Source organism: Phyllobates terribilis, unplaced genomic scaffold (genome assembly GCF_046119375.1).
Source record: "Phyllobates terribilis strain yellow unplaced genomic scaffold, ASM4611937v1 Scaffold_1__5_contigs__length_1240528914, whole genome shotgun sequence".
NCBI lineage: Eukaryota > Metazoa > Chordata > Amphibia > Anura > Dendrobatidae > Phyllobates > Phyllobates terribilis.
This window is the reverse complement of record NW_027362761.1, coordinates 292,194,160-292,338,338: the sequence shown is the minus strand read 5'-3', so window position 1 is coordinate 292,338,338 and position 144,179 is coordinate 292,194,160. Positions and strand designations below refer to the sequence as shown.

Here is a 144,179-nt window from a genome sequence, read left to right as displayed (position 1 = left end):
ATCTGTTCACTAGCGACCCATGCTTTGTGTTAAGTTCAGCATAGTTTGTCCCATATATCAGCCCAGCAAGATCATATTATTACCTGCAATAATGTGGGTTTAGGGATACACTGGTTTTCTGTTCCAGATTTTGCATTTTTGAACTGACCATATTGTGGGATCTATATTGGATACAATCATGTTTATTTTATTTTTTATTATGTACGTATTGTAGTGTTTTTTTCTTTCTGGAGGTCTGTTTTTTATATTTCTGTTTCTATATTATCAATAAAGATTTTACAGTTTTAATGAGCTGAGCTGGAATCTCTTCTTATTGGTAAAGTCATTTTTTTATTTCACTGTCGCCAATACATTATGTTCTATGAATAATTGAAGTGTCTAGCATTTCCATTTTCGGATATATTGTAATCATATTCTGTGTAGTACCTGTGAATTCAAAATGCTCACTATACCCCTGAATAAAATCCTTGAGGGGTAATTTGTGAGGTTTTTCTGCTGCTAGGACACCTTAGGAGCCCTGCAAATGTGACATGGCGCCAGCAATCTATTTCACCAAATTTGTGTTCCAAATTCAAAAGGTGCTCCTTCCTTTCCGAGCACTGCCACTTGCCCAAAAAGAAGTTTCTGACCACGTGGGGTATCAGCACGCTCAGAAGAAACTTTGTAACAAATTGTAGGGTCCATTTTCTTGTGTTATGACTTGTAAAAGTGAACAAGTTGGGGCTAAAGCAACATTTTAGATTAAAAATTAAAAAAAATTTTCATTCGACTTTGTAATAATTTCTGTGTCGCACCTGAAGGGTTAAAAGTTTCCTGACATCAGTTTTATTATATTTGAGGGGTGCAGTTTTAAAATGGTATTGCTTTTTGGAGTTTCTACTATGTAGGCCCCGCAATGTCCATTTAAATCTATATAGGCCCCTAAAGAAACAGGCTTTGTAAATTTCTTGAAGAAATAAGAAATTACTACTAAACTTTTAACCCTTCTAACAACCCAAAAAAAATAAAATGACATTTGAAAAATATGTAGACATATGGGAAATGCTATTTATTAATTATTTTGTACAGCATGACTAACATGTTTAAGGATAAAAAGATTGAAAGTTTGAAAATTGCGAATTAAAAAAAAAAAAGCCAATATTTCGATATTTTCACAAATAAACGCAAAACATATCGACATAAATCTACCACTAACATAAAGTACAATATGTCATGAACAAATAGTCTCAGAATTGCTGTGATATGTTGAAACAATCCAAAGATATTACCACTTGAAGTGACTGGTCAGATTTAAAAAATTTGGCCTGGTCATTAAGGTTAAAATTGACTCCGTTAAGGGGTCATTAATGACCACTTGTAATTCATTTGTTTTCCAACAGTATCCTGCTGCAGAGCATAGTGTGAATAGCTATAGGTTACCCTAGTAATTCAAATGATCCCATTATGTCTTGAATATGCCAAAAAACATCACAGTAAAAAATAAAGCCTTACTTACCCCAGGTCAGATTACCAGTGCAGCAAGCCTCCATGATAAAGACGGGGGCAGCATATGTACAAAATACTGATGCAGAGAGACACTCACTAACCTACCAATTCATCGAGGGGTAGGCTGTGTAGTATTATACATGCACACCGGTGGAGCTTGCATAGGGCGCCAGTCACACCGATATGTGTGGTGCACAGTGACTGGCTTGCAGCCTATTGATGACGCCCATTCTATTAGATCAGGTGGGTTGCATGTGCACTGGTAATCTGACCTGGTGTTGGTAAGGCTTTATTTTTTACTGTGATGTTTTTTGAAATTAAGATAAATATAATTATTTTGTTTAAAAGTTATGACTGGACTGAAAGGAGCACCATAAGATAAAATATAACAGGAATAATATATATTTTAATATCCCTGATATACCGTTGATAAGTAATCAGGAAAGCTTAAAAATAAATAAGGTGTGATCTCTGGGTCCCTGCATTAAACCAATATTTCGGAGACATTTACAGTGTTTTTTTGCAGCATGAATGCTGACTTTGCCTCTTTTAATATATTCATGAAGCCATTTCCATTCGAATGCAATTATAAATTACTGGGAAACTCCTTCCTTTCTATACAAGGGAACAATTTCCACTTAAATTATACAGTTTATTTTGCAGGGTCTAATTAAAAAGGCTTCTTGACAGACATCAAATTCCCATAATCACAAAGACTTTCTGTCATCAAGCCGCATATAGATGATTACATTGACTTCATTGGTCTATTATATTTTAAAAATAATCCAGTATAACAAGTACATTTTTGTAGAAATGTATATTAGCTCTTTTAAAGAACAGAATTAATCTTGCCTGTATATGAATGAGGAAGAAATGAACATGCTGAACTACATGATTTTTTTGTGTAGTCAACTGCTGCATACACACTATTATTACCTACAGAATACAAAAGGAGGTAAATACATCAGCAAAAATAACTATTGGTTCTATTCTAATCACTTGGATTTTTTATGAGTTCTGTTTAATATATCTTATGTCTTTCTTCTACATCTAAATGATCCTCAGATTAATGTATTTTTTGACCCAATCTCAAGGACAATATATTAAAAAACAAACAAACATTGCAGTCTATATAGGCACACATTTGCCATTAGGCACCTGAGGTCCAGTGCTTAGTGCGTCAGTCTGTAGGGGGCAATGCCAAATACAAGAGTTTATTTTTTTTTTCTACACATGCTACTCTTGCTGCCCCTTTGTTGTCGTTGGTGGGGAGGGATAGGAAAGAGTAGCAGTTGCAGCCCAGAGGTGATGAGAGCTAGTGTGGAGCTTTGCTCTGATTGGTGGACCAGCAGCTAGTATGTTGTTGCTCCACCATTTGGAGCCTTTAACTCTGTCACCATAAAAGCATAAACACCACTTAGGGGTGAGGAAGAAACTCCAGTTTGTGTTACAAATTCATGCTACTTTTTATCATCTAGTCCAGCTCCCCATGTTTGAACTATGACCTCATGGTCAGCAGTCTTATACTAAATCGGTGGGAAGAGATTATTAGGGGTGGTTGTCAGCACAGCTGTAGCGGCGGCGTCCCTGCCTCCTGCTAGGCAGGGACGCCGTTCCCCTCACCTCTCCGCTCCGTGCCCGGCGTCTTCCTCCCGCTCTGCTGGCAGTGCGCGCTGCTTCCCGGCCTCTGTGCTTAGGGCGCGCGCGTGCTTCCCTTCTCTTAAAGGAGCCGCGCGCGCCCTCCTAAGGAGTCCCCGGCCAATGGCCGGAGGACCTCACCATATATAAGGCACCTCCTCCAAAATGGAGGTGCCCGAGCAATGTTGTTGCAAAGCCTTTCAACTCTGCTTCCGCCCTCAGGTCCCGTTACCAGTTACCTGCCAGTCACCTGCCAGATACCTGCTTGATACCTGCCTGATATCTGCTTACTTGCTTGCTATCCTGTTGTCCGACAGTCTGCCTATCAGCACCTGCCAGTCTGTCTATGGATCAGTCCGCCTGCGGACCAGGAAGTACCTGCCAGATACCTGCCTGATACCTGCCTGCCTGTCCAGAGACTCTTACTCGCTCACCTGGGAGCGCTCACCTGCTACCTGCCTGCTAGCCTACCTGGAGGCTTAGCCGTCACTTGCTGTGACCACTTGCCTGTCCAGAGACTCTTACTCGCTCACCTGGGAGCGCTTACCTGCTACCTACCTGCTAGCCTGCCTGGAGGCTTAGCCGTCACTTGCCGTGACCACCTGCCTGTCCAGAGACTCTTGCCCACTCACCTGGGAGTGCTCACCTGCTACCTGCCTGCTAGCCTACCTAGAGGCTCTGCCGTCACTTGCCGTGACCACCTGCCTGTCCAGAGACTTTTGCCCGCTTACCTCTAACTTTCCGGAATTGGATATGACCACCTGAAATTGTTGAGCTATTCTTGGAAGTTAGCTTCAGGGGCATCTACAGATAAACTAAAGATATTTTCTGACTTTTAGCCAAAGAGAAGTCCATAAAATTCTCTGCTGCTAAGGCATCATTAATCGATTGTCCCATGAACACAGAGGAACTCTAAGAAATGGACAAAAACATGAGTAATTTATCTTTAGTTGAGAAAACAGATAATCCTAGGTCAGTACCTCGTTCTTTGCCTGGAGTCTGAAATTCTCCCTCTTTGGCCTTCAGTTTTGAACAATTTATACGATAATGATCCCATTCACCACAGTACAGATTGCGCCAATAAGGCAACTGGATTTTTCAGCTGGAAATAATCTGTTCCGACCAATTTTTATTAGTTTCAGTTCAGCCATTTTGAGAGAAGATTTTGAATATGTGTCAGGATATGAGACATGGGAATCAAGCATTTTTTCCTTAGACCATTCTTTAAACCCATTCTTTAAAAGGCAAATCCACTCAGATGGCAAAAGAAATCCAGTCATCAAAGGAGGACAGTAAGGCTATGTGCACACGAAGCGATTTTAATGCATTTTTGCGGCGTATTTTGGCAAAAACGCATTAAAATCGCTTGTAATAGGTCTGCCATTTACTGCAATGCAAATCCGCATGTACTGTGCACATCATGTGGAAATTTCCACTGCGAATTCGCATTGCGGTAAAACACGCAGCAAGACCAATTCTAGAGCGATTTCGCTGTGAAATCACCGCCATTGACATGCATTGGATTGCATAAGATCCGCATGACTACATGTAGTCATGTGGATCTTATGCGATTAATGCGCAGATGGTACCCGGGTCTGGAGAAGAGGAGATTCTCTGGACCCGGGTACCATAGTAACTGTAAGTAAAAAAAGAATTAAAACAAAAGACAACCTTATACACACCTTGTGATGGCCCCCGCTCTGCTCCCGGCGTCGCTGCTGGCTCCGTGGCGGGTACCGGTAATGTAAAAGGACCTTTCATGACGTCAGCAGTCATGTGACAGGTCATGCGACCTCTGACGTATTTTACGTTCTAATTCTTTTTTTTTTAACATTATGTTGGTCACACAATATAAATCCATGCCGGTTGCATGGATTTATATTGTGTGACCTACTTTCAAGCACTTTTCCAAGTGATGCTAAAATCACTTGGAAAAGCGCTTGACAAAAGCATGCAAAGTCACATGATAAAAACGCTTGACAAACGCTTGCCTGTGGCAGAAAAAACACATGTAAAATGTGCATGCGTTTTTTCTGCCAGGGAGATGCAGAAACGCTCAGGAAATATCCGGAGCATTTCGGCATCGTGGGCACATAGCCTAAATCCCTACCAGCGAGTTAATCTTTTATCCGACTAGATAAGCCTGCATAGAACACAGCCAGGAGAGAAAGTCATTGTTCCAGGTAAATTCCACATCATACTACCACAATGGCGCATCTCCAGACAATAAAAAAGAAATGTAGGAAACTTTGAACTGGTCATAATTAAATTACTGTGGACATAGTTCCAATTGTACAGTGCATTAGTTTGCAAAGTCCCGGCAGGCCTTAATGTCTCCATCAAATTGTGCAGGAGTGGAAAAATGTAGAAATGTTTCCCAAGCTGGTTCATATTAGGCTGTGGCAGGGGTTGAGGAGATGGTGGTTGAGTTTCAGGTGTCTGAGACAGTGTGTCCATATGGGCTGTGAGATTCTGCACAGTCAGACAGGCTCCTGTTAACCTACAGCAAGTTGCAAACTAGTGCCGAGAATTTTTTTGTATTCAATAGCAACCATTGCACCTTTAGAATCCATGGTCTTGACATTCTGTTAGGCTCACCCAGTGAGATGGTTCCAGTAAGCCTCAAGTCCGGGTGTGCACATGGTGCTGGTGTAGCAGGTAGGAAGGCATGTGTGGAGAGAGGACTTGAAACACGAGCCCACAGAAGGACAGGTACACAGAGGATGCAGGAAAGTCCGAAGCAATAAATTCAACAGGTATGCAGGGTCACAAGGCAGATGCTGACCAGGAACTGATGGAGGAGCACAGCAAAAGAGCAGGACTAGAAGTCTTAACACTAAGGTACAAGTGTGTGTATAACTGTTCCTTAAACAAACCTAGGCAGATGATGTCAAGGAAGCACGCTGGGCTACTTATAAAACCATATGTGGATCACAGAAGAAAACAACGGCCATAGGGTAAGAAGATGAAACCCTTTTGAGCAAAGGCAGATGCGTAACACCCCCACAGTAGTCCTCACATTGTATGAAGATCCCCACAGTAGTCACCACACAGCTTGATTAACCAACAGTAGCTTCAATGCAGTAAGATGGACCCCACACTTTTGATGAGCCCATAGTAGTCCCCATACTATATTATAGCCCTCACAGTAGTCTCCACACTGCATGATGCCCTCACACTGTATAATGGTCCGCACAGCAGTCCTCACACTGTATTATGGGCCACACATTGTTTGATGTGCCTATAGTAGTCCTCACACTGTGTGATGGTCTCCATAGAAGTCCCAACACTGTATGATAGTAACACAGTAATCAACAAGGTGTTTGGTGGTCCCCACAGTAGTCCCCACACTGTATGTTGACTTGCACAGTAGCCCCTACACTTTATGATGCTCCCTCAGTAGCCACCACAATGTATGATGCCCTTACAGTAGCTCTACACTGTGTGATGGCCCCCACAATGTTTAATGGCTTCGACAGTAGCCCACCACACTGTATGATGGCCCTCACACTCTTTGATAGCCCCAACAGTACCTCAAAGAGGGTATGATGGCACTCACGGTAGCCCCCATGCTCTATGAAAACCCACACTCACACTGTATGATGGCCCCATCAGTAGCTCCCACACTATAGGATGTTCTCACTAGAGATGAGCGGTGTTCGACTTGAACTGTTCGCCAATCTCAAATTCGAGCTGTTTTGGGCGGTGTTCGAGCCGTTCGGCGAACACGAAAGATTTGAAAAAAATTCGGCAGTTCGAGGTTATGTTCGATAACTGTTTGTGCACCAAAATTATAACTGGATTTTTTCTCAGTAATGATGAAAATTAATGTTAATATGCAGTTTGAGTGTACAGCGGGGCGGGGGGAGGGGCAGGGGATGGATCTCTGCAGGAATAATGAAGATCTCCATTTTATTTTTCTCTTTCCTGCATTTACAGTGGGGAGGTGCAATCTGTCAGCATATCAGCAGCGCACACACGGAGCGAAGTGCTTTTTTTCACACAAGCAAGGGCATTTGTCATTGGCAGTGTATGTCACATGTCCTTGCCCTATAAGACCCAGCCATTTTTCCCGTCGCCATCATTTTCTCACTGCTGCAGCTGCGTGTTAGACGGCACCGCGGTTGCTGTGTGCGCTATACCTTGTTAATTTCAAGTCAATTTTTGCACAAATCTACAGATAGCTTGGGAGTAGGGAATAGTTGTGATTGCAGTCCTTTTAAGGACTTGGTTACAGCATTTCCTACGACTTTTATGAGGCAGGTCTGTGCTCTTAAATAGATAGGTTGGGAGTAAAGACTAATTGTAGTTGCAGTCCATTTCAGGACTAAGTTAGATCAGTTCCTATCAGTTTTTGCCAGGCAGGTCTGTGCCAGTGCTGTGCAAGTTTTTTTCACAGCATTTGGCTAAATCTAGCAAAGCTAATCCTTTTTGGCCTATTGCAGAGTGTGTTAGTCAGTGGAGTAGCCTATCTGTGTTGCAAGCTACACCACCTGTGTATAGAATACCAATTTTTTTACTGCACCAAGTGAAGTAAAATCTTTTGGGCATAGCATCATTCTATTAGTCCATCTATTTGGCCTTCTAGCAGTGTGTGGGACTTGTTCTATTAGTCCATCTATACTGACCTCCATCAGGTTGCAAATTGAATATAATATTTTTCTGCATCTAGCTCTGAAAAAATATTTGGCCTTCTAGCAGTGTGTGGGACTTGTTCTATTAGTCCATCTATACTGACCTCCATCATGTTGCAAATTGAATATAATTTTTTTCTGCATCTAGCTCTGAAAAAATATTTGGGCTTCTAGCTATGTGTGGGACTTGTTCTATTAGTCCATCTATACTGACCTCCATCAGGTTGCATACTGAATATAATTTTTTTCTGCATCTACCTCTGAAAAAATATTTCTGCTTCTAGCTGTGTGTGGGACTTGTTCTATTAGTCCATCTTTATTGACCTCCATCAGGTTGCAAATTGAATATAATATTTTTCTGCATCTAGCTCTGAAAAAATATTTGGCCTTCTAGCAGTGTGTGGGAATTGTTCTATTAGTCCATCTATACTGACCTCCATCAGGTTGCAAATTGAATATAATTTTTTTCTGCATCTAGATCTGAAAAAATATTTGGCCTTCTAGCAGTGTGTGGGAATTGTTCTATTAGTCCATCTATACTGACCTCTATCAGTTTGCAAAGTGAATATAATTTTTTTCTGCATCTACCTCAGAAAAAATATTTGGGCTTCTAGCTGTGTGTGGGACTTGTTCTATTAGCCCATCTATACTGACCTCCATCAGGTTGCAAATTGAATATAATTTTTTTCTGCATCTAGCTCTGAAAAATATTTGGCCTTCTAGCAGTGTGTGGGACTTGTTCTATTAGTCCATCTATACTGACCTCCATCAGGTTGCAAATTGAATATATTATTTTTCGGCATATAGCTCTGAAAAAATATTTGGGCTTCAAGCAGTGTGTGGGACTTGTTCTATTAGTCCATCTATACTGACCTCCATCAGGATGCAAATTGAATATAATATTTTTCTGCATCTAGCTCGGAAAAAATATTTGGCCTTCTAGCAGTGTGTGGGACTTGTTCTATTAGTCCATCTATACTGACCTCCATCACGTTGCAAATTGAATATAATTTTTTTCTGCATCTAGCTCTGAAAAAATATTTGGGCTTCTAGCTGTGTGTGGGACTTGTTCTATTAGTCCATCTTTACTGACCTACATCAGGTTGCAAATTGAATATAATTTTTTTCTGCATCTACCTCAGAAAAAATATTTGGGCTTCTAGCTGTGTGTGGGACTTGTTCTATTAGTCCATCTATACTGACCTCCATCAGGTTGCAAATGAAAAAATATTTGGCCTTCTAGCAGTGTGTGGGACTTGTTCTATTAGTCCATCTATACTGACGTCCATCAGGTTGCAAATTGAATATATTATTTTTCTGCATCTAGCTCTGAAAAAATATTTGGGCTTCAAGCAGTGTGTGGGACTTGTTCTATTAGTCTATCTATACTGACCTCCATCAGGCTGCAAATTGAATATAATATTTTTCTGCCTTTAGCTCTGAAAAAATATTTGGCCTTCTAGCAGTGTGTGGGACTTGTTCTATTAGTCCATCTATACTGACCTCCATCAGGTTGCAAATTGAATATAATATTTTTCTGCATTTAACTCTGAAAAAATATTTGGCCTTCTAGCAGTGTGTGGGACTTGTTCTATTAGTCCATCTATACTGACCTCCATCAGGTTGCAAATTGAATGTAATTTTTTTCTGCATCTACCTCTGAAAAAATATTTGGCCTTCTAGCTGTGTGTGAGACTTGTTCTATTAGTCCATCTATACTGACCTCCATCAGGTTGCAAATTGAATATAATATTTTTCTGCATCTAGCTCTGAAAAAATATTTGGCCTTCTAGCAGTGTGTGGGACTTGTTCTATTAGTCCATCTATACTGACCTCCATCAGGTTGCAAATTGAATATAATATTTTTCTGCATCTAGCTCTGAAAAAATATTTGGCCTTCTAGCAGTGTGTGGGACTTGTTCTATTAGTCCGTCTATACTGACCTCCATCAGGTTTCAAATTGAATATAATTTTTTTCTGCATCTACCTCTGAAAAAATATTTGGGCTTCTAGCTGTGTGTGCGACTTGTTCTATTAGTCCATCTATACTGACCTCCATCAGGTTGCAAATTGAATATAATATTTTTCTGCATCTAGCTCTGAAAAAATATTTGGCCTTCAAGCAGTGTGTGGGACTTGTTCTATTAGTCCATCTATACTGACCTCCATCAGGTTGCAAACTGAATATAATATTTTTCTGCTTCTAGCTCTGAAAAAATATTTAGCCTTCTAGCAGTGTGTGGGACTTGTTCTATTAGTCCATCTATACTGACCTCGATCAGGTTGCAAATTGAATATAATTTTTTCTGCATCAACATCTGAAAAAATATTTGGGCTTCTAGCTGTGTGTGGGACTTGTTCTATTAGTCCATCTATACTGACCTCCATCAGGTTGCAAATTGAATATAATTTTTTTCTGCATCTAGCTCTGAAAAAATATTTGGCCTTCTAGCAGTGTGTGGGACTTGTTCTATTAGTCCATCTATACTGACCTCCATCACGTTGCAAATTGAATATAATTTTTTTCTGCATCTAGCTCTGAAAAATTATTTGGGCTTCTAACTGTGTGGGACTTGTTCTATTAGTTTATCTATACTGACCTCCATCAGGTTGCGAACTGAATATAATTTTTTTCTGCATCTCCCTCTGAAAAAATATTTGGGCTTCTAGCTGTGTGTGGGACTTGATCTATTAGTCCATCTATACTGACCTCCATCAGGTTGCAAATTGAATATAATATTTTTCTGCATCTAGCTCTGAAAAAATATTTGGCCTTCTAGCAGTGTGTGGGACTTGTTCTATTTGTCCATCTATACTGACCTCCATCATTTTGCAAAATGAATATAATATTTTTCTGCATCTACCTCTGAAAAAATATTTGGGCTTCTAGCTGTGTGTGCAACTTGTTCTATTAGTCCATCTATACTGACCTCCATCAGGTTGCAAATTGAATATAATATTTTTCTGCATTTAGCTCTGAAAAAATATTTGGCCTTCTAGCAGTGTGTGGGACTTGTTCTATTAGTCCATCTATACTGACCTCCATCAGGTTGCAAATTGAATATAATTTTTTTCTGCATCTACCTCTGAAAAAATATTTGGGCTTCTAGCTGTGTGTGCGACTTGTTCTATTAGTCCATCTATACTGACCTCCATCAGGTTGCAAATTGAATATAATATTTTTCTGCATCTAGCTCTGAAAAAATATTTGGCCTTCTAGCAGTGTCTGGGACTTGTTCTATTAGTCCATCTATACTGACCTCCATCAGGTTGCAAATTGAATATAATATTTTTCTGCATCTAGCTCTGAAAAAATATTTGGCCTTCTAGCAGTGTGTGGGACTTGTTCTATTAGTCCATCTATACTGACCTCCATCAGGTTGCAAATTGAATATAATTTTTTTCTGCATCTACTTCTGAAAAAATATTTGGGATTCTAGCTGTGTGTGGGACTGGTTCTATTAGTCCATCTATACTGACCTCCATCAGGTTGCAAATTGAATATAATATTTTTCTGCATCTACCTCAGAAAAAATAATTGGGGTTCTAGCTGTGTGTGGGACTTGTTCTATTAGTCCATCTATACTGACCTCCATCAGGTTGCAAATTGAATATAATATTTTTCTGCATCTAGCTCTGAAAAAATATTTGGCCTTCTAGCAGTGTGTGGGACATGTTCTATTAGTCCATCTATACTGACCTCCATCAGGTTGCAAATTGAATATATTATTTTTCTGCATCTAGCTCTGAAAAAATATTTGGGCTTCAAGCAGTGTGTGGGACTTGTTCTATTAGTCCATCTATACTGACCTCCATCAGGTTGCAAATTGAATATAATATTTTTCTGCATTTCGATCTGAAAAAATATTTGGCCTTCTAGCAGTGTGTGGGACTTGTTCTATTAGTCCATCTATACTGACCTCCATCAGGTTGCAAATTGAATATAATTTTTTTCTGCATCTACCTCTGAAAAAATATTTGGGCTTCTAGCTGTGTGTGCGACTTATTCTATTAGTCCATCTATACTGACCTCCATCAGGTTGCAAATTGAATATATTATTTTTCTGCATCTAGCTCTGAAAAAATATTTGGCCTTCTAGCAGTGTGTGGGACTTGTTCTATTAGTCCATCTATACTGACCTCCATCAGGTTGCAAATTGAATATAATATTTTTCTGCATCTAGCTCTGAAAAAATATTTGGCCTTCTAGCAGTGTGTGGGACTTGTTCTATTAGTCCATCTATACTGACCTCCATCAGGTTGCAAATTGAATATAATTTTTTTCTGCATCTACCTCTGAAAAAATATTTGGGATTCTAGCTGTGTGTGGGACTTGTTCTATTAGTCCATCTATACTGACCTCCATCAGGTTGCAAATTGAATAAAATATTTTTCTGCTTCTAGATCTGAAAAAATATTTAGCCTTCTAGCAGTGTGTGGGACTTGTTCTATTAGTCCATCTATGCTGACCTCCATCAGGTTGCAAATTGAATATCATTTTTTCTGCATCTACATCTGAAAAAATATTTGGGCTTCTAGCTGTGTGTGGGACTTGTTCTATTAGTCCATCTATACTGACCTCCATCAGGTTGCAAATTGAATATAATTTTTTTCTGCATCTAGCTCTGAAAAAATATTTGGCCTTCTAGCAGTGTGTGGGACATGTTCTATTAGTCCATCTATACTGATCTCCATCACGTTGCAAATTGAATATAATTTTTTTCTGCATCTAGCTCTGAAAAAATATTTGGGCTTCTAACTGTGTGTGGGACTTGTTCTATTAATTCATCTATACTGACCTCCATCAGGTTGCAAACTGAATATAATTTTTTTCTGCATCTACCTCTGAAAAAATATTTGGGCTTCCAGCTGTGTGTGGGACTTGATCTATTAGTCCATCTATACTGACCTCCATCAGGTTGCAAATTGAATATAATATTTTTCTGCATCTAGCTCTGGAAAAATATTTGGCCTTCTAGCAGTGTATGGGACGGGTTCTATTAGTCCATCTATACTGACCTCCATCAGGTTGCAAATTGAATATAATATTTTTCTGCATCTAGCTCTGAAAAAATATTTGGCCTACTAGCAGTGTGTGGGACTTGTTCTATTAGTCCATCTATACTGACATCCATCAGGTTGCAAATTGAATATAATTTTTTTCTGCATCTACCTCTAAAAAAATATTTGGGATTCTAGCAGTGTGTGCGACTTGTTCTATTAGTCCATCTATACTGACCTCCATCAGGTTGCAAATTGAATATAATATTTTTCTGCATCTAGCTCTGAAAAAATATTTGGCCTTCTAGCAGTGTGTGGGACTTGTTCTATTAGTCCATCTATACTGACCTCCATCAGGTTGCAAATTGAATATAATTTTTTTCTGCATCTACCCCTGAAAAAATATTTGGGATTCTAGCAGTGTGTGGGACTTGTTCTATTAGTCCATCTATACTGACCTCCATCAGGTTGCAAATTGAATATAATTTTTTTCTGCATCTAGCTCTGAAAAAATATTTGGGCTTCTAGCTGTGTGTGGGACTTGTTCTATTAGTCCATCTATACTGACCTCCATCAGGTTGCAAATTGAATATAATTTTTTTCTGCATCTAGCTCTGAAAAAATATTTGGCCTTCTAGCAGTGTGTGGGACTTGTTCTATTAGTCCATCTATACTGACCTCCATCAGGTTGCAAATTGAATATGATATTTTTCTGCTTCTAGCTCTAAAAAAATATTTGGCCATCTAGCAGTGTGTGGGACTTGTTCTATTTGTCCATCTATACTGACCTCCATCACGTTGCAAATTGAATATAATTTTTTTCTGCTTCTACCTCTGAGAAAATATTTGGGCTTCTAGCTGTGTGTGGGACTTGTTCTATTAGTTCATCTATACTAACCTCCATCAGGTTGCAAACTGAATATAATTTTTTTCTGCATCTACCTCTGAAAAAATATTTGGGCTTCTAGCTGTGTGTGGGACTTGATCTATTAGTTCATCTATACTGACCTCCATCAGGTTGCAAATTGAATATAATATTTTTCTGCATCTAGCTCTGAAAAAATATTTGGCCTTCTAGCAGTGTGTGGGACGTGTTCTATTAGTCCATCTATACTGACCTCCATCAGGTTGCAAATTGAATATAACATTTTTCTGCATCTAGCTCTGAAAAAATATTTGGGATTCTAGCTGTGTGTGGGACTTGTTCTATTAATCCATCTATACTGACCTCCATCAGGTTGCAAACTGAATATAATTTTTTCTGCATCTACCTCTGAAAAAATATTTGGGATTCTAGCAGTGTGTGCGACTTGTTCTATTAGTCCATCTATACTGACCTCCATCAGGTTGCAAACTGAATATAATTTTTTCTGCATCTAGCTCTGAAAAAATATTTGGCCTTCTAGCAGTGTGTGGGACTTGTTCTATTAGTCCATCTATACTGACCTCCATCAGGTTGCAAATTGAATATAATTTTTTTCTGCATCTACCTCTGAAAAAATATTTGGGATTCTAGCAGTGTGTGCGACTTGTTCTATTAGTCCATCTATACTGACCTCCATCAGGTTGCAAATTGAATATAATTTTTTTCTGCATCTACCTCTGAAAAAATATTTGGGCTTCTAGCTGTGTGTGTTACTTGTTCTATTAGTCCATCTATACTGACCTCCATCAGGTTGCAAATTGAATATAATTTTTTTCTGCATCTAGCTCTGAAAAAATATTTGGCCTTCTAGCAGTGTGTGGGACTTGTTCTATTAGTCCATCTATACTGACCTCCATCAGGTTGCAAATTGAATATAATATTTTTCTGCATCTAGCTCTAAAAAAATATTTGGCCATCTAGCAGTGTGTGGGACTTGTTCTATTTGTCCATCTATACTGACCTCCATCACGTTGCAAATTGAATATAATTTTTTTCTGCTTCTACCTCTGAGAAAATATTTGGGCTTCTAGCTGTGTGTGGGACTTGTTCTATTAGTTCATCTATACTGACCTCCATCAGGTTGCAATCTGAATATAATTTTTTTCTGCATCTACCTCTGAAAAAATATTTGGGCTTCTAGCTGTGTGTGGGACTTGATCTATTAGTCCATCTATACTGACCTCCATCAGGTTGCAAATTGAATATAATATTTTTCTGCATCTAGCTCTGAAAAAATATTTGGCCTTCTAGCAGTGTGTGGGACTTGTTCTATTTGTCCATCTATACTGACCTCCATCACGTTGCAAATTGAAAATAATTTTTTTCTGCTTCTACCTCTGAGAAAATATTTGGGCTTCTAGCTGTGTGTTGGACTTGTTCTATTAGTTCATCTATACTGACCTCCATCAGGTTGCAAACTGAATATAATTTTTTTCTGCATCTACCTCTGAAAAAATATTTGGGCTTCTAGCTGTGTGTGGGACTTGATCTATTAGTCCATCTATACTGACCTCCATCAGGTTGCAAATTGAATATAATATTTTTCTGCATCTAGCTCTGAAAAAATATTTGGCCTTCTAGCAGTGTGTGGGACGTGTTCTATTAGTCCATCTATACTGACCTCCATCAGGTTGCAAATTGAATATAAAATTTTTCTGCATCTAGCTCTGAAAAAATATTTGGGCTTCTAGCTGTGTGTGGGACTTGTTCTATTAATCCATCTATACTGACCTCCATCAGGTTGCAAACTGAATATAATTTTTTTCTGCATCTAACCCAGACAATAGTTTTGGCCTAATACCACAGTTTGGCCACTCAGCTCTACTCGGTTTCCATCCATTGTTTTTTTGTGCAAACAACTCCAGAGTTGTGAATTAGTTAACCACCAAAATGAGTGGAAAAAGGCCTGCTGCTGGTGGAAAGGAGAATAGGCGTGGTGGGAAGGGAAAAAAAGGTTGTGTCCGTGGAGTAGGTGTTAAAGCAACAGTAACATCTGCAGAAGAAAGACCATCTTCCAGCAAAACTAAAATGTCTACTTCTTTTAGCGGACAATGTGATAAGATTCCTTTCTTACGGCCACGCCAATCGCTACAAATTCCAGATGAGGCACAAAACCAGCAGGTGCTTCAACGGATATCAAGTGCTCCTTTAAGTGGGCTCTCCTCCACATCAACTTCAACATCACAAATACTCCAGTCCTCAGAGGTGTCACCCCAATCGCACTTGCTTCCTCACAGCTCCCAAATCTCCAGCTGCCCGTCTGATTATGAGGTAGAACAGATGGTTGAGTCTGTAGAGCTGTTTACTCATACTATAGCTTGGGAATCAGAGGTTGGCTCCAGCACTTCTGTGAATCCAGACGAGGAAATGATCTCCACTGATGCCCAGAATCTTTATGAGTCGGATCCAGGACCAGACGAAGAAGGTTCTGACCATAATGTAGACCCTCATTCCCAAACTGTTACTCCTGTTGGTGGAGACAATGAGGAAGACGATGATGAGACTCAAATACCTGAGTGGAGCGACAACTTTAGTTTTTTGTCAGGGCAGGAACAGGTTGGCTCTGAGGACGACGGGTGTGATAACACACAGGGTGATGATGATGAGGTTGGAGATCCCACTTACTGTCAACCCACAGTCAGCCAAGAGATGAGGTCAGCAGAGGAGGTGGAGGAGGATGCTAGTGACGACGAGATCAGGTTGCGCCTTCCTGGACAGAGACGTAGTACTGGATGCACGTCAACAACTGCATCCTCAAACACAACTCTGCCTCTGACCACAAGTCGTGGTGGCTCTTCAGGTCGCATGGGTGCTAAGCCTTGCATAGCTTGGGCATTTTTTCAGATCGATAAAGATGACCCAACTCGTGTTATCTGTAACATTTGTCAACATAAGCTAAGTAGAGGCCAAAAAATACATAGTTTGAGTACTTCATGCATGAACCGGCACATGGACATGAAGCATAAGTAGCAGTGGGAAGCTCACTGTCCTACAATGCTGCCTAGCCGGCCGGGCCAACCACCGTCTGCCCCATCTTGTGCATCTGCGGCCTCTTCATCCTCTGTGACTGGGGGGACAGCAGTCACACCTGTTTTAGGACGCAGACCTGCCACCTCTTTACCCGCAACAGCCAGCGTGATTGGCAGGTCATCATTTTCTTTGGAGGTGGTAACACCAGCTGGTGTTGAGCGCTGTCCGACATCGATAGCACCACCTTTGGATCAAGGCAACCTAACATGTCCGCCTGCATCTTCCTCACAGACCGGCAGTTTGCCGGGGACACCCTTATCAACCCCGTCTAAGCACAACAGCCAGCCCTCAGTCCCCCAGATGTGGACAAGTAAAGACCATTTCCTCCTAGCCATGAGAAAGCTAAGAGGTTGAATTTCACCATATGCAAGCTCTTGGCTACAGAAATGCTGCCTTTCCGCCTGGTGGACACAGAGGATTTTCGAGACCTTATGTCCGTCGCAGTGCCCCAGTACCAGATGCCCAGTCGGCACTACTTCTCAAAGAAAGGTGTGCCTGCGCTCCACCAGCATGTCGCACACAACATCACCGCTTCTTTGAGAAACTCTGTGTGTGACAGGGTGCATTTCACCACAGACTCTTGGATGAGTAGGCATGGACAGGGGCGCTACATGTCGCTGACTGGATGATGGGTAACTATGGTGACAGCAGGACAAAGGGCTGCTGTCCAAGTCTTGCCGTCCCCACGAGTTGTTCGTCAATCCTCTTTATGTCAAAGTTCCTCCACTGCTTCTGCCTCCTTAACCTCCTCTCGGCCCTCCACCTGCACCCAAAGCCTGTCTGGTCATGCCACAAGCTTTCTAACTGCGCAGAAGGGATCCTGCACACCTCCTTACTATGCTGGCAGTAGGGCTCAACATCATCAGGTGGTTTTTACTTTGAAATGTCTGGGAAATGTGAGTCACACAGCTGAGGAGTTGTGGTCAGCTCTGGAGAACCAATTTCATGAATGGTTGTCTCCACTGGACCTGAAACCAGGGAAGGCCGTGTGCGACAATGCTGCAAACCTGGGTGCGGCCCTTCGCCGGAGCAATGTCACACACGTGCCTTGTATGGCTCACGTGTTGAACCTGGTTGTCCAGCAATTTTTAGCCCACTATCCCGGACTAGATGGCCTTCTGCAGAGGGCACGGTCGCTGTGTGCTCACTTCCGCCGTTCACATCCCGCAGCTCAGCGACTTACATCTCTACAGAAGTGGTTGGGCTTGCCACTTCACTGGCTAAAATGCGATGTGCCTACCCGGTGGAATTCAACTCTGCACATGTTGCAGCGACTGTGGCAGCACCGACAAGCCCTGGTGCAATACGTTTTGACATATAGCCTGGGCCAACGGGATCCAGAGGTGGGGCAAATCACGCTGGAGGAGTGGTTTCAGATCAGGGACCTATGCACTCTTCTGCATAGTTTTGAAATGGCGACGAAGATGTTTAGTGGTGACGATGCCATTATCAGCATGACTATTCCGGTGATTTACATGCTGGAGCACATTTTAAACAGAATTCTGAGTCAGGTGGTGGCACAAGAGGAGGTGGAGGAAGTAGAGGAGGAGGAGTTGTATACGGAAGGGCTAACATCTGCAAGGTCCAGACGGTCGGCAGCACCAAGGCGGCAGGCATGTGAGGGTGGGGCAGATGGTTTTACCAGGGCGCATGGTAGCAGCCAAACTAGTGAGGAAGGTGCAGGAGCCCAGGAAGAAGTGGAGGACAAACTGATGGAAGACTCATCAGATGAGGGAGACCTTGATCACATTTCTGTTGTGCGAGGTTGGGGGGAGAGGACAGAGGAAGGAAGCATGATTGTTACCTCGCCACCAACACAACAGGGACTTGGTGCTCCTGGATGCGCAAGACACATGAGTGCCTTCTTGCTGCACTACCTGCAACATGACCCTCGAATTGGGAGAATTAGAAATAATCCTGACTACTGGGTTGCCACACTGTTAGATCCCCGGTACAAAAGTAAATTTGCAGAAATAATTCCTGCCATAGAAAGGGATGCACGCATGCAGGAGTATCAGCAGAGACTGTTGCAGAATCTTACATGTGCTTTTCCACAAAACACCAGTGGTGCACGTAGTGAATCTCACAGTTCCAACTTGCCAACCGTGGGACTGTCGAGTGTTCAGCACTCAAACCGTAACAGAAACACAGTATCTACTGGTAACATGAATTTTGCGGAATCATTTTACCACTTTTTTAGCTCATCCTTTGCAAGGCCACAGGAGACAGGAAGTCTGACACATAGTCAACGCCTAGAGACGATGGTACAGGAGTATCTCCAAGTAAACAATGAAGCCATGACTGTGTCACTGGACCCTTGCCCTTTTTGGGCTTCCATTTGAATAAATGGCCAGAGCTCGCCACTTACGCCTTGGAGATCTTGTCATGCCCCGCAGCCAGCGCTCTGTCTGAACGTGTGTTCAGCGCTGCTGGTGGTGTGCTGACAGATAAGCGCACGCGGCTCTCCACTGATAATGTAGACAGACTCACGTTCATAAAGATGAACAAATCATGGATCCGAAATGACTTTTCTACCCCTGTGTCATCCTGGGAGAGTAAAAGCTTGATGATTGGTTAAAATCACCTCACCAACCGTTTTAAGCTTTCAAATTACTAATCATGTTTATCTGTATCTTGGCTGGAAAATAATTTGGGCTTTGTAGCAGTGTGCAGTACTGATTCTATTAGGCCATCTATACTAAGCTCCACCAGATTTAAAATGAATAATAATTTTTAGCTGCATCTAGCCCGGAAAATAATTTTGGGGCTCCGAGATGCGCAAGACACATAAGTGCCTTCTTGCTGCACTACCTGCAACATGACCCTCAGATTGTCAGAATTCGAAGTAATCCGGACTACTGGGTTGCCACACTCTTAGATCCCCCACACTCTTAGATCCCCCACACTCTTCGATCAACATTTTCATTTTAATAAAGACCAAAAAAATCGTCATTTTTGAAATTATAAGCATTAGCAGGTTATTAGAAACTGAAATCAAACAGTTTTCAACTCAAAAATTTATTCTAGGTGATGTTACATTTGCACATAGGACCCCTTGTTCGAAAGGAGCTTCTGAACTCTCTCGTCCATTGAATTTGTCAGGTTTTGGATGGTTTCTGCTTCAATTGTTTTGCATGAGGACAGAATACCCTCCCAGAGCTGTTGCTTAGATGTGAACTGCCTTCCGCCATCATAGACACTCCTTTTGATGATGCTCCAGAGGTTCTGAATGGGGTAGAGGTCAGGGGAGCATGGGGGTCACACCATAAGTTTGTCCCCTTTTATGCCCATATCAGCCAGAGATGCAGATGTGTTATGTGCAGCATGAGACGGTGCATTATCATGCATGAAAATGATCTTGCTGCGGAACACACGGTTCTTCTTCTTGAACCAAGGCAGGAAGTGCTGTTTGAGAAACTCCACAAACATTATGGAGTTCATCTTTACCCCTTCAGGGATCCTAAAGGGGCTGACAATTTCTCTCCCCATGATTCCAGCCCAAAACATTACTCCACCTCCTCCTTTTTGGCGCTGTAGCCGTGTTTGCGTGGGGTGTCCATCAACCAGCCATCCTCCACTCCATCCATCTAGACCATCGAGCGTTGCACGGCACTCATCCGTGAACAAAACAGTTTTGAAATCAGTCTTCATGTAATGTTTTGCCCACTGGAGCCGTTTCTGCTTGTGTGAAGTGGATAGAGGAGGTCGACAGAATGGCGTACGCACAGCTGCAAACCTCTGAAGGACCCTGCATCTTGTTGTTCGGGGGATGTTGGAGGCACCAGCAGCTTCAAAAACTTGTCTGCTGCTATGACAAGGCTTTTTTGCCGCTGCTCTTTTAACCTGATGTAATTGCCTGTAGGAAAGAGTGCTCAATTTGCCCTTATCAGCATGCACGCGTGTGTACTGTGAATCAGCTACATACTTCTTGATTGCCAAGACACTTCATCCTGATCATCGCACAATGTTGATTGTAGTCATGCCTTGACCTAAACACTCCACAATTTGTTGCTTCTCAGCAGCCGACACATCCTTTTTCTTTCCCATATTGGCAGAAAATGTAGGCTGCTTAATAATGTGGGACAGCCTTCTTAAGTAGTCTTGCCGTTCATTGGACACACCTGTCAAACTAATTAGCACAGGGGTCTGCAATTGCTTACAGTGTTATAAAGAGCCCTGACACACATCACCATCAATGAGTTTAACTGACAAACAAACAAATTCTTCCCTTATCACTCCTAAACCCTTTTTGCATAATAATTTGGAACACAGTGTACATGTGCTTTTCCACAAAACACCAGTGGTTCACGTAGTGAATCTTACAGTTCTAACTTGCCAACCGTGGTCTGTATGGAGTTGTTCAATAAAGGGCCCAAAATTAAGATAACATAGACGGGAGAGGTCTCTATGAATAGGAATTCCTAAGAATTTGATACCCAGTGAGGGCCAGGCAAAGGGAAAGTTGGACTGGATGGAATCCTGTATGAATTTGGGGAGGGAGACATTGAGGGCCTCAGACTTCGCTGTATTGATTTTAAAATTTGACCATGTAACAAAGTGATCTATTTCAGCCATAACAGCAGGGATGGATATATGTGATTGAGTGATATATACTAGGACATCATCAGCAAATAGAGAGCACTTGTACTCGGTGCCTCCCACCTCAATCCACCTAATATTGGGGTTATGGCGAATTGATGAGAGCAGGTGCTCCGTCACTAGGATGTATAAGAGAGGGGACAGAGGATATCCCTGCCTTGTCCCATTGGTGATTATGAAAGGTGATGAAAATGTTCTGTCGCGCCCCCTGGGCCTTGGGACATCCGGAGCCGGAGCCGGACCCTTTTTGGTGGATGCTGGTGGTTGTAGTCTCCGTGGCAGCGACCCGGTTCCGTGGCTCAGGGCGGTCAAACCAGTGGTGGAACTATTTATGTGGTTTTGATGTTTAAATGTCCGACTACGCCACCGGTGGATTGCGGTCAGAGTGAACCGCCGCTGCAGGGCAGACCGCTGAGGCTGGTGTTGTGGGTGCAGCAGAGCGTAGCATAACTCCCCACGGGAGGAGTATAGCCTCAGGGCAGTGTATGCGGAGGAAGGGGGTGATGGTGCAGGCCAGCAGCAGTAACGACACGGAGTCAGTGATGCAGTCCAGGGCCTTTACTCACAGTTCTTATTATCCAGACCACTTCTGCAGGTAACGTCTGCCCACGTCGTACTGTGCTCACCAGGTGAGGGGCTCAGACAACTCCCAGATAACTTTGGAGCGCTTCACAGGACCCCCTTTGTGTGTCCTTTGTCTGGCCTTTCTTACCAACCCTTCTGTCCGGCTGCCTCGGGCCTCCTCTTGGTAAACATGGCGCCAGTTTCCCTGACCCTATGTGCTGCCCTCCTAGTGGGTGTAGCGAGGGGCTGCGCCACATAAAATGTCACAGCCTCCGGTTTCTAGCTGAGGGTCGTTTCCCGCCTCCACTAGTTTCGGGGACCGGTCTCCCCCTTTGGCCTGACCCCTCCACGCAGGTGGATTCGGGCGTGTGGTGGCGACTCGCCCGTCCACACCCCTGGGATCCCTTCGTTCCTCGTTCCTGGAGCCTTCTTCGCTCCTCTTCCTTCCTTCTCCCTCTTCCAGGCCTGGGCCTCTGTTATTACGCCCGCCTCTGGAGCAGAGCTCATGCAGAGCCCCTGCTCCCTGTCACTTCTGCTCAGACTTCTCTGCACTGAACTAAGATGGTGCCCACCTTTTATACTCCCTTCTCAATGCACCCAGGAACTGCTTCCTCCCTGCTCCTGCACTACAGGGTTCCCCTTCCTCAGTGTTCTCTCCCCCCACTCCAGCCAGGGACAGGAACTGTCGTACCCATCTCAGGGGCATTTTGGTCTCCCTGCCCCACGGCAATGTGGTGTAATGCATGCAGGTGTCGGGGTCCTGATCCACACTTTATCCTTATCTGAGAGTGAGATATCACACCTCTGGCTGAGGTGCAATACCTCTGCAGCAACCGAGCCCTCGGAGTGCTACAGTTCCATTTATCTTCAGCCTAGGTGACGCATTGCGATACAGGGCCATGATTTTGGCTATAAAAGGGTCCCCTAGACCCCTTCCTCAAGCTTTTTAAGAGAATAATATATGGCGTGCCAGGAGACTCTATGGAATGCTTTCTCAGCATCCAACGAGAGTATCTAATTACAAATTTTTAACTGCATCTAGCCCAGGAAATACTTTGTGCCTAGTAGCAGTGTCTGCTAGTCAGCGGATTATCCCGGCTGTTAAGCAAGCTACACCACCTGTAGTTTGGACACTTAATTTTTTCAAAGGAAATGCTTCGGGACCACGGGATACTGAGTGAAGAGCATCAGGAGGCACCCCAAGGCATAGGGGCTGGGACTGGCGGTAGGACGCCTTGCGGTGGACAGCCGAGCTCGATCCTTATAAAAGCTTTTTAACTGTAGCAGCTTTAGTGGACGCTACTGGAGCTGGAATTATGCGGCTGCTGGCATGAGACTTGCCCTTCAATAGATCCTTGAAAAAGGATTTAAAGTGTATTCATTCAAATTAGAGAGACAATTTAAATTAAAAAGCTTAGAGCTGCCTCCACCACAGGGGGGCTCGTTCGACCCACCAGCGGACAGGCACCAGTATTGGGAGAGGGGGGCTGGCCGTCAGGGTCCACCGCGGCTCTGGCACAAACAGAGGTGGCACGGGCAGGAACGGACTGGCCGTGTCGGCTTCTCACTTTTTGGATTTTAGAAGGGCATGACATGCCTATATCTGTGTCTCCCCCTCCTTTTACTCCTCCACCTCTTTTCTTTTCGCATGACTATATGTACTTGTCACTTTTCCATGTGTTAGTTATGTCTTCTGAGCAGTTTGTCAGCTTTTGGACACCTTTGAAGGTGTTTTCTATGTGTTTCTATGTGTTTTTGTTTGCCTGCCATTGGTTTTAACGGTGTTCGAAGGTGTTCGACGAACAGTTCGACGAACAGTTCGGCGAACACAAGGGTGTTCGACGAACCAAACCAAACTCGAACACTACGGGGGTGGCTCAACACTAGTTCTCACAGTAACCCCCGATACTGTATGTTGCCCAACAGTAGCCTCCACACTGCCTGATGCCTCACACTTTATGATGGCCCCACAATAGCCCCCACATCGTATTATGATCCTCCATAGAAGGCCCCACAATGTATAATAGCTTCCACAGTAGCCCCCACACTGCATGATAGTCTCCACACTCTTTGATGACCCTAAATGTAGCTCCAACACTGTATGATGGCACCCACAGTAGCCCCACACTCTATAATAACCCCACAGTGGCCCCACATTGTATGATTGTTCCCTCAGTAGCTCCCACACTGTAGGGTGGTCCCCACAGTAGTCCCACAACTGTTTGATTGCCAATACAGTAGTCTCCACACTGTGTGATGGCTACACAGTAGCCCTCACACTGTATGATGGCCTCCAACAGTAGAAACCTCAATGTTTGATGGCCCCCACAGTAGCCTCTACACTGTGCGGTGTCCCCAAAAAGTAGCTAAAACACTGTATGATAGCACTTACAGTATCTGCACACTCTATGATAACCCCACAGTAGCCCCCACACTGAATGATAGTTCCCTCAGTAGCTCCCACACTGTAGGATGCACCTCATAGTAGTCTCACCATGGTTTGATTGCCAAAACAGTTGTTCCCACACTGTATGATGGCCACACAATACCCTCCACATTGTATGATGGCCTACCACAGTAGACCCCTCAATGCTTGATGGCTCCCAAAGTAGACTCTACACTGTATGTTTGCCCCCACACTATATGATGGCTCCAAAATTAGCGCCAACACTGTATGATGTCTCCATCAATAGTCCCTATATACTATGATATCCCCCACACTGTATAATGGCCCCCTCAGTAGCCTCACACTGTATGATGATCCCCACAAAAGTTCCAACACTGTTTGCCCACAGTAGACCTCAGACTGCATGATGGCCACACAGTAGCCCTCACACTGTCTGATGGCCTATCATAGTAGACCCCACAAAGTATGACAGCTTTGCACAGCAACCCCCATACTTTATGATGACCCCAATGGTAACCACAACACAGTATGATGGTACCCAAAATAGGCCTCACACTCTAAGATGGCCTCCACAATAGCCCTGCACTCTATCGTTGCCCCACAGTAGCCACTAGACTTTTGATTGCAAAAAAGTAGTCCCCACACTGTATGATGGCCACCACATTAGACCCCACAGTGTATTATGGCCCTCACATTAGCCCCCATACTGTATGATGGTCCCTACAGTAGCCCCCACTTTGCACAATGTCCCCCCAAAGTAGTCTCCACAATAGCCACTAAATTCTATGTGTCTTAACTCTGTAAAATCGACCTCACCGTAGCCCTGATGCTGTATGATGTCCGTACAGTAGTCCCCACACTGTATGATGTCCCCACACTGTATAATAGCCCCCAACAATAGCCCCCACACTACTGATGTCCACACAGTCTTGCTACAAGTAATGTCCCAGTGAGTCCTCAATCAGACATCAGCAAGACAGGCAGATCGTCGCTCTGCTCAAGACTCATTCTGCAGGTCGCTGGCCTAAAGAGACCTGCTGCTAAAAGAACAGAGAGCAGTAGTGCAGAAAGATCAAGCCTCCATGCTTTATCACAGAGCTTAACTGTAACAACATGCTGCTCACTCTGATACAGCTAAAAGTGTCAGTCATTTTGGGTGGGCTCCTCTGAGTGAGGTATCTTGGGTGACTGCCCCTCTGCCCCCCTCCCCCACCCCCCGTAGCAACACTGCTGGCTGTATGTATGTATGTATTGTACTGTATTTGTGCCTGGTGATAATTTACTCGACCCATGTATCTAGAGTAGCTGTGCAGTGTACAGTACAGATACTGTTCATGGTCCTATGTGCTAATAATATACAGGACAGAACAGTGCAGACTTCCTCTAGATACAGCGGGTGAGACAAATATTGAACATGTCACCAATTTTCTAAGTAAATGTATTTCTAAAGGTGGTATTGATATGAAATTATCACCAGGTCTCGATAACAACACATTCATTATACACAGGCAAAGAAATCAAACCATAGATGTTCATAAATTAAGTTATGTGCAATAATGCGAAATGACACAGGGAAAAGTATTGAACAGTGAACACGCGCACTGAAATTTATTTATTACTTCATACAAAAGCCTTTGGTGGTGATGACAACTTCAAGATGCATCCTATATGGAGAAACTAGTCACATGCATGCATTGTTCTGGTGTGATTTCGGCCCATTCTTCCACACAAACCCTCTTCAAAGCTTCTGTTTGCTCTTTCTATTACCTCTGAGCTTCAGTTCCATCCCAAAATTTTTTTATTGGATTCAAGTCATGTGATGGCTTGGCCATTCTAGCAGTTTTATTTTCTTTGCCTGAAACCAATTGAGAGTTTCATTAGCTGTGTGTTTGGGATCATTGTTTTGCTGAAATGTCCACCCTCATTTCATCATCATCATCATCATCATCTTAGCGAATGCAGCAAATTTTTATCAAGAATGTCTCAATACATTTGTTCATTCATCCTTCCTTCAATCATATCAAGTTTGCCACTGCCACATACTGAAAAACAGCCCCACATTATGATGTTCCCACCTCCAAACTTCACTATTGGTATGGTGTTTTTGGGGTGATATGCATTGTATTTTAGCCTCTAAACATGGTGTGTATTATGACATCCAAAGAGTTCGGTCTCATCTGACCAGACTATATTCTCTCAGTATTTCACAGTTTTGTCTAAAGGTTGTTGAGCAAATATTTAAAGCGCTTGAACATGCTTTTTATTTAGTAATGGAGTCTTGCGTAGTGAGCGTGCATAGAGGCCATGGAGGTTGAGTGCATTACTTATTGTTTTCTTTGAAACGATTATACCAACCAATTTAAGGTCTTTCTGTAGCTCTCCAAAGGTGGTCCTTGGTTATTGGACAATGTTTCCGATAATTATTTTCACTCCTCTGTTTGAAATCTTGCAGGCAACACCTGGTTGCAGGCGGTTTATGGTGAAATGATTTTCTTTACACTTCCGGATTATGGCCCTAACAGTGCTCACGGAAACCTTCAGCAGTTTATAAATTCTTTAGTAGTCAATGCTATCAATATGTTTTGCAACAATAAGGTTGCGAAGGTCTTCAGACAGCTCACTGCCTTTACTCATCATGAGATGTGTGGCACTTTGGTAATGAGACACCTTTTTATAGGTCATCAGTTGAACCGTTGATATTATTTTTCACTAAGTGGCAGAATTGCTTTCTAATTACTGATAGATTTCAGCTGGCTGTCATGACTTTCCATTGGTTTTTGCACTTCTTACAACAAACTTCTTACATCTCTCAACTGGAATTTTGGACCACTCTTCTTTTGATTTAAATCCGGACACATTGCTGACCACTTCAAAACTCTCCAGTGCTTTGTTTCCATCCATGTCTGGGTGCTTGTTGAAGTAAGTTTGCGGTTATTGTCCTGCTGGAAGACCCATGACCTAAGACGGTGTCAGAAACCCAGCTTTCTGACACTGGGCACTACTTTGCCACCCCAAATCCTTTAGTAATCTTCAGATTTTATAATGCCTTGCACACAGTGAAGCCACCCAGTGCCAAAGGCAGCAAAGCAACCTGTAAGGAAAAAGGGTTTTGAGCCTGAAAAGGCAATGACCCGGGCAAGTTCAGTGCAATGAAAATAAAAAGTATTTATTTGTCAAAAAACACAAGTTAAAAGCAGACCTTTTATGTTTGGATCGCAGCTGGTAACGTCCCCTTCAAGTTTGGTACAGTGAGCACCTGCACTACTGTATCTTGGGTGTGGCATCGGCTTTACCGAGGTCTCTAGCACCTGCACTCCTGTAGAAATCTCGAGTGCGGTGTCGACTTTTCCGAGGTCCATGGCACCTGCACTCCTGTAGGAATCTTGAACGTGGTGTTGGCTTTACCCAGGTCCATAACAATGGTCTGTATTCACCTCACACAGCCAGACACACTCAGAACCTGAACCTTCAGCTCTGCAACACATGAACCCAAACCGACCACACCCGGCATTTTCCTGCAGGTTTAAATGTAAATGATGGCCATGTTCCACTTGCAAGATCCGGTCTGGAGGGAAAGATCCATCCCACTATCTTGCTACAGGCCTTTCCAAAAATAAAAGATCATAGGTTTCCTTAATCTGACCTGGTCAAATAGCTTGACCCAGTCCACGCTTACTTTTATTTTGCGCTGTATCCATAGCTGTGGCTGTGATTACAACACCCTACAGCGGGTTCAATATGTCTCCAGACACATCCTGGGGGACACATAACGACCCTCGTATATAACTCCCATCACTGACTCACAAATCCCCAAACATCTATGAACCTTCACCATATATTACAGTAGGTATTGTGTTCTTTTATTTGTAGGCGTCATTCCATTTTTGGTAAACAGTAGAATGATGTGCTTTACAAAAAAGCTCTATCTTGGTCTCATCTGTCCACAAGACGCTTTCCCAGAAGGAGTTTAGTTTACTCAAGTACATTTTGGTAAACTGCATTCTATTTTTTTTTTATGACTCTGTATCAGCAGTGGGATTATTCTTAATCCCCTGCAGTAGAGTTTAATTTCATTCAAATGTCGACAGATAGTTCACACTGATACTAATGCACCCACCCTGAGCCTGCAGGACAGCTTGAATTTCTTTGGAACTTGATTGAAGTTACTTATCCACCATCCGGGCTATCCTGTGTTGCAACATTTCATCAATTTTTCACTGCCGTCCTTGTCCAGGGAGATTAGCTACAGTGCTATGGGTTGTAAACTTCTTGATTATGTTGAGCACTGTGAAAAAATAAACATCAAGATGTCTGGAGATGGACTTGTAAGGTTGAGATTATTGATATTTTTCAATAATTTTGATTCTCAAGTCCTCAGACAGTTCTGTTCTCCATGCTTAGTGTCACATACAGACACTTAATGGAAATATGGAATTAACTTCTCTCCTTTTTAGCTGGTTTCAAGTGTGATTTTCATATTTCCCACACCAGTTACTTGCCACAAGTGAGTTTGAACAAGCATCACATGCTTGAAACAAAGTTGTTTACTCAAAATTTTGAAAGGTGCCAACAATTTTGTCCTGCCCATTTTTGGGCTTTGTGTGAAATTATGTCCAATTTGCCTTTTCTGCTCTGTTTTTTTTTGTGTTGTTCCAATATACGCAAAGGAAATAAACATATGTATAACAAACATGTTTAATGGCAATAATTTTCTGTGAGAAATATTTCATTTTCTGGTACAATTTCAAGGGTACAAACACTTTTGACCATGTCTGTATCTGCAAGCCACACATCCACTGCATCCGAAGCAGCACTTTCTTTGGCTGGTATCAATGTGCTTCATTGATGTGCAGGCTCAAAGTGACTATATATCACTCTATCCCCAACTGAGCAGTTCTTGTGAAATGTAACTTGAGGCTTTGGTCCTGTCCTATATATTTTTGAGATCAGTATCCATTCTTAAGGACTGAACAAGATCAGTGATTATTTCTATTCCAAAGAAGGGAGATGCTACCGACTCTGGAAACTATCGGACTATTGCACTCATACTTCATGCCAGCAAAATACTACTGAAGATCCTACAAAGACAGCTACAGCCTTACTCCTGCTACCGGAGGAACAAGCAGGATACAGAAAAGGCAGAGGAGCAAGAGATGTAATTTCTAAAATTATATGGATAATGGAAAAGGTCAAAGAATACAACAGGAAGATCTATTTTTTCTTCATTAATTGCAGCAAAACCTTCGACTTTGTTGATCACCAGAAACTTTGGAATACCATCAAGTATATGGATGTGCCAAATCATCTGATCAGCCTCAATAGGAACCTTTATATCGACCAAGAAGTAACAGTCCTAACAGAACATGGTTACATGGCATGATTCAAAGTGGAGCGAGGCATCAGACAAGGCTGTATCCTGTCACCATTTCTCTTCAATTTATATGCAGAAGCTATTTTCAGGACGGCTGGATTTGTCAAAAAATAAGAAGGAATAAAAATTGCCGGACAAATTATCAACAATCTTAACTATTCAGATGATACAACATTGATAGCAACAAGCGTATATGGAATGAAGGACTTATTATGGAGTGTCAAGATGGAAAGCTCAAACATGGGACTCCTACTCAATACAACGAAGACAAAAGTATTGACTACTGCCAGGTATGACCTGGACACATTTGAGATGGACAGCAATGAACTGGAAGTTGTAAAGAACTTCAACATACTCGGATCAATGATTACTCAAGATGAAGCAACGAAACTGGAAGTCAATAGGAGAATCGCTATGGGCAAAACAACAATGAAGTCACTGGACAAGGTCCTCAAATCGAGGAACATTTCACTGGTGATGAAGACATGGCTCGTACATAGTCTGTTTTTTTCTATAGCAACATATGGATCCAAAACCTGGACGATAAAGAAAAAAGACAGAAGAAGAATCAAATCTTCAAAATGTGCTGCTAGATAAGGATGTTATCAATACCATGGATGGTAAGAAGAACATACAAATCAATTTTCGAAAAAATCAAGCCAGACATGTCACTTGAAGCAAGGCTGACCAAGCTACGACTTGCCTTCTTTGGACACATCATACGAAGAGCGCAATCACTGGAGAAGGACATAATGGTAGGAAAAATCAAATGAACAAGACGAAGAGGAAGACCAGCAACCAAATAGCTTTGTACAATCAAGATAGCTGTGGGGAAGACCCTGGTTGACCTATCTAGGCTTGCAGAAGATCGATCGTCTTACAGAGCGTTCATCTATAAAGTCACCATGGCTCGAGATCGAGTAAAAGGCCATTAAATAATAATAATAATAATCCATTATCAAGATCCCCCAATACTTTTCAATGATCATTTTGCCTGTGGGACCCCATTGTTTAACATAGCTATCAGTTTGATTAGTTGTTCCCCTTTTTTATTTACACTAGGGGGGCCAGAAGTATTTCTCTCTCCTGATTGAGGGCAAATTGTTATACCATCCTTAGGATACAGTCCAGTTATGTCTAAAGAACAGATACTGGCCCTTCGTATGCCTTTTTTCTGTTTTGGTGGATGGTGACTCTCCCACCACAGCAGTAAATTGGTGGATGTTGGTTTCTGGAAGATCGTGGTTCTAAGTGAGTCGTCAATACTCATAACTGATCCTCAGGTAGCTCATGCAGATTACTCTCCCAGTTAAACTATAGACCTATGGAATTGAGGGTTTTTAGATACAGATACAGTGTGCGTGTACAGGTAACACACTGACTCACCAGTGACATCTCTAGGTGAGGTCCTTCATCTTCGTTTTTCTTCTTCACCTGGCACAGACCGCCATCACTTCTTCCTGCCGGGACTTGTCTCTGCAGAAAATAACAGTAATTTATAGCTGATCTCTTTTAGAGCACATTCCCCACTTTTTCCCCGACTTCTACACTATGCCAGATGAAGAAAAAAAAAGTGACATAGTTCCACTTTGCACAGTGACAGGACTCCCCTTTTGTTCCCCCCATGGAAAATAAAAAGTAAAAGTAAATTATATTACAGCATTAATAATGTCCCCACTTGCCACCATAAACTAAAAATGTATGTTCCTCATTCTGGCCCCCATACAGTAATTAAGTCCCTCATTCTGGCCCCCTTTATTTAATAATGAGCCACATCCTGGCCCCCTATGTTCCTTGGCCTGGCTGGTTCTCTATGTCCCTTGGCCTGGCTGCCCCCCTATGTCCCTTGACCTGGCTTGCCACCTATGTCCTTTGGTCTGGCAAGCCTCTTATGTCCCTTGGCCTGGCTAGCCCCCTATGTCCCTTGGCCTGGTTGGCCCCCTATGTCACTTGGCCTGGCTGGTCCCCTATGTCGCTTGACCTAGCTAGCTCCCCTGTCCCTTGGCCCTGGTTGAGCCCCCAGTTCCTTGGCCCAGGCTGGCCCCCTTGTCCCTTGGCCTGGCTGGAACACTATGTCCCTTGACCTGGCTGGCACACTATGTCCCTTGGCCTGACAGCCCCCTGTCCCTTGCCCTGGCAGGTCCCAAAAGACCCTTGGTCTCACTGTCACAATTTGTCTTTTGACCTGGCTGGCCCCCTTTGCCAATGGGCCTGGTTAGCCCCCTATGTCTCTTGGCCTGGCTGGTGCAATATGTCCCTTGGCTTGGCTGGCCCCCTTATCCCTTGGCCTGGCTGGCACGCTATGTCCCTTGGCCTGGTTGGCACACTATGTCCCTTGGCCTGACAGCCCCCCTGTCCCATGGCCTGGCTGGTCCCCAAAGACCCTTGGTCTCACTGTCACACTATGTCCCTTGTCCTGGCTAGCCCCCTATGTTTCTTTGCCTTGCCGGCCCTCTATGTCCCTTGGCTTTGCTGGCCCCCTATGTTCCTTGGCCTTGCTGGCCCCCTATGTCCCTTGGCCTGGCTGGCCCCCTATGTCCCTTGTCCTGTCTGGCATACTATGTCCCTTGGCCTGGCTGGCACACTATGTCACTTGGCCTTGCTGGCTGACCCCCTATGTCCCTTGGCCTAGTTGCCCCCCCTGTCACTTTGCCTAGCTGCCCCCCTGTCCCTTGGCCTGGCTGGAAATCTATGTCTCTTGGCCTGGCTGGACCCCTATGTCCATTGACCTGACTGGCACACTATGTTCATTGGGATGGCGGCACACTATGTCCCTTGACCTGGCTGGCCCCCCTGTATATTGGCCTGGCTGGCCCCCTATGTCCTTTGGCCTGGCTGGCCCCCTACGTCCCTTGGCCTAGCTGGCCCCCATGTTCCTTTGCCTAGCTTTCCCCCCCGACCCTTGGACAGGCCAACCCTCCTGTCCCTTGGCCTAGCATGCCTTCCTGTCCCTTGACCTGGCTAACCCCACTGTCCCTTGATCTAACACCAGAATCATGCCACATCCACAAAAGAAAAAAAAAGACTCCTCTTACCTGCCTGCGCTCCCGGCGCCACATGGCGTTCTCTTCTCATAGATCCGGCACGCTCATGTTAAAATGTCGGCCGACCTAGCAGAGGCCGGCGGCTGATGTGAGTGCAACTGTCGCAGCCACATGACAGTGACGTCATACGCCGGCAATGTCACTGTCATGCACTACTTGCAATGGGCGCACACATGTCAGCCGCCGGCCTCTACCAGGATGGCGGCCTTGTTAACTATTGCGACGCGACAATGCATTTCAACTGAATGTGCGTCCTTTGACGTACATTCAGCTGAAGCCAGCGGGTCCTTTCTATGGCCTGCTCGGGGACCCACCAAGCCTATATATCTTAGGATTGACTTTTAGCAGTTCAGAACTGATCTTATTGACAAACATATCGATTGGTGACAGATCTTCAGTTGCCCGGGCCATCTTATTGCTCTTACTTTTGAGATTCGTGAAAAGCTACCTACCTGTCTTCTCTGGTAAGGACTCATTCAAAGATGCTGACTCCCTTACATCAGATAATAGATCCATGTAGATATTCAAATCAGTGCACAGACGTTCATCCTTTTGTGTGAAAAACTTCTGCCATTCCACCTTCCTAGCGAAAAGTTGCAAGTCCTTAATCCTGTCAAACAAACAAAAATTACTGGTCAGCACAAATAATAACCCTTCACTGAGAATCATCATCTCACTACTCGTTAATCCGACATATGACATATGATGAAAACTTACTTATGAAATATGAAGCAAACTATACTGTACATGTTTGGCATCTGTGTAATTGTACTGAGAATTGTCAGGTCAATTTTACCATATAGTGTACATGGTAAACAAAAAAAACAAAAACAATTGTTAAATTTCAGGTTTTTTTTGCAATTTCAATGCACTTAGAATTTTTTCCCGTTTTCCAGTGCACTATGTGATAGAATGAAAGGTGTCATCCAAAAGTACAATTCGTCCGGCAAAAAACAAGCCCTCACAGAAAATAAAAAAATTTCTGTTTTTGAAAGAAGGGGAGGAAAAAACAAAAAATGAAAAAGCAGAAAATGGCGATGTCATAAAGGAGTTAAAGGCCTATCCGATAAATGTAATATTTGTGTTGTGATATTCTCCTTCTCGGCAATTAATTGCGATTCCAGAGGGGATAGATTCAATCTAAAAAACAGAGTTTGTTGTAGGGCCACCAGTGCATTCGCCACTATACCTGCCCCTTCCTCTACCTCTCTGCTTCCCCCTCTAGGGCTTATTATGGGCCTCAGTGTCAGAAGGTTCCATGTCTGTTGATGTTATATCAGTCTCCCAGTCCTTTCTTTCTATTCTGTCTCCCAGTATTTGGTATTCTTAATTCTCTTTAAAGTCATGGACAACCTTTAGGTACAGTTTGTGTTTATGTTCCTTCAGCTGGTATTGGAATCTTTCAATTATGTTCTGAAGGGCACTCTCAAAAGTCTATCTCATTTTCTAATTTTTTTGTCAGGTCTATCTGTTCTTTTAATTTATCATTAGGCAAAGATAGATTATTTTTCACCTTTTCCAAAAGGAGCTGCAAGAACTTGAGAGAACTAATTGTGGCCTCTCTTTTCTATGTAGACATTAAATGTGAACTTCTGCACTGTAATGCAGTGAGAAGAGTGACGTGAAGCCCACGAAGTAAAATTTCATTTTTTATGTCATTTTCGAGACTCTGCACCTCTCACCACCATAAAATCTTCTCCTTATAAATTTTAGTTAATTCCATAAAAGCAGCATTATGCGTAGGAATATACTTTTTTTGTGTTTTTTTTCTGAAAAGATATCCCTGGTGTCTGTCAGCCATTGTTCAGTATCCAGACCTACGGATAAAAAAACAGCCATGTCCAGTAAATCTCGACTAATATACAGCAATGAACATCCAAACTGTGGTGTTGGATGTAGATCTCTCAGAGTAACGTATAGAATATAAACCATAGAATCTCTTTATGCCGATTACTCATTTAATATCCTGCTTAAACAGGCAGACCGTGCTTCCGGTTTGCAAAGAACAATCAGTGATAGATCATTCTGTGTGCATAGTCTATTATTGTTCTTCACAGAACATGTCTACACAGGACAATGTGCTTCAGAGAACAGTGATTTTTAAGCAAAATGATCAGTCAATTCATTATTGGCAACCTGTTTACACTGCAAGATTATTGGGAAGCAAGCGTTCCTAGAAATGTTCTTTTGCGATAGTTGTGAAGTTTTAATCCAGTTTAAAGGGAACCTCTCATGTCCTATCTACTATCTAAACTGCCCCTATTGCTTTGTTAGTGATGCAATGTGCATGCTATGGGGTCAGTTTACATAGTAGATAGGACATGACAGGTTCCCTTTAAGCCTAATTCTGCCAGTGACACAGAGGAGAAGCACAGGCCGCACATTTTCACCAAAATGACAAACACAGTAGTAGAATACTAATTTATGAAGTTTGTAACATAACAAGTAAACCAAACAGCACATCATCAATTTAAAATGAATCATATTATGGAGCATATAACTCTATACCTGAATCTAAAAGCAATTTATTTAAATCTAAAAAATGTAAGCCTTTTGTCTTGGAAAGCCACATGCTAACACTGGCCCTGTAAAGAGTTTTCTTCCATTTTTAAAGGGAATCTGTCAGTAGGATCAACCCTCCCAAGCTGTGTATATGAGCATGCAGTCATAGATAGTTGAATAAAATGATACCTTAATATCTGCATTTCGATTTCTCATTCCAGAGAAAGCCACATTTTTCTTAATATGTAATTGAGTTGTTAAGATCTATGGACTGGCACAGATCTTATGGAGAATTTGCCTTCAGGGCTTATTTTAAATGAAAGGGGCTGTTATTAGCGTGAGACAGTTAATGACTAGGGATGCGTGGACCTGTTGAAATCCAGGTTCTGGTACCTGACCCGAACTTTAGTCCAAAGTTTGAGTACCAGAACTGTACCCGAAATTTGAACCGAAACCTGAGCCCCATTGAAAACAATGGGGACCTGAACTTTGGAGCAGGAAAATTCTCTCTCTTTGGCCACGGCCCCACTATCAGTATTTGGTCAGCATTCGGTCAGTGTTTTTTCTCAGGATTGGGAGCCAAAACCAGATGAGGAACAATCAGAGAAAAGGTATAATAGAAACAAGTGCATTAATTCTGCATTTATTACCCACCCCTGGTTTTGGCTCACACTCCTGAGAAAAAATACTGACCGAATACTGACAAAATACTGATAGTGGGGCCATGACCTTTCTCTCTCCTTCCGGACCTACCCCGGAACTCTGAACATTAAAACGGACTTCCGGGAGAAGTCCGTGTTCGAAGTTTAGCACCGGACACCAACTGTCCGGTACGAACCCTGAACTTTTACATTCGGGTTCGCTGATTTCTAGTAATGACTGACAGTCTGCCCTCCTGGTCTACATTTTTCACACTGTTATTGCCCCGTTCATTTAAAATAAGCTCTAGAATCTGATTTTCAGGGAGATCTGTGTCCGGCCCATAAATCTTAACCCTAGAACGCATACCTGGGGCCTCGCAGGCCCGCCCTGTTAATTGTTTTCTATTTTCTGCAAGATTCCTTTAGTTAGAATTTTGTAAATCTAGGTATTCCTCAGGTATATAGTTGTTTGTCATTTTTTTTGAGTTATTCCATGTTATTTGCACACGGGCCTAAAAGGCCCCAGGTATGTGAAAAAGTAGATTTTTATGGTCATGCGTTCTAGGGTTAAAAGATCATTTACATATTAAGAAAAATATGGCTTTCTCAGGAATAAAACATTAGATCACAGATATCAAGGTATTATTTTATTCAACGCTCTATGATCTACAGGTACATGCCCATTTAGACAGCTTAGCAGGGTTGATCCTACATTCAGATTCCCTTTAAAGTTATTGTCAATAGGACCAGGGGAATTTAAAAAAAAAAACCCTTATACTCATCTACTAGACTGGCCCTGCTCCATCACAGTTGCAACTGTGTCCTTCGTTGGTTCGCTGGAATCAACATATGACAAGGACTTTTACAGTTAATATGAGGTTGTTGATTAGCTGTAGCATTTACATATTCTCCATTTTTCCCATTTGGACAAAATGTAAAAGTGCGTTTACACAGGATGATTGCGTCAGTTAAACATAAAAGCTGATCGACAGTCATATCGTAGCTTGTTTAGACGAACAGACAGCACTTCCCATATACACAGAATGATCAATAGTAGATTGTTCTGTGTGTATAAAAAATCATGTTATTGGCAGCATATCACGGATTTAACAGAGCAATACCACTGATTTGCCTTCAAATCGGTGGTTGTCTGGTTCCTGAGAGCACCATTGATCACACAATAGACCCCCATGAAGTAAGTAGTTTAAGAGACCGGAGCAAATAGTTTCTGTCTGAGAGCGCACGCCGTCATCAATAAATTCAATAAAACCAAGGCTATTTAGCTGTGCTCGTCATTCTGCTTAGCTGCATACTTCTGAGGGGTCTATTGTGTGAATAATGAGGGTCTCCGGACCAGGACTCCATGCAATATGCAGGCAATTTAAAGTGAAGTTGACACCTGATACATGCTGCCCAATTCATGTACAGTAGCAGACGCCATTTCATGTTTGCAGACCCCCTTATGTGCCTAAACAGAGAAAACCTCCACAAGTGACCCCATTGTGGAAATTACACACCTCAAAGAACTTGTCTAGATTTAGGGTGAGCACCTTAAATTCACAGGGGCTTCACATTTTATAACGTAGAGCTGTGAAAATGAAAAAATACATTTTTCCTGCAAAAATTTTGCTTTAGCCTCACATTTTTCATTTTCAAGGGTTATAGAAGAAAATTAACCATATAATTTGTTGTGCAATTTCTCCTGAGTAAACAAATGCCCCATATATGTTGGAAAACTACTGTTTGGTCACAAGCCAGGGCTCGGAAGGGAAGGAGCACCAGTTGACTCTTGAAGTGCAAAATTGACTGGAATAGATAAGGGATGCATTTGCAGAGCGCCTGATGTGCCTAAAAAGTAGAAACCCCCACAAATGACCCAATTTTGGAATCTAAACCCCTCAAGGAACTTATCTAGATGTGTGCTGAGCACCTTAAATTCACAAGGCTTCACAGAATTTTATAACATTGAGCTGTTAAATTGAAAAAATATATTTTTCCTACAAAAATGTTGCTCAGCCCCAAATTTTTTCATTTTCACATGCTTAACAGAATCAAATGGACCATAATATTTGTTGTGCAATTCCTCTTGAGTACATCGACTCCCCGTATGTTGTGTAAAACAACTGTTTGGGCACAAGACAGGGATTGGAAGGAAAAGAGCGTCAATCGAATTCTGGAATGCAGTTTTGGTTGGAATAGATTACGGATGCCATGTCACATTTGAAGAGCCATTAACATGCCAAAAAAGCAGAAACACCTACAAGTGACCCCATTTTGGAAACTACACATCTTGAGGAATTTATCTATGGGATGTAGTGAGCATTTTTAAGCCTCAGGCGATTCACTGAATTGTATAACATTGGGCTAAGTCAATGGAAAATTACCTTTTTTTCCACTAAAATGATGACCCAAGTTTTTCATTTTTTAAAGGTATAATAGAAGTAAATTGGTACAATTTGTGTTGCAATTTGTACCAATACCCAATATGTGGTCAAAAACTACTTTCGAGGTGCAGTGCAAAGCTCAGAAAGGAAGAAGCTCCATATTGGAGTTGAGATGTTGCTGGAATGGTTTGAGGGTACCATGTCACATTGGCAGAGCCCCTGAGGTGTCAGAACAGTGGAACCCCTCCCTTTCATCCCAGAAAGAATTCATCTAGGAGTGCAGTGGGCATGTTGCCCCACATGTGCCTCACAAAATTTTATACCATTGGGAGGGGGAAAATTAATAATTACATTTTTACCACTAAAATGTTCCCAATTTTACATTTTTATAAAGGCTAATAGGATAAAATGGACCTCTCAGTTTCTTGTGCAATTTCTCCTTACGTTTAATTGTGAAATACTTTTCAGGCACTGTGCAAAGCTCAGAAGGGAAGGAGTGTCATATTATAGTGCAGATTTTACTGTTATGGTTTGCGGGTGCCATGACTCACTGGAAGAGTCGCTGAGGTGCCAAAACAGTAGAATTCCCCCTTAAACCTCATTTTGCAAACTACACCTTTCAATTAATTAATCTCCCCTCTTATCTTCACTTCTCACAATCTCATACAAGATGTCTCCCGTGCATCCCCTATACTCTAGAACTCTCTACCCACACATATCAGACTCTCGCCGACAACTTGCAGTAACACTCGCTCCACCACATCGCTGCACGACCAGCTCTACCCTCACCTACTGTATCCTCACTAGTGATGAACGAGTGTGCTCGCAACTGCTTGGTAATCACCCGAGCATCTCCTTGCTCGAGATGCTCGGTGCTTGGCAAGTACTTCCGGGATCCTCGGGCGGGAGCTCGAGTCCCCGCCGCGCATGTTTGCCGCTGTTTTAACAGCGGATAAACATGAGAGGATTGCCTACCACTCACTGTAATGCCGCAGCCACATTGGTTGTGACATTAAAGTGATTGGCTGGCCGCACAGCGCCATCGGGCCTGTATCAGACCCGGTGACCCTATGCCTGTCATAGTCTACCCTTCAGACAAGCAGAGTAGGGAGAGCTGCAGCTGATTGAGGGAGAGAATTGATTGGCGGTTGATTTAGTCAGGTATTCCACAGCAATATACATCTAAACTAACAGTTCTTCTAAGGACTAATTCTGAGACATAAACAGTACAGATCAAAAGTTTGGACACACCTTCTCATTTAAAGATTTTTCTGTATTTTCATGACTTTGAAAATTGTACATTCACACTGAAGGCATCAAAACTATGAATTAACACATGTGGAATTATATACTTAACAAAAAAGTGTGAAACAACTGAAAATATGTCTTATATTCTAGGTTCTTCAAAGTAGCCACCTTTTGCATTGATGACTGCTTTGCACACTCTTGGCATTCTCTTGATGAGCTTCAAGAGGCAGTCACCGAAAATGATCTTCCAACAATCTTGAAGGAGTTCCCAGAGATGCTTAGCACTTGTTGGCCCTTTTGCCTTCACTCTGTAGTCCAGCTCACCCCAAACCATCTCGATTGGGTTCAGGTCTGGTGACTGTGGAGGCCAGGTCATCTGGCGTAGCACCCCATTACTCTCCTTCTTGGTCAAATAGCCCTTACACAGCCTGGAGGTGTGTTTGGGTCATTGTCCTGTTGAAAAATAAATGATGGTCCAACTAAACGCAAACCGGATGGAATAGTATGCTGCTGCAAGATGCTGTGGTAGCCATGCTGGTTCAGTATTCCTTCAATTTTGAATAAATCCCCAACAGTGTCACCAGCAAAGCACCCCCACACCATCACACCTCCTCCTCCATGCTTCACGGTGGGAACTAGGCAAGTAGAGTCCATCCGTTCACCTTTTCTGCGTCGCACAAAGACACAGTGCTTGGAACCAAAGATCTCAAATTTGGACTCATCAGACCAAAGCACAGATTTCCACTGGTCTAATGTCCATTCCTTGTGTTCTTTAGCCCAAACAAGTTTCTTCTGCTTGTTGCCTGTCTTTAGCAGTGGTTTCCAGACAGCTATTTTACCATGAATGCCTGCTGCACAAAGTCTCCTCTTAACAGTTCTTATAGAGATATGTTTGCTGCTAGAACTCTGTGTGGCATTGACCAGTTCTCTAATCTGAGCTGCTGTTAACCTGCGATTTCGGGGGCTGGTGACTCGGATAAACTTATTCTCAGAAGCAGAGGTGACTCTTGGTCTTCCTTTCCTGGGGCAGTCCTCATGTGAGCCAGTTTCTTTGTAGCGCTTGATGGTTTTTGCAACTGCACTTGGGGACACAATCAAAGTTTGCCCAATTTTTAGCACTGACTGACCTTCATTTCTTAAAGTAATGATGGCCACTCGTTGTTCTTTACTTAGCTGCTTTTTTCTTGCCATAATACAAATTCTAACAGTCTATTGAGTAGGACTATCAGCTGTGTATCCACCTAACTTCTGCACAACACAACCGATGGTCCCAACCCTATACCTGACAGGGCACACCTGTGAAGTGAAAACCATTTCCGGTGACTACCTCTTGAAGCTCATCAAGAGAATGCCAAGAGTGTGCAAAGCAGTCATCAAAGCAAAAGGTGGCTACTTTGAAGAACCTAGAATATAAGACATATTTTCAGTTGTTTCACACTTTTTTGTTAAGTATATAATTCCACATGTGTTAATTCATAGTTTTGATGCCTTCAGTGTGAATGTACAATTTTCAGTCATGAAAATACAGAAAAATCTTTAAATGAGAAGGTGTGTCCAAACTTTTGGTCTGAACTGTATTTATTAATGGTGATAGCAGGAGTTAGGAAGGCAGAGTTTTTGGGCACTGTATACAGCAGAATAGGGTCCATTGCACATTCTGTCTGCTATTGTTACTGAAATCCATCGCCCTTAATATCAGAGCTAATTTTTTTTTGCTCTGATTATTTGCTTAAAAAGCAATACAGTACACCATTTTACTGGTCCATTTGCTTGTTAGCAGAATACAGGCAGATTTTTTTTATTTTATTCACATTGCTGTATTGTGGAAGCAGAGAAACTTGTCCATCATCAGACTTGATCCAATATTACTGCCGTAATAATCGTGACATTTTTTGGAGCGTACCAAATATTACACTCCAGTTAAAGTCTGCCAGTTGTCTGTTGTTCAAACCCATTCACACTTGGTCGCTGACAAATATCATACTAATAGGCCACTTCCTAAAACCGTGGTCATCAAACGTGATCCCATATTACTGTGGTAATAATCGTGACATTTTTTGGAGCATGCCATATATTACACTCCAGTTAAAGTCTACCAGTTGGTGTGTTTTTGAACTTATTCACACAATACCATATTTCTAACGCCACTGCCTAAAACCGTGGTCATCAGATGGGATCAGATATTTCTGCGCTAATAATCCAGAATTTTTTGGGATCATGACAGATATTATGCTCCATTTAAAGTCTGCCAGTTGTGTGTTGTTCAAAACTATTCACACTTCCTGTCCCAATTTCTAGGGGGCCGCAGAACACAAATATTCAAACAAAAGCTGTGTGAAAAGGTTGTTGGTTGGAAAGCAGATAATACTTCCAGTCAGTTTGCCACCATTTTCACCCTGTCTTCCACATGGTCCAGTCTCAGTAGCCATGAGTCTGGACCACATATTCCTCACCCTGATTCTCCTTCCTCCCACCATGCCGAGTGCCCGGGGAGAAGTGATCCCACACTTGGACACTCCGAAGAGCTGTTTACTTTTCCATTTATAGATTTGGGGCCTCGCGCTTCAAATGGGGAAAGAGGAGATCGCATGTAGCAATGCCCAAATATTTGATCAGCCACGGTCACACGAAGGCGATGGTGGGAAAGTGCAAGTACTGTCACAAGAGGTGGATGATTATGATGAGACACAATTGCCAGCAAGTCAGGAGGTACATACGTGGAAGATGAGATGGTGGACTGTTAAGGGGACGGTTGCAAACAACTTTATTAATAATGGAAAGCAACCGAACCCGGGGTCCGCGATGCAGCCTGGAGGACTGCGGCCGAACACATTCCGGGTAAGGAGGTAAAACAACCAACTGAAATAACAATCCCTTTCTGTGTTACTGCACACCGGAACTGGAATAGGGATTCACACTATCTCCGTTAACTGCACGAGAGATGTGCGACAAATAATGTATCTGTAGCCCTGTTAACTGCACAGGGACTACCCAGCAGGCGCTAGGATGCGTGTGTGATTCACGCCAGCGTATATATGCTCCCAGCTGGCGTGCTACCGGACTGAAGAGTATCTCTCCACGTGGTTAACAGGCGGTGCCGGGAATACGGAGTCTGCAGTCTGCTCGGGGTGTAAAGTGACCCCCTTGTCGGAGCCAGACTGTCAGACGAAGCTACCTGCCTCCCTCCATCTAAGGCTGCCTATCCCCTGCTAAACCTGCCTGTCAGAAGCTATAACAGCAATAGCACACGTGGAGCCCAAACAACCAAGCGTCCACACAATAACACCATCTCAGCTCAATGATCAGAGCGTGCCGCCATGTTTGTGGGCGGGCTATTTAAAGATTAAGCCCTTCCCACTGTCGCATTATTGGTGACGTCACTCGCGACCAATCAGCTGACTCCCAAACCACCAATCACGGTCCGCCATGTCACGGGCATGCTCAGTGCAATGTATCCTGGACTTAGGCTGTAGCAGACCTGTTTCCCTCCGCAACCTATGCTTCATGTTGCTAGGAACAAAGACCCAAGCAACAACTTGTACATCTCGTGCACCAGCTAGGCGTTGGGACTGATGATAATGCTGAGCAGCATCTGGCCTGGTTGGACCAGAATGGGGGACCACAGAATCCATTGATGATTCTGAACCCATTTTGGATCCAGAAAACGCCCGACGCCTAACATTATCCCCCCTTTCTAACATCCCCCTCCACTTGATGCTCATATTCCTCAATGAGCAGGGAAGCATGAATGTGGTCCACCGGTTCCCAGGAACGATCCTCAGATCCATGGCCCCTCCAGTGTACTAGGCAACATTTTTTTCAACGAACCATCTTAGACCCCATAATAGCCTGCCCCTCGAGATCATCACCCCTGCTGTCTGTAGCAGGTTGGGGTTCAGCGAGTTTTGTCAGGCGAACGGGCTTAAGAAGCGACACATGAAAAGTGTCATGACTCCTCAGGTGTCGTGGTAACTGTAAATGGTACATTACTGGGTTTAAGAGGTGGAGAAGACCAGCCGGACTTTGACGGGATGATTTATCTCTCACACAGGAGACACACGCTAGAACATATTCCTTAACGTCCTGGCACCACCGGGACCACAAATACGACCGTTGAAGAAACTTTGTGGTAAGTTTGACCCCAAAATGACCTCCAATCTTAGGGGCATGTGCCCAGGAGAGCACCTCATTTTGTAGATTAGGGGGAACAAATGACCTCCCATAAGGAACCTGGTTTAAGGACACTGGAGCCACCCTCCGCATACTTCCCGAAGGAACGGTGAGCCTGGGCTCGTCATCGTCCTCAGCCGTATCCATGGACTGGGACAAAAGGTCTACCCGAGTGTTCTTTTTGATATAATCTGACAAGACCTGGGTCTCGGGGACAGACAGAGTATCTGTACTGGGGGCCAAATCAATAGGGCAGCCATACGGTCGGTGGCGAGGTAAAGTGTCTGCAGCCTTTTTGGGAAAGACATCCGCAAAAGTCTGATATTGCACAGGGAGAGCGGCCAAGTCGGTAGAAGGCTCAGAGACTACCCTCCGGGTGGCTGTAACCATACACTGAGACACACAACTCTCACTCCAGGAAGAAATTCTCCCCGTATTCCAGTCAATGTGTGGAGTGTGACAACGTAGCCAGGGAAGACCCAATAGCACCTCATCTAATCCACCTGGAATAATAAGAAAGGAGATAACCTCCCGGTGACCCTGAGGAAATGACATGGTGAGGGGAATCGACTGGTGGGTGATTTGCGTGTCCAGGAGTGAACCGTTGACTACCCTAATGTTCATTGGTCTTGGCAGTAACTCTATAGGGATGGCATGCTTCTGGGCAAACGAAGATGACAAATAATTGCCATCGGCGCCAGAATCCACCCACACCTTGGCAGTAACCGCAGTTGCTCCGAATAACAATGTCACCTTATACAATAATTTGGAGGAAGAAGCCCCAGAATCTAACACACCTCCAATGGTGGTTAGACACACTCATTTTCCCGACTGCTTGGAACCCTTATTAACGGGGTACTCCAAGAGATGTGCAGGTCGGGAATGAGAGGGGCTAGACTCAGTTCGGGATATATCCATAGCCTCAGGCTCCGGGTCGGGAGTCGCGGGTTTGGAAATGGGTCTAGAGAAGGATGGTGCCAACCGACACTGAGGTCTGGGGACCTCCAGCTCTAACTTGTGTTCTGCATGACGCAAATCTATTCGGTTAGCGAGAGAGATTAACTCCTCCAGGGAGGTTGGAATCTCTCTGGTAGATAGAGCATTTTTAATATGCCCAGCCAGACCCTTCCAGAACACCGGGATTAAAGACCACACAGACCAATCCAATTCAGCCGCTAAGGTTCTGAACTGGATGGCATAGTGGCTGGCGGTGACCGAACCCTGGACCAACGCAAGAAACTTAAGAGCCGTATCATGCGTGACCTGAGGACCTAGGAAAACATTTTTTAGGGCTGTAAGAAAGAGACCCGCATTAGCCACTACCGGGTCACTCCGCTCCCACAGAGGTGTAGCCAACTCCAAGGCCCTGTGAGATGACAAAACCCACTTTGGCCCTTTCGGAGGGGAACCGTGCCTCCATCATCTCCAACTGAATGGACCACAGATTAATAAAACCTCTGCAGGATCTGCTGTCGCCAGAAAATTTTTCCGGGAGAGCAAACCGGGGTAATGGGGCGACTGCAGCTGACACAGCATTCACCGCAGCTGTGTTAACCAGATTGGCCACTTGAGAAGCTGCCTGGGTAGCTACTGCAGTAATATCAGCCACCGGGGCAACTTGTTCCATAATGCTAAATCTGGCCTCAAGTTGCTGTATATAGCGCTGCAGTTGCTGGTTGTCAGCCTGAAGGACTGCGGCCGAACACCTTCCGGGTAAGAAGGTAAAGCAACCAACTGAAATAACAATCCCTTCTGTGTTACTGCACAGCGGAATGGGAATAGAGATTTGCACTCTGTTAACTGCACGAGAAATGCGACAAATAATGTATCCGTAGCCCTGCTTACTGCACAGGGACTGCGCAGCAGGCGCTAGGATGCGTGTGTGATTCACTCCGACGTATACGTGCTCCCAGCCGGCGTGCTACCAGACTGAGGAGTATCTCACCACGTGGCTAACAGGCGGTGCCGGGAATACGGAGTCTGCAGTCTGCTCGGGGTGTATAGCGACCTCCTTGTCCGAGCCAGACTGTCAGACGAAGCTACCTGCCTCCCTCCATCTAAAGCTGCCTATCCCCCGCTAAACATGCCTGTCAGAAGCTATGATCAGAGCGTGCTGCCATGTTTGTGGGCGGGCTATTTAAAGATTAAGCCCTGCCCACCATCGCATTATTGGTGACGTCACCCGCAACAAATCAGGCTGTGCCAGGTCACCGGATCAGCTGACTCCCAAACCACCAATCACGGTCCGCCATGTCACGGGCATGCTCAGTGTAATGTATCCTGGACTTAGGCTGTACCAGCCCTGTTTCCCTCCGCAACCTATGCTTCATGTTGCTAGGAACAAAGACCCAAGAGACAACTTGTACATCTCGTGCACCAGCTAGGCATTGGGACTGATGATGATGCTGAGCAGCATCTGCCCCAGCTGGACCAGAATGGGGGACCACAGAATCCACTGATGATTCTGAACCCATTTCAGATCCAGAAAATGCCTGATGCCTAACAGACAATGAAGTCACTGACCCAACCTGGCAAGGTAACATGCATAGTGAGGACAGCAGTACTGAGAGCAAGGGAGGCATGGCATAACAACAGGCAGGAACAAGCAGTGGTGTGGCCACAGTCACAAGGCAGGCAACTGTTGCCCAGAACACCAACACGAGGGAAGTTGCCAGTCCAATTCTTAGGTTTTCCAGAGTCTGGCTCTTTTTTAAAGAAAGTCCGGATAACCCCAAAAAGGCCATTGCAACATCTGCCATGCCAGCATCAGTATAGGCAGAAAAACTACCAGCCTGACCACCACCAGCATGCTCAGGCACGACTAGGTGGGCTGAATGCCTGGGTTCTCAATCAGTGTCTGCGGAAGACACCAATGCCTGTTCCACTGTTGTGCATGCAAGCCAATCCCCTGTCCATGGCGCCCATCCTGCACCTGTCAATGCACACTCGCAACCACCACCCTCAGCAGCCACATCCACATCCTTGTCCCAGCACAGCGTTCAGTTGTCCCTACCCCAGTCCTTTGAACACAAGTGCAAATACGCAGTCAATCACCCACAGTCTACAGTGCTAAACTACCACATTTATAAACTACTTACTTTAGAAATGTTGCCTTTTAGGTTCATGGAGACAGAATCTTTCGGCAACCTCATGGCGGCGGCCGTTCCTCAGTACTCTGTCCCCAGCCGCCACTATTTCTTCCAATGTGGTGACCCCGCCTTACACAAGCACGTGTCCCAGAACATTACCCGTGACTTCAACAACGGAGTTACTGTAAAGGTCCACCTAACCACGGACACATGGACAAGTGCTTGTGACCAGGGACCGTACATCTCGCTAACGGCACACTGGGTTAATATAGTGGAAGCCAGGACCCAGTCGGACCCTGGAACGGAACACGTCCTCCTGACACCGAGGATTGTGGGCCTTAGGTCTATCAGGGTCTCCCCCACATTCTACAGTTCCTGCACCTCCTCCTCCTCTTCAGTCTCTGCAGCACTGCCTCGGCCAAGTGGCAACAGGTTGTGCTGAAGCTAATATGCTCAGGGTACAAACCGTAGACCACTGCAAAGTTGTTGGCAGTTGTAACAGAGCCGGCAGATCTGTGTCTTTCACTGCTGAACCTATAGCTAGGCATGGTCGAGTGTGACAATGGCCGGAACCTGATGGCGGCTATGAAGCTAGGCGAGCTCGCACACATACAATGCCTGGCCCATGTGCTCAACCTAGTGGTTCAGCGGTTTCTCAAAACCAACCCGGATCTGCCTGATCTGCTTGTGAAAATAAGCAGCGTTTGTTCCCCTTTTTTGAAAGTCAAGTACAGCTCTTGCCGCCCTCGCCATGCTTCCAGCTCACCAACTGGTGTGTGATGTCACCACACATTGGAACTCAACATTGCATATGTTGGGAAGGATTTGTGAGCAGCAGGCAGTTGTTGAGTACTAGCTTCAAAATGGCAGTCAGTATTCAGGTCAGTCTCCACACATAACAGCTTGGGCATGAATGTCTGACATCTGTGCCGTCCTTCAAAATTTTGAGGACTCCACCAAGATGGTGAGCGGCGATGATGCCATAATTAGCATCACCATCCCAATTCGCTGTCTACTGAAAAGCTCACTGCTCACAATTAAAAAGGAGGCATTGCAGGCGGAGCACAACGAGATGAAGCAAGGAACCATACAGGGAGATGCCACACAGACCAGCCTAATCTCAACGCAGATTGGGTGATAATGAGGAGAAAGACGAGGTGGAGGAATAACAGGAGCTGTTTTCTTGGGCTACAGATGGTACTACCCACACAACAATCATACCGTCTGTTCAGCATGAATGGCTGAGGAGAGGGAGAATGAGGAGGAGGATCAGGAGGAGGGTGAGGAGGGGGAGAGCATGAACAGTCGTCCTCTTGGTCAGGACATGGAAGACTTGGCTGTTGGCAGTCTGGCACACTTGGCTGACTTATGTTGTGCTGCCTTTTCCGTTACCCTCGCCTTGTACACATTTTGGCCAACAGTATTTACTGGTTGATAATATTTCTAGACCCACGCTAAAAGGAGAACTTTCTATATCTACTTCCCGTGACAGAGAGGACTAATAAAATGTTGCAGTACCAGAAGGCCCTTGATGAGGAATTATTAAAAAAATTCCCATCTGAAAACGCTGGTGGCAGAGGTCACAGACAGCCAAGGAGTACAGGTGATGGAGGGAAAAATATGATGTAGTAGAGGCTGGGAAACAGTGTCAAAGGTGTGAGACCGATTTCTTAGACCCTCCCAGGGCCCAGGCCCTGATGCGCAGAGTACTCTATCAAGGAGGGAAAAGTTTTGGAAGATGCTGATGGAGTACCTTGTCAACCATACCAATGTCCTCCGTGATTCCTCTGTGCCTTGTAAGAATTGGGTATCCAAGCTGGGTCACCAGAGTGACCGTGATGCAACACCCACATATTTATTTTCAAGGGTGTTTATGGTGTCCGTAGGAAATTTTTGGAAACGCCTACCTCTAACATTCTGTTTGTTCTACAGTATGTTCATGTATACCCCCCTGGGATAAATGTTTTTCATCCCCTGCACATTACCAGTATAAGAGACCTACTAATTAACAATGGTAACAATTTTTTTAATGAGGACCTCCTCTATGTCTCTTCAAGGGGGTATTGGAGTGCGTCCAATATTTTGGCAGCCCTTGCAGTCACTGCATGGGCATTACCACTATAGGAGACCCACTCCTTAATAATGGGAACAATTTTTTTTTATGAGGTCTTCTGCTAAGTCTATTCAAAGGGGTATTAGAGTGCGTCCAAATTTTTGGCAGCCCTTGCAGTCACTGCATACGCAATAACAGCATAGGAGACCCTCTCCTTAATAATGGGAACATTTTTTTACTAAGGCCCTCCTCTATGTCTCTTCAAAGGGGTATTAGAGTACGTCCCATTTTTTGGCAGCCCTTTCAGTCACTGCATGGGTATTACAACTATAAGAGACCCAATCCTTAATAATGGGAACACGTTTTTAATGAGGCCCTCCTCTACGTCTCTTCAAAGGGATATTGGAGTACGTCCTAATTTTTGGCAGCTCTTGCAGTCACTGCATATGCAAAAACAGTATAGGAGACCCACTCCTTAATAATGGGAACAACATAGCATAGCCGGATGATGGCCCTCTAACAATAGAGAGGAACGACTGATGGCCCCCTAACAATAGTAAAGGCCGCTCAATGGCCTTGTAAAAATAGACTTTGTGACTTTCACAGTCCCTCCTTCATAAATGAAGCAGGATGTGCCTGATCATGTCTCACACACCACATGGCCAGAAAAGTTAGTAAAATGTTAAAATTACATTTACCGGTGAATTAATTTTTCACCTTTGAAAGCAATGCAAAAGTGCAAAAATGCATCAAAAACGCTATGTGTGAACATAGCCCAAGGTGTGGAGAAGCATTTTTGGTTTTGGTTATTTATTCTTTTCAAAGGTGCTCAAAGCTGTGGCCATTTAAAGTACATTTAAAAAGATGGACATCACCAAACACATTGGCCAGACAGCGTTCACAGTGTCTCCATCTGCCTCATAATAGGGAATCTTCCGCCGGGGGTTTCATCTAAATCACGTTTTTCAGATATTTACAAGGAAACCCCAATGTAAGCGCTCAGCATTGAGTCAAGCTTACTTGCAATACTTGAAGAGGCAAAATGAACAAATAAACAGCAGGTTAAGAATTTTATTTTTTATGCCATTCCTCGTGCAGTATAAATGATTAGACAACTTTATTCTTTGGTTCGGTTTGATTACAGCGATACCAGGTTTATATTGGATTATTATGTTTGGCAACTTTCATACACTAAAAGATGCATTTTTTTCAAAAATAAGCTTTGGCATCACCTTATTTTGAGAGCTATAATTTTTCCATATTTCGGCCAACAGAGTCATGTAAGGGCTTGTTCTTTGCAAGACAAGTTGACGTTTTTTGGTACCATTTTCAGGCACTTAACATTTTTTGATCACTTTCTATTCTGATCATTACATTAGGTCATTCTGGACACGACAATAGCAAAGTTTTTGTTTATTTTTAGTTTTACATAAAAATAAATATTTATGGGTTTTTCTTTCATTTTTGTTATCATTTTGTGATTTTTTTTTAAAATAATTTTATAATTTTTTTAATTTTGTTTTACTTTTTTATTTAGTCCCTCTATGGGTGGGACTTTAACTTTTATCACTCTGATATCTGGTATGATGATGCATTGCAATGCTTTATACGTCTCACTGTTACACTGACAGAAGCCTCTTAGACAATGTTCTCAGCATGATATAACAGGCTTGCAGACCCGGAGGGTGCCTTGATGACGATCGAACGGACATCGATTGGAGGGGAGAGGGAGCCCCCTCCTTCTCCCAGTCTGCTAAATATTGCAATTGATATAAACCGTGGCATTTAGGGGGTTAAACAGCTCCCGGTTGTGAGAGCTGGTGCTTGGCTATCACGTAAGCTGAGTTCTGGCGGCGATCATGCGAGCACAGCTCTTGTGCTGCAAACAATCACCATGACGTACGTGTGTATAAGCCGAGCCTGGGTTTTCAGTGCCTTCCCTCCCCCTCGAGCATTTTAGCCTTCTTAATTCTGCAATCGATAGTAATTTTGTATTTAGAATGCAGGGAGAGGGAGGAGGCTCTGCTCTGAAGACGCCTCCTGACGAAGCCGGGAGGCGAAACGCGCGTCGAGGCTGCACGTGGGTTTCCTTTTCCATCGGAACACCATGACTCAAGGTAATGCCGGCAATTTATCATTTTGGCTGGTTCCGCATTTCTAACAATAGAGGGGCTCTATTTGGTCTTACATATTCGGCTATGCATCATACTCTTATATATATTTTTTGTATCATGTTCACTTTTTGGCATGATATACTAGCCGTGTGATTATAACGTAGTTTGATTTATGCCCCGCATTTACACCTTAAATGCTCTGTCTCCGGTGGCAGGGACTCATTGTGTCTCTTTGATCCTTTGGGTACATAAGAGATCTCATCACCCTCCATCTTACCATTTTACAGTTCTTCTTCTTCCAAACCTGTTTTTGACATTGCTTTTTTGTTTTTGTGATTATGTATTATTAAAATAAAATGTATCACTTTTGCATAAACTGACTCCACAGTTTATTCAATTCCCTGCTCTTTGAGACACATTGTTGTTTATGTTAGAGATTCGGGACACTCTTTATTGGTTTATAAACGCTCTGCTGATTGGTAACGGCCGACCGCAACCAATCAGCGAGATAGGCGCCAATTTTAAACAACGCTCTGCTGATTGGTCGCGGCCGACCGTGACCAATCATCAAGATTGGCGCCAAATTAAAACAACACTCTGCTGATTGGTCATGGCCGCCGGCCGACCGTGACCAATCAGCGAGATTGGCGCCAAATTTAAACAACGCTCAGCTGATTGGTCGCGGCCGACCGCAACCAATCAGCGAGATTGGCGCCAAATTTAAACAACGCTCTGCTGATTGGTCGCGGCCGACCGCAACCAATCAGCGAGATTTGCGCCAATTTTAAACAACGCTCTGCTGATTGGTCGCGGCCGACCGCAACCAATCAGCGAGATTGGCACCAAATTTAAACAACACTCTGCTGATTGGTTGCGGCCGCCAGCCGACCGCGACCAATCAGCGAGATTGGCGCCAAATTTAAACAACGCTCTGCTGATTGGTCGCGGCCGATCGCAACCAATCAGCGAGATTGGCGCCAAATTTAAACAACGCTCGGCTGATTGGTCGCGGCCGACCGCGACCAATCAGCGACATTGGCGCCAAATTTAAACAACGCTCTGCTGATTAGTCGCGGCCGCCGGCCGACCGCGACCAATCAGTGAGATTGGCGCCAAATTTAAACAACGCTCTGCTGATTAGTCGCGGCCGCCGGCCGACCGCGACCAATCAGTGAGATTGGCGCCAAATTTAAACATCGCTCTGCTGATTGGTCGCGACCGCCAGCCGCGACCTATCGGCGATATTGGCGCCAAATTTAAACACCGCTCTGCTGATTGGTCGCGACCGCCGCCCGCGACCAATCAGCGATATTGGCGCCAAACTTAAACACCATTTTGCTGATTGGTCGCGGTTTCCGGCCGCGACCAATCAGCGATTTTGGCGCCAAATTTAAACAACGTTCTGCTGATTGCGCCCGGTCGGCTGCATACATATTCTAGAATACCCGATGCGTTAGAATCGGGCCACTATCTAGTATTTTATATTTTGATAGATTGGACTTTTACAAATGAAGTGATATCAAATAAGTGTATTTTTTATTTTTTTTAAATTGTTTTATTTTTAATGAGGCAAATAAGGCGTGATTTGAACTTGCGTTTTTTTTTTTTTTTTTTTAAAAACATTTTTCTTTTACTTATTGCTGTATTTAACAGACCCGTAGGACAGCCGTTATGTGTTGGGTTACATATGGGCTCAGGGTGTGAGAATGCATCAAAGTCAGGGAGATAGCATGTGATGTACCAGTACGTCATATGTCGATAAGGAGATAAATGCTGTGGTCCGCATTTTAAAATAAAAATAACATACATTCATCTCCCGCACCAGTGCTGTTCCAGCAATGTCAGCACAAGGTCTGTTGGAGTTTGCATGACATTGTTATGCCACATGAGCACTGCAGCTAATCAACAGTTCCTAAAAGGCTGCTATACTCTCACTTCCCTTGAATGAATATAAGCTGAAGAAGTGAGAGTGCAGCTACCCACGTGACATAACAATGTCACCCAAGCACTGACAAACCCATTACCGATGGTGTTTTTATTTTCCAATGGGGATTACATAATTTAAAAAGGAATTATCCAGGAAGTGACCAGTCCCTTTAAATAGTTTTAGCCATTTATCAAGGGCTATACCACAGTTCAGTCTCCTGGAATGAGATTACATGCTGACTGCATTCCATACACTAATGGGTGTGCTGGGAGGAGCCGTAAGGGGGCATTGCTGATGGGACAAAGACAGATTTCCTCCCCTTCATTTACCAGCCTCAGCATTGCTGGACTAAGAGGAGCACTGACTCAATTTGAAGGGGTCATTGTCAGAGGCTACATCATCCTGCAGTGACTGAGACAAGTGATCTGACATATCTTCCATGATATGCTCTGCTTTCTTCCTGTCTTTCAAGGGCAGGTGCATACAACTGTTTTCTCGACATCCGAGAAAATCACCCAAGTGCAGTCCAATTTTTTTCCATAGACCCTTAGAGTTGAATGGGCAGCTTATATCGCAGGCAAATCATGCATGCTGCAATTTTTTTCCTGTGACCGCCCTGCCCAAGGAAAAAGAAGGACATGTGAACTGCTTCATAAAATAATATGGGCATGGGTTCTATCCGTCAAAACCAAGTATAGCTCTCGTCCAAGTTATATGGTTGAGTTCATTGAAAAAAGAAAAGCGGAACCCACCGGATAAAATATCTTCTTTATTAAACTCCTTTAGAACATATACGCAGGTAGATGAAGAGTAGATGCAACTTGAGCTAGTCAGATGATGGTCGTTTCGCGTATGAGAATGCTTCTATGGGTCTGATCAGGACTTTAATAAAGAAGGTATTTTATTGGGTGAGTGACAATTTTCTTTTTTGACTGAACCTGATACTGTTTTCTTCCACCCATCTGGGGGTTTATAAAGCTGAGCACCACCACATCCTCTTCCTTTTTTTGCTTTTGATCACAGAAGTTAACACTAGGACTACTGGACTCGTGACCCCGCCTAGAACTACTGAAAGGAGTCATTTTGACTCCTTGCTTGTTTTCGTTTATTTTTAGAGTTTCATTTGTGGTTATTTATTAATAATTATATTTTTTGTAATGTATTATTATTGTGAGATCTAACAGTAATGCTTTTGATTGTTTTTTTTCTGCTTTTCTTATTTTTCTACAGAAAATAACAATAATTATAATAGACGTTTTTCAAACATTTTTTTTTATTCAAGTGCACACATATAAACAACAACTGAAGAACAAAAAGCAGAGAAAATGTAGGTGGAGGAGCATAAAAATGAAAATATGGCGCAGAATTCACCTTCTAAACATTTGGTGTTTCGCATTTTAGGCATTGCCTTTGATTTATGGCAGTACATTGCCCACACAAAGACTTACCACAAGTCTTACAATTTCCGACAGATCTATTTTTCTTGCACTTTTCTTTGATCTGGCAAAATTTTGTTTGAACCATCACTTCTGAGCATGTAGAAACTTGGGACGTGGAACCCTTTTCCCTATCTGTGACATAAGGACCACTCAACTCTCTCACAAGCGTTTGCAAAAATGCCTTGCGTGACATTTTTTGGTGGATAATCTCCTTGAATATTATCCATGCATTTATACCCGCAAAGTCTAAGGCATTTTCAAATGCATGAACAGGCCATCTCCTTGTGCATGTTCGTGTGGTATATTTTCGTGCCATCTGATCCACTACATCTACTCCATATTTTGTTTCATTGTAAAACTTTACCGTTTCTGGAGTTTTTTTAGCGGAATCAGACGCAACAACAACATCTGGATGGACGGAACTCAAAATGACAACATTTTTGTTGGGCTTTCCTTGATATACTGTAAGTGTAAAATTGTCTTCATTTCTAAACACTTTAGTGTTGTACAATTCCTCTTTCAAGGATTTTATTTCTTTAGGCACTTCTCGCCTTATCTTGTTCAGTGTTCCCACGATGGTTGTTCCTTTGCTTTTTAGCTGTTTAGCTAATTTTACTGAAGTAAAATAATTATCGGTTGTAACATTGCGACCTTTTTTCAAAAACAGGTCCAATAACTTCATTACCACATGGTCAGCTAAACGGTCCTCAACACGGCGTGTGTCATCTTTGCCTAGATAAGGGAAGCCATTTGCCAGATATTTGCTCCTCTTATCAACAGCTAGCCAATATTTGTGGCCATATTTATCTGGTTTGGAAGGCATGTACTGCGTGAATGGACACCTAGTTTTGCTTGGAAAAGTTGCTCAACCACCGTTATGTATGGGCCAGGTTTGTAACACGCAATACAATTTTCAATAAACCTGTCCCACACAGTAGAAAATAGAGCAAACTTGTCCGTTTGCAGTCTCTCCGATCGAGTAGATTTCTCATCAAATCTGAGAAACCTCATAATTTCAACAAAGCGGTCCCTAGACATTGTCGCTTTGCAAAACGGTATTCCCCAGTCATTACACCAAATACTGCTAATCGAGTGACGGTTCGTGCCAGATATTCCACGAGCATAGAATATCGCAATGAATGCATCTAGCTCCTCATCAGATAGAGTAAACTGTAAATTATTGTTCCTGCATGCTTCTGCAAGCGTACAGTTCTTTATATGTGTCAATATATATGAATCAAAAAATAAACGCCATGCGCTCAAAGGACTATCGATAATGATATTTCTTCTGGCGTATCCTGTAGGGCCAGGTGCTTCTCGAAGAATATTTTGGCTGTCACGCCTACCAGGCAAGTGTTCTCCAATTTCAACAGGTTTCCATTGAATACCATCCGCTGAAACTAGTATTCCTTCAGATTCGCCTTCTCTGGTGTTTGTTGTTGCATTACCTTCGCCGCCATCGTTATCTGTTGTTCTTTCATTTCTGGGACGTTTTGCTGATTTTTTCTGTCCACGACCAGGAGGATGGTCACGAGGCAACATAACTGCATGAGCCCGATCCCCAGTTGATGTGCTTGGAATATCTGTAAAAAAGTTGATGAATATTTAGAATTTTTGTTTTGTAAGGGTCCGTGCACACTGGCTGGATTAGCGGCGGAATATCCGACCGGATATTCTCACCACAATCCGGCCCGTACCTGCCCGCTCAGGTACAGAGCGGAGTTTCATACCTGAAGCTCCGCTCCGAACCCCGGGCTGGAGCCGCTGTCTGGGACGGAGCCGTGCTCGCGCGTAAGCAAGCGCTGCTCTGTCCCTGACAGCGGCTCCAGCCCGGGGTTCGGAGCGAAGCTTCAGGCATGAGCGGGCAGGTACGGCCTGTATTGCGGCAAGAATATCCAGATGGCTATTCAGCCAGAATTCTGCTAGTGTGCACAGGCCCTAACTCAGTGTGTGGAAGAACAAATAAATACACATAACTACTTACCTTCTGGATTTGTTCCTTCTGAGTCTTCAGATTCACTTGATATGTTCTGAGGAATGAAATCTTCATCACTGTCAGAATCAAATACATGTTCCTGCAATTCGGATTCCGATTCATCCTCCGGTATGGATTGCAAAGTAGCCAGAATATCCTGAGGCTTTATCAAACGTCTTCTCTCCATATTCCTCACAAATTCCATAATTCTATATAGTTCCCTGCTGAAAAATAGAAATGAAATGAAAACTAAAAGAAATAATAACTGTTCTGCCACCTTCAAAAGTAGGTGGGCTGAATCAGTTGACAGACAGCTAAACTATTTCATAACAATTCATACCTGTATGAGTCTTCAGAGCTCGTATGTCTGCGTCTGTTCTCTTTGTCTCTTCAGCTGAACTGAAAGTAAAGTTACTATCCAGAATACTGTCTCCTGCTAGGACCTTAGAAAAACACCACCCTTCATTAGCATAAGATAAGAGCCTAGAGTAAACAAGCTATTTTGTTCAGCATTACACAGTAATACAAGCAGGTAAAACACAAGGAAAATGTGAAAAGTTGACATGTAAATTGAACTACATCTATATGAACATCAGGGTAAATAAGACAGAGTGAAAAAATTATGCACAAAACTTTATAGCAACATTTAGTGACAAAAGGACCTCAAAATATAGTAGGGAGTCAAAATGACTCCCTTCAGTAGTTCTTGGTAAATTTTGAAAAAAACGCGCAAATTTTTCACCAAAATTATTTATTCTCACAAAATCTTTTTTCACATCATATTTGAGGAAAAGTCACCGAGTTTCAAGCCGGAATTCTGAAAAATGTAGTCACAGAAGAGAAATAATAAACGAAAGGAGTCAAAATGACTCCATCAGTAGTTCTAGTGTTAAACGCAACATAGAGAACCCCACCCATGTTCAATTGATAGTGACGAGCTGTTTCACTTTCTTTGTTTGACATCCAAATTATACGGTCATCTGCATGAACCCTTAGGATAATATCTATGTGTGCATAATTATTGGGCAACTGTTAGTGTGTAAAATTATTATGCAACTAAGTGAAAAACATAAATTTTCCAATCTCAATCATTTATTTTCATCTATTAAAGTGAGAATAATAACAAAACAACTCAAAATGTACAAAAATACATTTCTGACATTTCACAAAAATATCAGTGACCAATATAGCCCTCCTTCTTTTCAAGAACAGTTATTAGCCTTCCATCCGTGAAGTCTATCAGTTTCTTAATCTGTTGATGATCAACTTTTTGGGCAGCACCAACCACAGTCTCCCAGACACTATTCAGAGAGGTTTACTGTTCTCCTTCACTGTATATCTTCAGTATAAAAAGGGCCAACAAGTACTAAATAGGGTTTTGGTCAGGTGAGGAAGGGGGCCATGTCATTATTCTTTCATCTTAAAGACTTTTACTTGCTAGCCAAACAGTGGAGTACTTTGATGCATGCAGTTAAGCATGTCCTGCAGAAATATCATTGTTTTCTTGAAAGATGCAGACATTTCCTGTACCATGACTTAAAGAAAGTTTCTTCTAAAAACTGGCAATAGGTTTGAGTGTTGATTTTGAGTCCATCTTCAACCCAATAATGTCCAACAAACTCATTTTAAATAATACTAGCCCATAATAGTACCCCCATCTTCACTTTGCTGTCATCTGAGTCGAAGTAAAGGTCTCTTTCATCTTGTCCGTCATTCTCAACTTATCAGTCCATAAAACCTTTGAAAAATACATCTTCAGATATTTCTTGGCCCAGTCCTGACATTTCAAGTAATGTGTCTCATTCAGTGGTGGTCGGGTTTGAGCTTCCCTTTGCTTGGCCATGTCTCTGAGCACTGAATACCTTGTACTTTTGGGCACTCCAGGGAGATTGCAGTTCTGGAAAATGACAGAACTGGAGGATAATGTGTAATGCAGGTGCCGGAAAGCAATGCACAGAGACACAAGGCGAGGACAGTCAGGGATGGATATAAACAGCTTATATATATATATGTAACAGGTGTTCTAAACAAGGGAATAGTAACAGTGATCACAAATGGTAATTTGAAGTAATAATGCAAAGTCTCCCAAGGTAGTGTGATGCACCCAATCGTGGGAGTCACCACGTTAGTTCTTTAACTCTGTATATGGCCTGAGGGGGGGGTCACCCTTTATTCCTGCTAGGCCACAAGTCTTTTCCAGACAAAGTCAATTAAATCAAGTTTAGCTTCTCCCACCCCAACCGGTCTCCTCCCCACCCGAGATCCTAAACCCAACTGCCCCTGGTACCGTAGGTGAGCAGTGGAAGTGACGGCCCTGTTCACTTGTGAAGCTCCTCTGCTTCCGCTGGTGTGACTCTTCTGGCGCAGTCTTCTCCCAGTTCCTCTCTGCTTGGCCGTTGGAGGCAGTATCTCAAGCCTTGGGGAGGGGGATCCAGACCTCCTCTGTTAGCGGGCGACGTCGGGTCCTGCGAACTCACTCAGCACCGCAAGCAGTTCCCGACTCTCCTCAGCAGGCGCAGCACTGGAGGAACCTCTGTGGGGAATCCGGAGTTCATCTACCGGTGTCCGGCTGTTATGTGTCGCAGGCCTCTGACTCAGGCCTACCACGCTGGGCTTCTCAGTAAGTCTGGAACGAGTCTGCTCCTTTCTGCAGCTTGGCACCATACTTGCCTCAGGCTCAGCGCGCTGGACTTTTATATTCAGGAAATCCTTCCTGGAACTCACCTGACCAGGTCCAGTGTCTAAATCTGCTCCCCCTTCAACTTTTCTAACACATCTTGGTTCCGTTTGATTGTGTCTGACCAGCAGATGGCAATCTCTCTTCATCTTTGACACATTCTGCAAGAATTCTCCTGAAGGCTTTTTTCTTCTACAACATTCCTCCCCCCTTTTTGCTCGCCAGTCCTCGGGCGAGTGGATTTCTTGCGGGATTGATGCCTCCTTCCAGACAGCGCAAGTTCAGACAAGAGTTGAGCACACTCTTCTGTTTTCTGTTGTATCTGAGACCAGATAAACTCTTCTTGAGCATACTGGTTAGGAGGGATTCTAGCATTAGCCCATTCAGTTCTGTGGGGTTCTTCCTGAGGAGGTGATTCCGGGGTATATAACCAATCAACCACTGGGGATTGCAAGTCACCTCCCGATTCATTCTGTACTCCACTCGGGATTGGCATTGACAGCTGTGATGGGCCCAACTGCATTGTAGCTCATCCTTCTTCAACTCCCAAGGTCCCTGTGTGGCACCTCAGCCAATTCGTTTGGAGGCCCAACCTCGTTATAGACCTCTGCTTCAGGGCCGCATCATATTGTGGTGCAACACACTAGGTGTCGCAGCGTCATGCCCTAAGGGCCTGACCTCGTAGACTGGGTTGTCTGGGTGGATCTTCACCACTCGATATGATATCGCCTCCCAATGATGGTCCAGCTTACTCCCAAATTGTTTGGCCCTTACTAGCACACGTTCTCATGGCTGGAGTGATCCACCCGAGATCGGGGGCCGACCTGCATGCTCTACTTCCTGAAATTTCTGTGCAACCAATCTTCTCACTTTATGAAGCCGGTTCCTGTGCTCCCAAATCCAGGTACTTGGGCTGCTGCCCGGGCCAGAGTCTTCTGAGTCTAGCTCTAGTTCAGTAATTTCTTGCCCATTCCTTCCAAACAGCAACATGTAAGGGGTTTAGCCAGTAGTTGCATGAACTTGATTATTATACACCCACACCAGCTCGGACATGAATTCGGGCCACTTCATCTTTTTGTCCTCTTCCAGCATTCACAACATTTGCAACAGGGTTTAGTTGAAGCGCTCGCACGCTCCATTCACTTGGGAGTGATAGGGCGTTGTTCGTGATTTGTCGATCCCATAGATATAGAATAGCTCATCCATCACTCACCCCTGGAAGAAGGCCCCGTGGTCAGAATGTATTTGCTTCGGGCACCCATAAATTTGTATTAAATCCTGACAGATGGCCTTTGCTGCAGCTTCGGCTGTCTGGTCTCGGGTAGGTGTCACCACAGCGAACTTGGTGAAGTGATCAGTCATTACCAAGCAGTGTCAGTAACCATTGTATGAAGTTCCGATCATTAGGTAGTGAATCATCAGGACTTCTAAGGGTGCAGAAGTTTGGATGGTCTGAATGGGCGACCACTTTGATTTCTTGCCGCAGTTGAGCCAATGCCTGCGCTCCGCAGTGAAGGATGACAAGCTGCAGCGTTCTTCTACCATCCAGCCTGCCATCTCAATGCCATCCCAGCATGGGAGAATTCTCCTGCTCAAGCGGTGACGTCATTTTTCGGCACCGCATGCGCAGGAGAATTCTCCCACGCTGTCAGTGACTTGCATGAGGTGAGCCGAGTTCATTGGACATGAACTCGGCTCATCTGGATGCCGTCACAGCGAGACACTGAGGAGCTTCTCAGTGTCTGCGGCATGGCAAGCTGGATGGCAGCGTTCTGCTGCGATCCAGCCTGTCATGTCAATATGTCAATGTAGCAGAGCTGAAGCCATCCTGGGAATCATGGAAAGGTAAGGATGAGGTTGGTTTATTATTTTACTTTTATTGCAGAAGACATTGGCTTCAGTAGGAATGGGCGATACAGTAAGTAGAGTTTAATTTAGAACATTTAAGGAATGTGTGTTTATTTCAATTAAAGTATTTTATTCTGGGTGTTGGTGTTTTTTTAACTTTCACTATGGGGTTAGTAATGGGGGTGTCTTAAAGAAGCCTCTCCATTACTAACCTGGGCTTGATGTCAGCTGGCATTATAAGCTGACATCAACTCCAGCCCTATTACCCCACTGCCACCGCTACAGGGCAGTGGGAAGAGCGAGGCTAAGTGCCAGAATTGGCGCATCCTATGGATGTGCCATTTCTGGGGCGGCTGATGGCTGGTGTTTCTAGCCTGGGAGGGGGCCAATATTCATGGCACCCTTCCTGGGCTATTAATATCAGCCCCCAGCTGTCTGCCTAGCCTTTGCTAGCTATTAAATTAGGGGGACCCCACATCATTTTTTTGGGGGGTCCCCCATTTTAATAGCTAGTAAAGGCTAGGTATTCAGCTGGGGGCTGATATTAGTAGCCTGGGAAGCTCCGTGGGTATTACCCCCTTCCCAGGCTTCAAACATCTGCCCCAGCCGTCTGCTTAACCTCCGCTAGAAACTAAAATTACGGGGGATCCCACGCCAATTTTTTTTTTAATAAATCCTTTATTTTAACACTAAATGACAAGTTCAGTTACCAGCACTGTCACTGTACTTATTATATATGTGACTGACATGTTTTTATCTATCTAATCTATGTATGATGCTCTATTCTTTCTGTTCTAGATTGTCGGGTACCGGTGTATGCCGCTGATGAATTGCCGGCCGGCTTTTTTAAAGAGACGGGTGAATGAAAATCGGAGGGCACTGGTGTGTTCCAAGTGCCCTGCTATGCTATTTATGCACCCTCCTATATACCCTGCCTATCTGCCTATATATTCTGCCTGCTTGACATTTAATTGAGCACTGTTCCCATCGATTTGGGCAATTTTTGACCTTCTGCAGACCACCAGGGGGGACTGCCAGAAAAATGCTCGAGTTTCCCTTAGACTTACATTGGACTCATTGCTCGGGTCGAGCACCCGAATATTCCAGTGTGCTAGACCCGAGCTTCGAGCACCCGAGCATTTTAGTGCTTGATCATCACTACTCAGCTACATCTCTGGTAGAGATTCTCTACCAGAGATGTAGGTGAGCTGTGCGGCCGTGGAAAGTTGATGTGAGTTCATGCCGTCAAGCATGAACTCACATGAACCCTCTGAGGGCACCGCGGCTACTTCAAATGAACAGCTGATCAGCATCAGCTGATACCTCAGCTGTTCATTTGAAATAACCGGTGGGAAAGCCGGCAGTAAAAAGACGTCACCACCGGCTTTCCCATTCGGTGCTGTGCGCCCCGCTCCCTGATGTATGCCCCCTGCTCCCCCGCCGCCTCCCATCCCGATCCTAAGTTAGGACGGCGTGGGGAGCGAAGCACCAGGGAGCAGGGAGCGTACATCAGGGAGCGGGGAGCGCAGCACCGAACGGGAAAGACGGCGGTGAAGTCTTTTCACTGCCTGCTTCCCAGTCCTTCACTCCCAGCTCCCTGGTGCTGCGCTCCCCGCCCGGTCCTAACTTAGGATCGTGATGGGAGGTGGCGGGGGAGCAGAAGATCGGGATGGGAGGCTGCGGGGAAGCGAGTATGGGGCTGAGTGATTGTTTAAAAGACGGCGGCTTTTTACCGCCGGCTTTTAAACAATCATGCACCCATTTCAGCCTTTTCCTCAGCCCCCAGACCGCTTTATAGGCTCCAGCAGACAATTACTCGGCTTACTCGCTTTTCCCATTGACTTACATTGGACTCGCTACTCGTAACGAGTACCCAAGCATTGGGACCTACTCGTTACGAGTATAGCGAGTCCGATTATTTCACTACTCGCTCATCCCTAGTCTAGTCCCCCAAGCATCTCTCCTTCAGTCCTTGGAAGGTCCCTGGTGCATTTGTTAGCCCGAACGGCATCCGGTTGAACTCAAACAAGCCAATAGGAAGGACAAAGGCTGACTTCGGACAATCCTTCTCAGCTACTGGGACTGGCCAGGTTGAGAGAAGAGAAGAACTTGGCGCTTCCTAATGCAGATAGAGACTCCTCAATTCGGGGTAGCGGATAGGAGTCCCACACTGAACATGCATTCAGCTTACGATAGTCTACACAAAACCTCAGGGTACCATCCTTCTTCCAAACCAGCACGATAGGGGCTGCCCAAGGACTCTGACTTTCGCAGATCATGCCATTCCGCAACATTTGGGCCAACAGTTCTTTCACCTCCTGGTCCATTTGAGGTGGGATCTGTCAATATCTCTCTCAAATGGGAGCAGTATTTCCTGTGGGTATTTCATGCTGAATGTCCCGAATGCACCCGAAATCGTCCTCATGCTGTGCAAACACTCCCATATACTGCTGTCGACGTTGTTCGATCTGTCTGACCTGTCCGGCAGAAAACTCAGTAAGGTTAGCCTCCATTTGCTCTAAGAGGTGGCGCCCAGCCAACGGTTACCTTCCATTCTCTTGGCTGTTGAGTGACATCTCTAGGGTCCATGGTTCTCCTTCCACAAGTGCCAGCCCTATAGCATCAGCTCTAGTAAGATCCTCTGGCATTATGCAAACTTGCGCCACCTCTTGTCAGGGCAACAACTGCAAACTTGCGCCACTTAGATTGATGCAACACACGGCCACCCAGCCCTGCCGCATGGTGGCCAGGGTGCGAGCCACCAGAAGTCCGGAGGGCGCTTCCTCTCCCTCTACTGGTTCAATATGAACATCCACGTCCTCTAAGGACACATGTGCCAGTACCAGTAAAGTGAGTGCAGTCTGTCCCACTGTGGCTTCAGGCGGTATCGATACCTTACCAAGATACTGAAAGGTAGCGGGCAATTTTTGAATTTGGCTGACTCGCACGAGATGCTGGAATACTCTCTTGCTGGCTGGGTCGCAAGTGGCATGGGTCCAGTTGTTTTTGTCAGAGCCCTCAGCCAGGAACTGTCCGACCTCCTTCAGCACATTTATGCCCAGGGTTACAATGGGCCCGTCGTCTCCAGACCCTGTGGTCAGTACTATCCATTTCAGACTGAGGTCCTTTCCACATGCCCGGACAGATATCCATACCACCCCCGCTACTGGGATAGGTAGGCAGTTGATTAGAAGCCATTATCTTGACAGTGGATTCCCTCCAGGAACGAGCAACTTCAGGAAAGTGACTTTCGAAATACGTCTCAGGCATAGTGGTCACCTAAGACCCGGTGTCCATTAGACAACGAATCCGCTGTCCATTAAATTCAGCCCAGATGATGGGCCTCTCAGAGACAATGTCTTCAGAGCTCCCTCTTCCACTCTCTGAAGTTCGAAACCCCATGGTATGCTCCTCAAACGTGGGGCATCTTAGTTTAACGGCTGCCCCCGCCTCTTACTTTCTCGGTTCGGACAGTCTTTGGAGATATGCCCCTTACTGCCGCAGGTCTAACACTCCAACCCTCATTCCACCGATGCACTGGGTACATGACGTGTTGGAGCCTGATAGGAATGTCATTCTCGCTCTGGCCTCCGTCCACGTGGAGCGATGCGGTCCATCGACGAGGGGGCTGCAGGGATCTCCCTAATAGTGCTCAGCTCACTTCGAATATCTGAATTTCCTAACGTACTCCCATACCCAGTTGGGCTCTTTGTGGGTGAATTCAGGAATAGTTGCTTTATGGCTTCTGACTGTGGCCTTAAAAACAGGAACTTCTTTTTCCAGAACTCTAGCTTCAGCCCCACCCTCCAGGAAGCCCAGATCGAGACTCATTGCAGCCGCTCCTTTAAGATCTGCCTCATGTAAGGGTACTTCAAGCCAGCAAACAGTTAGTCATGCAACACTTCATCCAATGGTCCCAGTCCTCGGTTCTCATCTCGAGCCTTCTTAACGATATGGGCCGTCACTTCCTGTAATGCATTAACATATTGGTTTATGGTCTCATTTTCCCCTTGGACCCGCTGAAATAACTGCAGGCGAAAGTGCCCCAGATCCATGGTGTCACCATGCATGTCCTCCAGAATTTGTATCACTTTGTCCACAGTGTCACGGTTAGAGATGAGCGGTGTTCAACTCGAACTGTTTGCCAATCTCAAATTCGAGCTGTTTTGGGCGGTGTTCGAGCCGTTCAGCGAACACGAACAATTTGAAAAAAATTTGGCTGTTCGAGGTTATGTTTGATAACTGTTCGTGCACCAAAATCATAACTGGATTTTTTCTCAGTAATGCTGAAAATTAATGTTAATACGCAGTTTGAGTGTACAGCGGGGCGGGGGGAGGGGCAGGGGATGGATCTCTGCAGAAATAATGAAGATCTCCATTTTTTTTTCTCTCTCCCGCATTTACAGTGGGGAGGTGCAATCTGTCAGCCTATCAGCAGCGCACCCACGGAGCGAACTGCTTTTTTTCACACAAGCAAGGGCATGTGTCATTGGCAGTGCATGTCACAAGTCCTTGCCCTATAAGACCCAGCCATTTTCCCCGTCACCACCATTTTCTCACTTCTGCAGCTGAGTGTTAGACGGCACCACTGTTGCTGTGTGCGCTATACTTTGTTAATTTCAAGCCAATTTTCGCACAAATCTACAGATAGCTTGGGAGTAGGGAATAGTTGTGATTGCAGTCCTTTTGAGGACTAGGCTACATCATTTCCTACGACTTTTATCAGGCAGGTCTGTGCTCTTAAATAGATAGGTTGGGAGTAAAGACTAATTGTAGTTGCAGTCCTTTTCAGGGCTAGGTTACATCAGTTCCTATCAGTTTTTGCCAGGCAGGTCTGTGCCAGTGCTGTGCAAGTTTTTTTCACAGGATTAGGTTAATCTAGCAAAGCAAATCCTTTTTGGCCTCTTGCAGTGTGTGTTAGTCAGTGGAGTAGCCTATCTGTGTTGCAAGCTACACCACCTGTGTATAGAATACAAATTTATTTACTGCACCTAGTGAAGTAAAATCTTTTGGGCATAGCATCATTCTATTAGTCCATCTATACTAACATCCACCAGGTTGCAAATTCAATATAATTTTTATCTGCATCTAGCTCTGAAAAAATATTTCGGCTTGTAGCAGTATGTGGGACTTGTTCTATTAGTCCATCTATACTAACCTCCACCAGGTTGCAAATTCAATATAAATTTTTTCAGCATCTAGCTCTGAAAAATATTTCGGCTTGTAGCAGTTTGTGGGACTTGTTCTATTAGTCCATCTATACTAACCTCCACCAGGTTGCAAATTCAATATAATTTTTATCGGCATCTAGCTCTGAAAAAATATTTCGACTTGTAGCAGTCTGTGGGACTTGTTCTATTAGTCCATCTATACTAACTTCCACCAGGTTGCAAATTCAATATAATTTTTTTCTGCATCTAGCTCTGAAAAAATATTTCAGCTTGTAGCAGTGTGTGGGACTTGTTCTATTAGTCCATCTATACTAACCTCCACCAGGTTGCAAATTCAATATAATTTTTTTCTGCATCTAGCTCTGAAAAAATATTTCGGCTTGTAGCAGTGTGTGGGACTTGTTCTATTAGTCCATCTATACTAACCTCCACCAGGTTGCAAATTCAATATAATTTTTATCTGCATCTAGCTCTGAAAAAATATTTCGGCTTGAAGCAGTGTGTGGGACTTGTTCCATTAGTCCATCTATACTTACCTCCACCAGGTTGCAAATTCAATATAATTTTTATCGGCATCTAGCTCTGAAAACTTATTTCGGCTTGGAGCAGTGTGTGGGACTTGTTCTATCAGTCCATCTATACTAACCTCCACCAGGTTGCAAATTCAATATAATTTTTTTCTGCATCTAGCTCTGAAAAAATATTTCGGCTTGTAGCAGTGTGTGGGACTTGATCTATTAGTCCATCTATACTAACCTCCACCAGGTTGCAAATTCAATATAATTTTTTTCTGCATCTAGCTCTGAAAAAATATTTCTGCTTGTAGCAGTGTGTGGGACTTGTTCTATTAGTCCATCTATAGTAACCTCCACCAGGTTGCAAATTCAATATAATTTTTTTCTGCATCTAGCTCTGAAAAAATATTTCAGCTTGTAGCAGTGTGTGGGACTTGTTCTATTAGTCCATCTATACTAACCTCCACCAGGTTGCAAATTCAATATAATTTTTTTGTGCATCTAGCTCTGAAAAAATATTTCGGCTTGTAGCAGTGTGTGGGACTTGTTCTATTAGTCCATCTATACTAACCTCCACCAGGTTGCAAATTCAATATAATTTTTATCTGCATCTAGCTCTGAAAAAATATTTCGGCTTGAAGCAGTGTGTGGGACTTGTTCCATTAGTCCATCTATACTTACCTCCACCAGGTTACAAATTCAATATAATTTTTATCGGCATCTAGCTCTGAAAACTTATTTCGGCTTGGAGCAGTGTGTGGGACTTGTTCTATCAGTCCATCTATACTAACCTCCACCAGGTTGCAAATTCAATATAATTTTTTTCTGCATCTAGCTCTGAAAAAATATTTCGGCTTGTAGCAGTGTGTGGGACTTGATCTATTAGTCCATCTATACTAACCTCCACCAGGTTGCAAATTCAATATAATTTTTTTCTGCATCTAGCTCTGAAAAAATATTTCTGCTTGTAGCAGTGTGTGGGACTTGTTCTATTAGTCCATCTATAGTAACCTCCACCAGGTTGCAAATTCAATATAATTTTTTTCTGCATCTAGCTCTGAAAAAATATTTCGGCTTGTAGCAGTGTGTGGGACTTGTTCTATTAGTCCATCTATACTAACCTCCACCAGGTTGCAAATTGAATATAATTTTTTTCTGCATCTAGCTCGGAAAAAATATTTCGGCTTGTAGCAGTGTGTGGGACTTGTTCTATTAGTCCATCTATACTAACCTCCACCAGGTTGCAAATTCAATATAATTTTTATCTGCATCTAGCTCTGAAAACTTATTTCGGCTTGGAGCAGTGTGTGGGACTTGTTCTATCAGTCCATCTATACTAACCTCCACCAGGTTGCAAATTCAATATAATTTTTTTCTGCATCTAGCTCTGAAAATATATTTCGGCTTGTAGCAGTGTGTGGGACTTGTTCTATTAGTCCATCTATACTAACCTCCACCAGGTTGCAAATTCAATATAATTTTTTTCTGCATCTAGCTCTGAAAAAATATTTCTGCTTGTAGCAGTGTGTGGGACTTGTTATATTAGTCCATCTATACTAACCTCCACCAGGTTGCAAATTCAATATAATTTTTTTCTGCATCTAGCTCTGAAAAAATATTTCGGCTTGTAGCAGTGTGTGGGACTTGTTCTATTAGTCCATCTTTACTAACCTCCACCAGGTTGCAAATTGAAAATCATTTTTTTCTGCATCTAGCTCTGAAAAAATATTTCGGCTTGTAGCAGTGTGTGGGACTTGTTCTATTAGTCCATCTATACTAACCTCCACCAGGTTGCAAATTCAATATAATTTTTATCTGCATCTAGCTCTGAAAAAATATTTTGGCTTGTAACAGTGTGTGGGACTTGTTCTATTAGTCCATCTATACTAACCTCCACCAGGTTGCAAATTCAATATAATTTTTTTCTGCATCTAGCCCAGCCAATACTTTTGGACTAATACGACAGTTTGGCCACTCAGCTCTGCTCGGTTCCCATCCATTGTTTTTTGTGCAAACAACTCCAGAGTTGTCAATTAGTTAACAACCAAAATGAGTGGAAAAAGGCCTGCTGCTGGTGGAAAGGGGAATAGGTGTGGTGGGAAGTGGAGAAAAGGTTGTATCCGTAGGGTATGTGTTAAGGCAACAATAACATCTGCAGAAGAAAGACCATCTTCCAGCCAAACTAAGATGTCTACTTCTTTTAGCGGACAATGTGATGAGATCCCTTTCTTACGGCCACGCCAATCGCTACAAATTCCAGATGAGGCACAAAAACAGCAGGTGCTTCAACTGATATCAAGTGCTATTTAAGTGGGCTCTCCTCCACCTCAAATTCAACATCACAAATACTCCAGTCCTCAGAGGTGTCACCCAAATCGCACTTGCTTCCTCACAGCTCCCAAGTCTCCAGCTGCCCGTATGAGTATGGGGTAGAACAGATGGTTGCATCTTCAGAGCTGTTTACTCATATTATAGCCTGGGAATCAGAGGTCGGCTCCAGAGCTTCTGTGAATCCAGACGAGGAAATGATCTGCACTGATGCCTAGAATCTTTAAGAGTCGGATACAGGACTATACACAGAAGGTTCTGACCATAATGTAGACCCTCATTCCCAAACTGTAACTCCTGTTGGTGGAGATAATGAGGAAGACGATGATGAGACTCAAATACCTGACTGGAGCGACAACTTGAGTTTTTTGTCTGGGCAGGATGAGGTGGGCTCTGAGGACGATGGGTGTGATAAAACACAGGGTGATGATGATGAGGTTGGAGATCCCACTTAATGTCAACCCATAGTCAGCCAGTCGATGAGGTCAGCAGAGGAGGTGGAGGAGGATGCTAGTGACGACGAGGTCAGGTTGCGCCTTCCTGGACAGAGACGTAGTACTGGAAGCACGTCAACAACTGCATCCTCAAACACAACTCTGCCTCTGACCACAAGTCGTGGTGGCACTTCAGGTCGCATGGGTGCTAAGCCTTGTATAGCCTGGCCATTTTTTCAGATTGATAAGGATCACCCAACTCCTGTTATCTGTAACATTTGTCAGCAAAAGCTAAGTAGAGGCCAAAAAATACATAGTTTGAGTACTTCATGCACGGATATGAAGAATAAGTTGCAGTGGGAAGCTCACTGCGCTACAATGTGGCCAAGCCGGCCGGGCCAACCACCGTCTGCCACATCTTGTGCATCCGTGGCCTCTTCATCCTCTGTGACTGGGGGGACAGCAGTCGCACCTGTTTTGGGACGCAGACCTGACACTAGTGTTGAGCCACCCCCGTAGTGTTCGAGATCGGTTTGGTTCGTCGAACACCCGTATGTTCGACGAACTGTTCGTCAAACTGTTCGACGAACACCTTCGAACACCATTAAAACCAATGGCAGGCAAACAAAAACACATAGTAACACATAGAAAATGTTACGGGGCCGGGTCGTGGAACCTCTGAGCCCTGAAACATGGAGGGACCCCGAGGGGCAGGTGATATACTAAAGACGACCTTGTATTAGAGCAGGTGGCTCCCACGGGTCAGATAGCTGGGACTGACCGGAGTAGCGGGTGGACACAACAGGTAGGTAGCAGTCTCTGGGTGAGCAGTCGAGTGGTCACGGGAAGTGAAGGAAGAGCAGGTAAGAGTCTCTTGGCTGGCAGGCAGGTGGTCACGGCAAGTGACGTCTGAGCCTACAGGTAGGCTAGCAGGCGGGTAGCAGGTGAGCGCACCCTGGTGAGCGGGTAAGAGTCTCTTGGCTGGCAGGCCAGTGGTCACGGCAAGTGACGGCGGAGCCTCCAGGTAGGCTAGCAGGCGGGTAGCAGGTGAGCGCTTCCAGGTGAGCGGGTAAGAGTCTCTTGGCTGGCATACCGATGGTCAAGGAAAGTGACGGTGCAGCCTCCAGGTAGGCTAGCAGGCGGGTAGCAGGTGAGCGCTCCTAGGTGAGTGGGTTAGCAGGTACGGCAGGTAGCAGGCAGGTAACTGGCAGGTGCTTCCTGTTCCGCAGGTGGACTTGCCCATAGACAGACTGGCGGATGCAGGAGACTGACTGTCGGGCTGAAGGAAAGACAAGCAGGCAGACAGGACTGGAAGTCAGGCTGGCAACGGGACCTGATGGCTGAATCAGAGGTGAGTATGCTTTGCAACAACTTTGCTCAGGCACCTCCATTTTGGAGGAGGTGTCTTATATATGGGAAGTCCTCCGGCTATTTCCGGGGACTCCTTAGGATGGCGCGCGCGGTCCCTTTAAGAGAGGGGGAGCCCTAAGCACAGTGCCCGGGATGGAGCGCGCGCCGGCAGCAGCGAGGGAAGGAGCGCAGGAGGACGCCGTGCGCTGGGCAGGAAGGTGAGAGGGACGGCGTCTCTGCTTAGCAGGAGGCAGAGACGCCGATGCAACAGTACCCCCCCCTTTAGGCCCCCCCTTTTTTAGGCCAGAGAGAAATTTCTCAAGGAGAAGCCGAGAGTTGATGTTCTCCCTGGGTTCCCAAGTTCTTTCCTCAGGACCAAACCCCTTCCAATCCACCAAAAAAAAGGTTCTCCCTCTTACCCTCTTGGTGGCCAGGATACTCTCCACTTCAAAGACGTCCTCAGCAGAAACCGGAGTAGGAGGAGTACCTGGATTGTCGGAAAAAGTGTTAAGGACAACGGGTTTGAGGAGGGATATGTGGAAGGAGTTGGGAATGCATAGGGTGGCCGGGAGTTTTAATTTGTAGGCCACTGGGTTAATTTGCCTGAGGACTTCAAAGGGTCCGATGAATCGAGGACCCAACTTGTAGGAGGGTACTTTGAGCCGCACATGTTTGGAAGAGAGCCAAACCTTGTCTCCTGGACGGAATTGAGGCGGATCCAGACGTCTTTTATCAGCATATCTCTTCATCCGCTCGGAGGACTGAAGAAGAGCGGACCTGGTACTCTCCCAAATAGTAGAAAATTCGCTGACAAGAGACTCCGCAGCAGGGTTGTCCACAGAAGCGGAGACGGGAACTGGAATCCGGGGATGCTGGCCACCGACTATAAAGAACGAGTACTTGGAAGAGGATTCGCTCTCATGGTTATTATAAGAGAACTCGGCCCATGGTAGTAGATGCACCCAATCAGAATGGTGGGCATTAACGAAGTGCCGGAGGTAGCTGGTAAGGATCTGATTGATCCGCTCCACTTGACCGTTGGACTGTGGGTGGTAAGCGGAGGAGAAATCCAGGGTGACGTCTAGCAGCTTACATGTGGCTCTCCAGAAGCGTGAGGTGAACTGAACCCCACGATCCGACACGATGTGGAGGGGTAGGCCAAGGAGACGGAAGATGTGGCGGATAAAGTCTTTAGGCAGCTCGGGTGCAGATGGGAGACCGGGCAGGGGAATGAAGTGGGCAATTTTAGAAAAGCGGTCAGCGACCACCCAAATGACTGTACAACCGGCAGAAACAGGAAGATCGGTGATAAAGTCCATAGCAATGTGCTGCCATGGAGCAGCAGGTACGGGAAGGGGCAGGAGATGGCCAGCTGGTAGATGTCTGGGAACTTTGTTATGGGCACAGGATAAACAGGCCGCGACGAAGTCTACAACGTCCTTACGCAGGGTAGGCCACCAGTAATGCCAGGTAATGAGCTGGAAGGTCTTCTTTTGGCCAGCATGGCCAGCTAGTTTAGAAGAATGTCCCCAGCGTAGAACCCTCTTCCGATCTGGTACTGCTACAAACGTCTTACCGGGTGGAAGACGAGTCAGATCTAAGGGGGCCATATTCATCACCTTGCAGGGGTCAATGATGTACGTAGGCTCCTCCTCTTGATCGGAGGACAGGAAGGACTGGGACAAGGCATCAGCTTTGCGTTCTAGTCCGCCGGGCGGAAATGAAGTATGAAGTCGAAGCGGGCAAAAAACAACGACCACCGGGCCTGGCGAGGATTAAGTCTCTGAGCATTTTGGAGATATGCCAGATTTTTGTGATCAGTGTAGATGATCACTGGGTATAGAGCCTAGTGTTGAGCCACCCCCGTAGTGTTCGAGTTCGGTTCGGTTCGTCGAACACCCGTGTGTTCGCCGAACTGTTCGTCGAACTGTTCGTCGAACACCTTCGAACACCGTTAAAACCAATGGCAGGCAAACAAAAACACATAGAAACACATAGAAAACACCTTCAAAGGTGTCCAAAAGCTGACAAACTGCTCAGAAGACACAACTAACACATGGAAAAGTGACAAGTACATATAGTCATGCGAAAAGAAAAGAGGTGGAGGAGTAAAAGGAGGGGGAGACACAGATATAGGCATGTCATGCCCTTCTAAAATCCAAAAAGTGAGAAGCCGAGACGGCCAGTCCGCTCCTGCCCGTGCCACCTCCGTGTCGCCGGGTTTGTGCCAGAGCCGCGGTGAACCCTGACGGCCAGCCCCCCTCTCCCAATACTGGTGCCTGTCCGCTGGTGGGTCGAGAGAGCCCCCCTGTGGTGGAGGCAGCTCTAAGCTTTTTAATTTAAATTGTCCCTCTAATTTGAATGAATACACTTTAAATCCATTTACAAGGATCTATTGGAGGGCAAGTCTCATGCCAGCAGCCGCATAATTCCAGCTCCAGTAGCGTCCACTAAAGCTGCTGCAGTTAAAAAGCTTTTATAAGGATCGAGCTCGGCTGTCCACCGCAAGGCATCCTAGTGCCAGTCCCAGCCCCTATGCCTTGGGGTGCCTCCTGATGCTCTTCACTAAGTATCCCGTGGTCCCGAAGCATTTCCTTTGAAAAAATTAAGTGTCCAAACTACAGGTGGTGTAGCTTGCTTAACAGCCGGGATAATCCGCTGACTAGCAGACACTGCTACTAGGCACAAAGTATTTCCTGGGCTAGATGCAGTTAAAAATTTGTAAGTAGATACTCTCGTTGGATGCTGAGAAAGCATTCCATAGAGTCTCCTGGCACGCCATATATGATTCTCTTAAAAAGCTTGGGGTAGGGGTCTAGGGGACCCTTTTATAGCCAAAATCACGGCCCTGTATCACAATACGTCACCTAGGCTGAAGATAAATGGAACTGTAGCACCGAGGGCTCGGTTGCTACAGACGTATTGCACCTCACCCAGAGGTGTGATATCTCACTCTCAGATAAGGATGGAGTGTGGATCAGGACCCGACACCTGCATGCATTACACCACATTGCCGTGGGGCAGGGCGACCAATATGCCCCTGAGATGGGCACGACAGTCCCTGTCCCTGGCTGGAGTGGGGGGAGGGAACACTGAGGAAGGGGAACCCTGCAGTGCAGGAGCAGGGAGGAAGCAGTTCCTGGGTGCATTGAGAAGGGAGTATAAAAGGTGGGCACCATCTTAGTTCAGTGCAGAGAAGTCTGAGCAGAAGTGTCAGGGAGCAGGGGCTCTGCATGAGCTCTGCTCCGGAGGCGGGCCTAGTAACAGAGGCCCAGGCCTGCAAGAGGGAGAAGGAAGGAAGAGGAGCGGAGAAGGCTCCAGGAACGAGGAATGAAGGGATCCCAGGGGTGCGGACGGGCGAGTCGCCACCGCACGCCCGAATCCACCTGCGTGGAGGGGTCAGGCCAAAGGGGGAGACCGGTCCCCGAACTAGTGGAGGCAGGAAACGACCCTCAGCTAGAAACCGGAGGCTCTGACATTTTATGTGGCGCAGCCCCTTGCTCCACCCGCTAGGAAGGCACCACATAGGGTCAGGGAAACTGGCGCCAAGTTTACCAAGAGGAGGCCCGAGGCAGCCGGACAGAAGTGTTGGTAAGAAAGGCCAGACAAAAGACACACAAAGGGGGTCCTGTGAAGCGCTCCAAAGTTATCTGGGAGTTGTCTGAGCCCCTCACCTGGTGAGCACAGTACGACGTGGGCAGCCGTTACCTGCAGACGTGGTCTGGATAATAAGAACTGTGAGTAAAGGCCCTGAACTGCATCACTGACTCCGTGTCGTTACTGCTGCTGCCCTGCACCATCACCCCCATCCTCCGCATACACTGCCCTGAGGCTATACTCCTCCCGTGGGGAGTTATGCTACGCTCTGCTGCACCCACAACACCAGCCTTAGCGGTCTGCCCTGTAGCGGCGGTTCACTCTGACCGCAATCCACGGGTGGCGTAGTCGGACATTTAAACATCAAAACCACATAAATAGTTCCGCCACTGGTTTGACCGCCCTGAGCCACGGAACCGGATCGCCGCCACGAAGACTACAACCACCAGCATCCACCAAAAAGGGTCCGGCTCCGGGTGTCCCAAGGCCCAGGGGGTGCATCAGAACATTTTCATCACCTTTCACAATCACCAATGGGACAAGGCAGGGATGTCCTCTGTCCCCTCTCTTATACATCCTAGTGACGGAGCACCTGCTCTCATCAATTCACCATAACCCCAATATTAGGTGGATTGAGGTGGGAGGCACCGAGTACAAGTGCTCTCTATTTGCTGATGATGTCCTAGTATATATCACTCAATCACATATATCCATCCCTGCTGTTATGGCTGAAATAGATCACTTTGTTACATGGTAAAATTTTAAAATCAATGCAGCGAAGTCTGAGGCCCTCGATGTCTCCCTCCCTAAATCCATATAGGATTCCATCCAGTCCAACTTTCCCTTTGCCTGGCCCTCACAGGGTATCAAATACTTAGGAATTCCTATTCATAGAGACCTCTCCCATCTATGTTATCTTAATTTTGGGCCCTTTATTGAACAATTCCATACAGACCACGGTTGGCAAGTTAGAACTGTAAGATTCACTACGTGAACCACTGGTGTTTTGTGGAAAAGCACATGTACACCGCGTTCCAAATTATTATGCAAAAAGTGTTTAGGAGTGATAAGGGAAGAATTTGTTTGTTTGTCAGTTAAACTCATTGATGGTGATGTGTGTCAGGGCTCTTTATATCACTGTAAGCAATTGCAGACACCTGTGCTAATTAGTTTGGCAGGTGTGTCCAATGAAAGGCAAGACTACTTAAGAAGGCTCTCTCACATTATTAAGCAGCCTACATTTTCTGCCAAAATGGGAAAGAAAAAGGATGTGTCGGCTGCTGAGAAGCAACAAATTGTGGAGTGTTTAGGTCAAGGCATGACTACAATCAACATTGTGCGATGATCAGGATGAAGTGTCTTGGCAATCAAGAAGTATGTAGCTGATTCACAGTACACACGTGTGCGTGCTGATAAGGGCAAATTGAGGACTCTTTCCTACAGGCAATTACGTCAGGTTGAAACAGCAGCGGCAAAAAAGCCTTGTCATAGCAGCAGACAAGTTTTTGAAGCTGCTTGTGCCTCCAACGTCCCCCGAACAACAAGATGCAGGGTCCTTCAGAGGATTGCAGCTGTGCATATGCCATCCTGTCGACCTCCTCTATCCACTTCACACAAGCAGAAACGGCTCCAGTGGGCCAAACATTACATGAAGACTGATTTCAAAACTGTTTTGTTCACGGATGAGTGCCGTGCAGCGCTCGATGGTCCAGATGAATGGAGTGGAGGATGGCTGGTTGATGGACACCCCACGCAAACACGGCTACAGCGCCAACAAGGAGGAGGTGGAGTAATGTTTTGGGCTGGAATCATGGGGAGAGAGATTGTCGGCCCCTTTAGGATCCCTGAAGGCGCTAAAGATGAACTCCATAATGTATGTGGATTTTCTCAAACAGCACTTCCTGCCATGGTTCAAGAAGAAGAACCGTGTATTTCACAGCAAGATCATTTTTCTGCATGATAATGCACCATCTCATGCTGCACATAAAACATCTGCATCTCTGGCTGATATGGGCATAAAAGGGGACAAACTTATGGTGTGACCCCCATGCTCCCCTGACCTCTACCCCATTCAGAACCTTTGGAGCATCATTAAAAGGAGTGTCTATGATGGCGGGAGGCAGTTCACATCTAAGCAACAGCTCTGGGAGGGTATTCTGTCCTCATGCAAAACAATTGAAGCAGAAACCATCCAAAACCTGACAAATTCAATGGACGAGAGAGTTCAGAAGCTCCTTTCGAACAAGGGGTCCTATGTGAAAATGTAACATCACCTAGAATAAAGTTTTGAGTTGAAAACTGTTTGATTTCAGTTTCTAACAACCTGCTAATGCTTATAATTTCAAAAATGACCATTTTTTTGGTCTTTATTAAAATGAAAAGGTTGATCGAAAAGTTTGGGGGATCTAAGAGTGTGGCAACCCAGTAGTCATGATTACTTCGAATTCTGACAATATGAGGGTCATGCTGCAGGTAGTGCAGCAAGAAGGCACTTATGTGTCTTGCGCATCTCGGAGCCCCAAAATTATTTTCCGGGCTAGATGCAGCTAAAAATTATTTTTAATTTTAAATCTGGTGAAGCTTATTATAGATGGCCTAATAGGATCAGTGCTGCACACTGCTACAAAGCCCAAATTATTTTCCAGTCAAGATACAGATAAACATGATTAGTAATTTGAAAGCTTAAAACGGTTGGTAGGGTGATTTTAACCAATCATCAAGCTTTTACTCTCCCCAGGATGACACAGGGGTAGAAAAGTCGTTTCGAATCCATGATTTGTTCATCTTTATGAACGTGAGTCTGTCTACATTATCAGTGGAGAGCCGCGTGCGCTTATCTGTCAGCACACCACCAGCAGCGCTGAACACACGTTCAGACAGAACGCTGGCTGCGGGGCATGACAAGATCTCCAAGGCGTAAGTGGCTAGCTCCGGCCATTTATCCAGATTGGAAGCCCAAAAAGAGCAAGGGTCCAGTGACACAGTCGTGGCTTCAATGTTTACTTGGAGATACTCCTGTACCATCGTCTCTAGGCGTTGACTATGTGTCAGACTTCTTGTCTCCTGTGGCTTTGCAAAGGATGGGCTAAAAAAGTGGTGAAATGATTCCGCAAAATTGATGTTACCAGCAGATACTGTGGTTCTGTTACGGTTTGAGTGCTGAACACTTGACGGTCCCACGGTTGGCAAGTTGGAACTGTGAGATTCACTACGTGCACCACTGGTATTTTGTGGAAAAGCACATGTAAGATTCTGCAACAGTCTCTGCTGATACTCCTGCATGCGTGCATCCCTTTCTATGGCAGGAATAATTTCTGCAAATTTACTTTTGTACCGGGGATCTAACAGTGTGGCAACCCAGTAGTCAGGATTATTTCTAATTCTCACATTTCGAGGGTCATGTTGCAGGTAGTGCAGCAAGAAGGCACTCATGTGTGTTGCGCATCCAGGAGCACCAAGTCCCTGTTGTGTTGGTGGCGAGGTAGCAATCATGCTTCCTTCCTCTGTCCTCTCCCCCCAACCTCGCACAACAGAAATGTGATCAAGGTCTCCCTCATCTGATGAGTCTTCCATCAGTTCGTCCTCCACTTCTTCCTGGGCTCCTGCACCTTCCTCACTAGTTTGGCTGCTACCATGCGCCCTGGTAAAATCATCTCCCCCACCCTCACATGCCTGCCGCCTTGGTGCTGCCGACCGTCTGGACCTTGCAGATGTTAGCCCTTCCGCATACAACTCCTCCTCCTCTACTTCCTCCACCTCCTCTTGTGCCACCACCTGACTCCGAATTCTGTTTAACATGTGCTCCAGCATGTAAATCACCGGAATAGTCATGCTGATAATGGCATCGTCAGCACTAAACATCTTCGTCGCCATTTCAAAACTGTGCAGAAGGGTGCATAGGTCCCTGATCTGAGACCACTCCTCCAGCGTGATTTGCCCCACCTCTGAATCTCGTTGGCCCAGGCTATACGTCAGAACGTATTGCACCAGGGCTTGTCGGTGCTGCCACAGTCGCTGCAACATGTGCAGAGTTGAATTCCACCGGGTAGGCACATCGCATTTTAGCCGGTGAAGTGGCAGGCCCAACGACTTCTGTAGAGATGTAAGTCGCTGAGCTGCGGGATGCGAACGGCGGAAGTGAGCACACAGCGACCGTGCCCTCTGCAGAAGGCCATCTAGTCTGGGATAGTGGGCTAAAAATTGCTGGACAACCAGGTTCAACACGTGAGCCATACAAGGCACGTGTGTGACATTGCCCCGGCGAAGGGCCGCACCCAGGTTTTCAGCATTGTCGCACACGGCCTTCCCTGGTTTCAGGTCCAGTGGAGACAACCATTCATGAAATTGGTTCTCCAGAGCTGACCACAACTCCTCAGCTGTGTGACTCACATTTCCCAGACATTTCAATGTAAAAACCGCCTGATGACGTTGAGCCCTACTGCCAGCATAGTAAGGAGGTGTGCAGGATCCCTTCTGCGCAGTTAGAAAGCTTGTGGCATGACCAGACAGGCTTTGGGTGCAGGTGGAAGACCGAGAGGAGGTTGAGGAGGCAGAAGCAGTGGAGGAAAAATGACATAAAGAGGATTGACGCACAACTCGTGGGGACGGCAAGACTTGGACAGCAGCCCCTTGTCCTGCTGTCACCATAGTTACCCAGTGCCCAGTCAGCGACATGTAACGCCCCTGTCCATGCCTACTCGTCCAAGTGTCTGTGGTGAAATGCACCCTGTCACACACAGAGTTTCTCAAAGAAGCGGTGATGTTGTGTGCGACATGCTGGTGGAGCGCAGGCACACCTTTCTTTGAGAAGTAGTGCCGACTGGGCATCTGGTACTGGGGCACTGCGACGGACATAAGGTCTCGAAAATCCTCTGTGTCCACCAGGCGGAAAGGCAGCATTTCTGTAGCCAAGAGCTTGCAGATGGTGAAATTCAACCTCTTAGCTTTCTCATGGCTAGGAGGAAATGGTCTTTTACTTGTCCACATCTGAGGGACCGAGGGCTGGCTATTGTGCTTAGACGGGGTTGATAAGGGTGTCCCCGGCAAACTGCCGGTCTGTGAGGAAGATGCAGGCGGACATGTTAGGTTGCCTTGATCCAAAGGTGGTGCTATCGATGTCGGACAGCGCTCAAGACCAGCTGGTGTTACCACCTCCAAAGAAAATGATGACCTGCCAATCACGCTGGCTGTTGCGGGTAAAGAGGTGGCAGGTCTGCGCCCCAAAACAGGTGTGACTGCTGTCCCCCCAGTCACAGAGGATGAAGAGGCCGCGGATGCACAAGATATGGCAGACGGTGGTTGGCCCGGCCGGCTAGACCGCATTGTAGCACACTGAGCTTCCCCCTGCAACTTATGCTTCATGTCCATGTGCCGGTTCATGCATGAAGTACTCAAACTATGTATTTTTTGGCCTCTACTTAGCTTTTGCTGACAAATGTTACAGATAACACGAGTTGGGTCATCTTTATCGATCTGAAAAAATGCCCAGGCTATGCAAGGCTTAGAACCCATGCGACCTGAAGAGCCACCACGACTTGTGGTGAGAGGCAGAGTTGTGTTTGAGGATGCAGTTGTTGACGTGCTTCCAGTACTACGTCTCTGTCCAGGAAGGCGCAACCTGACCTCGTCGTCACTAGCATCTTCCTCCACCTCCTCTGCTGACCTCATCTCTTGGCTGACTGTGGGTTGACAGTAAGTGGGATCTCCGACCTCATCATCATCACCCTGTGCGTTATCACACCCGTCGTCCTCAGAGCCAACCTGTTCCTGCCCTGACAAAAAACTAAAGTTGTCGCTCCAATCAGGTATTTGAGTCTTATCATCGTCTTCCTCATTGTCTCCACCAACAGGAGTTACAGTTTGGGAATGAGGGTCTACATTATGGTCAGAACCTTCTGCCTCTGGTCCTGGATCCGACTCATAAAGATTCTGGGCATCAGTGCAGATCATTTCCTCGTCTGGATTCACAGAAGCGCTGGAGTCGACCTCTGATTCCCAGGCTATAGTATGAGTAAACAGCTCTGCAGACTCAACCATCTGTTCTACCTCATACTCAGACGGGCAGCTGGAGATTTGGGAGCTGTGAGGAAGCAAGTGCGATTTGGGTGACACCTTTGAGGACTGGAGTATTTGTGATGTTGAAGTTGATGTGGAGGAGAGCCCACTTAAAGGAGCACTTGATATCCGTTGAAGCACCTGCTGTTTTTGTGCCTCATCTGGAATTTGTAGCGATTGGCGTGGCCGTAAGAAAGGGATCTTATCACATTGTCCGCTAAAAGAAGTAGACATTTTAGTTTGGCTGGAAGATGGTCTTTCTTCTGCACCTACCCCACGGACACAACCTTTTTTCCCCTTCCCAACACGCCTATTCCCCTTTCCACCAGCAGCAGGCCTTTTTCCACTCATTTTGGTGGTTAACTAATTCACAACTCTGGAGTTGTTTGCACAAAAAAACAATGGATGGTAACCGAGCAGAGCTGAGTGGCCAAACTGTGGTATTAGGCCAAAACTATTGGCTGGGTTAGATGCAGAAAAAAATTATTTTTAATTTGCAACCTGATGGAGGTCAGTATAGATGGACTAATAGACCAAGTCCCACACACCACTAGAAGCCCAAATATTTTTTCAGAGCTAGATGCAGAAATTTTTTTTATTCAATTTGCAACCTGATGGAGGTCAGTATAGATGGACTAATAGACCAAGTCCCACACACTGCTAGAAGCCCAAATATTTTTTCAGAGCTAGATGCAGATAAAAATTATTTTTAATTTGCAACCTGATGGAGGTCAGTATAGATGGACTAATAGACCAAGTCCCACACACTGCTAGAAGCCCAAATATTTTTTCAGAGCTAGATGCAGAAAAAAAATATTTTTAATTTTCAACCTGATGGAGGTCAGTATAGATGGACTAATAGAACAAGTCCCACACGCTGCTAGAAGCCCAAATATTTTTTCAGAGCTAGATGCAGAAAAAAATTATTTTTAATTTGCAACCTGATGGAGGTCAGTATAGATGGACTAATAGACCAAGTCCCACACACCGCTAGAAGCCCAAATATTTTTTCAGAGCTAGATGCAGAAAAAAATTATATTCAATTTGCAACCTGCTGGAGGTCAGTATAGAAGGACTAATAGAACAAGTCCCACACACTGCTAGAAGCCCAAATATTTTTTCAGAGCTAAATGAAGAAAAAAATTATTTTTAATTTGCAACCTGATGGAGGTCAGTATAGATGGACTAATAGACCAAGTCCCACACACTGCTAGAAGCCCAAATATTTTTTCAGAGCTAGATGCAGAAAAAAATTATATTCAGTTTGCAACCTGATGGAGGTCAGTATAGATGGACTAATAGAATGATGCTATGCCCAAAAGATTTTACTTCACTAGGTGCAGTAAAAAAATTGGTATTCTATACACAGGTGGTATATCTTGCAACACAGATAGGCTACTCCACTGACTAACACACTCTGCAATAGGCCAAAAAGGATTAGCTTTGCTAGATTCAGCCAAATGCTGTGAAAAGAACTTGCACAGCACTGGCACAGACCTGCCTGGCAAAAACTGATAGGAACTGATGTAACCTAGTCCTGAAAAGGACTCCAATTACAATTAGTCTTTACTCCCACAATCTATCTATTTAAGAGCACATACCTGCCTGATAAAAGTCGTAGGAAATGCTGTAACCTAGTCCTTAAAAGGACTGCAATCACAACTATTCCCTACTCCCAAGCTATCTGTATATTTGTGCGAAAATTGGCTTGAAATTAACAAGGTATAGCGCACACAGCAACAGCGGTGCCGTCTAACACGCAGCTGCAGCAGTGAGAAAATGGTGGCGACGGGGAAAATGGCTTGGTCTTATAGGGCAAGGACATGTGACATACACTGCCAATCACACATGCCCTTGCTTGTGTGAAAAAAAGCACTTCGCTCCGTGTGTGCGCTGCTGATAGGCTGACAGATTGCACCTCCCCACTGCAAATGCGGGAAAGAGAAAAAAAAATGGAGATCTTCATTGTTCCTGCAGAGATCAATCCCCTGCCCCTCCCCCCGCCCCGCTGTACACTCAAACTGCGTATTAACATTAATTTTCATCATTACTGAGAAAAAATCCAGTTATGATTTTGGTGCACGAACAGTTATCGAACATAACCTCGAACAGCCGAATTTTTCTCAAATTGTTCGTGTTCGCTGACCGGCTCGAACACCGCCCAAAACAGCTCGAATTTGAGATTGGCGAACAGTTCGAGTAGAACAACGCTCATCTCTATTTGCAACCTGTTGGAGGTTAGTATAAATGTATCAATAGAACAAGTCCCGCACACTGCTACAAGCCGAAGCCCAAATATTTTTTCTGAGCTAGATGCACATAAAAATTATATTGAAGTTGCAACCTGTTGGAGGTTAGTAAAGATGAACTAATAGAACAAGTCCCACACACTGCTACTAGCCGAAATATTTTTTCAAAGCTAGATGCATATAAAAATTATATTGAATTTGCAACCTGGTGGAGGTTAGTATAGATGGACTAATAGAACTAGTCTCACACACTTCTACAAGCCGAAATATTTTTTCAGAGCTAGATGCAGATAAAAATTATATTGAATTTGCAACCTGGTGGAGGTTAGTATAGATGGACTAATAGAAGAAGCCCCACACACTGCTACAAGTCGAAATATTTTTTCAGAGCTAGATGCAGAAATAAATTATATTGAATTTTCAACCTGGTGGAGGTTAGTATAGATGGACTAATAGAACAAGTCCCACACACTGCTTCAAGCCGAAGCCCAAATATTTTTTCAGAGATAGATGCAGATAAAAATTATATTGAATTTGCAACCTCGTGGAGGTTAGTATAGATGGAATAATAGAACAAGTCCCACACACTGCTACAAGCCAAAATATTTTTTCAGAGCTAGATGCAGATAAAAATTATATTGAATTTGCAACCTGGTGGAGGTTAGTATAGATGGACTAATAGAATGATGCTATGCTCAAAAGGTTTTACTTCACTAGATGCAGTAAAAAAATTGGTATTCTATACACAGGTGGTGTAGCTTGCAACACAGATAGGCTACTCCACTGACTAGCACACACTGCAAGAGGCCAAAAAGGATTTGCTTTGCTAGATTTAGCCAAATGCTTTGAAAAAAACTTGCACAGCACTAAAACAGACCTGCCTGGCAAAAAGTGATAGGAACTGATGTAACCTAGCCCTCAAAAGGACTGCAATTTCCTTTAGTCTTTACTCCCAACCTATATATTTAAGAGCACAGACCTGCCTGATAAAAGTGATAGGAACTGATGTAACCTAGCCCTGAAAAGGACTGCAATTACATTTAGTCTTTACTCCCAACCTGTCTATTTAAGAGCACAGACCTGCCTGATAAAAGTCATAGGAAATGATGTAACCTAGTCCTTAAAAGGACTGCAATCACAACTATTCCCTACTCTCAAGCTGTCTGTAGATTTTTGCAAAAATTGGCTTGAAATTAACAAAGTATAGCACACACAGCAACAGCGGTGCCGTCTAACACACAGCTGCAGCAGTGAGAAAATGGTGGCGACGGGGAAAATGGCTGGGTCTTATAGGGCAAGGACATGTGACATACACTGCCAATGACACATGCCCTTGCTTGTGTGAAAAAAAAGCAGTTCGATCCGTGTGTGCGCTGCTGATAGGCACCACCCCACTGTAAATGTGGGAAAGAGAAAAAAAAGGAGATCTTCATTATTTATGCAGAGATTCATCCCCTGCCCCTCCCTCCGCCCCGCTGTACTCTCAAACTGCGTATTAACTTTAATTTTCAACATTACTGAGAAAAAATCCAGTTAAGATTTTGGTGCACGAACAGTTATCGAACATAACCTCGAACAGCCGAATTTTTTTCAAATCATTTTTGTTCGCCGAACGGCTAGAACACCGCCCAAAACAGCTCGAATTTGAGATTGGCGAACAGTTCGATTCGAACACCGCGCATCTCTATCTGCCACCTCTTTACCCACAACAACCAGCGTGATTGGCAGGTCATCATTTTCTTTGGAGGTGGAAACACCAGCTGGTGTTCAGCGCTGTCCGACATCGATAGCACCACCTTTGGATCAAGGCAACCTAACATGTCCTCCTGCATCTTCCTCACAGACTGGCAGTTTGCCGGAGACACACTTCTCAACCTCGTCTAAGCACAACAGCCAGCCCTCGGTCCCTCAGATGTGGACAAGTAAAAGACCATTTCTTTCTAGCCATGAGAAAGCTAAGAGGTTGAATTTCACCATCTTCAAGCTCTTGGCTACAGAAATGCTGCCTTTCCGCCTTGTGGACACAGAGGATTTTCGAGACCTTATCTCCGTCGCAGTGCCCCAGTACCAGATGCCCAGTTGGCACTACTTCTCAAAGAGAGGTGTGCCTTGCTCCACCAGCATGTCGCACACAGCATCACCGCTTCTTTGAGAAACTCTGTGTGTGACAGGGTGCATTTCACCACAGACACTTGGACGAGTAGGCATGGACAGGGGCGTTACATGTCGTTGACTGGGCACTGGGTAACTATGGTATCATCAGGACAAGGGGCTGCTGTCCAAGTCTTGCCGTCCCCACGAGTTGTGCGTAAATCCTCTTTATCTCGAAGTTCCTCCACTGCTTCTGCCTCCTCAACCTCCTCTCGGTCCTCCACCTACACCCAAAGCCTGTATGGTCATGCCGCAAGCTTTCTAACTGCGCAGAAGGGATCCTGCACACCTCCTTACTATGCTGGCAGCAGGGCTCAACGTCATCATGTGGTTTTTACTTTAAAATGTCTGGGAAATGTGAGTCACACAGCTGAGGAGTTGTGGTCAGCTCTGGAGAACCAGTTTCATGAATGGTTGTTTCCACTGGATCTGAAACCAGGGAAGGCCATGTGCGACAATGCTGCAAACCTGGGTGCGGCCCTTCGCCGGAGCAATGTCACACACGTGCCTTGTATGGCTCACGTGTTGAACCTGGTTGTCCAGCAATTTTTAGCCCACTATCCCGGACCAGATGGCCTTCTGCAGAGGGCACGATCGCTGTGTGCTCACTTCCGCCGTTCGCATCCCGCAGCTCAGCGACTCACTTCTCTACAGAAGTCGTTGGGCCTGCCACTCCACCCGCTAAAATGCGATGTGCCTACCCGGTGGAATTCAACTCTGCACATGTTGCATCGACTGTGGCAGCACCGACAAGCCCTGTTGCAATACGTTCTGATGTATAGCCTGGGCCAATGAGATCCAGAGGTGGGGCAAATCACGCTGGAGGAGTTGTCTCAGATCAGGGACCTATGCACCCCTCTGCACAGTTTTGATATGGCGACAAAGATGTTTAGTGCTGATTTACATGCTGGAGCACATGTTAAAAAGAATTCGGAGACAGGTGGTGGCACAAGAGGAGGTGGAGGAAGTAGAGGAGGAGGAGTTGTATGCAGAAGGGCTAACATCTGCAAGGTCCAGACGGTTGGTAGTACCAAGGCGGCAGGCATGTGAGGGTGGGGGAGATGGTTTTACCAGGGCGCATGGTAGCAGCCAAACTAGTGAGGAAGGTGCAGGAGCCCAGGAAGAAGTGGAGGACGAACTGATGGAAGACTCATCAGATGAGGGAGACCTTGATCACATTTCTGTTGTGCAAGGTTGGGGGGAGAGGGCAGAGGAAGGAAGCATGATTGTTACCTCGCCATCAACACAACAGGGACTTGGTGCTCCTGGATGCGCAAGACACATGAGTGCCTTCTTGCCACACTACCTGCAACAAGACCCTCGAATTGGGAGAATTAGAAATAATCCTGACTACTGGGTTGCCACACTGTTAAATCCCCGGTGCAAAAGTAAATTTGCAGAAATTATTCCTGCCATAGAAAGAGATGCATGCATGCAGGAGTATCGGCAGAGACTGTTGCAGAATCTTACATGTGCTTTTCCCCAAAACACTAGTGGTGCACGTAGTGAATCTTACAGTTCCAACTTGCCAACTGTGGGACCGTCGAGTGTTCAGCACTCAAAACGTAACAGAAACACAGTATCTGCTGGTAACATCAATTTTGCGGAATCATTTCACCACTTTTTTAGCCCATCCATTGCAAGGCCACAGGAGACAAGAAGTCTGACACATAGTCATCGCCTAGAGACAATGGTACAGGAGTATCTCCAAGTAAACATTGATGCCATGACTGTGTCATGGGACCCTTGCTCTTTTTGGGCTTCCATCCTGGATAAATGGCCGGAGCTCACCTCTTACGCCTTGGAGATCTTGTCATGCCCCACAGCCAGCGTTCTGTCTGAACGTGTGTTCAGGGCTGCTGGTGGTGTGCTGACAGATATGCGCACGCGGCTCTCCAATGATAATGTAGAGAGATTCACGTTCATAAAGATGAACAAATCATGGATCCGAAATGACTTTTCTACCCTTGTGTCATCCTGGGGAGAGTAAAAGCTTGATGATTTGTTAAAATCACCTCACCAACCGTTTTAGGCTTTCAAATTACTAATCATGTTTATCTGTATCTTGGCTGGAAAATAATTTGGGCCTTGTAGCAGTGTGCAGTACTGATTCTATTAGGCCATCTATACTAAACTCCACCAGATTTAAAATTACTAATCATGTTTATCTGTATCTTGGCTGGAAAATAATTTGGGCCTTATAGCAGTGTGCAGTATTGATTCTATTAGGCCATCTATGCTAAACTCCACCAGATTTAAAATTACTAATCATATTTATCTGTATCTTTTCTGGAAAATAATTTGGGCCTTGTAGCAGTGTGCAGTACTGATTCTATTAGTCCATCTATGCTAAGCTCCACCAGATTTAAAGTTACTAATCATGTTTATCTGTATCTTGGCTGGAAAATAATTTGGGCTTTTTAGCAGTTTGCAGTACTGATTCTATTAGGCCATCTATACTAAGCTCCACCAGCTTTCAAATTAATAATAATTTTTAGCTGCATCTAGCCCGGAAAATAATTTTGGGGCTCCTAGATGCGCAAGATACATGAGTGCCTTCTTGCTGCAATACCTGCAACATTACCCTCAGATTGTCAGAATTCGAAATAATCCTGACTACTGGGTTGCCACACTCTTAGATCCCCCACACTCTTCGATCAACCTTTTCATTTTAATAAAGAACAAAATAATGGTCATTTTTGAAATTATAAGCATTAGCAGGTTATTAGAAACTGAAATCAAACAGTTTTCAACTCAAAACTTTATTTTGGTGATGTTACATTTGCACATAGGACCCCTTGTTCGAAAGGAGCTTCTGAACTCTCTCGTCCATTGAATTTGTCAGGTTTTGGATGGTTTCTGCTTCAATTGTTTTGCATGAGGACAGAATAACCTCCCAGAGCTGTTGCTTAGATGTGAACTGCCTCCCGCCATCATAGACACTCCTTTTGAGGATGCTCCAGAGGTTCTCAATAGGGTTGAGGTCAGGGGAACATGGGGGTCCCACCATAAGTTTGTCCCCTTTTATGCCCTTATCATCCAGAGATGCAGATGTGTTATGTGCAGCATGAGACGGTGCAATATCATGCATGAAAATGATCTTGCTGTGGAAAACATGGTTCTTCTTCTTGAACCATGGCAGGAAGTGCTGTTTGAGAAACTCCACATACATTATGGAGTTCATCTTTACCCCTTCAGGGATCCTAAAGGGGCCGACAATCTCTCTCCCCATGTCTCCAGCCCAAAACATTACTCCACCTCCTCCTTGTTGGCGTCGTAGCCGTGTTTGCATGGGGTGTCCACCAACCAGCCATCCTCCACTCCATCCATCTGGACCATCGAGCGGTGCACGGCACTCATCGGTGAACAAAACAGTTTTGAAGTCAGTCTTCATGTATTGTTTGGCCTACTGGAGCCATTTCTGCTTGTTTACAGTGGATAGAGGAGGTCGACAGGATGGCTTACGCACAGCTGCAAACCTCTGAAGGACCCTGCATCTCGTTGTTCGGGGGACGTTGGAGGCACCAGCAGCTTCAAAAACTTGTCTGCTGCTATGACAAGGCTTTTTTGCCGCTGCTCTTTTAACCTGACGTAATTGCCTGTAGGAAAGAGTCCTCAATTTTCCCTTATCAGCACCCACACTTGTGTACTGTGAATCAGCTACATACTTCTTGATTGTGCGATGATCAGGATGAAGTGTCTTGGCAATGTTGATTGTAGTCATGCCTTGACCTAAACACTCCACAATTTGTTGCTTCTCAGCAGCCGACACATCCTTTTTCTTTCCCATTTTGGCAGAAAATGTAGGCTGCTTAATAATGTGGGACAGCCTTCTTAAGTAGTCTTGCCTTTCATTGGACACACCTGCCAAACTAATTAGCACAGGTGTCTACAATTGCTTACAGTGATATAAAGAGCCCTGACACACATCCTCATCAATGAGTTTAACTGACAAACAAAAAAATTCTTACCTTATCACTCCTAAACAAATTTTGCATAATAATTTGGAACACAGTGTACATGTGCTTTTCCACAAAACACCAGTGGTTCACGTAGTGAATCTTGCAGTTCTAACTTGCCAACCGTGGTCTGTATGGAGTTATTCAATAAAGGGCCCAAAATTAAGATAACATAGACGGGAGAGGTCTCTATGAATAGGAATTCCTAAGTATTTGATACCCTGTGAGGGCCAGGCAAAGGGAAAGTTGGACTGGATGGAATCCTGTATGGATTTGGGGAGGGAGACATCGAGGGCCTCAGACTTCGCTGCATTGATTTTAAAATTTGACCATGTAACAAAGTGATCTATTTCAGCCATAACAGTAGGGATGGATATATGTGATTGAGTGATATATACTAGGACATCATCAGCAAATGCAGAGCACTTGTACTCGGTGCCTCCCACCTCAATCCACCTAATATTGGGGTTATGGCGAATTGATGAGAGCAGGTGCTCCGTCACTAGGATGTATAAGAGAGGGGACAGAGGACATCCCTGCCTTGTCCCATTGGTGATTATGAAAGGTGATGAAAATGTTCCATTTATCTTCAGCCTAGGTGACGTATTGCGATACAGGGCCGTGATTTTACCTATAAAAGGGTCCCCTAGACCCCTACCCAAAGCTTTTTAAGAGAATAATATATGGCGTGCCAGGAGACTCTATGGAATGCTTTCTCAGCATCCAACGTGAGTATCTAATTACAAATTTTTAACTGCATCTAGCCCAGGAAATACTTTGTGCCTAGTAGCAGTGTATGCTAGTCAGCGGATTATCGCAGCTGTTAAGCAAGCTACACCACCTGTAGTTTGGACACAATTTTTTCAAAGGAAATGGTTCGGGCCCCCGGGACACTCACTGTAGAGCATCGAGGAGGCACCCCAAGGCACAGGGGCTGGGACTTGCGGTAGGACGCCTTGCGGTGGACTGCCAAGCTCGATCCATATAAAAGCTTTTTAACTGCAGCAGCTTTAGTGGAGGCTACTGGAGCTGGAATTACGCGGCTGCTTGTATGAGACTTGCCCTCCAATAGATCCTTGTAAAAGGATTTAAAGTGTACTCATTCAAATTAGAGAGACAATTTAAATTAAAAAGATTTGACCTACCTCCACCGCAGGGGGGCTCACTCGACCCACCAGCTGACAGGCACCAGTATTGGGAGAGGGGGGCTGGCCGTCAGGGTCCACCGCGGCTCTGGCACAAACCCGGTGACACGGAGGTCGCACGGGCAGGAACGGACTGGCCGTGTCGGCTTCGCACTTTTTTGGTTTTAGAAGGGCATGACGTGCCTATATCTGTGTCTCCCCCTCCTTTTACTCCTCCACCTCTTTTCTTTTCGCATGACTATATGTACTTGTCACTTTTCCATGTGTTAGTTGTGTCTTCTGAGCAGTTTGTCAGCTTTTGGACACCTTTGAAGTGTTTTCTATGTGTTTCTATGTGTTTTTGTTTGCCTGCCATTGGTTTTAACGGTGTTCGACGGTGTTCGACGAACAGTTCGGCGAACATACGGGTGTTCGACGAATCGAACCGAACTCGAACACTATGGGGGTGGCTCAACACTAGTCACGGTCCCCAGGTGTGCGGTACATCACAGTTTGCTGTGACTCTCCATTAAGAGTTTGGAGGGCCAGCTCAGCCTGGGCTAGGGGATTGAGGGGATACATTCATAGCATATTTCTCATTCTTTCTACCCAGGCCCACAGTGACATGCCATCCCCTGTGAACTTGGGAAGGTAGCTGAGCATAGCCCCCCAAGGGTACAGTTTATGTCTCCTGCCGGACCCAGTCACAGACTGATCCGCCATCTTTGCGTCTGAATGTTGCATCCTGCCGACTATGCCAAATGTAATGCAGATTCCGGAATGAAACGTACAGAGACGCAAGTTGAGGACAGTCAGGGATGGATATATACAGTTTATATATATATGTAACAGGTGCTCTAAACAAGGGAATAGTAACAGGGATAACAAACGGTAATTTGAAGTAATAATGCAATGTCTCTCAAGGTAGTGTGATTCACCCAATCGTGGGAGTCACCACGTCAGTTCTTTAACTCTGTACCTGGCCTTAGCGGGGGTCACCGGTTATTCCTGCTAGGCCGCAAGTCATTTCCGGACAAAGTCAATCAAATCAAGTTTAGTTTCTCCCACCACAACCGGTCTCCTCCCAGCCTGAGATCCTAACCCCAACTTCCTCTGGTACCATAGGTGAACAATAGAAATGATGGCCCTGTTCACTTGTGCAGCTCCTCTGCTTCCGCTAGCGTGACTCTCCTATTTCAGCCTTCTCCCACCTCCTCTCTGCTTGGCCATTGGAGGCAGTCTCTCAAGCCTTGGGTAGGGGGATCCAGACCTCCTCTGTTGGCAGGCGATGTCGGGTCCTTCGAACTCACTCAGCTCCGCAAGCAGGTCCCGACTCTCCTCAGCGGGTGCAGCACTCGAGGAACCTCTGTGGGGAATCCAAAGTTCATTCACCGATGTCCGGCTGTTATGTGTTGCAGGCCTCTGGCTCAGAGCTGCCACGCTGGGCTTCTCATCATGTCCGGAGCGCCTCTGCTCTTCTCTGCAGCTTGGCGCCAATCCTGCCTCAGGCTTGGCGCGCTGGACTTTTATATTCAGGATATCCTTCCTGGAAGTCAACTGACAAGGCCCAGTGTCTAAATCTGCTACCCCTTCGACTTTCCTAACACATCGTGGTTCCGTTTGATTGTGTCTGACCAGCAGATGGTAATCTCTCCTCATCTTTGACACATCCTGTAAGAATTCTGCTTAAGGCTTTTTTTCTTCTACTACAAATGTGTTCCTGGTCTCTTCACATTTGACTATTTTCAAATTTTTGACAGTTAATGGGGGCATTTTTTTGTCAACATGTTTTTTTGCAACCTTGCTGACTATTTGCAACAAAACTTTAAATGGTTCTCTTATCATGCCCCAATATTTTAGCAAATTCAAGATTTCTGCATCCCTATGTAAAAGTTCTAACAATTTTTGACTTTTCAGTCAGTTAAATCAGTTTTTTTGGTACTATTTTCTACCATTTTTACTTTTGCATGTTTTTTCACATTACTTCCACAAACTTTAATGTAATGTTTGGGGATTTTAATTGATATATCAACAAAAAGTAGCAAGTATTTGTGAAGTGTAAAGGAAATAATACATGGTTTTCTAAATATTTTAAAAGTATAAATCTGAAAATTGTGACGTGCATTTGTATTCAGCCCCCCTGAGACAATACTTTGTAGGACCACCTTTCACAGCAGTTGATGCTGCAATTTTTGTGTGATGTGTCTCCACTAGCTTTGCAAATCTAGAAGCTAAAGTTTTTTGTCATTCTTCTTTGCAAACTAGCTCCAGCTCAGTGAAATTGGATGAAGAGCATCTGTGAACAGCAATTTTCAAACTTTGCCACAAATAGTCAATGTGAGTTACTGTAGGTCTCTACTTTGACTGGCCATTTAAATGGATGAATATGCTTTGATCTAAATGATTCCCTTATAGCCCTGCCTGTATGTTGAGGGTCGTTGTGCTGCTGAAAAGCAAACCTATGCCCTTGTCTCAAGTTTTTTGCCTCTACAGGTTATCCTCCAGGATTGCCCTTTATTCATCTCCATCCATCTTCCCATCAACTTTGCCCAGTTTCCCTGTCCCTGCTGAAGAAAAGTATCACCACAGAATGATGCTGCCACTATCATGACTGATGGTGGAAATGGTGCTTTTAGGGTGCAGTGTTAGGTTCCCACCATACATAACGTTTTGCATTTAGCCCAAAAAGTTCTACTTTGATCTCAACTGACCAGAGCACCATCTTCTACCTGCTCTCTGTGTCCATTACATGTCTTTTTGCAAACTGCAAACTGGACTTCTTATAGTTTGCTTTCAAAAATGTCTTTCTTCTTGCCACTCTTCCATACAGGCCAGATTTGTAGAGTATACAACTAATAGTTGTCCTATAGACAGATTCTCCCATCTGAGCTGTGGATCTTTGCAGCTCCTTCAGAGTGACCATGGGCCTCTTGCTTGCTTCTCTAATTAGTGCTTTCCTTACTTGGGATGTCAGTTTAGGTAGACGGCCATGTCTTAGTAGGTTTGCAGTTGTGCCATACTTCTTCCATTTTTGGACAATGGATTGAATAATGATCCTTGAGATTTTCAGAGGTTGGACTATTTTTTTATTATAACCTAACCCTGCTTTACTCTTCTCCACAACTTTATCCCTTACCTGTCTGGTGTGTTCCTTGGTTTTCATGTTGCTGTTTGATCCCTAATGTTCTCAAACAAACCTCTGAGGCCTTCAAAGAACCACTGTAGTTAGACTGAGAATAAATTACACACATGTGGACTCAATTTACTAATTATGTGACTTCTCAATGCAATAAGTCACTCAGAATTTTATTTACAGTTACCAAACTAAAGGGAGCTGAATACAAATGCACGTCACAATTTTCAGATTAATGTTTTTAAAGTAATTAGAAATCCACGCATCATTTTATTTACACATTACAAATACTTTCTACATGGTGTTGGTATATCACATACACTTACTATAGTTTAGCTTGATGGTAACTCAGGTTTCTTTTCTTAAACTTTTCAGTGGATAGTCCAGAAACAGAGACAATGAATGCTACACACACCGCTTATTTTAATCTTGACACAGAAGCATTTTTTAATGATTTCAAAAGATAAATCATGTTTTGCTAGATCTAATGGAAAAATGTAACATTTAATCAAATAATAACTCTTTTAAATATATTAAGGAATGTCACTGTATTATTTTTTACAAATAAATGGAGGTAGACATTCCGTATTGAGTTTGCGTCATTAAAGCAAGTGTATTTTAATATGCCATTTTTAATGTGTTTTGAAGTGTTAAAGAGATGTAAAAAAATCCAACCAGAACATAGCTGAAGGATAATTGCACAAATAGATGACAGATGAAATGTTAATTGGAAAAGTGTTCTAAAAATCATTTAGATACTAAATTATTTACATAATTTTCAAACCGCATATGAAGAGATTAAAAATAAAAATGCATTGAAAAGAATTGCAATCAACAGTTAAATGTGAAAAAAAAATATACCAAAGTGATAAAATGTTAAGAACCATAGAATTTCTGTGTAATTCAAGATACATTTGAGGAAAGCATAAAAATATGATGAGACTGTACATGGAGGTCAGGCAAATTTAAACTGGGCTTCGAAGGGCCGACTTGGGGCTAGCCATTCTGCTCGGATGGTTTGTTATTTTGTATTCATTCTTCACCATTATGTATTTATTAGAGTTGAGCCACCCCCGTAGTGTTCGGGTTCGGTTCGGTTCGTCGAACACCGGTGTGTTCGCCAAACTGTTCGTCGAACTGCTCGTCGAACACCGTCGAACACCGTTAAAACCAATGGTAGGCAAACAAAAACACATAGAAACACATAGAAAACACCTTCAAAGGTGTCCAAAACCTGACAAACTGCTCAGAAGACACAACTAACACATGGAAAAGTGACAAGTACATATAGTCATGCGAAAAGAAAAGAGGTGGAGGAGTAAAAGGAGGGGGAGACACAGATATAGGCATGTCATGCCCTTCTAAAATCAAGAAAGGCTGGAGTAAAAATCTAAAATCAGCCTACCAACACCCAGACGTCGTGACAAGAAAATTAAAAAAAGAAATATCTTTAGGTAGAATGGCGGTTTCATTCAGAACACTTTCCTTACAAGATGGAACCCAATACATTCGGACTAATCCACCATTTGTCATATCCAAGGGGCAGGTCAGTAAACAACAACAATGACGTGGAACCAAGTACAGTAGTATATACTGTACATCCTTTGACAAGGCAATAAGGCGGATCAAGAAGTTGGGAAGGGTCACCCTAATGACCAAAACAGACATTACTTACTACCTGTGCCTCCGAATAGTGTCCACCTATTGGGCTGCTTCTGGGAAGGAGCATACTATATAGATCGCTGTTTGCCCATGGGGTGGTCCAGATCCTGCTCACTACTTGAGGCGTTTAGTTGCTTCCTCGAATGGGTTGTAATGGACGTTTCTAAGAGGTCACATATTATCCATTACCTCGACAACTTCTTATGCCTGGGCCCAAAAGATTCGCCACAGTGTGGTAGTCCACCTGTGAGAAGGAGAGAGCTGGAGGGAGAGCGGACCCCACAGAGCCGAGGGGTTAGATGGAGAACGGAAGAAGGAAAGAGGGCGAGGGAGGTAAGGGAGGTAAGGGAGTACAGTGGAAGGCCGACCTGAGCTCCCCCACGATCCTGGGGTATTTTTTTTCCACTTTTTCATATTTACGAATCAATTTGTGAAGCACCTGGGGGTTCCAATTGCTCATTATGCATCTAGATAGGTGCCTTGGGTGGTCTAGTTTCCAAAATGGGGTCACTTGTGGGGGAGCTCCAAAGTTTAGGCACGCAGGGGCTCTCCAAACGCAACATGGCGTCCGCTAACAATTTGAGCCGATTTTCCATTCAATTTGTTAGCGGACACCATGTCGCGTTTGGAGAGCCCCTGATGTGCCAAAACAGTGGAGCTCCCCCACAAGTGACCCCATTTTGGAAACTATACCCCTCAAGGATTTTATTAAGGTGTATAGTGAACATTTTGAACCCAGAGGTACGACACAGAATTTGTTTACATAGGTCATCATATTGAATAAGTTGTCATTAGTCTTGAGCGCAAGTGCTCGCTACTTGAGTTTGCATCGGGTACTCAGGTATGCACCCTGTACTGCGTGTGCTCAAGTGACATGCTCTAGTCCCCGCCCGGATGTTTCACGGTTATTAGACACCCAAAAAAAAACATGCGGGGATCTCTCGTGCATGGCAGGCAATCCCCGCAAAGTTTTTTGGGCCGTGAAGCAAATGGGGTGGAGACTCGAGCATGTCGCTTAAATACCCACGATACTCAATGCATACCATAACATCCGATGCAATCTCAAGTAGCGAGCTCTTGCGCTCAACACTAGTCGCCATATCGTCATCTTTTTTTCTTACTTTTGAAAAAATCCCAACCCCATCACAACCCTAACCCCAACCCTAACCCCAACCCCAGCCCTAACCCTAACACAACCCTAACCGTAGCACAAACCTAACCCTAGCACAACCCTAACCCTAGCACAACCCTAACCTGAGAGTTTATTTTTTACGCCGTTCCTCATGCGGTATAAGTGATTAGACGACCTTATTCTTCGGGTCGGTGAGACTACAGCGATTCCAGAATCATATGGGGTTTTTATGACTGACAGCTGTCACACACTAAAAGACGCATTTTTTGTAAAATCTAGTTTTGCATCGCCATATTTTGAGAGCTATAATTTTTCCAGATTTTGGCAGACAGTCATTTGACGGCTTGTTTTTTGCAGGATGAGTTGACGTTGATATTGGTGCCATTTTCAGGCACGTGACATTTCTTGATCGCTTTCTATTCCAATTTTTGGGAGGCAGAATAAACAAAAACAAACAATTCAGGAATTGTTTTTTTTTTTTTTTTTTATTCTGTTCCGCGTGTGGTAAAATTGATAAGGCAGCTTTATTCTTCGGGTCAGTACGTTTACAGCGGTACCACATTTATATCGCATTTCTATGTTTTGCACTTTTATATAATAAAAGCAATTTTATAGAAAAATTATTTTTTAGCATAGCTTTATTGTGAGAGCTATAACTTTTTTATTTTTCAGCTGATGGAGCTGTATCGTGGCTTGTTTTTTTGCGGGACGAGATGACGTTTTCAGCGGTGCCATTTTTATTTATATTTGTTTTTTTGATCGCGTGTTATTCATTTTTTGTTTGGCAGTATGGTGATAAAGCATTGTTTTTTGCTTCGTTTTTTTTTTTTTTTTTTTTTTACCGTGTTCACTGAAGGGGTTAACTAGTAGGACAGTTTTATAGGTCAGGTTGTTCCTGACGCGGTGATACCAAATATGTGTACTTGTATTGTTTTTTTTTTTTTATATAATAATATTTATTGATGGGTACATTATATTTTTATTTTTGGTGGATTATTTTTTTTATTTTTTTTTTTATATTTTTACAATTTTTTTTTTTTTTTTCACTTTCTGATAGTTTTTATACTTTATTACTTTGTCCCACTATGGGACTTTCACTTTTTTTTCTCTGATCGCCTGCATGGCACAGGAATGCAGCACCATCAATGTGCCATGCAGGCTGTCAGCGCTGGACAGGGAGAAGATTGTTTGGAGATGCACTACGCATGTCCAAAAAATCTTCCTGCTGTCTGGTGACCTGGATGTTGTCATGACGACATCGGGTCATCATGGCAACATCCTGGAAGCCACGGCAGACAGCGCTGGAAGCCGGAAGAGGAGGTGATTATCTGCGATCACCTCCCCTTGCCACCGCAATGCTGCGATCAACTTCGATCGCAGCATTGCGGGGGCTAATGTGCTGGGAGCGGTGCGTGACCGCTCCCTGCACATAGTACCGGGTGTCAGCTGTGACAATCAGCTGATACCCGGCGGCGATCGCGCCCGCACAGCCTGTGTGCGCGCGCGATCGCCATGACGTACTAATACGGGTCTGGCTCTTAAGTCCCAGGGCACAGACGCGTATTAGTACGTCTAATGTTGTTAAGGGGTTAATTTTGCTTATGTTGCTATTTTCCGAGACCCATAATGTTTCACTTTTCAGTCAATGGCACTCCGTGAGGGCTTGTTTTTTGCATGTGAGTTGATATTTTTTATTCATATAATGTTGGGTATACAGTATATGACATATTGATCACTTCTTATTCCATCTTTTAGTGGAGTTTCAGCTGATTAAAAAATGCAAATTTAGGGTTTTGATTTTTTTTTTCTCGTTAGACAGTTTTCTGATGAGGTTAAAAAATTTTATAACTTGCATTTTTTAAATCTTCAAAAACTTTTTTTTTCCATTATTTTTTATCCCCCTTAGGGGATTTGAACCTGCAATCAGCTGATCACTTATACTATATACTGCAATAAGACTGTTGCTTTTGTGTGTGCCAGCACTATGGATACAACAAATAACTAAGAAAAACGTGCAAGAAGCAAAATGAAAATAAACCCTGCTGTAAATAAATAAAAAGCAAGTGCATTTAAATAAAATAGGGTTCTTAGTAATATAGAAAAAATAGCATGAATAGCATGAAAGCTATCCCACCAGTGACAAGGTGCACCCGAACGTTTTTTCTGATTCATGGCCATTGTGAAACATGCATTTATGTGCTGCATGTATACCATTTTAAACCAAGCTCAAATTTTGTGTTTTTAACAAATAACTAAGGCAGCAGTAGTCACTACAGTATATATGACTTGACATGCACTGTGCTTTTTCTCCAGCAGATGCCCTGAACTCAGATGCTCATCAGATGGGACCAGTGGCAAGAACTGGCTAAGTTTTCTGAGTGTGTAATCCCTTTTCCAGCCTCCTGTATTTTGTCACAGTAGTTATTAATTGCCTGGATGGCACTGTTCAGATCCAAGCAAATCAAGTTATCTTCTGCAAGCTTGGAAAACCTTAGATTTGTCAAAATGAATCAGTCAACTTACATTCACCTGTTGCTGATGTCAATGATTATAACAGACGTCCCATCTGCCTGCCTGTCTATTGACACAACCACCGGACTTTTACACAGTTCTACTGTCGCCAATGCCAATAGTCCACACTTACCATCCACTCCTTGTCCATCATGTCATCTATACTATAGTATTGCTCCTGCCAGGGCTGTCTGTTTCCTTGTTTTATAGCTTTTGCTGTACTTTTTCTGGAAAGCGTAATCTTTTGAGAGCACACAAACAAGAAACAGATCCCATAAAAGTGCTCATTTTTTTGTACAGAAAATTGCTAACAAGCTATTGTTTTTGCACTTTGAAAAAAGCTAGCTTGTTCTTGCTCCTTATAAACAGGGATACATTTTGGACAGTTTGATAAAATGTCATTGCAATTGTTTAATCATTATTACAATATCAAAAATATAAAGGGATAATTTTTGGATAGCTTGTAAACAGCTATCACTTTCTCATTTAGCAAAGAACAAATCTTATGATATTCCCGGCGTTAATTTTTGCATTCCTACGGCTTCTATCTAATTTTACATTTTAAGCAGCCTAAAAAGTATGATACTGCAGTATATTAAGAAATAGGCTGTTGGTTACAACTGGCTCCCATATTTTTTTTTTTTAGCCAGATAGGTTAAGGACTTAAGGTCATTCAAACATATATAAGGAATAGGATGTGTTAACACTAAAAAGCTCCAAAGGGTTCAATTCAGGAGATCTCTAAATATTGTACACTTATTTTCTGGTTAAATATAATCTTTGCAGTATTATGATTCAAGGTTAATTTATTTTGGGAAAAATTAAGTGAAGCTGGCAAATTCAAATCTAAATGATCTTCTCATCTCTTCATCGAGCATAAACTACTGTCTTCAATACTTTTAAGAATATAGTGATATAACCTACAAACTTACATGGACCCATTAAGATCACTAACCCACAAACAGAAAGAGCAATGCTTACATTACTGTCAAAAATAGCTGAGTACCATGTTCAGTTATGTCTGTCAGTCCCATATACAAGGAATGGAGAAGTATTTGCACATGCACAATACTGATCCATTTACTTTGCCCTAGGTCCTGGGGGTCCTAGTCAGACTTCTGGTGATCATGCATTTCCAACTAATCTTGTGCATAGGTGATACATGTTAATTTGCAGAAAATACTTACTACGGTGAAAGCTTTTAATGTGGATGTAGATTATTGGCAGCTTAGTTCACTATAACCTTCCAAATTGCCTTAAATTATTACCATACTATTTAAAAAGAGGGTTCAAATCTATAATTATTAGTATCATTAAAGCGGTTCTATGGTCCAAAATGATAAATCTGCACTCACTCTGTGTGGATTTGCCAGTTTCTGAGCCGGGACTGGCGGGTATGTATGCTCAGCCTCTCTCCATACACTTGCATTGAGTGAGGCTGTGCCCCGCCTAGTGAAGTGGCCATCCTGTGGGCGCAGCCACACTCAATACAAGTGGGCGCACCCACTAGTAGGGCACTGGGGGGAGTATGCATAACAAACAAATACCCACCTGTCCCGGCTGAGAAACTGGCTAATCTTCGCAGCGCAATGTGCGTGCGCTGGGGGATTCATAAGTCTGCAGTCACACAAAGTGACTGCAGGCATCAATTTAGAATGGACAACCGCTTTAATAGTATTATTCGTAAGCTTTTACAGTATATCATGTCATGTATTTTAGTCTCCAACACTTATGCCATAGTAGTATATGAGAAAGGATAAGGTGACAAGAAGTAACATAGATATTAAAAAGCAATATACAGGTTTTTTACCTGTATAAAAGCACTTAACCTCATACCCTTACATTTCATGTAGCCATAGAACAATACAGTTTAAAATAAAGTGCACAGAAATATACAAAAGAGGGCAAGAATATTAATTACTTCTATAACCTCTGTCATAGGAAGGGAAAGGAGTACTTCTTTCTTTTTTATAGTGGACATGAAGATTTAATGTATGTATAATAATGCAAACTGGCATGATTGCAATGAGATGATATAAAGATCTTGTAGGAGTTTAGGGACATCATTCGCTCCCTGGTGCATTTTTATCTTCACATTCAATTAAAAATTAGATTCAAAATTAATGTTTTGCTTTAACAGAGCTTGCCAAGCATCAGCAATAAACGTAAAATGCTAAAATAGTTATTTATGAAAGAAGACCTGTTAGACATATATTATGCTCTGTCTTAGTTAAGGTAAAAGCTGTCACTTTGCTGCCTAAGCTGTTCTTACCATTATTGGCAAAGGATGATCTGATACTTGTAATAAACAAAAGCGGCAAAGTAAAATAAAAATACCATATATTGCTAAAATACATACAGAATTGTGCTGTTTTAAAGTTATTTTTTGCAAGATGAATGTTTGTTATTATTTTCTGGGGTCTCTCCCGACTCTACAGCATAATAAGCGTACTATGCAATGAATAAAACTTTATACTTACTATACCACTTACCTTATCGTCCCCTCCACTAGTCACCACCCTTTCCAGAGCTGACTGGAATGTTAGGTGTTAACTCTTTTCTTGGAATGTAACTACTGCACACACTCAGCCAGTCCCTGGTGTCCAAGCTCTTTGGAAAGGAGCTGTAAAATAAAAGAATCCGAACTTGCGAATTGAGTCAGATGTTATCTATCTTTTAGTTATATGCCCTTGGATGATGTTCAAAAAGATCGTTCTAGAAGTAGTACTATAGGTGACAGCATTCATCAACACTTTTATTAAACAGGAATGTGTAAATGGCATGTTAAAAAAATAAAACTAGGAGGAAAAAGACAGCGCAATAGAGTTTTATCCAAGGGAGATAAAGGTGTTTAAATAAGGTTATACTAACCTGATTTAATTGTGTATACACAACATTTCAATCATCAGGACAAAAAAAGCAACAAGCATCATGAATGCTTTTCTTGTCTTCATGAAGAAGTCTGTAGTACTGTACTTTGAAATGCGTTGACTAAATAAAGAACTGCATGTACTTTCTGTCTGGAATTGAATTTATTATACGGGATACCAGCGATGCAGATTATTCGTAAATTCTTCTTATCTAAATGGCATGTTGACCTACATTTTTATTTGCCAGACTGATAATTTTTGGCAATCAAAAATGAACACACATTACCAAATTATTTCTAGTTTACCAACTGTAACCAATTTAGATTTTACCAAATTATTTATACTTAATTTGCCAACTTTAATCATTGTTTTCCTTTTTGTTTTTATAAAGCAAGAATAGTTTGTATGTTTAACCCCTTTGCCCCCGAGGGTGGTTTGCACGTTAATGACCAGGCCAATTTTTACAATTCTGACCACTGTCACTTTATGAGGTAATTACTCTGGAACACTTCAACGGATCCCCCTGATTCTGAGATTGTTTATTCGTGACATATTGTACTTAATGACTGTGGTAAAATTTCTTCGATATCACTTGCGTTTATTTGTGAAAAAAATGGAAATTTGGCGAAAATTTTGAAAATTTTGCAATTTTCAAAATTTTTATTTTTATGCCCTTAAATCAGAGAGATATGTCACACAAAATAGTTAATAAATAACATTTCCCACATGTTTACATTACATCAGCACAATTTTGGAACCAAAATTTTTTTTTTGTTAGGGAGCTATAAGGGTTAAAATTTGACCAGCGATTTCTCATCTTTCCAACAAAATTTGCAAAACCATTATTTTAGGGACCACATCACATTTGAAGTCACTTTGAGAGGTATTTATGGCAGAAAATACCCAAAAGTGACACCATTCTAAAAACTGCACCCCTCAAGGTGCTCAAAACCACATTAAAGAACTTTATTAACCCTTCAGGTGCTTCACAGGAATTTTTGGAATGTGGAAGAAAAAAATGAACATTTAACTTTTTTCACAAAAATGTTACTTTAGACCCAATTTTTTTTATTTTTGCAGGGGTAAAAAGAAAAAATGGACCCCAAAATTTGTTGTACAATTTCCCCTGGGCACGCAGATACCCCATATGTGGGGAAAAAACACTTTTTGGGCGCACGGCAGGGCTCGGAAGGGAAGGAGCGTCATTTGACTTTTTGATTGTAAAATTTGCTTGAATAATTAGCGGACGCCATGTTGCGTTTGGAGAGCCCCTGTGTGCCTAAACATTGGAGCTCCCCTACAAGTGACCCCATTTTGGAAACTAGACCCACCAAGGCACCTATCTATATGCATAGTGTGCACTTGGAACCCCCAGGTGCTTCAGAACTTAATCCGTAAAAATGAAAAAGTGGAAAAAAAAACACTTTTTCATTTTTACAAATCAATTTGTGAAGCACCTGGGGGTTCCAAGTGCTCACTATGCATCTAGATAGGTGCTTTGGGGGGTCTAGTTTCCAAAATGGGGTAACTTGTGGGGGAGCTCCAATGTTTAGGCTTACAGGGGCTCTTCAAATGCGACATGGTGTCCGCTAACAATTTGAGCCGATTTTCAAATTCAATTTGTTAGCGGACACCATGTCGCGTTTGGAGAGTCCCTGTGAGCCTAAACATTGGAGCTCCCCCACAAGTGACCCCATTTTGGAAACTAGACCCCCCAAGGCACCTATCTAGATGCATAGTGAGCACTTGGAACCCCAGGTGCTTCACAAATTAATCTGTAAAAATAAAACAGTGTTTTTTTTTTCCACTTTTTCATTTTTATGAATCAATTTGTGAAGCACCTGGGGATTCCAAGTGCTCACTATGCATCTAGATAGGTGCCTTGGGGGGTCTAGTTTCCAAAATGGGGTCACTTGTGGGGGAGCTCCAATGTTTAGGCACACAGGGGCTCTCCAAACGTGACATGGTGTCCGCTAACAATTTGAGCCGATTTTCCAATTCAATTTGTTACCTGACACCATGTCGCGTTTGGAGAGCACCTGTGTGCCTAAACATTGGAGCTCCCCCACAAGTGACCCCATTTTGGAATCTAGACCCCCCAAGGCACCTATCTAGATGCCTAGTGAGCATTTGGAACCCCTAGGTGCTTCACAAATTAATCCGTAAAAATAAAAAAGTGTTTTTTTTTCCACTTTTTCATTTTTATGAATCAATTTGTGAAGCACCTGGGGGTTCCAAGTGCTCACTATGCATCTAGATAGGTGCCTTGGGGGTCTAGTTTCCAAAATGGGTTCACTTGTGAGGTAGCTCCAATGTTTAGGCACACAGGGGCTCTCCAAACGCAACATGGTGTTTGCTAACAATTTGAGACGATTTTCCATTCAATTTGTTAGCGGACACCATGTTGCGTTTGGAGAGCCCCCACAAGTGACCCCATTTTGGAAACTAGACCCCTCAAGGATTTTATCAAGGGGTATAGTGAACATTTTGAACCCAGAGGTACGACATAGAATTTGATAACATTAGGTCCTCATATTGAATAAGTTGTCATTAGTCTTGAGCTCAAGTGCTCGCTACTTGAGTTTGCATCGGGTACTCAGGTATGCACTATGTACTGCGTGTGCTCGAGTAACATGCTCGAGTCCCTGCCCCGCATGTTTCACGGTTATTAGACACCCCAAAAAAAACATGCGGGGATCGCTCGTGCATGGCAGGCAATCCCCGCAAAGTTTTTTTGGCAGCGAAGCATATGGGGCGGATACTCGAGCATGTCACTCAAATACCCACTCAAATTCCTCATGCGGTATAAGTGATTAGACGACTTTATTCTTCGGGTCGGTGTGATTACAGCGATACCAGAATGATATCGGGGTTTTATGATTGACAGCTGTCAGACACTAAAAGACGCATTTTTTGTAAAATCTAGTTTTTGCATCGCCATATTTTGAGAGCTATAATTTTTCCATATTTTGGCAGACAAATTCATGTGATGGCTTGTTTTTTGCGGGATGAGTTGACATTTTTATTGGTGCCATTTTCAGGCACGTGACATTTTTTGATCGCTTTCTATTCCAATTTTTGGGAGGCAGAATAAACAAAAACAAACAATTCAGGAATTTTTTTTTTTATTATTCTGTTCTGCGTGTGGTAAAATTGATAAGGCAGCTTTATTCTTTGGGTCAGTACGTTTACAGCGGTACCACATTTATATCGTTTTTCTATGTTTTGCACTTTTACATAATAAAAGCAATTTTATAAAAAAAAAAAATTTTTAGCATCGCTTTATTCTTACAGCTATAACTTTTTTATTTTTCGGCTGATGGAGCTGTATGGCGGCTTGTTTTTTGCGGGACGAGATGCCGTTTTGAGCAGTACCATTTTTATTTATATTCGTCTTTTTGATCGCGTGTTATTCCAGTTTTTGTTTGGCGTTATGGTCATAAAGCATTGTTTTTTGCTTAGTTTTTTTTTTTTTTTTTTACCGTGTTCACTGAATGGGTTAACTAGTGGGACAGTTTTATAGGTCAGGTCGTTCCGGACGCGGCGATTCCAAATATGTGTACTTTTATTGTTTTTTTTTCATAATAATATTTATTGATGGGTACATTATATTTTTATTTTTGGTGGATTATTTTTTTTATTTTTTTTTTCATATTTTTACAATTTTTTTTTTTCACTTTCTGACAGTTTTTTAAACTTTTTTATTTTGTCCCACTATGGGACTTTCACTTTTTTTACTCTGATCGCCTGCATGGCACAGGAATGGAGCACCATCCCAGTGCCATGCAGGCTGTCAGCGCTGTACAGGGAGAAGATAGTTTGGAAATGCTCTGCGCATGTCCAAAAAATCTTCCTGCTGTCTGGTGACCCGGATGTTGTCATGACGACATCGTGTCGTCAAGACAACATCCTGGAAGCCGCGGCAGACAGCGCTGGAGGCCGGAAGAGGAGGTGTGTATACGATCACCTCCCCTTAGCCACCGCAATGCTGCGATCGACTTAGATCGCAGCATTGCGTGGGTTATTGTGCCGGGAGCGGTGCGGGACCGCTCCCTGCACATAGTACCGGGTGTCAGCTGTGACAATCAGCTGACACCCGGCAGCGATCGCGCCCGCACCGCTCGTGTGCGGGTGAAATCGCCAGGGCGTATTAATACGTATCTGGTCCATAAAGCCCAGGGAACAGATACGTATTAATATGCCCTATGTCGTAAAGTAGTTAAAAGATTACTTGGACTAGTTTATATTATACATATATATTTATTGCTATGATCTGCAACAAGTACTAAGGAAAGATAGGGGAAAGCTGTCCCTACAGTAAGACTAAGCTGAATCCCTACGATGTAGCAGGCTGACTGTTCCTAGTGAACAGACCCTCATTAGTCCTTGGCTAATCTGAACGAAGAGCTATAGCATAAGGGGAGGGGTCCCTAAAAAAACTAAGGACTGGGATAAAAATGGGACACCTCCTAAACAGAGAAGTTGTTGCAGAACACAAAAAGGTAAACTGACAAAAAGGTACTAGAGGTCCCAGAAGGACCAAGCGAACTGACAGAGAAGGCACCGAAGCACCTGGCTAGAGAAACAGTCAAACACTGAAGTCCAGCACAGCCAAAAGGGCGGAGCTGGAATATAAAGGCAGATGGTCACGTGACCGCAAAACACAAGATGGAAAAAACAAACAGGAGGGTTCTAACAGTACCCCCTCTTTTATGAGGATCCTCCGGATCCTCCATGCCTGGACCTATCTGGAAACCTCTTGTGGAAAGCTTTAACAAGCCTAGGAGCAGAGACATCATCCGTCCTTACCCAGGAGTTGTCTTCGGGACCGAAACCCTTCCAGAAGACAAGATACTGTACTCTCCCTCTATGCCTTCTAGAATTCAAGATACGAGAAATTTCATATTCGCCGTCTTCCACCACAGGAGGAGCTGTGACAGTGGTGTCCTTATCTGATACATCAGCCTTTTTCAACAAGGCAACATGAAACACAGGATTAATCTTCCAGGGAGTAGGGACATCCAACCTAACAGCAGACGGGTTAACAACCTGAAGCACTTTAAATGGACCCAGAAACTTAGGACCCAGTTTTTTAGAGGGAATCCTCAACCGCAGGTTCTTTGAGGACAATCAAACCATGTCACCCACAGTAAACAAAACCTCCTTACGTTTCCTGTCAAAATACTTCTTGGACTTCTTGTTAGCCTCTTGAAGGTTACAACGTACATTAGTCCAAACTCTCTCCAAATCACCGGAAAAATTCTCCTCCTCCGGCACCGCCGACCCCAATTTGGAGAACGAACCAAAAGATGGAGGTGTCCCAGTACAACAAAAAAAGGAGAACACCCAGCAGAGGAGGATGTATGATTGTTAAGAGCAAATTCTGCGAGAGGCAGAAACTCTGACCACACCTCTTGATTGTCCACCACAAAACAACGCAAAAACTGTTCAACATCCTGGTTCTTTCTTTCAGTCTGTCCATTCGACTCAGGATGATAACCAGACAAAAACGACAAATGGAATCCCAACCTGTCACAAAAAGCATGCCAAAAGCGACCCACAAACTGAGGTAATCTATCAGAAACAATATCCATGGGAATGCCATGGAGTTTAACAATCTCCTTAACCCTAGAACGCATGACCATAAAAATCTACTTTTTCACATACCTGTGGCCTTTTAGGCCCGTGTGCAAATAACATGGAATAACTCAAACAAAAATGTCAAATAACTATATACTTGAGGAATACCTAGAGTTTCAAAATTCTAACTAAAGTAATCTTGCAGAAAATAGAAAACAATTAACAGGGCGGGCCTGCGAAGCCCCAGGTATGCGTTCTAGGGTTAACAAATGCCTTAGCGAGTGTCTTGGCGCAGGGCAACTTAATGAATGGAACCAAATGACACATCTTACTAAAACGGTCCACGACCACCCAGATGACAGTAAAACCCTCGGACACAGGAAGATCAGTAATAAAATCCATTGTGAGATGCGTCTAAGGCACACTAGAAACCTCCAGAGGGCAAAGCAACCCCGCAGCAGGAGTATGTGAAGCCTTTGACCTAGCACACACAGTACATTGACGCACCCACTTGATTACTTCCTTCTGCTATCCAGGCCACCAAAAACTGTGACTGATAAGTCTCTTAGTCTCCGAAATTCCTGGATGACCTGCCAACCGAGACTCATGACACTCCACAAAAAAATCATTGGGAGTGTTAGAAGGAGCATCATGTTGAGCTTTCAGAATCCCATTCTCCAAAAAGGAGTCCAATGCCGCCACCACAACTTCTTTCTGTAAAATGCTCACATCCTCCTCGGCACCGACCGTAGGAGAGAAGCTGCGAGATAAAGCATCAGCTTTAACATTCTTAGTACCAGGGATATAGGTAACAGAAAAATGAAACCGAGAAAAAAAAAGTGCCCACCTAGCTTGATGGGCATTCAAGCGCTTGGCAGCATCCAGATAGATCAAATTCTTATGATCTGTGAAAACCTGAATAGGAAATCTAGCGCCTTCCAAAAAATTATGCCAATGTTTGAACGCAAGTTTAATAGTCAGCAACTCCCGATTTCCAACATCATAATTCAGTTCGGTTTCCGAAATTTTTTTTAGAAAAGAAGGCACAAGGATGTACTCCATCCTTGTTCTCCTGAGACAAAACTGCTCCGACCCCCACTGATGAAGCATCGACCTCGACGAAAAAAGGCTTGGTCTCATCCGGTTGCATAAGGATAGGGGCAGAACTGAACCTCTCTTTGAGATACTCAAACGCTTCAATGACCTCAGTAGTCCACTGGATCGTATTCGCACCTTTCCTGGTGAGATCGGTCAGAGGCTTAACAATTATAGAAAAATTCTTAATGAATTTCCTGCAATAATTGGCAAAACCCAAAATCTCTGTATAGATTTCAAACCAATAGGCTTAGGCCATTCCTGCACAGCCTGAACCTTCACCGGATCCATCTCAAAGCCCTCGCTGGAGACAATGTAGCCCAAAAAACAAATTTTCTGCACAGCGAACTCACATTTCTCCAGCTTAGCAAAGAGTGAATTATCACTCAATAACTGCAAAACTTCACGTACACTCTGCTAATGGGACTCTAAATCTGGTGAATAAATCAAAATGTCATCCAAATACACAACCACATTCTTACCAATCAAAGGTCTCAGGATGTCATTAATAAGGTTCTGAAAAAATGCAGGTGCATTGGTAAGACCAAAAGGCATCACCAGATTCTCAAAGTGACCTACCGGAGTGTTAAAAGCAGTTTTCCATTCATCACTCTCCTTCACTAGGGTAGGAATTATGTATGGTAATCTTATTAATTTCACGAAAATCCAGACATGGACGTAAACCCCCGTCCTTTTTTTTAACAAAGAAAAATCCAACTGCCACAGGTGACTTAGAAGGTCTAATGTGACCAGCAGCCAGGCTAGTCTGTATGTACTCCTCCAAGGCCTTTCTTTCAGGAATAGTCAGATTAAACAAGCGACTCTTGGGAAGAGTAGCTCCAGGAACAAACTCAATTGTGCAATCATAATCCCTATGAGGAGGTAAAACTTGCGACTCCTCCTCTGAAAAAACCCTCCAAAAATCTTGAATAGGTACAGGTAATTCCCTTTTTTTCTCAGCCGCAATGCGACCATTGCAACAATTATCATAGCACTTCGGACTCTAAGACTTATTCACATTAGTAGACAAGTCCAGCAAAGGATTGTGCAGTTTTAACCAAGGCAAACCTAAAATGACCAGAGAGGCTAAATTATCTAATACAACCAAGTCCAAAATTTCTTGGTGAACTCCATTGATAGTGAGGGGAAATGCAGCAATCTTGTGAGTAATACATTTCAAGGGAGTGCTATCAATAGCAATCACAGAAACAGGTGATGACAAAGGTTTGGATTTCAATTTAAGGTTTTCCAAAAACCCTTTATCAATCACATTAAGTGTTGAACCACAATCCACAAATACCTGAAATTCAATCAAATTTTCCTGCAAAGTAGTACTCCCAGAAAGAAATACTCCTGCAGAGCGTAAGCAAGCTATACTGGAGTAACTGACTTTTTTTTTTCTTTACTTAAACAAAGCTCACAATACTTAATCAGATGGTCAGCTTTACCACAATAAAGACACAATCCCTCGGCAAACCTCCGGTCTCTTTCCTGAGAGCGGAGTGACATCGCCCCATCCTCCATCGGTTCTCTGCCGTCAGAGCAGATTTTCTGGGGACTAGGACCTGACATTACAGGAGCCTTTACCTCATTCACCCTGGACCTCAGTCTCCAGTCCACACGAACAGCTAACTGCATGGCATCCTGCAGAGTCTCAGGTGCGGGGAATGCAATTAGCAGATCCTTAACCCTTTCAATCAGACCAGCAAGAAATAAACATTTCAGCACAGGATCATTCCATTTGACCTTTGAATCCCATCTCCTGAAGTGTGTGCAATAATTTTCAACATCACATGACCCCTGATTCAAACGCCTGAGTTCTGCCTCAGCAGATGAGATTTTATCAGGATCGACATATAATAGCCCCACATCAGAAAAAAATTCTTCTACAGACCTTAAACATGGATCATTAGGTTGGAGAGCAAAGGCCCACCCCTCTGGTTCATTGCGCAAAAGTGACATAATAAAACCAATGCGCTGTGATTCATTCCCAGAGGACCTTGGTCTCAAACGAAAATATAACAAAAAAGCATTTATAAAGAAAAAAAAAATCTTGCTGTTTACCATAAAAAACATCAGGCAGTCCTACCTTGGGTTTCACAAAATGCGCTCCAGAACAGCTACTCACGTGTTGCTGTAGCTCGGCCACCTCCAGAGACAATCCCTGCAAGCGTTGAACCAAATCCTGGATGGAAACCATACTGATCTAAGAATTTCTTTCCTTTTAGTTTTTTGGGCTGGACTTACTGTTATGATCTGCAACAAGTACTAAGGAAAGATAGGGGAAAGCTGTCCCTACAGTAAGACTAAGCTGAATCCCTATAATGTAGCGGGCTGCCTGTTCCTAGCAAACAGACCCGCCTTAGTCCTCGGCTAGTCTGAACGAAGACCTATAGCATAAGGGGAGGGGTCCCTAAAAGAACTAAGGACTGGGCCAAAAATGGGACACCTCCTAAACAGAGAAGTTGTTGCAGAACACAAAAAGAAAAACTGACAAAAAGTTACTAGAGGTCCCATAAGGACCAAGCGAACTGACAGAGAAGGCACCGAAGCACCTGGCTAGAGAAACAGTCAAACACTGAAGTCCAGCACAGCCAAAAGGGTGGAGCTGGAATATAAAGGCAGATGGTCACGTGACCGTAAAACACAAGATGGAAAAAACAAACAGGAGGGTTCTAACATTTATATGTTGTGCTGTATTGCTAATACATGAACACATTAATGCTGAACTATAAGCCTTTTCAAACACTGGAATATTTAATTAAGTCAGCATTACAACTTTAAAATGTATGGCCAGAGGGGTAGATTCTGTAGCAGGAAAATGAATGGCTTGAATCCAGGGAAGTAACAAATAGGTTTGCATTGTCATGCTTTACTACGAAGCAAATTAAATTATAGTACCCATAAATGAAAATGTTTTTAACTTCCAGGATTCCCTTCTCTGGAGCAGTACATTAGACAAAATGATTCATATTTTCAGTCACATTCTTGATTTATATTCACATGCCAAATGTTCATTTACAATGGGATAAAACATCTATATAAAGATAGCATGTTTATAAAACAGGCATAAAAGTTGTTTTATATATATATATATATATATATATATATATATATATACTGTATATATATATATATATACAGTTATATGAAAAAGTTTGGGCACCCCTATTAATCTTAAGCTTAATGTTTTATAAAAATTGGTGTTTTTGCAACAGCTATTTCAGTTTGATATATGTAATAACTGTTGGACACAGTAATGTTTCTGCCTTGAAATGAGGTTTATTGTACTAACAGAAAATGTGCAATCTGCATTCAAACAAAATTTGACAGGTGCATAAGTATGGGCACCTCACCAGAAAAGTGACATTAATATTTAGTAGATCCTCCTTTTGCCTCTAGTCGCTTCCTGTAGCTTTTAATGAGTTCCTGGATCCTGGATGAAGGAATTTTTGACCATTTCTCTTTACAAAACAATTCCAGTTCAGTTAAGTTTGATGGTCGCCGAGCATGGACAGCCCTCTTCAAATGATCCCACAGATGTTCAATGATATTCAGGTCTGGGGACTGGGATGGCCATTCCAGAACATTGTAATTGTTCCTCTGCATGAATGCCTGAGTAGATTTGGAGCGGTGCTTTGGATCATTGTCTTGCTGAAAGATCCATCCCCTGCATAACTTCAACTTTGTCACTGATTCTTGAACATTATTGTCAAGAATCTGCTGATACTGAGTGGAATCCATGCGTCCCTCAACTTTAACAAGATTCCCGGTGCCGGCATTGGCCACACAGCCCCAAAGCATGATGGAACCTCCACCAAATTTTACTGTGGGTAGCAAGTGTTTTTCTTGGAATGCTGTGTTTTTTTGCCGCCATGCATAACGCCTTTTTGTATGACCAAACAACTCAATCTTGGTTTCATCAGTCCACAGGACCTTCTTCCAAAAAGAAATTGGCTTCTCCAAATGTGCTTTTGCATACCTCAGCCGACTCTGTTTGTGGCGTGCTTGCAGAAACGGCTTCTTTCGCATCACTCTCCCATACAGCTTCTCCTTGTGCAAAGTGCGTTGTTTAGTTGACTGATGCACAGTGACACCATCTGCAGCAAGTTGATGCTGCAGCTCTCTGGAGGTGGTCTGAGGATTGTCCTTGACTGATCTCACCATTCTTCTTCTCTGCCTTTCTGATGTTTTTCTTGGCCTGCCACTTCTGGCCTTAACAAGAACTGTCCCTGTGTTCTTCCATTTCCTTACTATGTTCCTCACAGTGGAAACTGACAGGTTAAATCTCTGAGACAGCTTTTTGTATCCTTCCCCTGAACAACTATGTTGAATAATCTTTGTTTTCAGATCATTTGACAGTTGTTTTGAGGAGCCCATGATGCCACTCTTCACAGGATATTCAAACAGGAGAACAACTTGCAAGTGGCCACTTTAAGTAGCTTTTCTCATGATTGCATACACCTGGCTATGAAGTTCAAAGCTCAATGAGGTTACAAAACCAAAAAAAGTGGTTTAGTAAGTCAGTAAAAAGTAGGTAGGAGTATTTAAAACAAGAAAATGATAAGGGTGCCCAAACTTATGCACCTGTCAAATTTTGTTTGAATGCAGATTGCACATTTTCCGTTAGTACAATAAACCTCATTTCAAGGCAGAAACATTACTGTGTCCAACAGTTATTACATATATCAAACTGAAATAGCTGTTGCAAAAACACCAATTTTTATAAAACATTAAGCTTAAGATTAATAGGGGTGCCCAAACTTTTTCATATAACTGTATATATATATATATACAGTATATATATATATATATATATATATATATATATATATACAGTACAGACCAAAAGTTTGGACACACCTTCTCATTTAAAGATTTTTCTATATTTTCATGATTATGAAAATTGTACATTCACACTGAAGGCATCAAAACTATGAATTAACACATGTGGAATTATATACTTAACATAAAAGTGTGAAACAACTGAAAATATGTCTTATATTCTAGGTTCTTCAAAGTAGCCACCATTTGCTTTGATGACTGCTTTGCACACTCTTGGCATTCTCTTGATGAGCTTCAAGAGGTAGTCACCGGAATTGGTCTTCCAACAATCTTGAAGGAGTTCCCAGAGATGCTTAGCACTTGTTGGCCCTTTTGCCTTCACTCTGCGGTCCAGCTCACCCCAAACCATCTCGATTGGGTTCAGGTCTGGTGACTGTGGAGGCCAGGTCATCTGGTGTAGCACGCCATCACTCTCCTTCTTGGTCAAATAGCCCTTACACAGCCTAGAGGTTTGTTTGGGGTCATTGTCCTGTTGAAAAATAAATGATGGTCCAACTAAACGCAAACCAGATGGAATAGCATGCCACTGCAAGATGCTGTGGTAGCCATGCTGGTTCAGTATGCCTTCAATTTTTAATAAATCCCCAACAGTGTCACCAGCAAAGCACCCCCACACCATCACACCTCCTCCTCCATGCTTCACGGTGGGAATCAGGCATGTAGAGTCCATCCGTTCACCTTTTCTGCATCGCGCAAAGACACGGTGGTTGGAACCAAAGATCTCAAATTTGGACTCATCAGACCAAAGCACAGATTTCCACTGATCTAATGTCCATTCCTTGTGTTCTTTAGCCCAAATAAGTCTCTTCTGCTTGTTGCCTGTCCTTAGCAGTGGTTTCCTAGCAGCTATTTTACCATGAAGGCCTGCTGCACAAAGTCTCCTCTTAACAGTTGTTGAAGAGATGTGTCTGCTGCTAGAACTTTGAGTGGCATTGACCAGGTCTCTAATCTGAGCTGCTGTTAACCTGCGATTTCTGAGGCTGGTGACTCGGATAAACTTATCCTCTGAAGCAGAGGTGACTCTTGGTCTTCCTTTCCTGGGGCGGTCCTCATGTGAGCCAGTTTCTTTGTAGCACTTGATGGTTTTTGCAAGTGCACTTGGGGACACTTTCAAAGTTTTCCCAATTTTTCGCACTGACTGACATTCATTTCTTAAAGTAATGATGGCCACTCATTTTTCTTTACTTAGCTGCTTTTTTCTTGTCATAATACAAATTCTAACAGTCTATTCAGTAGGACTATCAGCTGTGTATCCACCAGACTTCTGCACAACACAACTGATGGTCCCAACCCCATTTATAAGGCAAGAAATCCCACTTATTAAACCTGACAGGGCACACCTGTGAAGTGAAAACCATTTCCGGTGACTACCTCTTGAAGCTCATCAAGAGAATGCCAAGAGTGTGCAAAGCAGTCATCAAAGCAAAAGGTGGCTACTTTGAAGAACCTAGAATATAAGACATATTTTCAGTTGTTTCACAATTTTTTGTTAAGTATATAATTCCACATGTGTTAATTCATAGTTTTGATGCCTTCAGTGTGAATTTACAATTTTCATAGTCATGAAAATACAGAAAAATCTTTAAATGAGAAGGTGTGTCCAAACTTTTGGTCTGTACTATATATATATATATATATATATAAGAATGAATGTGCATTTATATTGTGTAAATACAAAAGTATTTGAAAAAATAATTTTCATCTTTTATTTAGTGTTAAAAAAAATCTATACAGTTAGGACTATAAATCTTGCAAAAGCGGCCCATATTTTTTGTTGTGTGCCAAAATTCTAATTAATTTTAAGAAGTTTTCCAATATACCAATAAAGCTGGGACTAAACATGGACACAAAATTAATATACCGGTACACTGGAACATTTCCCTCCACATATAGATTCTGCTAAAAATGAGGTTATCATCAGAAAATCACCACTTGTTTAAATTGGGGTTTTGTGTTAAATTAATTCATTTTTAGAGATGAGCGGTGTTCGACTCGAACTGTTTACCAATCTCAAATTCGAGCTGTTTTGGGCGGTGTTCGAGCCGTTCAACGAACCCGAACGATTTGAAAAAAATCCGGCTGTTCGAGGTTATGTTCGATAACTGTTCGTGCACCAAAATCATAACTGGATTTTTTCTCAGTAATGCTGAAAATTAATGTTAATGTTAATACGCAGTTTGAGTGTACAGCGGGGCGGGGGGAGAGGCAGGGGATGGATCTCTGCATAAATAATAAAGAACTCCATTTTTTTTTCTCTTTCCCGCATTTACAGTGGGGAGGTGCAATCTGTCAGCCTATCAGCAGCGCACACACGGAGCGAACTGCTTTTTTTCACACAAGCAAGGGCATATGTCATTGGCAGTGTATGTCACATGTCCTTGCCCTATAAGACCCAGCCATTTTCCATGTAGCCTCCATTTTCTCACTGCTGCAGCTGCGTGTTAGACGGCACCGCTGTTGCTGTGTGCGCTATACTTTGAGTGTTAATTTCAAGCCAATTTTCGCACAAATCTACAGATAGCTTGGGAGTAGGGAATAGTTGTGATTGCAGTCCTTTTAAAGACTAGGTTACGTAATTTCCTATGACTTTTATCAGGCAGGTCTGTGCTCTTAAATAGATAGGTTGGGAGTAGGGACTAATTGTAATTGCAGTCCTTTTGAGGGCTAGGTAACAACAGTTCCTAACACTTTTTGCCATGCAGGTCTGTGCCAGTGCTGTGCAAGTTTTTTCACAGCATTTGGCTAAATCTAGCAAAGCAAATCCTTTCTGGCCTCTTGCAGTGTGTGTTAGTTAGTGGAGTAGCCTATCTGTGTGGCAAGCTACACCACCTATGTATAGAATACAATTTTTTTTACTGCACCTAGCCAAGTAAAACCTTTTGGGCATAACATCATTCTGTTAGTCCAACTATACTAACCTCCACCAGGTTGCAAATTCAAAATAATTTTATCTGCATCTAGCTCTGAAAAAATATTTGGGCTTGTAGCAGTGTGTGGGACTTGTTCTATTAGTCCATCTATACTAACCTCCACCACCTGTGTATGTAATAAAATTGTTTTACTGCATCTAACCCAGCCAATACTTTTGGGCTAATACCACAGTTTGGCCACTCAGCTCTGCTCGGTTCCCATCCATTGTTTTTTGTGCAAACAACTCCAGAGTTGTCAATTAGTTAACCACCAAAATGAGTGGAAAAAGGCCTGCTGCTGGTGGAAAGGGGAATAGGCGTGTTGGGAAGGGAAAAAAAGGTTGTGTCCGTGGGGTAGGTGTTAAAGCCACAGTAACATCTGCAGAAGAAAGACCATCTTCCAGCCAAGCTAAGATGTCTACTTCTTTTAGTGGACAATGTGATAAGATCCCTTTCTTACGGCCACGCCAATCGCTACAAATTCCAGATGAGGCACAAAAACAGGAGGTGCTTCAATGAATATCAAGTGCTCCTTTAAGTGGGCTCTCCTCCACCTCAACTTCAACATCACAAATACTCCAGTCCTCAGAGGTGTCACCCCAATCGCACTTGCTTCCTCACAGCTCCCAAGTCTCCAGCTGCCCGTCTGAGTATGGGGTAGAACAGATGGTTGAGTCTGCAGAGCTGTTTACTCATACTATAGCCTGGGAATCACAGGTCGGCTCCAGAGCTTCTGTGAATCCAGACGAGGAAATGATCTGCACAGATGCCCAGAATCTTTATGAGTCGGATCCAGGACCAGACGCAGAAGGTTCTGACCATAATGTAGACCCTCGTTCTCAAACTGTAATTCCTGTTGGTGGAGACAATGAGGAAGACAATGATGAGACTCAAATACCTGATTGTAGCGACAACTTGAGATTTTTGTCAGGGCAGGAAGAGGTTGGCTCTGAGGACGACGGGTGTGATAACACACAGGGTGATGATGACGAGGTTGAAGATCCCACTTACTGTCAACCCACAGTCAGCCAGTCGATGAGGTCAGCAGAGGAGGTGGAGGAGGATGCTAGTGACAACGAGGTGAGGTTGCGCCTTCCTGGACAGAGACGTAGTACTGGAAGCACGTCAACAACTGCATCCTCAAACACAACTCTGCTTCTGACCACAAGTCGTGGTGGCTCTTCAGGTCGCATGTGTGCTAAGCCTTGCATAGCCTGGGCATTTTTTCAGATCGATAAGGATGACCCAACTCGTATTATCTGTAACATTTGTCAGCAAAAGCTAAGTAGAGGCCAAAAAATACATAGTTTGAGTACTTCATGCATGAACCGGCACATGGATATGAAGCATAAGTTGCAGTGGGAAGCTCACTGTGCTACAATGCGGCCTAGCCGGCTGGGCCAACCACTGTCTGCCACATCTTGTGCATCCGTGGCCTCTTCATCCTCTGTGACTGGGGGGACAGCAGTCACACCTGTTTTGGGACGCAGACCTGCCACCTCTTTACCCACAACAGCCAGCGTGATTGGCAGGTCATGATTTTCTTTGGAGGTGGAAACACCAGCTGGTGTTGAGCGCTGTCCGACATCGATAGCACCACCATTGGATCAAGGCAACCTAACATGTCCGCCTGCATCTTCCTCACAGACCGGCAGTTTTCCGGGGACACCCTTCTCAACCCCGTCTAAGCACAACAGCCAGCCCTCGGTCCCTCAGATGTGGACAAGTAAAAGACCATTTCTTCCTAGCCATGAGAAAGCTAAGAGGTTGAATTTAACCATCTGCAAGCTCTAGGCTACAGAAATGCTGCCTTTCCGCCTGGTGGACACAGAGGATTTTTGAGGCCTTATGTCCGTCGCAGTGCCCCAGTACCAGATGCCCAGTCGGCACTACTTCTGAAAGAAAGGTGTGCCTGCGCTCCGCCAGCATGTCCCACACAACATCACCGCTTCTTTGAGAAACTCTGTGTGTGACAGGGTGCATTTCACCACAGACACTTGGACGAGTAGGCATGGACAGGGGCGTTACATGTCGCTGACTGGGCACTGGGTAACTATGGTGACAGCAGGACAAGGGGCTGCTGTCCAAGTCTTGCTGTCTCCACGAGTTGTGCGTCAATCCTCTTTATCTCGAAGTTCCTCCACTGCTTCTGCCTCCTCAACCTCCTCTCGGTCCTCCACCTGCACCCAATGTTTTTAACAAAACCATATTATTTCAAAAAAATATTTTTTAACCTGTTTGTCTTTTCTGAGCACATTCTCTCGTTTTATGTATATTCGGGCTCTAATCAAATTGCCCTTATTATTTTTAGGCCGAATGTCGATTCATTCTGATGATTCCACATGTTGAATTTGAAAGACAGAACACTAAAGGAACTGAAATCCCATATAAAGTCTGCATGTCTTCTATTTGAAGGAATTATGTGAGTGCAGACTGGCAGACATTGTTTTGCAGAAGCCCAGTAGGTAATGTAACAATGAAGTTTACAAAAAAAGTGGTTAATTTATAAGGTTTTGGGTTCTGCATGATTTATGTCATGCCGGTCTGCACATTGACATTTGAAAATGTAATAAGCAGATTGAGGAATGTTCTGTAGAGATTATCTGTGTGTTCTCCTTTAAGATCTGATTTTCTGGCACTCGGCCCCAAAACAGACTCTATAGGGTTAACCTTTGTTTACAGTGCTCTCTCTCTCCTGTTCCTGATTAGGTGCGCGTGCCTTGCGCCCCCCTCCCTCTCCACAGTCCATCGCTGTCAGTATCCATGCTTGACGCAGGTGATATAATCCTGATGTCCAGATATGCGTGGTTGAGGAGCGAGGTACGGTGGGGGGAGGGTAGGAGGGGCTGAATGCTATGCGCCGCCTTCTGATCGGCATTGGACAGATTGAAGCACGTGATCTCTTATCTCAACATAAAAGAGTGATTGGCTGAGCCTGTAGCCACGCCCCCTTGAGGAAGCTAGTGCGAAATGCGCATTGGGGCCAGGGGTCACGTGGAAAGTGGGTCCTAACAGCTTTCCTGACTGGTAATAGCATGTAATACATGATTCAACACCGTAAAATGAGATATTTTTGCTTGATTCAGTGAGGTGACACTAACTGGGGTTTGAGATTTCAGCACAGGGTAACTGTGTACTGGGTACATGAGCACTGATAGTTTGCAGCCTGCATTCATGATTGCACTCGAGGCATAGACTGAGATATGTATATAATGGCGTGCTGTTAAACTGTGACTTGTGTTTTCTCTGCCTGCTGTTTGCTACCTCCCGTGGAGAGGGGAAGATAAAGCCCTTCTGATTGCTCAAAAAGACTGGTGTTAAACTGTTTACTGCAATGTGATTTGATAGATGTTAATGCCACTCAGGATATACACTTGTAAACCTGCAAACCACCCCAATTGATCGGTTCATCATTTACTACGGTTCACTGTCTGTTAAATAACTGTTGTTTTTAATCGTTTGTCAGCATATATGTAAAATAAATGGATTTATACTTTTTCACAAAAATTGCTCCATGTGTAATTACTCTGGTTTTCTCAGTAAAATGCTTAATAATGGAGTTAGCATGATTTATATCAAAGCCTGGTTCTTTTTGTGGTATATCTGCACCCAAAGCCTGTCTGGTCATGCCACAAGCTTTCTAACTGCGCAGAAGGGATCCTGCATACCTCCTTACTATGCTGGCAGCAGGGCTCAATGTCATCAGGCGGTTTTTACTTTGAAATGTCTGGGAAATGTGAGTCACACAGCTGAGGAGTTGTGGTCAGCTCTGGAGAACCAGTTTCATGAATAGTTGTCTCCACTGGACCTGAAACCAGGGAAGGCCGTGTGTGACAATGCTGCAAACCTGGGTGCGACCCTTCGCCGGGGCAATGTCATACACGTGCCTTGTATGGCTCACGTGTTGAACCTGGTTGTCCAGCAATTTTTAGCCCACTATCCCGGACTAGATGGCATTCTACAGAGGGCACAGTCGCTGTGTGGTCACTTCCGCCGTTCGCATCCCGCAGCTCAGCGACTTACATCTCTACAGAAGTCGTTGGGCCTGCCACTTCAACGGCTAAAATACGATGTGCCTACCCGGTGGAATTCAACTCTGCACATGTTGCAGCAACTATGGCAGCACCGACAAGCCCTGGTGCAATATGTTCTGATGTATAGCCTGGGCCAACGAGATCCAGAGGTGGGGCAAATGAAGCTGGAGGAGTGGTCTCAGATCAGGGACCTATTCACCCTTCTGCACAGTTTTGAAATGGCGACGAAGATGTTTAGTGCTGACGATGCCATTATCAGCATGACTATTCTGGTGATTTACATGCTGGAGCACATGTTAAACAGAATTCGGAGTCAGGTGGTGGCACAAGAGTAGGTGGAGGAAGTAGAGGAGGAGGAGTTGTATGCGGAAGGGCTAACATCTGCAAGGTCCAGACGGTCGGCAGCACCAAGGTGGCAGGCATGTGAGGGTGGGGGAGATGGTTTTACCAGGGCGCATGGTAGCAGCCAAACTAATGAAGAGGGTGCAGGAGCTCAGGAAGAAGTGGAGGACGAACTGATGAAAGACTCATCAGATGAGGGAGACCTTGATCACATTTCTGTTGTGCGGGGTTGGGGGGAGAGGGCAGAGGAAGGAAGCATGATTGTTACCTCGCCACCAACACAACAGGGACTTGGTGCTCCTGGATGCGCAAGACACATGAGTGCCTTCTTGCTGCACTACCTGCAACATGACCCTCGAATTGAGAGAATTAGAAATAATCCTGACTACTGGGTTGCTACACTGTTAGATCCCCGGTACAAAAGTAAATTTGCAGAAATTATTCCTGCCATAGAAAGGGATGCTTGCATGCAGGAGTATCAGCAGAGACTGTTGCAGAATCTTACATGTGCTTTTCCACAAAACACCAGTGGTGCACATAGTGAATCTCACAGTTCCAACTTGCCAACCGTGGGACCGTCGAGTGTTCATCACTCAAAACGTAACAGAAACACAGTATCTGCTGGTAACATCAATTTTACGGAATGATTTCACCACTTTTTTAGCCCATCCTTTGCAAGGCCACAGGAGACAAGAAGTCTGACACATAGTCAATGCCTAGAGACGATGGTGCAGGAGAATCTCCAAGTAAACATTGAAGCCATGACTGTGTCACTAGACCCTTGCTCTTTTTGGGCTTCCAATCTGGATAAATGGCCAGAGCTCACCACTTACGCCTTGGAGATATTGTCATGCCCCGCAGCCAGCGTTCTGTCTGAACGTGTGTTCAGCGCTGCTGGTGGTATGCTGACAGATAAGTGCACGCGGCTCTCCACTGAGAATGTAGACAGACTCACGTTCATAAAGATGAACAAATCATGGATCCGAAAGGACTTTTCTACACCAGTGTCATCCTGGGGAGAGTAAAAGCTTGATGATTTGTTAAAATCACCTCACCAACCGTTTTAAGCTTTCAAATTACTAATCATGTTTATCTGTATCTTGGCTGGAAAATAATTTGGGCCTTGTAGCAGTTTGCAGTACTGATTGTATTAGGCCTTCTATACTAAGCTCCACCAGCTTTCAAATTAATAATAATTTTTAGCTGCATCTAGCACGGAAAATAATTTTGGGGCTCCTAGATGCGCAAGACACGAGTGCCTTCTTGCTGCACTACCTGCAACAGATTGTCAGAATTCGAAATAATGCTACCTACTGGGTTGCCACACTCTTAGATCACCCACACTCTTCGATCAACCTTTTCATTTTAATAAAGAACAAAAAAATGGCCATTTTTGAAATTATAAGCATTAGCAGGTTATTAGAGACTGAAATCAAACAGTTTTCAACTCAAAACTTTATTCTAGGTGATGTTACATTTGCACATAGGACCCCTTGTTCGAAAGGAGCTTCTGAACTCTCTCGTTCATTGAATTTGTCAGGTTTTGGATGGTTTCTGCTTCAATTGTTTTGCATGAGGACATAATACCCTCCCAGAGCTGTTGATTAGATGTGAACTGCCTCCCGCCATCATAGACACTCCTTTAGATGATGCTCCAGAGGTTCTCAATGGGGGTTGAGGTCAGGGGAGCATGTGGGTTACACCATAAGTTTGTCCCCTTTTATGCCCATATCAGCCAGGGATGCAGATGTGTTATGTGCAGCATGAGACGGTGCATTATCATGCATGAAAATGATCTTGCTGCGGAATACATGGTTCTTCTTCTTGAAACATGGCAGGAAGTGCTGTTTGAGAAACTCCAATTACATTATGGAGTTAATTTTTACCCCTTCATGGATCCTAAAGGGGCCGACAATCTCTCTCCCCATGATTCCAGCCCAAAACATTATTCCACCTCCTCCTTGTTGGCGCCGTAGACGTGTTTGCATGAGGTGTCCATCAACCTGCCATCCTCCACTCCATCCATCTGGACCATCGAGCGTTGCACGGCACTCATCGGTGAACAAAACAGTTTTGAAGTCAGTCTTCATGTATTGTTTTGCCCACTGGAGCCGTTTCTGCTTGTTTACAGTGGATAGAGATGGTCGACAGGATGGCTTACGCACAGCTGCAAACCTCTGAAGGACCCTGCATCTTGTTGTTCGGGGGACGTTGGAGGCACCAGCAGCTTCAAAAAATTGTCTGCTGCTATGACAAGGCTTTTTTGCCGCTGCTCTTTTAACCTTACGTAATTGCCTGTAGGAAAGAGTCCTCAATTTTCCCTTATCAGCACGCACACGTGTGTACTGTGAATCTGCTAAATACTTTTTCATTGTGCGATGATCAGGATGAAGTGTCTTGGCAATGTTGATTGTAGTCATGCCTTGACCTAAACACTCCACAATTTGTTGCTTCTCAGCAGCCGACACATCTTTTTCTTTCCCATTTTGGCAGAAAATGTAGGCTGCTTAATAATGTGGGACAGCCTTCTTAAGTAGTCTTGCCTTTCATTGGACACACATGCCAAACTAATTAGCACAGGTGTCTGCAATTGCTTACAGTGATATAAAGAGCCCTGACACACATCACCATCAATGAGTTTAACTGACAAACAAAAAAATTCTTACCTTATCACTCCTAAACACTTTTTGCATAATAATTTGGAACACAGTGTACATGTGCTTTTCCACAAAACACCAGTGGTTCACGTAGTGAATCTTACAGTTCTAACTTGCCAACCGTGGTCTGTATGGAGTTGTTCAATAAAGGGCCCAAATTTAAGATAACGTAGACGGGAGAGGTCTCTATGAATACAAATTCCTAAGTATTTGACACCCTGTGAGGGCCAGGCAAAGGGAAAGTTGGACTGGATGGAATACTGTATGGATTTGGGGAGGGAGACATCGAGGGCCTCAGACTTCGCTGCATTGATTTTAAAATTTGACCATGTAACAAAGTGATCTATTTCAGCCATAACAGCAGGGATGGATATATGTGATTGAGTGATATATACTAGGACATCATCAGCAAATGCAGAGCACTTGTACTCGGTGCCTCCCACCTCAATCCACCTAATATTGGGGTTATGGCGAATTGATGAGAGCAGGTGCTCCGTCACTAGGATGTATAAGAGAGGGGACAGAGGACATCCCTGCCTTGTCCCATTGGTGATTATGAAAGGTGATGAAAATGTTCCATTTATCTTCAGCCTATGTTATGTGTTGCGATACAGGGCCATGATTTTGCCTATAAAAGGGTCCCCTAGACCCCTACCCCAAGCTTTTTAAGAGAAAAATATATGGCGTGCCAGGAGACTCTATGGAATGCTTTCTCAGCATCCAACGAGAGTATCTAATTACAAATTTTTAACTGAATCTAGCCCAGGAAATACTTTGTGCCTAGTAGCAGTGTCTGCTAGTCAGCGGATTATCCCAGCTGTTAAGCAAGCTACACCACCTGTAGTTTGGACACTTATTTTTTCAAAGGAAATTGTTCGGGCCCCGGGACACTCAGTGAAGAGCATCGGGGAGGCACCCCAAGGCACAGGGGCTGGGACTGGCGGTAGGACGCCTTGCGGTGGACCGCCAAGCTCGATCCTTATAAAGCTTTTTAACTGCAGCAGCTTTAGTGGACACTACTGGAGCTGGAAATACCGTGGATGCTGGCATGATACTTGCCCTTCAATAGATCCTTGTAAAAGGATTTAAAGTGTACTCATTCAAATTAGAGAGACAGTTTAAATTAAAAAGATTAGACCTGCCTCCACCGCAGGGGCCTCGCTCGACCCACCAGCGGACAGGCACCAGTATTGGGAGAGGGGGGCTGGCCGTCAGGGTCCACCGCGGCTCTGGCACAAACCCGGCGACACGGAGGTCGCACAGGCAGGAACGGACTGGCCGTGTCGGCTTTGCACTTTTTTTGGTTTTAGAAGTGCATGACATGCCCATATCTGTGTCTCCCCCTCCTTTTACTCCTCCACCTCTTTTCTTTTCGCATGACTATATGTTCTTGTCACTTTTCCATGTGTTAGTTGTGTCTTCTGAGCAGTTTGTCAGCTTTTGGACACCTTTGAAGTGTTTTCTATGTGTTTTCTATGTGTTTCTATGTGTTTTTGTTTGCCTGCCATTGGTTTTAACGGTGTTCAAAGGTGTTCGACGAACAGTTCGACGAACAGTTCGGCGAACATACGGGTGTTCGACGAACCGAACCGAACCCGAACACTATGGGAGTGGCTCAACACTATTTATTTTAAACATTTTGGTAATATTTTTTTCTATATCACAATCTGTGTTAACAATAAAAATAGAAATCTTGCAATTTTAGATTATAACTTCTTGTTGCTTCTGGAAACACAGCATGGACATTATCGCCAATGTATGAACACTATTTTTTGCATTGAAGTATCTAATGAGCATGTGCAAAAGCTATTGTAAAGGGAGGAGAAGCGAGGTCAGCTAAGACTTCCCCTATTGTGACTGGAGGATCCTGTGTTATCAGCTGCATATAAAGGTGTTACTTGCCAATGTAACCCTGGTTCTGTGAATGAAAATTCTTGCTAAAAACTGTTCCAGAAAGGACTGGGAGTAAAGTCTACAAAAAATCCAAGGGTACTGTGAAAAATTACTTGCAAGACTAATCATTTTTATTTACTTTTTTAAATATAGATTGTGATGTATAATAATAATTGCAAAACATTTTTAAAAATACAATAATACAAAAACCTGATTTAACTAGTTCATGACGAGGCCATTTTCCACCCTTCCTGACCAGCTTCTGGGTTTAGGATACATGTGTTTTTAATGGCTCTAAAATATTTCCTCGTTCGGCTATCAAAATTATTTTTGCTGATATTGGAGGAAAATGTAAAGAAAAATAAGAAATACATTTGAATTAAAATTTATTTATTTAAAATATAAATCTATTTTTTTAATGCTTTAATCTTTGTTTTATTATTTTTATATCCACAAAGGACTGCTAATTTTTTTTCAGTGTGGATGCGGATAAAAACAGTGCTTCAGACTGGCTGTGCCTTTTTTTAGTTTAGTTTTATTCATATATTTATGGACTTTTGTTTATTTTTTTAGAAAAATATTAAGATTTGAGAGACTTCAGTGGGTGATACCTTTCAATGGCTAACTGAAAAGATGGTAACCAATTGCAAGCTTTCGAGACTACTAGAGTCTCTTTAACAGGAATAACATAAAATCTGAAGAGTTACATATTCATGCACAATAGGACACAGTTAATGTGTTAATGTGTCCTTAATGTGTCCTTCTCAGGCATTTAAAAGCTACTATGTTTTTGACACATGGATTTAATTAAAAACAAAATACATTAATAATAAGCTTTAATATTCTACAATATTCTATTCCACTATACATTTTATTCACATTAAAATCTGGACTTTTTGCTGGCCATTGATCAGTCTTTCCTTCTGAGAAACGTTTTACTTTTTCTACATAAAAAGCTACATTAACATTCTGAAAAATTACTTCATCACCAACCTATTTTTCGTCTACGAAAAAGTATCCAAAATTTCTTAGGAAACATTTGTATTGACTGCAGAGCCTGTGATCTCTGGTTCTTTAGAGAGTAAAGTTTTTTCATAGTTGAAATCAAAACACAGGTTCATCATGTTCAAGTTCAACCTTTCCCAGTCGATTAAACATCAATCATTGATTGAATATGTATAATCCTTTCTGCAATTTAACATTAGATAAGCATCTAGTATTATTTTAAATTGCAACATCTTTTTTTTGCTACCTTAACTGCCATTGCTATCTCTCGTAGTAGTGCATTCCAAAGATTTACAACTCTGATTTTCATGTCTATAAATCACTTTTTCTTCACATGCAATGAGATAAGAAAATTAATTAGAGATTAATTGAAATTGCCCAAAATATATAAAACCATCTGATTCTCCAGAATTTGATTTATTTGTGATTTGCTCTGAGCACCCATTTTGCTGGATTATGCAGGGCCGGGAAGAGGCTAAAAAAAAATCTGATATTCATCTTTCTTTAGCCTTTCCTATACATGTCTCTCCCTGTCCTTCAATCTTGCATATTCTATCTACTTTCTTATATCTTCATTTACTAGGCCTCTTGGCATCATGTAGGGTACGATGCATGTCAGCAATGTGCATGGTGCTTCACGTGACAGAATAGGGCATAGTAAATAGAAGATGCAAGAGTCAATCAGAGGACTTGAGGTGGTGGAATAGATATAGGGAGGTTGAGTAGAGGTGAGTATCAGTTTTTTAACACTTCCTTGCTGATTGAATTTGCATCAAATTTATTCAGGATTAATCACATTTCCTCACAGAATTGAATATCAGACGATTCGCTCAACTGTATTAATTAGTCATTTGCAAGGTCTTTGGAAAGGAAAGATCATGTGCCAATTTTATGACCAGACATATATTGATACGTTAAAAATAAGATTGCATTGGGGATGAATGACTGTTAGTACAATTGCTTTTCCCCATACTTTATTTTTGGCAGCAAATCCCCAGGTTTAGAAATTATGATTTTCTGCAGGAAAGAAATGATTTTTGTTTGTTCACTTGTTGGGCATGTTTAAAAGGGGTAATGATTATGAGTTTTTTTGTTCATAACTTTTCTACCTTTACTTTATTTTTACATTGAGATCTGATTAATTGTTTGAAAGCATTAGTGATGAGCGAACATGCTCGTCACTGCTTGGTACTCACCCAAGCATCACTGTGCTCGACAAGCTCATCGCTCGGCGAGAATTTCTGGGTTGCTCGGGTAGGAACTCGAGTCCCTCCCTGCTTGTTTGGCGCTCTTTAGAGAGCCAATGAACATGCAGGGATTGCCTACCATGCACTGTAATGCCGTAGCCATGTTGGTTGTGGGCATTAGTGTGATTGGCTGGGCGCACAGCATCATCAGGTCCATATAAGACCTGGCACCGCTATGCTCGTCACAGTCACTCTGAAAACAGGCAGAGTAGGGAGAGGTGCTGCTGAGTCAGAAGAGATTTGATTGTTTAGAGTTAGTATAACTATTCCACAACATATATACAACCCCTGGCAAAAATTAAGGAATCACTGGGCACCGAGGATGTTCATTCAGTTGTTTAATGTTGTTGAAAAAAAGCAGATCACAGACATGGCACAAGACTAAAGTCATTTCAAATGGCAACTTTAGGGCTTTTAGAAACACTAAAAGAAATTAAGATTAAAATTGTGGTACGGAATCACGCAATTCCGAGGAAAAAATTATGGAATCACCCTGTAAATTTTCATTTCCAAAACTAACACTTGCATCAAATTAGATCTGCTCGTTAGTCTGCATCTAAAAAGGAGTGATCACACCTTTGAGAGCTGTTGCACCAAGTGGACTGACATGAATCATGGCTCCAACACGAGAGATGTCAATTGAAACAAAGGAGAGGTTTATCAAACTCTTAAAAGAAGGTAAATCATTACGCAATGTTGCAAAAGATGTTGGTTGTTCACAGTCAGCTGTGTCTAAAATCTGGACGAGATACAAACACGGGAAGGTTGTTAAAGTCAAACATACAGGTAGACCAAGGAAGACATCAAAGCATCAAGACCGGAAACTTAAAGCAATATGTCTCCAAAACTGGAAATGTACAACAAAACAAAAGAGAGACGAATGGAAGGAAACTGAAATCAATGTCTGTGACACAACTATAAGAAACCGCCTAAAGGAAATGGGATTTACATACAGAAAAGCTAAACATAAGCCATCATTAACACCTAAACAGAAAAAAACAAGGTTACAATGGGCTAAGGAAAAGCAATTGTGGACTGTGGATGACTGGATGAAAGTCATATTCACTGATGAATCGTGAATCTGCATTGGGCAAAGTGATGATGCGGGAACTTTTGTTTGGTTCCGTTCCAATGAGATTTATAAAGATGACTGCATGAAGAGAACATGAAAATTTCCACAGTCATTGATGATATGGGGCTGCATGTCAGGTAAAGGCACTGGGGAGATGGCTGTCATTATATCTTCAATAAATGCCCAAGTTTACATTGATATTTTGGACAGTTTTCTTATCCCATCAATTGAAAGGATGTTTGGGGATGATGACATCATTTTTCAAGATGATAATGCATCCTGCCATAGAGCAAAAACTCTGAAAACATTCCTTGTAAGAAGACACATATGGTCAATGTCATGGCCTGCAAATAGTCCGGATCTCAATCCAATTGAAAATCTTTGGTGGAAGTTGAAGAAAATGGTCCATGACAAGGCTCCAACCTGCAAAGCTGATTTGGCAACAGCAATCAGAGAAAGTTGGAGCCAGATTGATGAAGAGTACTGTTTGTCACTCATTAAGTCCATGCCTCAGAGACTGCAAGCTGTTATTAAAGCCAGAGGTGGTGCAACAAAATACTAGTGATGTATTGTAGTGTTCTTCTCTGTGTTTGTTTTTCATGATTCCATAATTTTTTCCTCAGAATTGAGTGATTCCATAATTTTTTCCCTCTGCTTGGTCTGAAAAAAATTACCCTTACTGAGTACCACATTTTTAATCTTGATTTCTTTTAGTGTTTCTTAAAGCCCTAAAGTTGCCATTTGAAATGACTTTAGTTTTGTGCCATGTCTGTGATCTGCTTTATTTCAACAACATTAAACAACTGAATGAACATCCTCCTGTTGAGGGAGGGCAGCAATGACCCTTCACGGTTGACCAAGTGAGTGTCAAATTATTATGTTTTAAGGTTGATTGCAATCAGGAAACCAGACGGAGACAAAGTTCTGTATGGGAGGATTTGAGAATCACTAACCCCGTTTATTTCAACTTAGCATTATACATTGTTTTGAGTATATCAATAGCCAATCACCTACAGCCATACTACAGGCTTGAACCAATTTTAGTACAATTATTACGGAAACACAAATATGGTCATATTATCGTTAGTTCGGTGCATGATGGAAAGTTACAAGGTTATACATCCCGGCTCAGACTAGTTAGATAACAGGAGCAGGGTGTCTCATAGAATGTTCTTGAGAGAAAAAGTTCTTGTGAGAAAATTGCGTGTGAAGCGGGATAAAAGAATGAAAGAATGTATATAGTAATAATAACATGATTTTAGGAGCAAGCTGCAAAAATGGAGTAGCTATAGCATGAATATCAATATGTCCTTTACATTTCCCCCCTAAAAATTATGTTATTATCAACAATAGAGGTGCTTTCCCAGGGTCATGCTTTGAGCCTGAGGGACATTGGTCTTCACTCAATTAGTGTCCTTGTTACCAATTGAGGCCGTCGCGGCATGTCCATCCCCCTTTTCCTTTGATATAATCATAAAGCTCTGATATTCAGACGTGAGGTTGGTGGGGGCAAGCGGGTAAAGGTCATCATTCCCTTGTCGTCCAGGTCCTCAATGCTGGTTACATCAGGGAGGTCTGTGTATAGTAGCACTGGATGTTGGTTGACAGCGTTCTCCTTGCTCTTTGATGACTGGCAGGTTTTCCTCATGAAAATTGGGATACAATAAAAGACTAGTTTTAGTAAGACATATATTAACAAAATGGAAACAGCAATATGCAACACTCCTTGTAATATTCCAGCAATCCATCCACCAATCCCTTTAAACCAATTAGCAGGATTTAAAAAGGAAAACGTATCAGACCACCAACTGTCTTTGGTCAATTCGTTATGTTTGTTATATTCTTCCCTGAGTTTCCTAATGTCTTCCATTTTAGTCTTTAACCATATGGTAGAGTCGAGGTCAATATAGTGACAACAGGCTGGGCCCATAATCTGACACATCCCTCCTTGAGCTGCTGTCAAATAGTCCAGCACTAAAGTATGTTGATTAGCTACTATAATAAGTTGATTCTGCACCGCAACAGTAGTATTAATTACTTCCAATACACTCCAAATCTGGTCATCTAAGTATTCAGTGACTTCCACTAATTTGTCCCACATTTGTGTTACCATAGGGTAGTGGAAGACAGTACTGGCTATCTTATTGGGTATACTCATTTTTACTAAATGAGGTCTTCCTGATGGGTGTGGGGTGTTGTCCTTGGCACATTTATACATGGTATGAAGAGGGATGGCTCTCAAATCTACTTTACTATGGGGAATAAGATAAGTGGCTGGAGTTAGCCGGGCCAACGTACAAGTCCCCCCTACTCCGACTGGGAGCCATTTGTACGCATTATTCCCACAGACCCAATATGTGGCTGATGGCAGATCCCATAAAGCAGAGTGCTGTAATACTAATATATGTACCAAATCGATAAAAACGATGTTATTTGATAACATACACCATGAAGGCATTTGTCCCAGGGGGCTACAATATCCAACATCCGGATTGCCACATGTTGGATCACTAGGCTTATATTCAGAAAATTCATTGCAAGGGATGTTACCAGATATTTTATAACATGTGTCATTGGTACCTTTTATAAACAGATTTGCATGTACCCATGAATGATTATGAATGTATCTTTCCAACAATGACGGTTTAAAAGCATCTGCCGTACTAGAGGTAGCGTTAAAACTGATTTGCAGACCTTCAGTTGGTATGAAGCCTAAATTAGTCAAGGAAGACTTGTTTCTGGGCACCCACTTGTTTCCGTTAAGGGCAAGAAATTGTAGGTGTTTACTAGTGGATGTAAGATTTCCTTACCACCAGGGGAGATCCACCCACCCAACTACTGGTATACCTACAGTGGTGTTCCATAATCTACTAAACTTAGTAGCATTATTAGCAAGGGCGTCGCTACAATTGGGCCAGTTTAGTAATTCATCCAGAGTGACTGGAACCGCCAGAAAAGGAATACTAGCGGCAGAAACTGGTGAGTGAGTACATATCCAACAGTCACTGATCTGGTTGTTCTTTAATTGACTCAATTCTTGTACCAAAATCTGGTGGTGAGTAATGAACTTGTTATTAAAAGGGTCAGTACTCTGCTGTAGGCTATTCCAGGTATTGACTAGTCTAACCATACATATTATCATAAAACATCTCAGGATGGTTAACGTTTGCAGTGTGAAGCATGGATCCATGTTGACTTCCCTTCAAGTTTTACTGCTGTTGGGGTTGTAAGGAGCACTTGGTATGGTCCATCATACAATGGTTCTAGTCCTTGTTTTCGAACATGCCTCTTCACATACACACAATCTCTGGGCTTAAGGGTATGACAACCTTCTGCATCAGCTGGATCTGGAATAGAAGATGATACTAATGCATGGGTGTTAGTTAAGGCTTTGGCAAGCTGAATCACATACTGTACAACATAATCCATTTCTTCTGATAATTGTTGTGGGGTAAATCGAGCTATAGCTGGTTGCGACCCAAATAGTATCTCATTGGGTGACAGTTTATGTTTCCCTATGGGGGTGGTACGTATGTGATATAGTGCAATGGGAAGGAGCTCAGGCCACTGGGCCGTAGTCTCCTGCATGATTTTGGTCAATTGCCTTTTCAGTGTGCAATTCAATCTCTCCACCTTGCCACTTGACTATGGATGGTAAGGAGTATGTAACGCCACTGTTGATCAGATCATGGTAAGTATTTCTTGATATACGCATGAGGAAAGCGCTGGTCCTTGATCACTTTTGATAACTTCTGGGACTCCATACCGGCAAACAACTTCAGAGACCAGCTTTCTGGCGGTAGTCTTGGCAGTCATGTTGGGAACGGCGAATGCTTCTGGCCAGCTGGAAAGCATATCCACTACCACTAAGCAGTATTCATATCGTCCTGCTTTAGGGAGAGTGATATGATCAACTTGCAATCGTTGCAACGGATACTCTGGTTTAGCAAGGTGTTTTGTCGGTACATTCTGTAATCTGCCTGGGTTGCAGGTTTGCATATTGTGCAACCTTTGTTCTGTGCGCTCAACACGGTGGAAATTCCTGGGGCCCAATAGAGTTTCTGTACCAGTAGCAAAGCTTGATTCTTCCCTCGATGCACCGGTCCATGGGCCCAGGCTGCGATGGCAGTATATAGGAGTCGAGGCAAACAATATAGTTGTTCCTTTTTCCATAGGCCATCTATCAATTTAGCACCTGCTTCCTTCCATGACTGGCGTTCCTCTTTAGAGACTTTCTGCTGTGTGGAGCGTAGTTTTGTGATTGGAGGGACCGGTTGATACTCTTCTGCAGGTTGATCCTGGGTTGTCACGGAATTTAGCTGTTTGGTCTGCTGCCGCGTAACAGCCATGGACATGGATGTCTGGAGAAGAGCTGCTTGCTTAGCATGGAGATCAGCAAGTGCATTACCTCTTGCCTCAGGGGCATCTTGTCGGGTATGAGCTTTCACCTTTACAACAGCCAACTGTCTTGGTAGTTGTACCGCTTCCATCAATTGTCTGATGCTTTCAGCATTTTTCACAGGAGAGCCTGCAGTTGTGACAAAGCCTCTCCTTGCCCCGATCTCCGCAAAGTCATGTGCAATCCCAAAGGCGTATCTCAAGTCAGTAAATATATTCACACGTTTTCCTTCGGCCTGTTGACAAGCAGCAATAAGAGCTCTGAGCTCTGCTTCCTGTGCTGACATACTGGGAGGTAAGGCTGCAGCCTCTACCAACGTATCTTCAGTTGTGACAGCATATCCAGTATGAAACCTGCCAGAGGTGTCAGCATATCTGGATCTATCCGTATATAATGTAAGTTCTGGATCATTCAAGGGTACTTCCCCCACTAACACAAGTGGAGTTTACTCCGCAGTAATCTGTTCCAGACAGTCATGTGGTGGAGCCTCTTTCCCATCTCCTTCAGGTGCCGGTAGCAGGGTGGCCGGGTTGATGGTGGTGCACCGATGTAATTTCACATTTTCTGGCAAAATCAACGAACACTGCAGCAGCAGGTGTCTCTGTGTGGACAGATATTTAGGTTGCTGTAAAGCCAAAACAGCCGCAATATCATGTGGAGCATAAATGTGAGTCTCATGTCCAAGGATGATGTCCGCCGTCTTCTCAAGTAACTGCTGTGTGGCGTTAACCACTCGTAGACAGCTGGGGGAAGCCCTGGCTACCGGGTCCAGATGCGCTGAGTAATAACCGACTGGGCGCTGCTTTGTACAGTGTCTCTGCGTGAGTACCCCGGCTGCATGCCCTCCTGTCTCGAAGACATACAAATGGAAAGGTTGAGCATAATCAGGGTTTCCAAGGGCAGGTGCTGTCATTATTCTTGATTTTAGTTGCTCAAAGGCTTGTTGTAGCTGCTCTTGGTGGTCCTTGTTGTTTACATCAGCCATAGTGTCTTCTTTTAGTGCATCATATAAGGGTTGCATCAGATGTGAGGCGTCAGGGATCCATTGTCTGCAATATGTACATAGTCCGAGGAACTGTTGCTGCTCTATGGGATCTTTTGGGAATGGTAAAAGATAGATGGCAGTCTTTCTTTCTTCTGTGAGATGTCTGGCACCCTGAGTAAGGCAGTGGCCTAAGAAAATTACTTGACCAAGGCAAAACTGAAGTTTCGAGGCTGAGACTCGACAATTCAGTTTTGCTAGATGCTTGAGGAGGCTAACACTGGCCCTGATGGACATTTGCTCCGTGGGGGCACACAAGAGAAGATCATCCATGTATTGTAATAGTACTACCTCAGAGTTGTCCAGCTGCCATGGCAGCAGACAGCTAGACATATTCTTTGCAAACTGATTAGGACTATTCTGCTCTCCCTGCGGCATCACGTCCAAGTCGATTGCGTGCCCTGATATGTAAATGCAAACAGAAACTGACAGTCTTTGTGTAGTGGAATGCTGAAAAAGGCGTTTGCTAGATCAATTACTGTAAACCAGGCTGCAGTAGATGGTATTTGTGAAAGAAGTGTATGTGGGTTAGGCACCACAGGAGTTTCCAAGACTGTTGCTGCATTTACTGCCCTCAAATCCTGCACCAAACGATAAGCGGGAGGCTGCCCCAGTTGGGATTTTTTCTTTACGGGGAACAACGGCGTATTGCACGGGGAGACGGAGGGGATTAGTGCCCCTTTCTCTAGTAAGGTCTGAATTTGCTGGTGTAGACCTTGTTTTTGTGCATGTGTGAGCGGGTACTGGCGAACCTTGGGAAAGGGCGCTCCGGGCTTGAGGTACACCTGTATTGGTTCTACCGCCAATCTCCCAATGTCGTCTGGGCCTTGTGACCACAGATGAGAAGGGATTTCCTCTGTGTATGGAGCTATCCTGGAATCTTTTGGGAGATTTCCACTCGTATCTGATATGTTAATCATAACCGTGGGTAGCGCCCGTAAGATGCAGACCTCCTTTATGTGTGCATCAGAGTTTGGATCCTTTAAAGTAAGGATCATCTGACCATTGTCCTGGTATTGGATTCGGGATCGGAATTTAGACAAGAGGTCTGCCCCTAAAAGATTTACCGGGCAGGTCGGGGATATGACAAATTGTGCCATTACTTCCGGAAATGGGCCAATCGGAATAGGTTTGGTGAGAGTGTGTTTGTTAGGTCTGCCATCTACACCGATCAATATTAGATTGTCATTAGAAAATTGGACTGGGAGACCCTGGGGCAGTTCAGTGGATTTTAAAATCGAATTGGCTGCCCCAGTGTCTACCATGAACTTCACCGGATTCCCTCCAACTGGGAGAACTACAGATGAACAGAGCCCGGGGGTGGTTACGGGCACACGATGCCAGACTGTGGTTGGCCTCCATTTCAGAATGGACGGTCTTGGGGGACATTTTTTCGTGAGTCTCGTGGGCCGGGCGTCTTATTTCTAGATAGGGGGGCTTGGGCGGTGCACTGGCTAGCAGGGGTGTGACAGTCCCTTTGGAAGTGTCCTGTCCGGCCACACCTCCAACACTGAAGACGGGAATTCACTACTGGTCTTTTCCGGGATACATTACTCGCTGATCAGGTACCGCCATGGGGTAATGGTGGGGCTGTAAGGGAGGATACTGTGTTGCGGGTACTGCGGGTGCCGCAACTGCCACTGCAGCGGGTTTGGATTTAGGCTTAACCGCAGAAGCGGTCTGGGCAACACTTTTCTGGAAGCTTTTTGCTACTTTTAGGGCATCTCCTGGGGTGGCTGACTCAACATCTGGTCTTACAGCCAATATCGCGTCCTTGACTTCAGTACGTAAACCCTGGATAAAGGCAGACACTAACAGCTGGCAATGAGTTTTAGTATGTAAGGAGAACCCAAGGTCCTTATAGACCTGCATAAGGCGCCCATAAAACTTCTCAGCCGACTCTCCCTTCTCTTGAGTGGTATCTGTGAGGGTAGTGGATTGATCAGCCAACTTATCCTGTGCCCATATCTTAAGTCAACCCCACTCTCATACGTATTGGAGTCTAATGCTCTATTATATGGGATAGCAGTCTCTATCATCGGATAATATCCTTCACCGGCTTTTACACGGAGCAGGTGTAAAAGATCTTGCCTTGTTGTTGAATATATCTCTCTATTTGCGGCTATGCCCCTGTAAAAAGCCATGGGGGAATGTTCGGGATCCGGGAGACGGTTACCCCGTCTGTGCTGGGGTAAACGGGGTATATTTGGGTGGGCTGGTATACTGGTCCGCTTCCTCCATTTCCTCTAACTTTGTGAGAGGAGGTGGAGGTGGAGGGAAATCAGGGGGGAGATCAGCATGAGTACTGATTGTTGGGAGATCTCAGAGGTAGGGGAACACTGGGGGAGACCAGATATCGGGTCTGATCGTGGGTTTGATTAGTTGAGCGGCATAATCGACGAGATCCCTGTCGATGGCCAAGAGTCTTATCTCTCTCAATTTAGTTGCGTGGCGATGTATTGCTTTATAGCCCCGACTATTATTTTGGACGCATCCTGTTTTGGATATCCAAAGATACCGGTGGAAATAAATGGCAGGGCTAGGGTTGGGACCGTATGAAGCTGTGATGCATATACTAACGTGTTTTGAATTGTTTCTGTAAGCAGGTGTTGTGACCTGGGTACATCCAGGGGATCATATCTTGGTCCCACCGCATGTATAACATACTGACATGATAGCTGTCCCGCTCTTGTAGCCATCACCTCTCCTTCTCTTAACGGACTGTGGTCACGGATGTGATCATTGGATATAGTTTGTATTGTAGGTCCCCCAAAATGACATATTTCTGCAGCTAGCACCCTCCCCCCATGCTGTAGTCTTGCATTTGCTGCATTTACAATGATCCCAACTTGCTGTTGCGGTATACTCCCCATGCCTATTCTCAGTATAGTGGAAAATTCCGAAGGACCATTCAGTAAAACAGACGCCACCTCCTGGTACTCGTGTCCAAGTTCTATTTCCCCAGTTCGGGAGAGGGTGAATAGGGTAGCGTTCGGAGGACCCTGGGTCTCCCCGAATGGAGTGTGGACCATGACAGGAGCAGGTTGGAGCAATGGTTTATAATACCCACCGTCAGCATTAAGTAATGGGAAGGCTGGTGCTGCAGCACCGGGTCTGCGTGCTCCACAATTATAGCACGTCTCACGCCATCCCGGATTAGTGGCCCAACACACATTACAAAGCCAGCCATCTGGGTTATACGGTGGTGGCTGGCCACCAGTGGGAAGTGCAGGGTATTTAATCTCCTTTGGTATAAATTTCTCAGTTTTTTAATGTTCTAAATTAAACCATACTTACCATCACGCCCATTCCAGCTGAAGCCAACGATCTCATGCAATAAAAGTAAAATAATAAACCAACGTCATCCTTACCTTTCCATGGTTCCCAGGACGGCTCCACCTCTGCTACATTCACATGACAGGCTGGATCGCAGCCGAAAGCTGTCATCCAGCTTGCCATGCCGCAGACACTGAGAAGCGCAGGCATGCTTGCGCTCCTCAGTGTCTGGCTGTGATGGCATCCAGATGAGCCGAGTTCATGTCCAATGAACTCAGCTCACCTCATGCACGTCACTGACAGCGTGAAAAAATTCTCCTGCGCTTGCGCTTGCTGTGAGCGAAGGAGAATTCTCTCACGCTCAGCGCATGCGCAGGAGAATTCTCCCACGCTGTCAGTGACGTGAATGAGGTGAGCTGAGTTCATTGGACATGAACTTGACTCATCTGGATGACGTCACAGCCAGACACTGAGGAGCGCAAGCATGCCTGCGCTTCTCAGTGTCTGCGTCATGGCAAGCTGGATGGCAGCTTTTGGCTGCGATCCAGCCTGTCATGTGAATGTAGCAGACCTGAAGCTGTCCTGAGAACCATGGAAGGTAAGGATGATGTTGGTTTATTATTTTATTTTTATTGCAGGAGATCGTTGACTTCAGCTGGAATGGGCGTGATGGTAAGTATGGTTTAATTTAGAACATTAAAGAATTGTGTGTTTATTTCAATTAAAGAACTTTTTCTGGGTGTTTGTTTTTTTTTTAGCTTTGACTATGGGGTTAGTAATGGGGGTGTCTTACAGACGCCTCTCCATTACTAAACTGGGCTTGATGTCAGCTGGCATTATAAGCTGACATCATCCCCAGCCCTATTACCCCACTGCCACCACTACAGGTCAGTGGGAAGAGCGAGGCTAAGTGCCATTTCTGGGGCGGCTGATGGCTGGTGTTTCTAGCCTGGGAGGGGGCCAATATTCATGGCACCCTTCCTGGGCTATTAATATCAGCCCCCAGCTGTCTGCCTAGCCTTTGCTAGCTATTAAAATAGGGGGGACATCACGTCATTTTTTGGGGGGGTCCCACATTTTAATAGCTAGTAAAGGCTAGGTATTCAGCAGGGGGCTGATATTAGTAGCCTGGGTATTACCCCCTTCCCAGGCTTCAAACATCTGCCCCAGCCGTCTGCTTAAACTCCGCTAGAGACTAAAATTACAGGTAACCCCACGCCAATTTTTTTTTAATAAATCCTTTTTTTAACACTAAATGACAAGTACAGTAATCAACACTATCACTGTACTTCTTATATATGTGACTGACATGTTTCTATGTATCTAATCTATGTGTGATGCTCTATTCTTTCTATTCTAAATAGTCAGGAACCGATGCTGAATTGCCGGCTGGCTTTTTTAAAGAGACGGTGCATGAAAACATTATTATTTTTTGTAATTAATCCTTTAACACTATATGACAAGTACAGTAACCAACACTGTCACTGTACTTCTTATATATGTGACTGACATGTTTCTATCTATCTAATCGATGTGTAATGCTCTATTCATTCTGTTCTAAATTGTCGGGTACCGCTGCTGAATTGCCGCCGGCTTTTTTAAAGAGAGTGTCTTCTGAGCAGTTTGTTAGCTTTTGGACACCTTTGAAGGTGTTTTCTATGTGTTTTTATTTGCCTGCCATTGGTTTTAACGGTGTTCGACAGTGTTCTAAGGTGTTTGACGAACAGTTCCACGAACATCCCGGTGTTCGACGAACCGAACCGAACCCGAACACTACAGGGGTGGCTCAACACTATTCAGTGCATGATGGAAAGTTGCAAGGTTATACATCCTGGCTCAGACTAGTTAGATAACAGGAGCAGGGTGTCTCATAGAATGTTCTTGAGAGAAAAAGTTTTTGTGAGAAAATTGCGTGTGAAGCAGGATAAAAGGAAGAACGAATGTATATAGTAATAATAACATGATTTTAGGAGCAAGCGTCAAAAATGGAGTAGCTATAGCATGAATATCAATATGTCCTTTACACTCCGAGCCCGGTGATTCCATAATTTTTGCCAGGGGTTGTATATATATCCAACTTAACTAACAGTCCTTCTGAGGACTAATTCAGCTGAATATATTCAGAGATGATAGCAGGAGTTAGGCAGGCAGGCAGGGTACGTGGCAGACTGCAGTGCATGATAAAGCACAAGAGGGTCCATTGAACCTCCTGTTAGTATAGGTATTCCACAACACACATATATATCGATAATATAGCGGCAGAAGCGTGTCTCTGTCCGAAGCCTCGATAGACTGCGCATGCGTGACGCGCAGTCTAGCTCCAGACAGAAGACCGCATCCAGCCGTTACAGGTAAGACAGCCACTGCTATGGGGCCCGGGCCCGTGGCCGGAGGGGGCCCGTGAGGGCCCCAAGCAGCGTGGGAACGAGGAGGATAGGTGAGTAGGAGGTGGCGGCGGCAGAGGAGCGGGTTGCGGCAGTGGAGGAGTGGAGCACACTACCACGTGTGCCCGCTGCTAAAGGGACATGAATATTCCCTCTGAGGCCACTCCTATGGGCATGGAGAAGACGGAATATTCATTCTCTTTAGTAGTGGCCACGGAGGAGCGCTGAGCCCCTGCTCCTGCTGTCAGTGCAGAGGAGTGAATGGGGCGGCAGCAGCTCACCTTGGCTTCTGAGAGCGCGCGCAGCTCAGATGCCGACATGAGCTGCTGCAGACAGGACTCAGCGCTGGAGCAGAGGTGAGAAAGGAAGGTGAGTATAAGTGTTTATTGTTTTATGTGTGCAGTGATTGGGGGGATGAGGAGGCCACACATACCAGGAATGGGGGATTGAGGAGGCCACACATACCAGGGATGGGGGATTGAGGAAGCCACACATACCAGGGATGGGGGATTGAGGAGGCCACACATACCAGGAATGGGGGATTGTGGAGGCCACACATACCAGGAATGGGGGATTGAGGAGGCAACACATACCAGGAATGGGGGATTAAGGAGGTCACACGTACCAGGGATGGGGGATTGAGGAGGCCACACATACCAGGGATGGGGGATTGAGGAGGCCACACATACCAGGGATGGGGGATTGAGGAGGCCACACATACCAGGGATGGGGGATTGAGGAGGCCACACACACCAGGATACTTGGATTGAGGAGGCTACACATACCAGGATTTGGGGATTGAGGAGGCCACACATACCAGGGATGGGGGATTGTGGAGGCCACACATACCAGGATACTTGGATTGAGGAGGCTGCACATACCAGGATTAGGTGATTGAGGAGGCCACACATACCAGGGATGGGGGATTGAGGAGGCCACACATACCAGGAATGGGGGATTGTGGAGGCCACACATACCAGGAATGGGGGATCGAGGAGGCAACACATAACAGGAATGGGAGAAAGAGGAGGCCACACATACCAGGGATGGGGGATTGAGGAGGCCACACATAACAGGATACTTGGATTGAGGAGGCTACACATACCAGGATTAGGTGATTGAGGAGGCAACACATACCAGGGATGGGGGATTGAGGAGGCCACACATAACAGGGATGGGGGATTGTGGAGGCCACACATACCAGGAATGGGGGATTGAGGAGGCAACACATACCAGGAGTGGGGGATTGTGGAGGCCACACATACCAGGAATGGGGGATTGAGGAGGCCACACATACCAGGGATGGGGGATTGAGGAGGCCACACATACCAGGGATGGGGGATTGAGGAGGCAACACATACCAGGAATGGGGGATTGAGGAGGCAACACATACCAGGAATGGGGGATTGTGGAGGCCACACATAACAGGAATGGGGGATTGAGGAGGCCACACATACCAGGGATGGGGGATTGAGGAGGCCACACATACCAGGATACTTGGATTGAGGAGGATACACGTACCAGGATTAGGTGATTGAGGAGGCCACACATACCAGGGATCGGGGATTGAGGATGCCACACATGCCAGGAATGGGGGATTGAGGAGGCCAAACATACCAGGGATGGGGGATTGAGAAGGCCATACATACCAGGGATCGGGGATTGAGGAGGCCACACATAAAAGGGATGGGGGATTGAGGAGGCCACACATACCAGGGATGGGGGATTGAGGAGGCCACACATACCAGGAATGGGGGATTGTGGAGGCCACACATACCAGGAATGGGGGATTGAGGAGACAACACATACCAGGAATGGGGGATTGAGGAGGCCACACATACCAGGAAAGGGGGATGAGGAAGCCACACATACCAGGGATTAGGGGATTTAGGGCGCCACACATACCAGGGATGGGGGATTGAGGAGGCAGCACATACCAGGGATTAGGGGATTGAGGAGGCCACACATACCAGGGATGGGGGATTGAGGAGGCCACACAAACCAGGGATGGGGGATTGAGGAGGCCACACATACCAGGGATTACGGGATTGAGGGGGCCACACATACCAGGGATGGGGAATTGAGGAGGCCACACATACCAGGGATGGGGGATTGAGGAGGCCACACATACCAGGGATGGGGGATTGTGGAGGCCACACATACCAGGGATTAGGGGATTGAGGAGGCCACACATACCAGGATGCTTGGATTGAGGAGGCCACACATACCAGGAATGGGGGATTGTGGAGGCCACACATACCAGGAATGGGGGATTGAGAAGGCAACACATACCAGGACTAGGGGATTGAGGAGGCCACACATACAAGGGATGGGGGATTGAGGAGGCCACACATACCAGGAATGGGGGATTGTGGAGGCCACACATACCAGGGATGGGGGATTGAGGAGGCAACACATACCAGGAATGGGGGATTGAGGAGGCCACACATACCAGGGATGGGGGATTGAAGATGCCACACATACCAGGGATGGGGGATGAGGAAGCCACACATACCAGGGCTTAGGGGATTTAGGGGGGCACACATACCAAGTAAGAAGGATTGAGGAGGCAACACATACCAGGGATTAGGGGATTGAGGAGGCCACACATACCAGGGATGGGGGATTGTGAATGCCACACATACCAGGGATTAGGGGATTGAGGAGGCCACACATACCAGGATACTTGGATTGAGGAGGCCACACATACCAGGGATGGGGGATTGTGGAGGCCACACATACCAGGGATTAGGAGAATGAGGAGGCCACACATACCAGGGATGGGGGATTGAGGAGGCCACACATACCAGGGATGGGGGATTGAGGAGGCCACACATACCAGGGATGGGGGATTGTGGATGCCACACATACCAGGGATTAGGGGATTGAGGAGGCCACACATACCAGGATACTTGGATTGAGGAGGCCATACATACCAGGAATGGGGGATTGTGGAGGCCACACATACCAGGAATGGGGGATTGAGGAGGCAACACATACCAGGAATGGGGGATTGAGGAGGCCACACATACCAGGGATGGGGGATTAGGAAGCCACACATACCAGGGATTAGGGGATTTAGGGGGCCACACATACCAGGGATGGGGGATTGATGAGGCCACACATACCAGCGATGGGGGATTGTGGAGGCCCCACATACCAGGGATTAGGGGAATGAGGAGGCCACACATACCAGGGATTAGGGGATTGAGGGGGCCACACATACCAGGGATGGGGGATTGAGGAGGCTACACATACCAGGGATGGGGGATTAAGGAGGCCACACATACCAGGGATGGGGGATTGTGGATGCCACACATACCAGGGATTAGGGGATTGAGGAGGCCACACATACCAGGATACTTGGATTGAGGAGCCCACACATACCAGGAATGGGGGATTGTGGAGGCCACACATACCAGGAATGGGGGATTGAGGAGGCAACACATACCAGGAATGGGGGATTGAGGAGGCCACACATACCAGGGATGGGGGATTAGGAAGCCACACATACCAGGGATTAGGGTATTTAGGGGGCCACACATACCAGGGATGGGGGATTGATGAGGCCACACATACCAGGGATGGGAGATTGTGGAGGCCACACATACCAGGGATAAGGGGAATGAGGAGTCCACACATACCAGGGATTAGGGGATTGAGGGGGCCACACATACCAGGGATGGGGGATTGAGGAGGCCACACATACCAGGGATGGGGGATTGAGGAGGCCACACATACCAGGGATGGGGGATTGTGGATGCCACACATACCAGGGATTAGGGGATTAAGGAGGCCACACATACCAGGATACTTGGATTGAGGAGGCCACACATACTAGGAATGGGGGATTGTGGAGGCCACACATACCAGGAATGGGGGATTGAGGAGGCAACACATACCAGGAATGGGGGATTGAGGAGGCCACACATACCAGGGATGGGGGATTAGGAAGCCACACATACCAGGGATTAGGGGATTAAGGGGGCCACACATACCAGGGATGGGGGATTCAGGAGGCCACACATACCAGGGATGGGGGATTTAGGAGGCCACACATACCAGGGATGGGGGTTGAGGAGGCCACACATACCAGCGATTAGGGGATTGAGGGGGCAACACATACCAGGGATGGGGGATTGATGAGGCCACACATACCTTGGATAGGGGATTGTGGAGGCAGCACATACCAGGGATTAGGGGATTGAGGAGGCCACACATACCAGGGATTAGGGGATTGAGGGGGCCACACATACCAGGGATGGGGGATTGAGGAGGCCACACATAACAGGGGTTGAGGAGGCCACACATACCAGGGATTAGGGGATTGAGGGGGCCACACATACCAGGGATGGGGGATTGATGAGGCCACACATACCTTGGATAGGGGATTGTGGAGGCCACACATACCAGGGATTATGGGAATGAGGAGTCCACACATACCAGGGATTAGGGGATTAAGGAGGCCACACATACCAGGATACTTGGATTGAGGAGGCCACACATACCAGGAATGGGGGATTGTGGAGGCCACACATACCAGGAATGGGGGATTAGGAAGCCACACATACCAGGGATTAGGGGATTTAGGGGGCCACACATACCAGGGATGGGGGATTCAGGAGGCCACACATACCAGGGATGGGGGATTGAGGAGGCCACACATACCAGGGATGGGGGTTGAGGAGGCCACACATACCAGGGATGGGGGATTGAGGAGGCCACACATACCAGGGATGGGGGTTGAGGAGGCCACACATACCAGGGATTAGGGGATTGAGGGGGCCACACATACCAGGGATGGGGGATTGATGAGGCCACACATACCTTGGATAGGGGATTGTGGAGGCAGCACATACCAGGGATTAGGGGATTGAGGAGGCCACACATACCAGGGTGCTTGGATTGAGGAGGCCACACATACCAGGAATGGGGGATTGTGGAGGCCACACATACCAGGAATGGGGGATTGAGGAGCCCACACATACCAGGATTGGGGGGTTGAGGAGGCCACACATACCTGGATTGGGGGGTGAGGAGTGCCACGCATTCCAGGATTTGGGGGGTGAGGGGTGCCACACATACCGGAATTGGGGGTGAGGGGTGCCACGCATACCGGGATTGGGAGTGAGGGATAGGGTGCCATGCATACCAGGATGAGGGATAACATACACACCAGGATAGGGATGAGGGGTGCCACGTATACCAGGATTGGGGATAGGGGAGCCACGCATACCGGAAATGGGGATGAGGGGAGGCACGCATACCGGAAATGGGGATGAGGGGAGCCACGCATACCGGAAATGGGGATGAGGGGAGCCACGCATACCGGAAATGGGGATGAGGGGAGCCACGCATACCGGAAATGGGGATGAGGGGAGCCACGCATACCGG

At 44.2% G+C, this 144,179-nt stretch overlaps 1 pseudogene; it reads right to left on the bottom strand.

Annotated features, from left to right (window-relative positions):
* Positions 1-30,122: 30,122 nt before the first annotated feature.
* Positions 30,123-130,814, bottom strand: LOC141260695 (uncharacterized; annotated as a pseudogene).
* Positions 130,815-144,179: the final 13,365 nt, after the last annotated feature.